Raw genomic sequence first — 144,179 nt, 5'->3', positions numbered from 1 at the left:
ATTGTAAAGGCACAAATCACAGATCAAGTTTCAGTTCAAGAAGGTCAAGTCTCAGAACTTGAGGTTCAGGACTTGAGGGGGAGTGTTGAAGCTGGAACTGAATCACATAAAAGGGACAAAGCCAAACATCAAGTGCAAGGCAAAACGACACGCGTGAGGTTAAAAGATCAAAGCAAGCTGAAGAACAAAACGACTGCGTGTTGATTAATAAGATCACGTGCTTAGCATGTGAAGTAATTTAATTCCAGTTAATTGTATTAGTGGTCCATCTGTCGAGCATCTAATGGTTCAGTTGCATTTCCGTTAGATTAGGGAGTTTGTTAATTTTCTGTTTTAGTCTTAGCTCCTCTGTTGCTGTATATATAGAAACAGGGACTCATCTAATTACTTACTTTGTACATTTTCTGATTTTGATGAATGAGAAATATCTTCTCTCTCAAATATTTTCTCTCTAAACTTCCAGAAACCTCTTTCTCTAATAGCTATGAATCCAGAGTACAGGTACACCCCTCCCAGCCTCAGGCAGAAAAGGCAACCCTTTGAAAAACTATATAAGGGGAAACAAGTCATGCCTGATTTAGTACAAAAGTTGTCGTTGAAAATGTGCCACTTAACTAAGCAGAACGAAATGAGTACAAGATACGATTTGAATGCACGAGCACTTATAAAGTATAAGCCCTTATTTTTGGAAGGTTAAGCGTGGCTTGATATTCAAAATGATATACTATGATTTAAAAAGTGTTATGAAAATATGTATTTAAAATACTCATAATTTAAAAAATGTATTTGGTACCATATTTTAAAATGTTAAAAAACATAATCTAATGTTTAGTATGTGTATGTGTTTTTTTTTTTTTTATTTATAAAAAAGTGATGAATGTTTGTATAGTAAAAGAATACTATTTTATTTAAGAAAAGAGAGAGAGAGAGAAAAAAAAAAAAAAAAAAAAAAAAAAAAAAAAAAGAGGAGAAGGAAGAAGAAGAAGAAGAAGAAGGTTAAAGCTTGTGAGAGAGAGTTTGATCTTGTTAATGGGTCACATGATTTTCAATTTATTTACAAAAAGGTCATTCAACAATGTTATTTGAAAACGAAAAACTAATATGAATGAGTTTTCAAAATACATTTTTTTAAACACCTTAATTTAAGAATATAACTTAAACACACTTAAGAAAACATCCTTACCAAATACATTTTTTTAATCATAGTTAAACACTGAAAATTGTTATCAATATATAATAATAGATGAAGCTAAGAGAAACTCAAATTAGAATTCTAAATTAGAGTTCCAATTTTGCGCCATGTGTCCTAAATTATTTATTCTTAAAAAGTTTTATATCTTAATTTTAGAATAAAATGTGAGACCACATTATAAATATTCATCCAAGTGAGTTATTAAATATAAAAACCAAAGCATCTAGAATAAATGAATCGTAAAAAAAAAAAAAAAAAAAAAAGAGTGATTCACAATAATTTTTATTTAAAAAAAGTGGACAATTTACATTTTATACCTAATAATATCCTAACAAAAATTTTTTAAGAGTTAAAAAAATATACAAATGACTATCAATAATATTTAAATTATATATATATATATATATGAATTATATTATGTATCTTATTGTATATTTTTAAGTGTATCCATACATATACATGGGGTTACAAGATAATTTGAAATATACTACCAAACAGGTCATAAAGTACTCTTTTTGAGACTTATTTGGTTAGAGTGATAATTGGGAGTTGGAAAATGGAAGAAAGAATTTTGGAAGTGGTTTGGTGTGAAATCACCCATTTTCAAATTCACACTATTTTGAAAAATTTATTATATCTTGTATTATACTTGATCTTGTCACTTAGGAAATTGGTTACTTACTGAGTTGTCAAGTATACACCCTTTATGTCTCTTCTAGTTTCAAATTGTGAGGAATAACAAATTTTGGGATTTTTCGGGAATTTGTGTGCATGAGAGGCACTAGTGAATTTTGGAATAAGATAACACTTCTAGTATCTAGTATTTGTGTTTTTTAATATTTTATACACATGGGCTTTTTTTTTTCATTGATACTTTAGAAATTTTTGGCAATTAAATTATTGAAATCAGTTTTGGATTTATTTGATGTGATTAATCTTTATGAATCCTTTGTCTTATGTTTAGTAAATAAGTTACCAAAAACTATGGAATACCAAACGGACACACATATATTATATTGTGAGAAATGTTAGAACATATGTGATTCACTTGTTAGGAACATATGTTACTATTTTATGTAATTGGCTAATACTTTGACAAAATGCACTTTACTTGTAACTGAGTAGATTTAGGATGTGTTTAATACTTCAAGAAATATTGTTTCAAGTTCAAGTGTTAAAGCCATGCAAGTCTGTCCAAGATTCAAGTGCAGAAAGTGTTGTTCATTAAAGCTCGATAGCTAGCTCAACAGCTAGCCATCTATTGAGCCTTGAATAGCTTTTCTAGCCTGTGGCTCGACAGCATCTCAACAGATATGGCATCTATCGAGGTTTATGAAAAACAGAGCTTTAGGTTTGTTTTGATTCCAATCCGTGATTGTATGTTTGGGCTTTCTTTTCTCACAACCCTAGACATATAAAAGGATTATTTTAAGGGCCATTAAAGGTGGAACAAGTTGCACAAGTGTTGAGCAAAGTTTGTTCAAGCAAATCGTGACCGGAAACAGAATTTGCTCTAGTTCATCGTTCTTATGAAGAAGCTGCCGTGTTTGTGCACCGTAGGATTTTGTAACCAAGGAACTTCTTGATCTTCATCGTGTGATGAACTGAAGAACTTTACAGCCAACAACCTTCTCTAGTTGGTGATTGAAGTCGCGTATTGGGATCCATGCAATTGGTTAGTCACATACTGAGAGTCATGCATTACAAGGAGAGATGTCACTATAGAACAAGTCCAATTGAGTATTGGAGTAAGGGTTCAACTGTAGGTTGGTATAAGGTACTAGGATTCCTTTACTTGTAACTGTTTGTTTTGATAATAGTGGATTCTCAGGAGTGGTGACCTTAAAATCACCCGGTGGGATTTTTGCCGTGTTGGTTTTCTTCATTCGTAAACAAATCACCGTGTCAATTTATTTTCCGCTGCATACTTAGTTTAATTGGTGATTTGTTTATGCTACGACGCATTTGCATGTTAATTTGATTAATTAATAAACTTGGCTAATTAATCAATTAATTCATCACAAAAGGTCAATACGTTTTTTTGGCCTATCAAGAAAGATTTGCATGCTTCATGCTTGTAATTCTATAAGGTGAAGACTTTAATTTACCAATTTTTTTTTAAAGGTGAAGGATTTATAAATATGTGGTTGTTATCTTGTGCCTCATTTCTTCGTTTGGTTGTATCATCATGACACATGATTATAATAAATATTCGATGAGGTGGTTGTCTAGTCCGGAAATCAATGTTGTAGTGTGTTTTAGTCTAGAAGAACAAAGGTCTCTATTGAATTTTCAGCTTATTGATAATTATGCCATAGTTCATTTTAGCATCATTGAAATGATGCCTTTCTTCTTTTTATTGGTGATTCAAGATAATATTTATATTCTAGTTCTGTGGTATCATATGTCATGACAAGTCCCAAATTCGTTTTTTCAAGAAAGCATAATTCTATCAAAAGAATACTTTGTCCACTATCCTATTGGTTTGCCTTGATATATGTTGATGATGCTGAAATTGTCAGTTGAAATGATCGTCCAAAAGGAGAGCCGTCCAAGATCGTCCAAAGCCCTGTAAGAACGAATAAAGAAAGGAACACCGGTTTGGTGCCTGCCACAAGGCCTCCGATGGTAAAGTCAGACAGCTGAGAGAGAAAAGAGGGCTTAATATCAAAGTATCAGAGTATCTGGATTAAAACTAAGTACTTCCTTAGGTCCCAAGGTGATTGTATATATACACTTGCTTCCTTCTCCCAGCCGTTAAAGGTGTTTTAATGGGGGCTTCAATGTGGTATCTGTAACGCCTCCTTGAGGTGTTAATGAGAGAATCTTTGTCTCTCCAATGGTAAGGAGACTTATTGTTGTTGTGTAACGCCTTGCCATTAATTGCGAGTTAATGGCTTTTTCTCCATTCGACGGATATGATTAAGGACGAAGACTGATGGTTCCTTTGTCCAATGGCCCCTATTCTGGATGAGGATGTTGCTTGAAGAAATTATGTCGAGTCTATCAGTTGCCCCCCTATTCTAAGATCGTTCAATTTGTGGACGACCATGGGAATATAAAGAGGGCTTTTTTTTATTTTTTTTTATTTTGCGGTCATGGCATTTGGGGTTCCACCCCTTCGCATTAATTGCTCAGTGGCAGCATGGCGTGCGTTGTGCCATGTGTCACACCCAGATCAGCTGAGGGGTTTCGATTTCGATGAGACCTTTAAGCTTTCCCACGTTTTTCGAGGCACCCTTTTTAAACCCCTTGTCTTCTTCTTCTTCTTACTTCTTCATTTTCCTTCTGCGCTTACTCCTTTGATTTCTCAGTTTCCTCTTTTTCTCAAGTACGCTCCTTTCTTTGTGCTATTTTTTCCTTTTAGAGTTTTATTTTTCCCCCTTTCCTAGTGCTTGATGGTTGATTACTCTAACATTAGGCACACTTTCCCTTCCGTTGCATTCTTTTTTGCTCGCTTGGGTGCATCTTTAGGTTCCCTTAGTAGCCATTGCCCGCGGGTTGGGGATTTTGTTTTAGGTGACAGTGGCTTAGGCCTAGTGTTGGGTAGTTTGTACCCACTGTTGCGCCAATCCTTGGATTGGTTTGGGTCTGTGTGAGAGGCTTTAAGGAGGGAAAGTATGGGTTCTGAGGTTAGATCAAGCGATTTCGAGACAAGCCTGTCCTCTAGTGCTGGCACGGCTAGGGCTGAGACGGACACAGCTGCTTTTGTACCCTCGTCTTCCCTACCTTCTGTTTCTGCCCCACCCCGATCATTCCACGCCCTCAAAGAAGAGTGCTCCTTAAAGGAAGATACCTTTAGTAGATTCAGGGATAGGTTCCAGTTTCCTGAGGAGACTAGGGTTCGTCTTCCTAAAAAAGGCGAGAAGTCTTGTGCTTTTGCCCATGGTGAGGTTTGTTTCTACGAGGCGGCGTTCTTGTGTGGCCTTAGGTTTCCTGTCCACCCATTTATAATGAAACTCCTTCATTACTTGAATATAGCTCTAGGACAGCTTATGCTGAATTTATGGAGAATCGTCATTAGTTGTATGGTAATCTGGACGATCATAGCTGACAGGGATATGATCATATTAAATGAGTTTATCTACCTTCACCATCTGAAAGAATCCAAAGAGTTTGGGTGTTATGAGCTCGTGCCTTGGGATAGAAGGTCTCGACTCATCATCAATCTACCTTTGTCCTTCCATTATTGGAAGTCTAGATATCTCTTTCTGTCAGGTGATGGTTGAGAGACCCTTTCTGACGATTTTTGGGAGGATGTCCCTAGGATGCTGCGTCGGTAGGAGACCCCTCAACTTGGTGCATTCGCCTCTTATGTGACGCATTTAAAGAGTAAGACGAGAGACAAAGGGAAGGAAAAGGTAGGAGCCAGTGTCTGGGCAGACGCTGGGACAACTATGGCTTAGGCTAATGAGGTTGTGACGCCCGAGGAACTAAAGAAAATCTCAGGCATGCCTTCCCATGAGATGGTGAGCTGCCACATTCATAAGCTCATCTAGGTAACTTTCTTTCATTCCTCCATATGACATCCCAATACTTGATGAATGAGGAAAAGGTTGTGATGGCCACTTCCAAGGCGGAGGCGCTGGAGGTTGAAGCTTCTGGTTTGAGGAAAGATTTGATAGGGGTGATGGACGTCAACAACAAGTCCAAGGAGAAAATCCAGGCTTTATGAGGAGTTGAGTGCAGAGAAGCTATTGGTGAAGCAGAGGGACGAGCAGCTTGCAGCGGCCAACCAGAAGGTGAAAAGCGCCATGGCTAAGGTCGTCCATGCCTTTCAACTCACAAACGAATATAATGCCATTTTGTTTGGCTGGTATTTCAAGGTATTTGAGCTGTTGAGAAGATATTTGGTAAAGCATGGTCCAAAGATAGACTTAGAGGATCTGGACTTTGAAGCCAATACAAGGAGATAAAGGGAGACGAGGCAGCGCAGGCTGCTCAAGCTGCCCAAGCTGCTGCATCTGTTGGCGTGGATCCTCTAGTGCCTGAAAAAGGAGGGACTGAGGCTCCAGAGGCTTAGTTTCTTTGTTTTATCACCTGCTTTTCCTTTTTTTTTTCTTTTTTTTTTTAAAAAAAAAATTTGGGTGCCCTGCTTGTTTTAGGGCTTTTGAAAAATTTACAACTCTTTTATATATATATATATATATGCGCTTATTTTGCCTTGTGTTCATGTTGCTTGCGAATACTTCTTGTTTGCACTTCTTGTTTTGCCATGACTTGTGCTTCGTCGTCTTTGCATTGTTAGGGCAAGTTTTTCATCCATTTGGGGACTTAGAAAAATTTTTGCCCACTTATGAATTTGTCCATTTTAACTTAGTGGACGTCCTTCATTTGTTTTAGAAACCTTGTCGCCTTAGTTTTTAGTTAGACGACTTGCATCCATTTAAGGAATCTTATTGTCTTAGCTTTTGTTAGGACGATATACATCATTTTAAGGAATCTTATTGTCTTAGCTTTTGCTAGGACGATGTACATCCTTATAAGGAATCTTATCGCCTTTACTTGGTGGGGACGATGTACATCCATTTAAAGAATCTTATCGTCTTAACTTGTTTAGGACGATGTACATCCGTTTAAGGAATCTTATCGTCCTTTCTTTTTTGGTTAACACGATTTACATCCACTTGGGGATCTTATCATTTCAACTTGGTTGGGACGATGTACTTCCGTTTAAAGAATCTTATCTTCTTTTCTTTTTTGGTTAAAACGATTTACATCCACTTAAGGAATCTTATCATTTTAACTTGGTTAGACTGTTTGGGTCCAATTAGTAATTTAGCTCAAACGTGAGGAAAAAGATAGGCAGAATACGTAAAACTGAATAATACGTTTATTAATCTGCTTTAAAAATCATAAGACATCACCGATTGCTTACAAATGGGTTGCAGTTCCTACTTGTAATACCTTTTTCGATGTTTAATGTTCCAAGGACAAGGTAATTTGTTCTAGTCCAGATCTTCCAGGTGATAGCTTCCTCGTCGAGAGTAGTAGACGACTCTGTATGGTCCTTCCCATGTTGGCCTTAACTTGCCTTATGCTGAATCCTTTGTTGCAGGTGTCACTCTTTATAGGACGAGGTCTCTGATGTCGAATCTTTTGAGCTTCACCTTCTGGTTGTAGTATTCGGCCATCTTTTGCTGGTACTTGACCATTCTTTGAGAAGCTTGGTCTCTGACTTTGTCCAAACAATCCAGGTTCAGTTTCAATTGGTCGTCATTGTTGTGTTCGTCGAAGAACTCTTTCCTAAGGCTGGTCAGTCCTATTTCGACGGGGATGACTGTTTCTGTGCCATATGTAAGGTTGGAAGGTGTCTCACCTGTTGGGGTTCTTGCTGTGGTTCTATAAGCCCATAAAACGCTTAGTAACTCCTCAGGCCATGCTCTCTTTGCCCCCACTAATCGAGCCTTGATGATCTTCAACAATGTTTGATTCGTTACCTCAGTCTGTCCATTGGCTTGAGGATGTCCTAGGGAGGAGTATTTGTTTCTGATGCCAAGGCTCGAGCAAAATGACTAGAATCCCTGACTGTCGAACTGACGACCATTATCCGAGATGATTGTTTGTGGTGTCCTGAACCTGCATACAATATTTTTCCACACAAAATTTCATACCTTTGCTTCTATGATCGTGGCTAGTGCTTCTACCTCTACACACTCCTTGAAGTAGTCGATAGCGATGAGTAAGAACTTTACTTAAGGGAATGTGCAGAATAGCTGTTAACAGAGATTCAAAGTAGTAAGTTAGGAACCGTTTCAAAGTTTTAAGAAAAGTAACATCTCGAGTTTTAAAAACTTGAGATTCAATTAAAAATCAAGTTTTATAAACTTGATACTTTGCAGTTGTTGTGAACTACTAAGTTGGCTAAAAACTGCTACATAGATCTCAAGTTTTAGAAACTCGAGTTCCTATAGTGGTATTTTTAAGTCCTATAGTGACGTTTTAAGGCCCTATAGCGGCGTTTCCCTGCAAAATTTTTTTATATGATCACCACACTTTAGGGAGCCCTATAGTGGCATTTTTAAGCCCTATAATGATGATTTAGAGCCCTATAACGGTGTTTTCCTGTAATTTATGGAACTCAAGTTTTTAAAACTCGATTTCCACGTGGATTTTTTCCACATCAAACCCATCCGCTTACAAATTGAGACTTAAAAACTTGAGTTTTTTCTTGGAACTCGAGTTTTAGACACTCGAGATGCTATTTTTCAGCATTGTTTTCAAACGTGACAACTAACTAATTTTTTTTATATTTATTGTTATTTGGAAAGGGTGTTCAACTTTACTTGCTTCTTTCCTTGTGGCAGGGGTCCCATGATGTCAATCCCCCATTGTGCAAATGGCCAGAGCGAAGTGATGGCCGTCATTTTCTCCCCTAGGACTTGTTGGACGTTCCCATACCTTTGGCAACTGTTACACTTCTTAACGAAATCTGTTGCGTCTTGTTGCATCATTGGCCAGAAATAGCTTGTTTTCATGATCTTCCTTACAAGAGACTTTGCTCTCATGTGGTCGCCACAAATGCCTTTATGAACCTCTTCTAAAATGTACTTGGCTTCTTTTTCTTCAACGCATCTCAGGTAGGGCTGCGAGAAACCCCTTTTGTAGAGCTCGTCATTTAGCACAGTTAACCTGACCGCTTGTTTCTTGATCTTTTTGGCTTTGTCATGACTAGGAGGTAATTGTCCATCCTTGAGATAGGATAGGATTGGACTTGTCCAGTCGGAATGGGGGTGCACTGGAAATGTTTGGAATTCCTCAATGCTGGGAGATTTCTGCTTTTCCAATCTCCAATCAATCACCTTCACCTGATCATCTAATGAGCACTCCTAGCTACTTCGTCAACTTCTGCATTTTGATCTCATGGGATTTAAGCAAACTTTACCCGATCAAACTTGCCAATTAATTGATTTGTCAACTTCAGATATCTCTGCATCCTTGACTCCTTTACTTCGAAATCTCCATTGACTTGCCTTATGACGAGCTGTGAATCACTTTTTAGCAAGACCGTTTTTGCTTCAAGTGCCTGAGTGATCTTCAGCCTTATCAGTATAGCCTTTTACTCCGCTTCGTTGTTGGTTACAGGGAAGTTAAGTTGAATTCCGTACTTCAAAGTGTCCTCCTCAAGGGAGGTGATGACGATGCCTTCTCCTCCTCTCTTCTGAGTGGATGACTTGTCTGTATAGATTGTCTAACTAGTTCTTTCGAGCTATCTTCGAGATCGGGGGAGGTGAATTCTGCTATGAAGTCTGCCAGTGCTTGAGCTTTTATGGCCCACTGTATCATTCGTCTTGTAGCCTTGGGTTTATTTATCACTTTCTTAATGGGTTGATCCGTCATTACAATAATTAGGTTTACCTGAAAGTATGGACGAAGCTTTCTGGAGGCCACTATCAGGGTGAAGGCGATCTTCTCTATTCACAGGTACCGAGCTTCAACTCCTCGGAAGGCTTGGCTGATGTAGCACACCGGGCGTTGCACCCTTTATTCTTTTCTGATCAAGGCTGCACTCACCGTGGTCGCGGACACTGCTAAGTACAGGAAAAAGTCTTTGCCTTCTTTGGACGGACTCAGGAGTGGAGGATTGCTCAAATAACGCTTTAGCTCTTGGAATGCTGCTTCACACTCGTTTGTCCAAACGAAAGCCTACTTCAAGGTTTTAAAGAAAGAGAGGCACTTGTCCGTTGCTTTAGAGATGAACCTGTTGAGGGCTGCCACCCTTCCCATGAGGGACTGCACTTCTTTGATCGTCTTTGGTGAGAAAATCTCAAGGATGGCTTTTACCTTTTTTGGATTTTCCTCTATTCCTTTCTATGACACCATGAAGCCGAGGAATTTCCCAAAGGATACCCCAAATGTGCATTTAGCTGGGTTTAGCTTCGAATTGTATTGCCTGAGCGTGTTGAATGTCTCCTTTAGATCGTCCAAATGATTATCCTCTTCCTTTCTCTTGACGAGCATGTCATCCACATACACTTCCACGTTCCTCCCAATTTGCTTACTAAACATCTGGTTTACCAGCCTCTGGTATGTGGCTCCTACGTTCTTCAAACCGAAGGGCATGACCCTGTAGCAATAGAGTGCCTAACTGGTGATGAAGGTAGTCTTCTCTTGATCTTCCTCAACCATCTGTATTTGGTTGTATCCAAAGAAGGCGTCCATAAAGGTGAGGAACTTATGTCCAGTTGTTGAGTCTACAAGCTAGTCGATTTTGGGTAGGGGGAAGCTATCCTTTGGGCAGACGCTATTTAGATTTGTGAAGTTGACGCACATTCTTCATTTCCCGTTTGCCTTTTTGACCATGACGACGTTGGCCAGCCACTCAGGATAATAGACTTCCCTGATGAACTTAGCGGTGAGCAGTTTGTCCATCTCGTCCATGAATGCTTTGTTTCGTTTAGGGGCAAAGACTCTTCTTCTCTGTTGATGGGCTTCTTCTCAAAATCCATGTTTAGGCGGTGTTGAATGATGTTAGCCGGTATGTCAGGCATATCTTTATGACTCCAGGCGAACATGTCCAAGTTATCTTTCAGAAAGCTAATGATCGTCTGGAGGTTCAAGCTTGTCCTTACTTGGGTCGCCTTTGCAGGATCTCCTTCCACCAATTCAACCATTTCTAGTTTTTCCACGATTTCTTGCATCTTCTCTTCAAATATCCATATATGGTTCTCCTTTGAAGCCAGCACTGCTTGGTAGCATTCACGCGCCAACACTTGGTCTCCCCTTATCTCCCCAATCCCTCTTTCTGTTGGGAACTTCACTTTTAGGCAATACGTGGAAGTGACCGCTTTCCAACGATTAAGGATTGGCCTTCCTATGATTACATTGTAGGACGAAGGTGAGTCCACTAATAAGAAGTTGTGTTGATTGGTTACCTGGAGGGGGTATGAGACAACCATGACTGTCAGTGTTACTATTCCCCTTGGGTACACCTTGTCTCTGCTAAAACTGACGAGGGGGGATTCGAATGGACGAAGTCTTTTCGCGTCAACCTTTAACTACTGGAAAGTAGAAATGTAAATGATATCCGCTGAGCTCCCATTGTCTACCAAAATCTTCTTGGTATTGAATCCTTCAATCATGAGCATAATAACCAATGGGTCATCATAGGGTTGTTTCACTCTTCTGGCATCTTCTTTCGAGAACATGATATCCCTATCCTACCATCTCTGCTTTAGGGGTGTTATCCTATGGATGCTTTTCACCTACCTCTGGTATGACTTCTTGAGAGATCTAAATGATCCTCCTGTGGACGATCCTCCTGTGATTGTCTTTATCTCCCCTATCGTGCTTTGTGGATGAAGGGACATATGGTCTTCGTCCCTCTAAGAGACTTCGTGCTTGTCCTTGTTACCGTCCCTGGACCTATTGGAGTCTCCCTTCTTTACAAATTTCTGCTACTTCCTTTTTCATATGAGTCCTCTATCTGCTCCTCTAGGTCTCTGCAATCTTCTGTGTAATGGCTGTGATCCTTATGGAAACGGCAGTATTTCTTCTTGTCACGCACGTTAGGTGACGAGTGTAATGGCCTAGACCGTTTGATGTAGTGCTCATCTTTAATTTGTGCAAAAATTTGATAACAAGCATGACTAAAGGAGTGAATTTTAGCGTCCGAGGGGTTTTATCATCTTTCCGTTTGTTCCCTTAAGTATTTTGATGATCTGTCCATTCTCGTTTTCGTCCTCTTCGGGCGTCTTCCTTTATTTCCCTCTCCTTGGGCTTTTCTACCTCTTCTATTACTACCAGGGCATTTTCTACGTTCATATACTTCTACGCCTTCAAGAGCATTTTCGCCATCGTCCCAAGGGGATTCTTTGCGAGTGAGACCACAAACTCCCTAGACTTCAATCCAGCTTTAAAAGTCATCAACTGTACTTTGTTATCTACTTTGTCCACCTCTAAAGTTTTTCGAGTGAAACGCTTCACGCACGACCTTAGGGTCTCTTTTTCTCCTTGTCTAATGATAAGCAGATGGTTTGCCAGCCTTTTCGGGCGATGTCCACCAACGAAGTGGCGTAAGAAGGAGTTGCACAACTACTCAAAGTTGTTGATGGACGACGCTGGTAAATTAGTGAACCAATCCCTCACCGCTCCTTTAAGAGTGGTGGGGAAAGAATGGCACATTATCTTGTCAGGGGGCTGCTGAAGACCTAAAGTCGTCTTAAAGGTGTTGAGGTGATCCAAAGGATCTTTCAACCCGTCAAACGGCTTGAGCTATGGTAAACGAAACTTTGAGGGCATCGGGCATTCTAGGACTGTCGTGGTGAAGGGTGAATCTGTCCTCCTAACCATCCAGTCTAGCTTGTCCATCTCCTTTCTCATTTCCCGAAGAAGGTCTAAGCTTGCTCCTTCTGGAGTGACTGGTCGTCGGCAGTCATCCTTTCTTTGGCTGTCTCCATTGTCATCTCGATTGGTCTCAAAATGGTTGTCCTCTTGCTGAAGTCGCAGCCTCATCTCCTGGTTCTGTCTGGTAAGCTCTTCCACGCTAGCTGTGAGTATCTGGATTTATAGAGTTAACGATGTAGGATCTTAGGGAGTGTTGGATTCCATCTAGACTTGTGAGTTGAATGGAACTACGCTCTCGGACCTAGGTACGAAAATGTCGTCCCCATAGATGGCGCCAAATTGATGATGCTGAAATCGTCAGTTGAAATGATCGTCCAAAAGGAGAGCCGTCCAAGATTGTCCAAAGCCCTGCAAGAAAAAATGAAGAGTCTGACGGATATGATTAAGGACGAAGACTGATGGTTCCTTTGTCCAATGGCCCCTTTTCTAGACGAGGGTTTTGCCTGAAGGAATTATGCCGAGTCTATCATATGTGAACGTAGAATTTTTGGTGGTTTGAGCCAATTTTTCTTGTTTAGAAAGTTATGCACGAACTCAATAAAAATAAAAACTTCTTGGTTGATGAAAATCTTATTTTGATTAGCACGGTGTTGAAGATCTTGTCCTGATTAGTGCCCCCCCCCCCCCCCCCAAAAAAGGGTAAAGATTAGGACAAAATTAGTTGTAATTTAAGAGAACAACCTTACTCAATATATTTTTATTAGAGGTGAATTTTGACAAATCAACTATTGGATTACATTTTCTTTTTATATCCTCCATACTTACAACGTTTCTAGAAAATTAAAAATCAATAGCTATATCATCAATATATTGTTAAAATTACAAGTTTTTGTAGCTTAAAATTATGCATGAATTATAATCTTATAGATTATATAGTAAATAATATCCGATTGTCACAAAATTTGACATATGTATTAAGAGCATAGAGAATATGCAATCTAACGGTTAAATTTTTGAAATAGGTAGTAATGTTAATGAAATTGAGTTAGGTTATAACCTTAGACTACAACTAATTTTGTGACTTTAACTAATTTTGTAGTTAAACTTTGTCCTAAAGGATATAAGAAAGTCTTAATTTATTCTAGTAAAGTATACAAGTACAACACACTAATTGTTAAATTATGATAGAATATGATTTTAATTTCAGATAAAAAAAAAAATTGTAAATGAGTTTGGTTAATGGGTATTTTTAGGGTGTTTGTTTATAGACAATTTAAAGAAAATTTTGATACAAATTTTATGGAAAATATAAAAACTGTTAAAAAATTAATTACTTTTTTTTTTTCATAAAATGTTTTTTTAAAAAATTTAATAAATTAACTGTTGACTGTTCTCATCGTAAATTATCTTCATTAGGAATTTAGGGGAAATAAAAGAAACCAAACTGAATTAGATGACTTACTTGTCTTGGATGTCTAATTTGATGGGATATTCATATAATGAAATTGATCAGTCTTAAATTTTCATGCTATGTGGTACCCTCGGCCTTGAAGAAGACATGAGACTAATCTGATATAATTCCCATGGGAGGCTACGTACAAGTGGGCTTCGAATTGGAGCATCTATGAGCCCACATGAGTCCATGATAGAGGTTGATGCAAAGGCTGAAATTTGACAAATCCGGCCCCTACAGCTGGAACCGAGGCATAACTAGTTCTCTAATCACCATTAATGACCATATACAATCAGCATTTAATGTTGCAAACCTTGAGAGACAATTCAGCAGCATCCAATGGTATATACTACATCTGTGCACCCCTTAGCGTGGTGATCACAATTCAAGTGTGATGATAAATCCAGCCCTTACAGCTGGAACCAAGGCATAACTAGTTCTCGAATCATCATTAATGACCATATACAATCACCATTTAATGTTGAAAACCTTGAGAGACAATTCAGCAGCATCCAATGGTATATACTATATTTGTGCAGCCTTAGAGGAGTGATCACAATACAAGTGTACTAGTGTTTGTGAGGAGTGAAGTGTAGGGAGCAAAAGGTAAGGTTCAAGTTTTTAAAAGAAAGTTTCACAAACATACATGAAAAAAAGTGGTATATCATAATTCATAAGATTCAAGTTGGAGTAAAATTTTATCTCAAATAAAAAAAGAAAAAGAAAACAGAGCGGTATATACTATATATTCCACTTGTTTTGATACAAACTAAACTATAGAATGATGAAAGGAAAAAGTTAACCGATGTTTAGAAGGCAAAGTAACAATTAATACTAGCTCACAATAATGAAGTTATTTTATTAAAATTTGTGAGAGTAGAGATATTTTATTAAAGTCGGTCAGCTAGAAAGAACTATCCATTTTGGCAGAAAAAAAAAAAAATAAATAAATAAACAACAACAACAACAGCTAGCCTTTTTGTCATCATTGTTTTCTCTTAAACCTATAAAAAGGCAGTTATCCCTGTAGTGGAGATCACCGAATGTGAAATAGTTCAAGTGTTCAACTATCTTTATAATTTGAGTTTGAAATAATAATATAAAACAATTTGGTAACGATAGTTGTTTTTTTTTAAATAATAATAAAAGACTAAGAAAACTTTGATTTTGATTTTTAATAATAATAATAATAATAATAATAATAATAATAATAAGACTTAAAAAAATTTGATTTTGATTTTTAATAACAATAATAATAAAAAAAGACTAAAAAAATTTGAAAAATTTAGTCAGTAAAATTACACTTGATGGAATGAACAGTCATGGTGATAACAAAGTCCCTCTATTAATTATATGAATCATAAGATATAATGACCTTCGACAAGAAGTCAACTGCAAATATACTGAAATATGAAAATGTTAAAGAAACCTTAAACTATTGAAGGCATCTCTATAAAGACCCAAAATATTTTTGTTAAGAAAAGAAATGAAATAATTAACTATATATATAAGAATTAGTTATCTTGAATATGAAGATCTTTTAATACATTATTAATATGAAACAATTTTTTCAGTTTCTAATGGTGATTGAAAGTGAAGTTGGAAACAAAAATACGAAAGTAATGAAGGAAAAAAATAAAAATAAATAACATTGTTACAAAAAGAAAAGTAAAAGAACCACTAGATTTAAAAGAATATGGAGCATGTCAGAACTAATGCGTTCAATATTGAAAAAGATAAAACATTTACCAATAGAATAAAAGAGGAAGAAACCTCTTTATCTACCCTTCATATTAGAAAAGAGATTATATTACAAAGAAGAAGAAAAAAAATTGAATTGGCAATTATCTCGATTCTAATACCATTGAGTTAAAAGGTTTTTAGCTTAATATGTTTTATTAGATATTAGATATAATATATGATTTGAAGGCCTAAAATTTTGATAGATCAATCTTGACAAGTGTGAGAGTGCCTTTTTTTTTGACACTCAGGCCCAAGGATCCCGGGCCTAATAAGAGGTTTGGTGAGACTCACCCCAGCTAACAAGCTGTTTAAGAATCAAGTGATGCACAGGGGATGCTTCCTACAATACAAGTAAAATGACAAGTAAGGATATTCATATGGAGAGGCATGCCAAAACAACAAGATAAATTTGGAAAAGAAAAACAGGATCAACAAAGAAGTACAAAATAATGTTAAAGGGATCCTGGGATTACTGAGACATATTTCATTAATATGTTCTTTGTTAAGTTACAGAAAGCTTACTAGGACGTGATACAAGCTTCAATCAAGCTCAAAAATTACAGTCTTGAATGGCTATTTTAGCCTTCAAAACTTAACTTGCAAAGTTTGATTCTCTTTGAATCCGAGTATGTGCAATAGTGGCCTTTACAGGATACTGGGAAGCAATATTCATTTTCCCTTAGTGTTTTCTTTCTCTTCACCACAACTTTACTGATAGTTCTTTTCTCTAGAAAATCTCTTCTTTTTCTCTCTCTTCCGCTGCCTTTTCTTCGTAACCTACCCCTTCCTTTTATAATGAAGTTCTGGCCTTCCAGGGGAACCATTGGTTCCCCTGTTTTGCTTTCTTGTGAACAGAGCCTGTTCCGTGCCTTCCACTCGGCGGGTTCTATTTCCCCTTTTTCTCATTCTTTTCTTCTTTCAGCTTTGATTTCTTTGAAAGTCCCTGGTTGGTTATGTTGTGAAATTTTAAAATACTCGCAAGTGTACGAACCGTACCGAAGTATAGTTGGACAAGAATGAGGTCAAACCCACAGGGACTTGTATGAACGTAGGAAAATTAATTAAATCTTAACCAAAGTAATCCTAATCTAGTTTAAATAAAAATTGGTTGGTTACAATAAAATAAACTAAGCAATTAATAAAATTAAGCAAATAGTTAAACTAAGAAAATATATAAAGCAATAAAAAGATGTAAACAATCAAGAGAAAGGAATTAAGGTTTTGGAATCCGTCTTGTAAGTCATATCAGCATATATTTATGATCATTAATTTTTCTCAACTTACTACATGATAATCTAGAAATCAATCTTGCTATCATGGAAAATATCATCATTTAAAACTTATGTTTAAAAATCTAAAGCATGTTCTTCTTCGCCTCTTAAGTATAAAACCAAATCATCAATTGTATTCGTAGCCAAACAAATCACAAGATATATCCAATTCTAAAAATCAAATCATAAATTGTATCCATTGACAGACAAATCACAAGAGATATCTAATTTTATAATCAAGAATTAATAAACCAATCATTCAATTAATTAAGACAAATCCTAAATCATGAGAAAAACATGATTGAACTCATATCTAGAATCTCATCTTAGTCAATTGATATAAAGCAAGAACAATTTAAATCATTAAAGAATAATTATTGTGGGAAAAATCAAATCACATAAATATTACTGATAATCCTTAACAAGGTTTCATCCTCAACCCTAATTATAAATTTAGCTATTCATAGTAATTGAAAGAAAACATAAAAATAAAATACTAACCATTAAACTAAACAAATAAAATAAAACTAACTGTCATGGAAGAAAACCAAAGAAGTAGCCGCACTCTCTATGTACAGCCTCTATGTACAGCCCCCAGCCCTAGCACTAGCCTCCGCCTCAGCCTCAGCCTCAGCCTCCCTGAATTTTGCCCTAAAGAGCCTTTAAATAGGTTAAGGAATCCTATTACAAGTTGAATTCCCGTTTGGAGAAAATCCCAGATTTTTAGGCTTCACTTAACCGACTATTTTGGCCCATTTAACGTCAGAATTTGGACTTTTGGTGAACAAAAAAGTTGTAGCCCTTTAAGTTATCGTTCTAGCCCAACTTGAATCATCTCGATTGGACATCTAAGCCGAAATTTATGCCAAAAATACTAACTGATGTGCAGTCTGGAATCCTAATCCAAATTGGACTTGGATTTGGCGCAAATTTCCTTTGATTCCTTACTCCAATTGGACTTAAATTTAATTGGGTTGGTCTTTTCTTGAATTCATGCCTGGCTGGATGTAAGTTAGCTTGATTTAATTGGCCTAGCCCCACTTTGCATGTAAAGCCCTTGTTACCTACAACACAAAGATATTATATAATCAGTCACAAAATAACATAAAAGTAAGGCTAAATATGTAGATATGTGAGTACTTTATTGTATATATTTTGTAAGGTTGAATTTATTCAACCATCTGATTGGCTTCATTCCGTGCCAAATTTGCTTGTAATTCAGCATTTAGTAACCCTGTATTTAGGTGGGTTTGATGTAAGGGTAGTGAGTGAGATAGAGTGAAGTTTGCTCAAGAGTGTGCAAGAAAACAGAGACTCGCGGCTTGGCCTTGCGGGTGACTCGCGGCTGCAAGCCGCCAAACGCAGCACACGTGCCAAGCATGCCGGAAGGTGAACAGTCATGCTAGCTGGAGCACTACATGACAAAACAGGACAACTGGCCATACGGTTATCTTGCGACTAGATCTCGCGACTGGATCTCGCGACTTAGTCAAGCCGCGAGCCACCCCTATTTTGTAAAACCTGACGTTTCACATTCCTCTCCCACTCCAGTATAAATACCCCTTTTACCCACAAATGTAAGAGAGCTTCCAGAGAGAATTTTGAGAGAGAAACCCTAAAGAAAAACAAGATTGATTCACTCACAATCTATACATTAGAGTCTCTTCAAATTCCTCAACTCTCTTCCTCTCCATTGTCAAATCCTTGAGAGGCATTTTACCAAACCTTGTTCTCACCATTTTCATTACTGTGAGAGAGCTGTTTGGATTTCTGGGAAGCAGTTAGGAAGGAACTAATCTTCATTAGTTGATGCTACGGTCTAGTAGCAGAATCCGGGAAGCTAGAAAAGAAAAAGGTTCGGCGCAACCTCGTTGGAGCAAGAAGCTTGGAGGGCTTCCCTTTATCTTTGCCTTTTATTTTCTGCTGTGGATGTGATTTTAATTGGCTTAGATTGTTTATTAATTCTGTATTAAGCTTTTGTTCATGTTCCTCACATTAATTGTTTGATATAAAGCTTGTATTGGTAATTTGTATATTGGGGGTCTAAACGTTCAAGGGTGTTTGTACACATATTTGAACTTTCATATTTCATGCACATCAGGTTACCTTCTTCGGGATGTGCTGAGGTATGCCCTTCTCGGTCTTACCATTTGTCAATTCCCTGTTTGCCCTTTTTTCCCATTTGGGCGGAATCCCATCTTGCCAAATTGAAAGTCGCCTGATGCCATTCGTATTTCTCTGTTCTGGTTCCTCGAGACGCTTCCTGCTTGTGTCATGAGATGTCGCTGGGTCTTTTGGCGTTTGTGTTTCTTTGCTCTGTTTCTTATTTTCTTTTCCCGTCCTTTTCTTTCGAACTGTCTTAATCTTCTTTGACTATGCGCCTGGAAGGATCCGCGCCCCTTGATGATTGTTGAGGATCCTGGCTACTTAGCCTCTTGCCATGAGTTTCTTTTCCTTCTTGATGTTTCTTCGTTTGGGCTTCAAGCCTCCTGGGCCTTTTTATTCTTTCGTGGTCCCCTTGCACCTGCTTCTTTGGACTTAGCTTATTTTTCCTTTTGGGCCTGGCTCACTCTTTTGGGCCTCCCTCACTATGATCCCTTTTGGACCTCAACAACAAGCAGGCATGCCAACACAAAAGCATGCAATACTTTGAACGCATTACTCAAATTCAAAACTTTAATTTTTGGGGATAAAATACAAAAACTATCCTTGAGATTTTGGGTTAGTGTCAAGTCCTACCAAACTTTTTAAAAATATCCAATTTGTTCCCTAAGCACAAAAGTCGCTTGAAACTAGTTAAAAATTCCTCTACTCCTGCTTCCTTCTCCATCTCTAGTTCCAATTTGTTCACCATTGACTACCTAGACACTCTCTTGTGATAGAATTTTCATAATGTAACTATTGTGAGACCTATGATGTCAAGACAACTTGTTAGAAGGAAGTAAAAGACTTAGAAAAGTATAAAACTTTCAAACGGTGTTAAGTATTGTTTTTTATTATGGAGCAAATTGGATATTTTAAAAAAAGTTTTAGTAGTTCTTGGTATTAGCCCAAATCTAAGGGATGATTTTTGAATTTTTCCTTCTTCTTTTTTTTTTTCTTTTTTTTTTTTTTTTTTTTTAATTCAAAGTTAAAAGTTTTTTGGCATTTTTCTTAAAAATCCTTTGAAGCGGTTGGTAGAATATATGTATTGATAATAAGCATTATTGGCAAATACCTTTTAGCATTTCTAAAAATTGTTTCATGGATGTCTAAAGGATTATAACTTAAGTAATTCATAAATTGACAAATACATACTATTTTATAAGTTAAGGTTGTTTTTGGAACGAGCAAAAGAAAAAGGAAGAGAAAGAAATAGGAAGGAAAAGTTTTTGTTTCCTCTGATTGGTTCATATGAGAGAAGAGAAAATTGAGAAGGTTAAGGAAAATAAATTAGCCCGGGTCTACTTTTGTTATCTGCTCAATTTGGACTACAAGAAAAAGTCCTATAGCCGCGTTTTTAAGTGGAGAGAAGCATGAAAATCAAGATGGGAAAATAGTTTTTTTTTTTTAAAAAAAAAAAAAACTTTAAATAGCCTATAAACTACATTTTTGCCCATAAACTTTTATCACTTTCTCTATTTTATCAGGGCCTAAAAGTTTTTTTTTTTTTTTTTTTAAATAGCATTAATTTTTTTTTTTCAAATTTACTTTCCTTCGCTGCTTCACAAACCAAAAAGAAAGGAAAGATAAATATATTTTTGGGTAAACTATATAATTGGTCCTTAACCTTTACTTTGTATCTCAATTTAGTTCCTGAGCTTTTAAATGTGTTAATTTAGTCCCTAACATTTTGGTAATGTGTCAAAATGGTCCATACTGTTAAGTAATAAATGGAAAATACTAATGTGGCTAACAGTTCAAATAAAATATTATTTTTATGCTATCTAAGATGCCACCGACTATCAACTCAACAACTAAAATCCCAACTCATCTAATATTTGATCAGCCACCCAATTAGGTGAGAATTAAGTCCCTCTCCAATCGTCACCGGTGCTGTCTTCTGCTCTCATGGCATCTCTCACTTCCTCGGCAAATGAAACAAGTTTCTCTTAGAATGTTCTTCTTTCTTAGACTATTGAGAAACTCAACCCCAATTAAGCCGCAAAATTAAATAAATCTGAGTTTAGTAATTTTTTTTCTTTTTCTCAATACCCAAACAACGAAACAATCTAACATTCCATAGCCATTAATTTTGCTTCAACAATATTAAACAACTCATTTCCCAGATCCCAAAAATCATAATCAGCCCATTTAAGAAAATTTTCATAACAAATTCACCCAAAAAATGACCCAGAAAAGAATTTCGAATATTTAAACGTCGATTCTACACAAAGCATACCCACATATCTGAATTGGAACAATTGGAATGTCACTAAAATCCCAAGGCAGAGCCAATATGCATAGCAAATCATGGGTGTGAGATCATACACATTAAGATAAACTTAAATTGTTCCCTTCTTTTCCTTCTTTGATAGCACTACAAATCTGCACAACATTCTTTAACAACCCACAACGCCCCAATATGCTACTTTCATAGAATTTTCTAGGTCGAATTGTGAAGAGATGGAATGTGAGAGAAAAGGACAACATTGGTGATGACTGGGAGTGGGGCTTAACTGGGTTGCCTGTCAAATATTAGATTAGTTAGGATTTTAGTTGCTGAGTTAGCAGTTCATGTGGCATCTTAGGCAGCATAAAAATAATACTCCCTCCCTCCCATTTTGTTTGTCCTGTTTGAAAAGTCAAACTTTTTAAGGGAATATCATTTATTGTCTTATCTACCTTTTAAAAATATATAAGTTTCCAAAACTACCCTTAAATAAATTTATCAAAAAATTGAATTAGTAAATTAATAGGGATATAATAGGAATATTAGTAAATTAATAACTTTTATTTTTAGAAACAGGACAATATTTTGGGACATCCCAAAATGGAATAGAGGACAAACAAAGTGAGACGGAGGGAGTATTGTTTTTGAGCTGTTAGCTATGTTAGTATTTTCCATCTATTACTTAATGGTAGGGATCATTTTAACACATTATCAAAAAGTTAGGAACTAAATTGACACATTTAAAAGCTTAAGGACCAAATTGACATATAACGAATAAGTTAGGGACCAAATATGTAGTTTACCCTTATACCCTATATTTTTCTTTTAACTTTCTTATCTCATTTCTTATTCATTTCCAAACATACACAAGGGGAGCATTTTCTTTTCCATTTCTTTACCTTTTTTTTTCTTTCTCTTTTCTTTTCTCTCCCCCCAACTTCAACCTAATCTTAGAGTAACTTTAAATTTAATCCATTGAATGATAATCATACACTTATATTTTATTCACATAACCATTAAGTGTGCATTTGTGATAACTTTTGAGTGTTGATTCTAAACTTAGAGTTATTCCTTTTGTTTTTTATTTCGATTTTTTTAAAAATAAACTAACTTTTAACTTTTTGTAACACATATATAAAAGTTATCAAAAACCATATATATATATATATATATATTTTTTTTTATATAAACATTATACAAATAATCTATTGGAAATAAGTATTAGTTCTCATATGTACACTTAAATCTTCTAAACAAGTCACTTCTAGTAAATAACTAGTGTATTGGTCAATGGTCACGTCATAAATAATAAGGGAGAAAAAATTTGTCCAGATGTTTCTAGTTTCTACGCATGTCCTAGCGTCCAAGAATCAAGAATGATACAAAAGTTTTGGTAGAATTGAAAGTTCAGTAATTGATAGTATACTCTGATGCCAGTTGGGTTGGCTAATAATGAACTGAAAAGAAGCAGACATCAGTAAATCCACCTAAGAGTGCACGCCTTAGTCAAAATACACCACCCTTTGTTTGTCTCACGTTGCTGCACATTCGTGGCACTCTTAAGACCTATGAGACTTGCCGGCCACGTCATCCTAGGACCCAACAAACACTCAGTTATATATGTACGAGAAAATCTTTCACTCTGACATAGAGTCTATCAGAGTCTTGCATGTCCATCTTTTCTGGCAGAAAACCCCACAAAAGCTCCACAATGCAATTTGTTGAATTCTCAAAGAGTGGTACGACAACCTTGTTCTCACATTACTACTTCTCATTCATGTACCCAGGTACTGATTTTCTTCTAAAACCTGCTAAAGAAATCTTAAACTAATGAAGGCATCTCTGTAAAGATCCAAAATATTTTTTGTTGAGAAAAGAAATGAAATAATTAACTATATATATAAGAACTATTTATCTTGAATATAAGATCTTTTAACGCATTATTAATATGAAATAATTTTTTCAGTTTCTAATGGTGAGTGAAAGTGAAGTTGGAAACAAAACAAAACAAAAAAAAAAAAGAAAAAAAGAAAAGAAAGAAAAAAAAGAAAGCAACAACAACAACAACATTGTTACAAAAAGAAAAGTAAAAGAACTACTAGATTTAAAAGAATTTGGAACATGTCAGAACTAACGCGTTCAATATTGAAATAGATAAAACATTTACCAATAGAATAAGAGGAAGAAACCTCTTTATCTACCCTTCATATTAGAAAAGAGATTATATGACAAAGAAGAAAAAAAATTGAATTGACAAATAATCTCGATTTTAATACCATTGAGTTACAAGGTTTTTAGCTTAACATGTTTTATTAGATATTAGATATAATATATGATTTTGAAAGCCTAAAATTTTGATAGATCAATCTTGACAAACGGGCATGCCAACACAAAGGCATGCTATACTTTGAATGCATTATTCAAATTCAAAACTTTAATTTTTGGGGATAAAATACAAAAATTACCCCTGAGATTTTGGGTTAGTGTCAAGTCGTACCAAAATTTTTAAAAAATATCTAATTTGCTCCCTAAGCACAAGAGTCACTTGAAACTAGTTAAAAACTCCTTTATTCTTGCTTCCTTGTCCATCTCTAGTTCCAATTTGTTTACCATTGACTACCTAGACACTCTCTTGTGATAGAATTTTCATAATGTAACCATTGTGAGACTTATGATGTCAAGACATGCAACTTGTTAGAAGGAAGTAGAAGACTTAGAAAAGTATAAAACTTTCAAATGGTATTAAGTATTGTTTCTTATTATGGAGCAAATTGGATATTTTTAAAAAAGTTTTAGTAGTTCTTGGTATTAGTCCAAATCTTAGAAATGTATTTTGAATTTTACCCTTTTTTATTTATTTTTTTATTCAAAGTTAAAAGTTTTTCGGTATATTTCTTAAAAATCCTTTGTAGTGGTTGGTAGAAATATATGTATTTTTTTTTTTTTTTTTGGGAAAACAAAGCATTCATTCATTCAATAATGTGTAAAGAATCTTGGTACAAAGCCTCCATCATAGGTGGTGGTGAATCCTCTACCCAATAGACTACATCAGTAATATTTTTTGCATACTTAGCTAACGAATGTGCCACCATATTCCCTCTTCTCTTAATACAACTTATTGAAACATGCTGCATTCCATTCAGATAAGCACAAATATCCTCATATATATGTCCAAGTAGGGAATTATGGCAAGACAAACCCGAAATAGCTCTCATCACTGTGCTGTTGTCGCCTTCAATTACAAGCTTTGAAAATCTAGCTTCCATGGCAAAAACCACTGCATTTTGACACGCCAAAGCTTTTGCCTCTTCACTATTTCTCACATAGGGCCCTTTAGCCGACATCCCAGCCATTACTTCTCCCTGTGCATTTTGGATTATTGCTCCAATCCCTGAACTCTGCTGCTCCGTGAACATAGTTGCATCAAATTCAACTTAAACATATTCTAAGGTGGAGGCTTCCAATGTTGTTCGCTTGGTGTTGTGCTCGAAACTACTAGCTGCTCCTGTGCCTTTCTGTACTCTTCCAGGTAATTTGTTGCTCGTCTCTTCAGCCAACATGGATCCTTCATCTGTTTGCCATGCACCATCGTGTTCCTCTGGTTCCACATAGTCCATGCTTGAACTATAAAAAGCTCCATCCCAGTTGCATCCAATCTATTCAATAATGCCTCAAAAAGCTGCATAAAATCATGAAAGTTAGTGGTACATTTCTACATCATGGTGGAATTACCAACCCATACATCTTAGGCCGTTGGAAATTCCTAAAGGGCATGAATCACAGTTTCTGGAACTCTCTGACAGCAAAGGCATAAATTCTCCTTGATGATATTTCTTTTGGCCAAATTTACACGGGTTGGCAGTATCTCATGACAAGCTCTCCAAGCAAAGACCTTTATTTTGTTAGGCACCATAACCTTCCACAGCTTCTTCCATATTTGCTGCCTAGAACCTGTTGAACTTTCAGCCCATTCCCTAAACACTTTTCCAGCCACATGATAGCCGGATCTGATTGTATAGACTCCCTCCTTATTATGCAGCCACACCACAACATCAATCACACGCTTGTGGCTTAAGGGAATTTTACATGTAGCCTCCGCATCCTTTCTATTAATTGTTTCCATGATGATATCTCGCCTCCACCCATGCAATTCCGAATCAATAAGATCCGAAACCCTCCAATCCTCCTCACCCTCATGAACCGGATGCAGCACCCTATTTGATGGATAATTAGGAATCCATTTATCCATAAAAATTTTTATAGATTCCCCATTTCCCACATGCCAACAAGATCCGCTTCGCAAAATTGGCATGGCAGACATAATACTTCTCCAAACATATGAACTATTGGGAGACACAACAGCATCCAAGAAGTGGCATCTTGGGAAGTATCTAGCTTTAAAACATTTGAAGAAAAGATAATTTTGATCATGCATTAATCTCCAACCTTGTTTAGCTAGCATAGCATGATTAAACAACCTCAAATCCTGAAATCCCATCCCTCCATTAGCCTTTGGTTGAGTTAGGCTACCCCAATTCTTCCAATGATTCTTTCCTTCATTTCCCACTTGTCCCCACCAAAATTTAGCACACAAAACATTTAGTTCCTCACACAATTTAACCGGCAACTGGAAAACCCCCATAGTATATGTAGGAATTGCCTGTATAACTGCCTTTATTAAAACTTCCTTGCCTGCTCTCGATAACATCATGCCCTTCCACCCTTGTAATTGCTTCCAAACTCTATCCTTAAGATAGGAAAAAGTTTGATATTTTGCCCTCGCCACTAGAGTAGGCAAGCCCAAATACGATTCAAATTTGTCCACTACCTTCACCCCTAACATAGACACAATCTCTGCTTTTTCCCCTTCTTGAGTGTTACTGCTGAAATAGACCGGAGATTTTTCCATATTAATGCATTGGCTAGAGGCATTGGCATAGGTCTGTAGAACTTCATTAATCACCCCAACCTCTCCACTAGTGGCTCTACAAAAAATTATTGAATCATCAGCAAACATAAGATTTGATATTCTAGGCGCCCTTTGACATATAGAAGCTCCCCTAATACGTCCATCCAACTTTGCTTTCTCTAATAATGAAGTGAATCCTTCTGCACATAATAAGAACAAATATGGAGAAATGGGATCCCCTTGCTAGATTCCTCTAGATGGCCAGATATTGCCATACTCTTTTCCATTAATGAGAATGGAAAAGGAGGGACTGGTTACACACCCCATCACCCACTGAATCTATTTGTTTGGAAAACCCAATTTAATCATTATGCCTTGCAAAAAATTCCACTTAACACAATCATATGCTTTGCTGATATCAAGCTTCAATGCTAATGATCCTTTTTTTCCTTTTTTTTGAGAATGCATAGAATGTAAAACTTCATAAGCCACCAGCACATTGTCAGTAATAAGCCTCCCTGGCACAAAAGCACTCTGTGTAGAAGATATAAATAGATGGCAGAATATGTTTCAAGTTGTTCGCCAACACTTTGGAAATAATTTTATAAATGACATTGCACAGACTAGTTAGCCTAATATTAGACATTCTTTCAGGAGATTTAATTTTAGGTATCAGAACAATATTAGTGTGGTTTATATCAGGCCCCATAACACCAGAATGTAAATAATCTAACACTGCATTAACTACATTTTCACTCACTATATGCCAAAACTTTTGGTAGAAAAGAGCATTCATACCATCAGGTCCAAACGCCTTTATTGGTCCCATTTGGAACACCGCTATCTTGATTTCATTAGCAGTATAAGCACTAGACAATATCTGTTGCATATCTGGGGTCACCTTATGCTCCACTGTGCTAAGACAATCATCAACCTGAGTACAAGTACTTTCATTAAACAAGTTCTAAAAATAATTTATTGCCACCCGAGAAATATCATCCACCTCCTCCACCCAATCACCATCAAAATTTTTTACACCCTCTATATAATTTCTCCTCCTCCATTATGATGCTTTAGAGTGAAAAAATTTTGTATTCTTATCTCTATGCTTAAGCCAAGAAATTCTAGATCTTTGTGCCCAAAAAATCTCCTGTTTCATCAATAAATCATCCAACTCCTTGCTCACCTCCAAAAATTCTGCCTTTGAAGCCTTCGTGGTCACCTCCATATTTAAATTTTCCAATCTTTTTTGGAGCTATTTGATATCTTCACTGTTCAGTCTAGCCTTAGAAAATCCCCAAGCTCGTAATTGGTACCATAACTCTAAATTTTCTGCTTAATACCTGCCAACCCGTGCCCTCCATTATGCGCCACAGTCCATGCTTCTTTGACAATAGTCTCACATTCTTCCCAAAGCAGCCATGATTCCTCAAACTTAAATCCTCTCCTACCTTGTCAGCTTTGCTTCTCAAATTTTTGTGTGTGAAGAACAATTGGCAAGTGATTCGAGGCATGAGGAGCCAAATGCACCACTGAACTCAATTGGAACTTTTCTCTCCATTCTGTCATTACAATAGCCCTGTCTAACCGGATTCTTGTGTTTCCCTCTCCTGGCCGTTTATTATTCCAAGTATAAGGGTATCCCTTAAAACCCAAATCCTCCAAGTGACACTCCTCCATTGCAGCCCGGAAATCCTCAACTTGGCTTGCTTGAGCTGGCCTTTTACTGAGCTTCTTAGAGGACTGGAGAAAAGCATTAAAATCTCCTATACATAGCCAAGGATCCTCCACAAAATCCTTATGATGGTTTAGTAACTCTCAAGACTTATGTTTTTGCTATGCTTTCGGCCATCCATAAAAGCATGTTAACCACCACTCAAAACCATCGTCCTCCTTCACTTTTGTTAGCACATGATTATCAGTGAAATTGATCAAATCCATCCTAATATCATCTTTCCATAGTAAAGCCAATCCTCCACCCGAGTCAGGTTTCTTAACAATGATTTTATTTGGGTAAGGCAATTCACCATACAATTTTTCAAAACCATCCTTATCTAGTCGTGTCTCCATAAGAAAACACACATTGGGAGCTTGTTCCCTCACAATCTTGCGAAGGCTACGACCTGTCCAAGGGTTCCCAAGCCCTTGACAATTCCAACTTAAGATCCTCATTGCTCTTGGCAAGGGTGGATCTCCACCCCCGTTGATATATCATCAAAATCAATATCATATTGTCCTTCTTTTCCACGCTTCACCACCCTTGTGTTTGAATCTGCCTCTGTCCCCTCTCCTGCATCAAGCTTTGAATTTCTCTTCCCAAGTGTAGGCAACTTAAAGGCCTTAGAAATCGTACCAAGCCCAAAATCCATTTGGTTTATTCTAGTCCAAGTGGATTTGGGCTTTGTGAGTCCTAAACCATGCAGGCCCGAAACTTGGTCCACAGTACCAGTTTCTAATACAAAATTTTCTTCATGCAACTTGTCATGCCATCCTTCATCCACCTTAGTTTGTAAACTAGCTGTCTTCATAGCATTAACATCCCTTTGCACTGAATTGGACACCTAGAAATTCTGCCCCGATGTCATGCTCTCACACTTTCCCTCAACCACGTGTCCATCACTTGCAAAGTCAGCATTATCAAGTTGCTGAAATTTAGACTGAAGTTCTTGATTCTCGGATTCTTCCTCATCCATCGCACAAGGATTTCCAACCTTCATTCCTTCCACCGATGTTTCACCATGCATCTTTCCAAATTCCAATCGAACTGGTTCTATCGTGTTGCACATCCCCTGAAGTCTGATCCCATTCAGCACTTGGACCTGTGTTTTTATTTGGTGAAAAGCGTGGTCGACCCCTCATTGCACATAGAAAATCCCCATACTGATAGTCTACCTCTCCTCCATTCTTAACTGCTGCAAAGTGTGAGGCATAATGCTTGACATCATGACAAAGCATGCGACAGTAATGTTAAAACATGGATAGTCTTTCATACTTAAATTTAACCCAAGTACGGACTCCATTTGAACCAGCAATAAAAGCACCCCTTCGAATCAGTTTCACTATCGGCAATGCAACTCTGACTCGCATAAAAAAATTAAAATAATCCTGATGCTGCTTCCTTTCTACCTCTTCCACCAATCCAATCCGACTTCCAACTTCCTTTCCCACTTAAGGAGAGATCATGTCAAGCGGTGCAACCCAAATCTGAACCCAAAGAGAAGCATATTCAAACTTAAGGTTCCCCACTGTCATCCCTCTCTTCCATCGTTGGAGTAAAAGAAGCTGATTATCAAAAGACCAAGGACCCCCATCGAGAACTTTAGACATATCAAACTTCGATTGGAACTTGAATTGGAATAGATTCGGCCCTTCCTCAATTATGTGCATCCGGTCCTCCAAACCCCACACTTTCTTCAAAGTGATCTTAGCCGCTCTTTTATTGAAGGGTTTACATGTAAGGAATTTCCCAAGAAGACTCAAAGTACAACTTTCTATGGCCTCCACTCGTCCTTCATTAGAGATAGGAATAATTTCCTCCTCCTTAGACGTTAACTTCATATTCCCCAACCCATCAATAACCTCATCTGCCATGTTAACGTACAAACTAAAAAAAGAAAAGAAAAAGAATACCCTTAGATTAATGTCAAGGGAGAGAAAACCTCGCGCCTCACGAGAGAGAGAACTCCCACGACAGGGAGAATACCTTTTAGCATTTCTAAAGGTTGTTTCATGGATGTCTAAAGGACTATAAATTAAGTGCTTCATAAATTGACAAATACATACTATTTTATAAGTTAAGGTTGTATTTGGAATAGGCAAAAAAGAAAGGAAGAGAAAGAAATAGGAAGGAAAAGTTTTTGCTTCCTTTGATTGGTTCATATGAGAAAAGAGAAAATTGAGAAGATTAAGGAAAATAAATTAGCCCGGGTCCCTTTTTGTTATCCGCTCAATTTGGACGGACGTGGAGAGAAGCATAAAAATCAAGAAGGGAAGATTAACTTTCATCACTTTCTCTATATTGTTAGGGCCTAAAAGTTGTTGTTGTTGGTTTTTTTTTTTTTTTTTTTTTTTTTTTTTTTTTTAAATTTTAAAAAGCGTTATTTTTTCTTTCAATTTTCCTTTCCTTCAGTGCTTCACAAACCAAAAAGAGAGGAAAGATAAATATATTTTTATGTTAACTTTCTTGTATCATTTCCTACTTATTTCCAAACATACACAAGGGAGCATTTTATTTTCCATTTCTTTACCTTTTTTTTTTCCTTTCTCTTTTCTTTTCTCTCCTCCCAACTTCAACCTAATCTTAGAGTTACTTTAAATTTATTCCATTGAATGATAATTATCCACATATATTTTAATCACATAACCATTAAGTGTGCATTTGTGAATTAATTAAAAAAAAGATTTTTCTTTTGTTTTTTTATTTTAATTTTTTAAAAATAAACTAACTTTTAACTTTTTGTAACACATACATAAAAGCTATCAAAAACCATATAATTTTTTATAAACATTATATAAATAATCTATTGGAAATAAGTATTAATTATCATATGAACACTTTTAAATCTTCTAAACAAGTCACAGTTCTAGTAAATACCTAGTGTATTGGTCATCAGGGGCAACCTAAAATTGGAGGCCAAACTTGATCCTATGTTTTGTAGCATGCATTCCCATCTGTGTTGCAATTGATTCAGTAAGCTACATGTCCTAAGGCGATATATTTGAATGTGACATTTTTATTATCACTTAAATAATATTTAACTAGTATTTAATATCATAATCTATACTATTTATAAGAGGATTCCCTTCTTTGGACTAAACTTTTATGTGGTTTAAAAATACCCTTAAACCTTATGTTTAACAAGGAAAAAACTTGAAAACAATCTATTTTCTTTTTTATAACAAAAATCCATTCCTTTTATTTTTATTTTTATTTTGTAATATGCTTTTTTTTTTTCTTTTTTGTGGAAGAATTTTAAAGCTATAACAAATTTTTCTATTAAAAAAAAAAAAAAAAACTTACAAACGATATAGTAATGAATGTGATTAGTCATTATTAACACTTCAAAAAGATAATAAATAAGTATTTGAATAAACGATGTTAGGGGTTTCTAAAAAAAAAAAACGATGTTAGAGATATTATAAATTTTAAAATATGAGGCTTACAAAGATATATTATCAATCATAAAAAATAATTCAAAAATGCATTTAATAAGTTGTTGGCATGCATAAATCATATTAATTGTCACATCAATTTATAAAGGTTTTGAAGTAAAATTATAGTATTTTTAGTATTTTCCTATATGAATCATTTTTTGTGATTAATGACACATATTTTTGTATTTAAAGTTGCATTATCTCTAGCATTACTCAGTTTTTTAAGGCTTCTTAAAAGTAGGAAAAAAAAATATAAAGCTAATTTTTTTCCCTATATCTTTTATATATATACATCAATTTTTGCCCCAAAATTTGGAGGCCTTCTCTAGTTGGGGTCTTAGGCCTAAGTGGCCTTGGCCTAGGGTGGCCCTGTTGGTCATGTCATAAATAATAAGGGAGAAAAAAAATTGTCAAATTGTTTCTAATTTTTTCGCATGTCCCAGTGTCCAAGAATCAAGAATGATACAAAAGTTTTGGTAGAATTGAAAGTTCAGTAATTGATTTAATAGTATACACTGATACCAGTTGGGTTGGCTAATAAAGAACTGAAAAGAAGCAGACACCAGCAAATCCACTTGAGAGTGCACGCCTTAGTGGAAATACACCCCCCTTTGTTTGTCTCACGTTGCTGCACATTCGTGGCACTATTAGACCTATGAGACTTGCCGGCCACGTCATCCTAGGACCCAACAAACACTCAATTATATATGTAAGAGAAAATCTTTCACTCTGACACAGAGTCTATCAGAGTCTTGCATGCCCATCTTTTCTGGTAGAAAACCCCACAAAAGCTCCGTAATGCAATTTGTTGAATCCTCAAAGGGTGGTATGACAACCTTGTTCTCACATTACTACTCATTCATGAACCCAGGTACTGATTTTCTTCTGAAACCTGTTTTCGTACGTGGGCTTTCTGCTTCATTACATCTGGTTTTGTTAATTGTCATGTTTATCTCATGGCTGTGCAAGAAATTCAAGGTGGTTAATAGTGAAGGTCCAAGCCAAAGGTTTAAGGAAACAAGGTGTTTGTACCTTAAACAGACTGTAATTTGTTGTCTGGGTGTTTCTCTGTTTAGTCTTGTGTTATGTTTATTGAATTACTGTTGGTATAGAAATGGTTGGTCTATTGAAGAGTTAGTGACAGTTTTGGATTTAGCTCTTAAAACACTTGCTTGGGGTGCAGTTAGTGTTTATTTGCGTACCCAATTGTTTAATTCAGGTGAACCAAAGTACCCATGTTTGTTGATTGTTTGGTGGGGTTTGTACCTCTTTACTTCTTCTTGTGGCCTTGTTATAGATGTTCTTTATAGGAAACATGTCAATTTACCTGTTCACTATTTTGTTTCCGATGTTGTCATGGGTTTGTTCTTCTGTTATGTTGGGCTTATTGGGAAAAATGAGGGTCTAGGTGCCCCAAAAGAACCTCTTTTGATTGTTGATTCTAATGCAAGTAATGAAGCAGAGTCAAATAAGTCTAAGGGAAGTGAAACTGTAACCCCTTATTCGAGTGCTGGTTTTTTCAGTATTCTTACTTTCTCATGGATGGCTCCTTTAATTTCTCTTGGCAATAAGAAGACATTAGACCTTGAGGATGTTCCTCAACTTGCTCCTGGTGATAGTGTAGTTGGGGCCTTTGCAAATTTTAGAAATAAGCTTGAGGCTGAGTGTGGAACAATTAATGGAGTCACCACAACGAAGGTAGCAAAGGCATTAATCTCCTCTGCATGGAAAGAGATTCTTTTGACAGCCATTTTGGAGATTATGAACACAGTGGCTTCTTATGTTGGACCATATCTGATCTACACTTTTGTTCAATACCTCAATGGGCGGCGGGATTTCAGCCAAAATGAAGTCTATGTGCTGGTTTCAATGTTTTCTGCTGCAAAACTTGTGGAATGTCTCACACAGGAGCACAACTCCTTTAGGGTGCAGCAGATCGAAATTAGGATCCAGTCAGTATTGGTCACAATGATCTATAATAAAGAGATGACCCTTTCATGCCAGTCAAAGAAGGTCCACACCAGTGGAGAGATCATCAATCTAATGGCTATTGATGCTCAGAGGATAGGTAATTTCAGTTGGTTTATGCATGAAACTTGGATTGTTCTTGTTCAAGTTGCCATTGCATCATCAATTTTGTATAAAAATCTTGGGCTTGCTTCAATTGCGGCTTATGTTGCAGGCATACTTGCTTTGTTGGCTAATTTTCCTTTGGGAAGTTTACAAAAGAAATTTCAGGGCAAGATAATGGAATCCAAAGATAGAAGGATGAAGGCAACGTCTGAGATTTTAAGCAACATGCGGATTCTCAAGCTTCAAGGATGGGATATGAAGTTTCTATCTAAAATCATGGAGCTCAGGAAGACTGAGGCAGGGTGGTTGAATAAGTTTCTTTACACTTCTGCTATATCCTCATTTGTCTTCTCGGGTGCCTCCACATTTGTATTGGTGGTCACTTTTGGAGCTTGTTTGTTGATGGGGATCCCACTGGAGTCAGGGAGGATCTTATCTGCACTTGCAACATTTGGGGTTCTTCAGGTGTCTATCAGTAACTTTCCAGAGACAATCTCAATGATAGTTCAAACTAAAGTGTCCCTTGATCGAATTGCATCTTTCGTCCGTCTTGATGACTTGCAGTCTGATGTTATAGAGAGGCTTCCAAGGGGTAGTTCTGATACAACAATAGAGATTATTGACGGGAATTTCTCTTGGGATTTATCTTCCTCTAATCCAACATTAAAAGATATTAATTTGGAAGTGAAACAAGGCATGAGGGTTGCTATTTGTGGGACTATTGGCTCAGGCAAGTCGAGTTTGCTTTCCTGTATTCTGGGAGAAGTACCCAAGATATCCGGGAATGTTAAGTTGTGCGGGACAAAGGCCTATGTTGCTCAGTCTCCTTGGGTACAAAGTGGCAAGATTGAAGAGAACATATTGTTTGGTAAAAAGATGGAAAGGGAAAAGTATGAGAGGGTCCTTGAAGCATGTTCCTTGAAGAAGGATCTGGAAATTCTATCATTTGGGGATCAGACTGTCATTGGCGAGAGAGGAATTAATTTGAGTGGCGGGCAGAAGCAAAGAGTCCAAATTGCACGTGCTCTATATCAAGATGCTGGTATCTATTTGTTTGATGATTCATTTAGTGCCGTGGATGTTCATACAGGATCCCACCTCTTTAAGGTAATTACTAATTCATTTGCCAATTTTAATTCTTTTAAATTTGGGGTAAATTGAGTTTCTTTTTTTAATTTTTCAACCACTTAAAAGGTCTTGCAATACCATGCACTTTGTTCATATTTTTTTGGTAGTTGTTGCATTAACTCCTTTTGGTGTATATTTACTGATAACCAAATGGTAGGAATGTTTGCTGGGACTTTTGAGTTCAAAAACAGTGGTTTATGTTACTCATCAAGTGGAGTTCTTACCTGCTGCTGATCTTATCTTGGTGAGCCATTCACATTTAGTTTCTTTTTGTCTTTTTCTTTTTGAACTCAAGCTTATGGATAGAGTTTCAACTGCTAACTACCTTGAACTCAACTTGTTGTAAGGTCATGAAAGAAGGAAGGATTACTCAAGCAGGAAAGTACAATGACATTCTTAATTCAGGAACTGATTTTATGGAACTTGTGGGAGCGCATAAGAAAGCTCTGTTGGCACTTGATTCTACAGAGGCTGGGTTAGTTTCTAGAAGTATTAGTACGAGCAAGGAAATTGGTAATGTGGTGGTTGTGCAGAAGCAAGAGAATGAAGATACTCAAAATGCAAAAGTAGATGACAGTTTTGTCGAAAGGACAGATTATCCAAGAAGAAGAGAGAGAGAAAGGTAAAGTTGGATTTTCAGTCTATTGGAAATATATCACTATGGTGTATGGAGGAACTCTTGTGCCATTTATATTGCTAGCACAAGTACTCTTTCAGCTACTTCAAATTGGAAGCAATTATTGGATGGTCTGGGCAACTCCTGTCTCACAGGGCATGAAGCCTGATGTTGGTAGCTCCACTCTAATGATTGTTTATGTTTCTTTGGCCATTGGAATTTCTTTCTGCATCCTTGTGAGAACCATGCTTGTTGCAACAGCTGGATTCATGGCTGCCAATCAATTATTCAATAAAATGCACTTACGCATTTTTCGTTCTCCCATGTCTTTTTTTGATGCCACTCCAAGTGGACGAATCCTCAACCGAGTAAGTGTAAATAATGTGTATGGTGCTCCTTTTTTTTTTTTTTTTTTTCTGTAGTTTGTAATTTTATCTCTCTCTTTTCAACATTTTAAGTACCTTAGCAATGAACTAAGTTACAAGAGAGTTGATGAGCAATTAGCCTGCAAGAGTTTCCAATCTAACATCAGAAAGTTTGAAGAAGAACTCAAGCATAAAGTTTGCTCTGATCTTCCCACAGCCTTTTGGCATAGGAAAAGGCACGAAGTTGCACTACCTTATGTCAAGAATTTCCAGGAAAAGGACATCCCAACCAAAGCTAGACCTGTCCAGATGAGCCAGAACCTCATGGATACATGTAAGGCAGAAATAGAGGATCTCCTTAGAAAAGGCATCATTAGAAACTCTAGGTCACCATGGTCTTGTCCAGCCTTTTATGTCCAGAAAAATGCTGAGATTGAGAGAGGTGTTCCTCGACTTGTCATAAATTACAAACCCCTTAACAAAGTCTTAGAGTGGATTAGGTATCCAATCCCCAACAAAAGAGACTTAGTTAACAGGCTTAGTAAAGCAGTGGTCTTCAGTAAGTTTGACATGAAGAGTGGTTTCTGGCAGATACAAATCAGTGAGTCTGATAGGTACAAGACAGCCTTTACCACACCCTTTGGTCATTACGAATGGAATGTAATGCCCTTTGGTCTCAAAAATGCACCTTCTGAATTCCAGAATATCATGAATGAGATTTTTAATCCATACGACTATCAGCTCCTAGTATTGACAAAAGAATTCATCCCTGATATGGATATGCTTGAAAAGGAATTTAATTCTGAAAAGAACAGAGTTAAAAGAGAAGCCTATCGAGCCAACCATACCAAGGAACAAAAGGTTGAAGTTTTGGAGAAATGGAAGTTATTCATGAGAACGGTAAAAGCAGATTATCCTTTCTTTGAATACTTTGAGAAACATTTCCAATGGCACAAAAAGAACCATGCCAAAACCAAACTTCCAACAAAACCCATTCCACCAGCTAAGACTAGGCATTTAGTACAAAAAGCAGAGAAACCAATCTCTCCATAAGTAAATGTCTTAGAAGCCCACATATCTTCTGGCAGTTCTAATGAACCCTCCTCAGAAAGTGAAAAGGAGAAGGAACCACTAGACGACCAGCTTGATGTTACGCCCCCACTTCCTCCTAAAAAATGGATATCCAAATTTAGAGGAAACCCAGCCTTTAAAGACTTCCACAGAGAAAGGATTGTTTCCAGAGAATATAGAAGACAGAAGCTTTTAACCAGAGGCTTCTATACCAAAAGGAACCCCAATCCTATAGAAACTCTCAAACCTAAAACAAAAGGAAAATGTTTTCGGTGTGGAAAGAAGGGACATTTCAAGAAAGAATGTCCAGGCAAATCCCCTATTCATTCTTTAATATCTGAAGATATCTCCAAAGCCTTAGAATCTGACCACCCAGATAGCGAGTCTCCCAATAGTTCTATTGACCGAGAGATCCGTCAGATTTACCAAGATTCATCCTCTCCTAGAGATCATCCTTGCACCTCTAGTAGCACTGATGAAGTCCTACCATGTACAGATAGTTGTTGCAAGAACAACACTATCGAAACTCTTTCTAAACAGGAAGAACTGCTCCTAGATCTCATAGAAAAGATCAAGGACCCAGAAGTGAAATCTCGAAGACTTAGTGAGTTCCATAAAACCCTAGTCAAGGAAGCCAGTACATCCGAACCTAGGATCCAGGAACCCAAAGTTGACTTGGATAAAATTCTATAAAGGCATTCTTACACAAGAAAAGTCAGCCAGAATAGAAGATATCAGAGACAGGGATAATCCCTCAATTGTCCTATATCATAAGTTCACAATACAGAGTTTTGTAAGCTGCAAAGATTGGGGACATCCCTCCACTCTCAGGACACTTACAGTACTCAAGGGCTCAGAACCCCTGTATAACTACTATGATTACATGGATGCATTTGAAAAGGTATTATTCTTCCAAAATGAGACCTATGATCACTCATGGTTCATGCAGTTTGATAAGAATTTCAAGGGACAGATACCTTCGTGGTTCTTCAAGTGGTGGGAAATGTTTGGCTCAACCCCTCAGAACTTCCCAGAACCTCTACAGGATGCACTAAGATATTTTGCTTCCAAATTCCAAACAGATAAGCATTCTTCACAATTTCCAGCCATCTTGCATATGACAGCCAGATACAAGATCCACTGGATTTGCTTGTGGAAATATGCTATAAATCAGAATCTACTCGATAGGGAATTCTTTACAAAGTGGTGGGATAAATTCAGACCAACTGATGCTATCACCAAAATGTATAAAGACTTTCCTCTTCCAGATCAGAAACCAATAGCTCATTGTACAAGATCACAGTCCAGCCTTGATTCAGTTCTCTCTGGGAAATCGAGCAGGGAACTCAAAGATCTTGCTCAACAGCTACTCCTTCAATCTGCACAGCTAGAGTCAGTAGAAAAGAATTCTCCTGCCTCTTCTGAAGCCTCGTGCAGCCGTGTCCCTATTGACCCATTCCAGGATTCACAAGATCCTTATGATGGTTATAATTTGGACAGTGATTAGTATTCCCAAGATACCCCAGGACGTTCCAAAAAGGCTTCCAAAGGCTCAAGAAATTCCTTCTGCAAAAACCCGGTTACTATTCAGAACAGTACCCGCATGCGGACAAATCACTATTCACTGCACAGTCCAGAACACTATGCAGAGTCACTATTCCAGAAAAATAAGGGGACAAAACACTGTTCATAAACAGTGACCAGTTATTGTTCACTCTACAGTACCCCAGACAGAATCATGGAAAACACTGTTTGCTTTCGGTGGAAAAGAATCTACCCTCAGTAAAAGCAAATTACTCTCCGTGATTTCAGCAGTCTCCTGACCTTATCCAAAGCTCTCCTCAGCTATAAAAGAGACCTTGGGCCTCAGTCTTCAGCAGGCTAAGTTTTGCACTTCCTCACCAGAGCTTCTTACTTAGTACTTGAAATACTTTGTAATCAGAATGTCTCTCTTCTCCTCTCCCCTAGTTTACACTTGTACTAGAACTACACTTGTAACCTATTTATGCTTCCGCCTCCAGTGCCCTCTGAACGGCACTCTCTGTTTGTAGTAGCTTACCCCCATTTGGTATTAGTAGGATTAACTGTATGATCAATTTTAAGGATGACTAGCTTCTGCCTAAGGGTCATGACCTCGGACTTAGTATCCTTGATTTCTTTTTGGAGATCATGGGTGGTTATCCCTTTCTTGGATTTGGTAGACCTATTGTAGATTTTATCCAAGTCAACTTTGGGTTCCTGGATCCTAGGTTCGGATGTACTGGCTTCCTTGACTAGGGTTTTATGGAACTCACTAAGTCTTCGAGATTTCACTTCTGGGTCCTTGATCTTTTCTATGAGATCTAGGAGCAGTTCTTCCTGTTTAGAAAGAGTTTCGATAGTGTTGTTCTTGCAACAACTATCTGTACATGGTAGGACTTCATCAGTGCTACTAGAGGTGCTAGGCTGATCTCTAGGAGAGGATGAATCTTGGTAAATCTGACGGATCTCTCGGTCAATAGAACTATTGGGAGACTCGCTATCTGGGTGGTCAGATTCTAAGGCTTTGGAGATATCTTCAGATATTAAAGAATGAATAGGGGATTTGCCTGGACATTCTTTCTTGAAATGTCCCTTCTTTCCACACCGAAAACATTTTCCTTTTGTTTTAGGTTTGAGAGTTTCTATAGGATTGGGGTTCCTTTTGGTATAGAACATGTTCTAGAAGGTATCAGAGCCATTTTGTGGCCGATCGTAAGTGTTTGTAAGTTACTGTACATTTTGATTTTCAATCAAGTTGGCCGGTGATACCGCCATAGTTATCCATTATTTTCTGTATTCATTACCTTGAAGTATGTTATCTCTAACAAACATTATTTTGTTTTACATCTATTTTCTGATAGCACTTCCACTCCCATATGTTGCATTTTTCATCCACTATTTCATATCAGTTTGTAGTATCTGTTCTTTCTATTGGTGGTAGGCTGAGCCTCCCGTTCATTCAAACTGTCTATTATTTTGTGATTATCTGTTTAAGCTAATCCTTTGCCTCCCAGTTATCTTCTTCTTCTTGTCTTTGTTTCTTTCCCCACAATTTGTTACAGATGTGTACTAAACCAGTTTCTATGATGGAATGTTACCCGATAAGTCTAGGTAGAAGTCCAGTTCTGTGTTGATTTTGCTATTCAGTAAGCCTGAGGTTGCCGTGAACAGAAACCGAGAAACAAGCCCCGTTAGCCGTGAGCCAGGAGAGCGTTAGGCGTTTGAGGGAACGTGTAAGGGAAAGTTCACATAAACAACAGCGACAAGCAGTAGCAAGAGTCTCAGACGGCATCCGGAAACAGCCATAAGTGGTAGCATATCATAGGAAGGTAGTCATACACTCCCTGTTTCAGTTCTAAGGATAGATCCAGAAATTGGAAGATAAAGGTAGTCTAGGTTGTAATTGATTTCTTAGGCTTGTAATCCAGAATGATAAATAGGATGTTTAGAAGGAGTGACTCTTCCACTTCCATTAGATCTAGCAGTACAAATCCTCCTGATATTCCACAAGAAGATGGAACAATCAACTCAGAGTCGTACCAGCTTTCAGATCTAGATCAGAAGTTAGGAGATTGGAACATACCCAAGGTTCCCACAACCCAGGTCTATAAGTCATCATCATGGTCCTTGAAAAAGTCTTTCAGAACGGACTACCATGTTAGGACTATAGAACAAGTTTACAGCATTAACAAGGAATATGAAACCTGTTATTTGTTGTCCCCTGCAGCCGTGAAAGCTCACAGGGAGAAAGATCATAAATTCCTCCATATAGGACTTGTCCAAGTTGGAGTAAAACCATTGATCAGAGAAGGGTTGAACAACTCAATCCTTATGGCCCTTAGAGACACTCGCCTCATCAGGTTTAATGATAGTCTCCTAGGAACCATAGAATCCAGTTTGAGTAATGGTCCAGTTCACTTCGATTGTTACCCAAACCTCACAGTTGCACTTGATGACCCTCACATCTTGAAGGTCCTCACTCTCAACATTAAAACCCATGGAAACCTTGTGTTACATGGCACCAGACAGATTGCTCTTATATACAGAGTGTATTATAAGTGCATGAGAACCAATATGTCCATCCAAGCATTCGATAAGAGAAAGCCAGGAGAAACTACTCTTATCCAAACCTCAGATGTTAGATCCACTGTTCAGGTACCCAAAACCCTGAAATGGTCTGAAATAACATTCCCAGCGCAATGGACTTTGGAAAATGAGAATTATCCTTTACAGGTTCAGAACCCTGTTAGGAACCCAGATCTAGATATCATCCAGCAACTAGCCGATGGAACGGTTAGACTAAGCTTTGATCAGTCTAGGTTAAGGTCACCATTAGACTATGAGATACCCAGATCTCCCATAGATCTACACCACAGGTCTAGATCCATAGATCTACGCCAACCCCTTAGGCAGCCAACTATCCTTCTAAGAGATAGACCTGCATCCCAATATAGTAGTTCGTCTAGAACACTAGCTCCTACATCTAGAAGAGACTTAGGACCACAGTTTCAAGGTGTCAAAGATCACTCCCAGGTTAGTACCCCTTGCTACACAGCCAAACAAGACTCAGTTGCTGATCAAGAAGAAGACAGCACTAGTCAAGATAGTCTTAAGCTTCCTTCACCATCAGGATCTGATTTCAAAAATCCTATTCAGCAGGAAACTGAATACGACTATCAGCTCCTAGTATTGACAAAAGAATGCATCCCTGATATGGATATGCTTGAAAAGGAATTTAATTCTGAAAAGAACAGAGTTAAAAGAGAAGCCTATCGAGCCAACCATACCAAGGAACAAAAGGTTGAAGTTTTGGAGAAATGGAAGTTATTCATGAGAACGGTAAAAGCAGATTATCCTTTCTTTGAATACTTTGAGAAACATTTCCAATGGCACAAAAAGAACCATGCCAAAACCAAACTTCCAACAAAACCCATTCCACCAGCTAAGACTAGGCATTTAGTACAAAAAGCAGAGAAACCAATCTCTCCATAAGTAAATGTCTTAGAAGCCCACATATCTTCTGGCAGTTCTAATGAACCCTCCTCAGAAAGTGAAAAGGAGAAGGAACCACTAGACGACCAGCTTGATGTTACGCCCCCACTTCCTCCTAAAAAATGGATATCCAAATTTAGAGGAAACCCAGCCTTTAAAGACTTCCACAGAGAAAGGATTGTTTCCAGAGAATATAGAAGACAGAAGCTTTTAACCAGAGGCTTCTATACCAAAAGGAACCCCAATCCTATAGAAACTCTCAAACCTAAAACAAAAGGAAAATGTTTTCGGTGTGGAAAGAAGGGACATTTCAAGAAAGAATGTCCAGGCAAATCCCCTATTCATTCTTTAATATCTGAAGATATCTCCAAAGCCTTAGAATCTGACCACCCAGATAGCGAGTCTCCCAATAGTTCTATTGACCGAGAGATCCGTCAGATTTACCAAGATTCATCCTCTCCTAGAGATCAGCCTAGCACCTCTAGTAGCACTGATGAAGTCCTACCATGTACAGATAGTTGTTGCAAGAACAACACTATCGAAACTCTTTCTAAACAGGAAGAACTGCTCCTAGATCTCATAGAAAAGATCAAGGACCCAGAAGTGAAATCTCGAAGACTTAGTGAGTTCCATAAAACCCTAGTCAAGGAAGCCAGTATATCCGAACCTAGGATCCAGGAACCCAAAGTTGACTTGGATAAAATCTACAATAGGTCTACCAAATCCAAGAAAGGGATAACCACCCATGATCTCCAAAAAGAAATCAAGGATACTAAGTCCGAGGTCATGACCCTTAGGCAGAAGCTAGTCATCCTTAAAATTGATCATACAGTTAATCCTACTGCAGACATAAAGCCAGAATCATCCAATGAATCGTTCTTGCAATCCATCAGTAGAATTAACTCTCAGAAGTGGCATTCCAAAGTCAGGATTGTCATCAGCCAGGATTTTCAATTCGAAACCATAGCCTTAATAGACTCAGGCGCCGATCTCAACTGCATTCAGGAAGGAATCATTCTCTCTAAATACTTCCGGAAAATCAGAGAAAGGTTAACCTCCGCAAGTGGTGGGAAAATGCAAATTGAATTTAAAATTCCAAAAGCACATGTTTGCCAAGACAATTCGTGTTTTAAAACCACCTTTGTTCTTGTTAAGAACATGAGAGATAGGGTTATCCTAGGAAACCCATTCATGTGTCTATTGTATCCATTCACCACGGATAGTGAAGGAATCACTACCCATCCTTTTGGCCAGCCAGTCAAGTTTAAGTTTCTTAGGAGAAATGAATCTAAAGACATCAATAGTCTCCAAGAGGTTTCTATCTCCAAGACCTTTGACCTTATAAAAGCCAAAACTCAACATCTTAAGTACCTTAGCAATGAACTAAGTTACAAGAGAGTTGATGAGCAATTAGCCTGCAAGAGTTTCCAATCTAACATCAGAAAGTTTGAAGAAGAACTCAAGCATAAAGTTTGCTCTGATCTTCCCACAGCCTTTTGGCATAGGAAAAGGCACGAAGTTGCACTACCTTATGTCAAGAATTTCCAGGAAAAGGACATCCCAACCAAAGCTAGACCTATCCTTGAGATTTAGAGATATATATATATATATATCTATTAAGGTTGAGAGTTATATAGAGAGAGTTTTCATTTTTTTTGGTCAAACAATGGAGAAGCATAGAATCTGCAAGATCTGCAACAAGCGCTTTGCTAATGGGAAAGCCATGGGAGGTCACATGAGATCTCATCTGGCAAAGCTACCCCTTCCTCCAAAGCATGAAAACTCAGCCCAAACCGAGTCAGCTCAGACTCTTTCACCATCTTCATCCACCTCTCTTAATTTTCACCATAGAAACAATATGATGCAGTCTTACAGATCCATCAACGGTGGTGAGCTGTCTACCGAGGAGGCTACCTTTCATGGAGAAAGTGATACGGATTCTCAATTCAAAAACGCAACTCGCAGAAGATCCAAACGCCCTCGTAAAATTGAAACTGAACCAGTGAAGTTTTCTGCTGAAGAAGTTGCTATGTGGCTTTTAAAGCTCTCTAAAGATAAGTGGACAAAAGGAAAAGAAAAAGTTAAACAAAAGCTAGACCTATACAGTTTAACTCTGTTCTTTTCAGAATTAAATTCCTTTTCAAGCATATCCATATCAGGGATGAATTCTTTTGTCAATACTAGGAGCTGATAGTCGTATTCAGTTTCCTGCTGAATAGGATTTTTGAAATCAGATCCTGATGGTGAAGGAGGCTTAAGACTATCTTGACTAGTGCTGTCTTCTTCTTGATCAGCAACTGAGTCTTGTTTGGCTGTGTAGCAAGGGGTACTAACCTGGGAGTGATCTTTGACACCTTGAAACTGTGGTCCTAAGTCTCTTCTAGATGTAGGAGCTCGTGTTCTAGACGAACTACTATATTGGGATGCAGGTCTATCTCTTAGAAGGATAGTTGGCTGCCTAAGGGGTTGGCGTAGATCTATGGATCTAGACCTGTGGTGTAGATCTATGGGAGATCTGGGTATCTCATAGTCTAATGGTGACCTTAACCTAGACTGATCAAAGCTTAGTCTATTTTATCTCTCTCTTTTCAAATTGAGCAGTTCCTCTCTCTCTCTCTCTCTCACACACACACACATTCATTCTTTTAGATAAACACAATGGGGTACAGAAATTTTCTAAATTAATTTTGTGTTATTGCAGGTTTCTACAGACCAAAGTGCAGTGGATTTGAGTGTTCCATTTCAAGTTGGGGCATTTGCCTTTTCAACAATCCAGCTATTTGGGATTATTGCAGTTATGTCTCAGGTTGCATGGCAGGTTTTCATCATTTTTATCCCAGTGAGTGCAATCTGTATCTGGTATCAGGTGTACCATCTGTCTTTGTCATAATGTTGTCTTACATTTATGCTGAAAATGGCTTAATCACTTGACATTTTGGATGACATAGATGATCTCACTATATGTTCTTTACACCGCATTCTTTACATTTTAGGCTTGTACAAGCTACAAGCTCTCCAAGATTAAATGTCAAACCTTTTTATAGAGTTTTTCTGTCTTATTGGAAATAAAAATTCACTGAATTTCTAGATATATGAATACTTGTTGAACAATGTTTTTGTTAGAATATTATGGTTGTATGATTAAATCAACCATTTCCCAACAGCTGAAACTTATGGGACAGTCAGTAATATATCAGTTTTTCTAGAGATAGATGTTTGCCAACTTGCAAGATGAATTTAGTGTATTTTTCTGTGCCCTTTATGCCCTATAATTTCTAGAAATTTTTGTTAGAACTATGGAAGAGCCACTAAGATATGCATCCATCATACCTAAATTCCATGGTAATCTTACATTGTAATCCTATCGGTTTTATGTGGAGAGAGGTGTTCTCACAAATGTATAATTATGCAGAAATATTACATAACTTCAGCACGAGAACTAGCAAGATTAGTTGGAGTATGCAAAGCTCCAGTGATACAACATTTTGCTGAAACAATTTCAGGCTCAACGACTATTAGAAGTTTTGATGAAGAATCAAGATTTAGGGACACAAATACGAAACTGATGGATGCTTATTCTCGGCCAAAGTTCAATATTGCAAGTGCAAGGGAATGGTTGTGCTTGCGCTTGGATATGTTATCTTTTATTGCTTTTCTCTTCCTCTTAGTTTTCTTGATCTCTATTCCAGAAGGAGTCATTGATCCGGGTAAATAATACCCATTTGGTGTCTTACTAACAGTTCTACTTGTGCTGCTTGATTTTAATTGCTAAAGGAACTCAAATATATATTTTTTTCCTTTTGTCCTGAAGGCATTGCAGGCTTAGCTGTGGCAAATGGACTTAACCTAAACAGGTTACAAGCCTGGGTAATTTTGATTCTTTGCCAAATGGAGAACAAAATTATATCAGTAGAGAGAATTCTTCAATACACTTGTATCCCAAGTGAGCCACCTCTTGTGATAAAAGAGAATCAGCCAAATCATTCTTGGCCATCAAATGGAGAAGTTGATATTCGGGATCTGCAGGTGAGTTCTTGTTCACTACCTCAAAACTGAGATATTATATGTAGGGTCATTAATGGTAAAGATTTTAATTCAATATACATTAAGAAATGCTAATGGGAGTGATATAGGTACGGTATGCCCCACACATGCCACTGGTATTGCAAGGTATCACATGCACTTTCCCTGGAGGAATGAAAACTGGCATTATAGGGAGAACTGGCAGTGGTAAATCAACTCTCACACAAGCACTTTTCCGGATTGTTGAACCTACTGTTGGTCAGATAATGATAGATGGCATCAACATTTCCTTGATTGGATTGCATGATTTGCGATCTAGACTAAGCATTATCCCTCAAGATCCAACCATGTTTGAAGGTACTGTAAGAAGCAACCTAGATCCACTAGAAGAGTATGCAGATGAACAAATTTGGGAGGTAAGTTGATTTCTTCATTGGTATTTGAAATTATTCTCTCTTTGGTACATTTTCCTCATAGATCACACACGCACCACCTGCTTATGTTATTTTATTTTGCTGTTAATTTTTCTGCTTTAATTGCTTTAGGTTCTGGAAAAGTGTCAACTTGGAGATGAAGTTAGAAAGAGAGAAGGAAAATTAGATTCCACAGGTTTGTGTTTTCAGCTTCTTGTGTGGGATATTTGAAAACCATGTAATGGAAATATACTACTCATATTCTTATGGATGCTGCAGTTAGTGAGAATGGAGAGAATTGGAGTGTGGGTCAGAGGCAGTTAATCTACCTTGGCCGTGTGCTGCTCAAGAAAAGTAAGATATTGGTGCTTGATGAAGCTACAGCATCTGTTGATACTGCTACAGATACTCTGATCCAACAAATCTTCAGGCAACATTTTTCCAACTGTACAGTCGTTACCATTGCACATCGGATAACTTCTGTTCTTGATAGTGACAGGGTTCTGCTTCTAAACAATGGTTAGTATGACCGTGCTTAATTTATCTTAATCCTATAGTTTCTGCTCCCACAGTTCTTTCATGGTTAGAATGAGTTCATTGTAATCATATGGCTTAGCAGATTTCTCTCAATCTTGGTGTAGGGCTTATTGAGGAATATGATTCTCCAACAAGATTGCTAGAACACAAGTCATCATCATTTTCCCAACTTGTAGCGGAGTACACTATGAGATCAAATTCCAGTTTTGAAAAGTTAAGCGATGATCTTATTTAGGCATAATTTAGCTCTGTCACAGTATTTGACAATGGCAAAAACCAGTGGCATTTATGATCTTGTTTGAATTGGTCTGAAATATAATAATGGGATTTGCTTGACTAAGTGGTTGCTGTGTGTTTTAGGTATACTCTACCAAAAAATAATGTACCCTTATTTCTTCGAGCAAAAAATGTACACATGGTTCATTTCAGTTAATGACAGATAATGGTTTTTATTTATTAAAGTAAATAAGCTATAACTTTTATGCTTGAAATGAATCCTGTAAGTGATCTGAACTTGATCGATGGTATTTTATTCTTACATACAATTTTCTCTTGAGAATGTCTTCTGTTTGAGGCTATCCTGTTGAATGATAGGTTATGTAAGAGTTGAGAAATTTAAAGCATGATTTTAAAACAATGATGCCAAATAGTAATTTAGACATAGTGATACTTCAATATAATAGAACAAATGGCTTATAACTTACAAGTAGAACACCATTGCAACTCAGAGTTAAGACCTTCCGGAGTTACCTGTAAGTGGAGGGAAGTTTGAGTTAACTGAATTGTCAGTTGAAATCAATTAGAAGCTTAAGAAACAGAAATCAACAAATAATCTTTACATACTTTGCAGGCAGTCTGATGTATGAGCATAATTGATGTTGATCTGTTATATATTGGTGAAAGTAATTGTGGGTTGTGATATGTGAGTGATCTTACATTGGATGTAAAAAATTGAAAAAAAAAAAAAAAAAAAAAAAAAAAACTATGTTTTCAGCGGCTTGCTTGAGTGAGCTTGAGGGTCGCTAAGGCAAAGCTATAGTACAAAGTGTTGATTGGGAAACAGAGAATGCAAATCGATACTTTAGTGAGCTCACTCAGCGAGTTTTGGCTCTTGAGCAGATGTTAGGCAAGCATATGTGGGCTTAAGCCTAAGCTCACTCGATGGTTACTTGAGGTTCGCTTGAGCGAGGTAATAAAGCATACTTGAGCGAAGCGAGATAGTTGCAAAAATAATTTTCTACAAAATTTTGCAATTGAAACGATAGTGAAACAGTTAAGACAGCCAAAACAACATTTTAAGAGGCTTTACAGTGTTTGCATGACTTTTTAAGTGTGCCTTTTGAAAGGCAACTCTTCATTGTTTATTAATAGGGGTTCATATTTATGAAATTATAGAGTAATGATAAATTTTTTTTTTTTTTTCTAATGCTTACTTAAAGCACAAACATATTTTGTGAGTGTGATACATTATAAGAGAGAAATTCACTAGATACTCCAAGATTGTTACTTGCAGAATTTGGGTTTGGTTGTATCTTGAAGGTGATTTGCCTTGAACCTTATAGCAAACTCAATCAAGTGTGGGTAAATATCATCTTAAAGATAGCGAATTTGTTCATGCCTCAAAACCTACTTCATTCTCTGCTTTTCCATTGGTTTTCCCCAAAATCACCAACGAGTTTGAGATGTTATTTACGAAGAGATGGAAAAAGGATTTGGAGAGGCTTCTAAAGCGATGATCAAGACTTGCGAATCTCGATAGATTCAAAGAACGAACATTCAATGGAATAAGGTTCAAAGGAACAAATTTCGTTTGTTGGCAAGACAAGGTGATGCTCCTTTCGTATTGTAGATGCATAGAAAGCAAGGTATATGATTGTAGATAAAAGGTACAAATTTTTATAATTCAAAAGCAACTTGATTTTGAAAGTGATAGATGATGTTTATATGTTAGAATTATTGCATGAATGTTTTAGTTTATGTTCAAGGTAAGGAATACATGACATAGAAACATTCTAAAGGTCGTACATAGTGTACAAACCTCCTACTTTTTGTTGGGTTTGAGAGAGGCCATGGTATGCAGCCTACTACGTGTTAGTTTATTGAAAAAATAGCCATTAAATTCACTGAGTGTAGAAAGAATCAAAAGAATAGGGACAGAGGAATAAAAAAGGGAAAGGAATAGTAGCAATGCAATTGTGGCAAATGCTATTGATGAATTAAGCCATGTTAAATTTTGCGTGTATGATCATCATAATGTGTATAGTTATTTGATATATAATTAGGCCAAACTATAATATTGGTCCCTCAAGTTTACTCTGTGTGCGCAATCGGTCTCTCAAGTTTGAAGTGAGCACAATTAATCCCTCAAATTTTAAAATTGAGTTATATTGGTCATTTTACTAACTGCCGTTAATGGTGTTACTTATGTGGCTAACAAAACAATGACTTAACATTTTTTTTAATGATGTAGCTTTTTTTTTTTTTTTTTTCCATAATGAATGAAAAAATTTTCATTTTAATTTTAGATAATTTTATTTTTTTGTCACTAAGTCATGTGACTCTCACCGTGTAGATAGCGTAGTTCATAATCTTTATTTGAGTTTACAGTAACACACACAAGGCTCATCCATTCACAGATACTAGTACTATTCAATATCTCAGGCTCAAATCTAAGGGCTATTTTTCAATAATACTCTATTTTCGTTTAGGTTTTGATGGCATTAAGCTCATCTTGCTCTTATAGTATTGGGTTTGGTGGCATTTCATGTCCTAGAGTAAACCCTAGAAAAGCTCGTCATTGTCTAAGACATGGTCAGTTGGGTTTAGTTTTCTCTACTGAGCCTGAGGAATTGGAGACCCTCGTCGCTTCGCATTTCGGCGGATTCAACGTAGAGAGCCCGATTCGTTGCTTGGCAAAAAGAGTCTGTTACAATTCAGCAACTCCAACAGCCTCTAAGTAATGTTAGGATGGACTTTTTGGTTTTGATTTTGATAACTGTGAATTGGGTTTTTGGAAGATTTTGATTTTGATTTTTTTTTTTTTTTTTTTTTTTTTTAATTTTGGTTTTGGGCTTTGGCTGTTGCCCGCAGCTGCTAGGGCATGGGTCTCCACCAGTGGTGGGTTAGTGCTTGGTTTCTTCCCTCTCTCCTCTTCGGGTGGGTTTTTACAATTGGTAGTAAATAATTTTTTTAATTTGGTACCGGCTGTGAATATTGTTTCTTCCATGTAAATTTAGTTTGTAATTTTTTAATTAATAACATGCCACATCATTAAAAAAAATGCCAACTTATTATTCTGTTAGCCACGTAAACAACACTATTAATGGAGTTAGTAAAAGAATCAATTCAACTCAGTTTTAAAACTTGAGGGACTAATTGTGCTTGTTTCAGACTTGAGGGATCACTTGCGCACACACGATAAACTTGAGGGACCAACATTGTAGTTTCGCCTATAATTTGTCTAGTGCAACATTGCATGTGTGCAATGATAAAATATAATTCTAAGCAAAGTTGGTTTCTTGTATTTGTATTATGATAGTGCAAGTAGTATCATACGCACTAGGAAGTTTCATATGCTATACATTTTGTAGTTTAGTTCATTAGTGGAAGTTGAATCGTTCAATTTTAAGGTGGCAAGCATCAAAACTGGAGTTGATCTCATGCTGAAGTGTTGAATGCGTAGGCCATTGACCTCTGTAGCAGTCTTCTATAAAGTCCAATCGTCCCAAAGTGGCTAACAAGAAAAAGCTCCACCTATGGACGAAATCTTCAAGGCAGTTTGGTGGGGACGTCGTAGGAGAAATTAAAAGGATAAAATGTTATGCCACCTTCAAGTTATGCAAAGTTGGTGAAAAAATTATTTCTTTAGAATGAGCAAGGATAGAAAGGAAAAAGAGAGCATTTTTTGAGAATGGAAGCATGGTACTGGAAAAGCTGATTGCCTAGTGTAATAGCAAGTCCATTCCCATTCGTAGCTTCTCTGATGAAGAGCTCAAGCAGGCAACCAACAACTATGATGCTCGTCTTGTTATAGTCCATAATGAGTTGTACTGGAAATGGTACAAGGGTTCTCTTGACAGCCGACTTGTTTCCATTAGGAAATTTGAAGGTGGTGTACACATTACAGAAGGCCGGGAATTGTCCAACTATGTCAACAATGATCAAGTGATTTCTGCAAAGATGAGCACTCACAACATTGTACTAACGCTTATAGGGTGCTGCCTTGAGACTCGACCTCCGACTTTAGTAAATGAATTTGCTGTGAATGGTAGCCTTGCCAATCAAATTCAGGGCTCTCGTGGCAGTCAACAACATCAGCCCTTAGCATGGGCAAGCAGGTTAAAGATTGCAAGGGAGATTGCTCATGTAATTTCATTTCTCTGTACTGCATTCTCTAGACCCATCATCCACAGGGATAGATATGCGGAATATCTTCTTAGATCAACATGATTTTGCCAAGTTATCCAACTTCTAATTTTCTATATCAGTCCCTAAGGTGAAACTCACGTTCAAGTTGATATCTTGTCTTGGTGTGTAGGGTACATGCTCCCCGAGTATTTTGCTACAGGTAAGGTAACAGAGAAAGCTGATGTTTATAGCTTTGTCGGACTTCTTTTAGAACTTGTAATAGGACAGAATTCAAATGATTTTACCCAATTGAATAATGGAGAATGTGTGGACTCCTCCAAACCAAAAAAAGAGTGTATTGGATTAGTAGTATGTATGCAAAATGGTGCTCAAGTTCGTTGCATTGTGGATCCTACAATCTTGGCAAGGGAAGGGAGAGCTAGTACTATAGAGCAACAATTGCAAGTAGTGGTAGACCTTGCCTTCACATGTAGAAAAAGAGACTCGGAGATAAGAGCAACTATGGTAGACGTTACCAAAGAACGCATGTGGATTGAGAGGCTTGCCTTATAATTATCTTTTTTAATCATCATTTTTCAGTTAGTCGCACACCTTACTTGGCTCTGTATAGCTTTATCTGTATAGCTTTATCTTATTACTTTTGATGTTATATTTGGAGAAGCAATAAGGAAAATAGGTTGTTGGTAAGGGTCCAGATCAGTACAATTCGTACCCAAACCCGAACACAATGAAGCTTGATATTGAGATATTCAAGTTGAATCCATGCCATGATATTGATCTATATATCAACCATTCACACCCGTTTACATTTCCAAAGGCTTAATGAGACAATGACATGTGTTAGGTTCTAAGGAATTAAGAACTAACGTATTAGAACTTCAATTTGTAATGTTAGCAAACCATGATCAAAACGTTTTAGTTGTGTTTTAGACTTGCTCAAAGTGTGTTTATATGTAAAGTTGGAATCAAGTGTTCTATAGAATTTACTGTGTAAATTTGCCTAGCTCGATCGATCGAAGCTAGTGCAGATTGTTTTTCTGTAGAATTTTCCAACTCAACCTAAGCTCGATCTGACATGTAGGGTTTTATGTTTTGTCTTAAATATAAAAGAGAAAACCCTAGCCATGTTTTGAGGTTGCTCTTTATGCTGTGTGTGTGAATCTTTTGTAAGATCTAGAGGTGTTTGCCTTCACATACACTTAGGGTTTCCAATCTCGAGATTGATGTTGAGAGCTTGGTGATCAATTCAATTGTAGATTCAAGAGCTTAAAGATACACAAGCGAGAGTGCTTGTACTTGCTTTGAATCCAAAAAAGAAGTAGTCCGTGGACTCAGAGTTGTCAAGTGATCATGGTAGTAAATTTCCTACTCAAGGTAGCAATAGGATGTTAATGGTCTAAGTCGCTATTGTGTAAACTTCAATTTTTTCACAGTGGATTCAGTTTTATCTTGAGGATAGCTAGGTTAAATCCTCCTTAGGTTTTTTTTTACTGATTTGGCTTTCCTGGGTTATCATATCGTTGTGTTCTTTATTTTCCGCACTTTACAATGATATGATATATTTGTGTTAACCTAGATTTGATAATTTGACTAAGTAATCACTTGGCAAAATAACTAGGTTAATCTGGTGGTGTTTTAAGGGGTCTAAAAACAAACAATATGTATACAGTTCTACATGGAAATCATCAGGCACTTTCTCCATATAGCGCTTATATTCAATACTTACTCCATACTGCGGTCATATTTTCAACAACAATTAGAATCTTGATAAACATATATTAGACAAAAATTAGCGAGAAGTCCAGAGAGTAAAATTTACTTCCAATTGCAAATTCTTGATCAATTGACAATTAAACTCCATGTAATAATCTTGTCTATGTTATTTCTCAATTATTAGCCACTTAAGAAAGGCTTCACCAAAGATAGTTTTCACTACATGCCTAACTGTTGTTGCGGAAGCTTCAAAAAAAACAAATACATTGCTTTTTGGAAAAAAAAAAATACATTAGCTTCTGAATAGTAAAAAGAAACCCTAGGACAGCTAGGAAAATGGCCAAAAACCCTAATTCAAGCTAATCACGTAATTAGGTGTCAATATAGTTATTTTTGCCAAAAATAACAAAATTGAGATAATTGCAAAAATTGAAAATGTTGTCTCTAGGAGATGTCCTAAAACAAACGTGACCTTATTCTGACTTTTGAAATAAAATTTATTAAGGAAAAACAAATATTACTAAAAATATCAAAAACCTTGTTTTCGGGGCTTTAATGAAGGAATTTGCCTAAATTTGGGAGACCCTCGAGTAATCTTGAGTCTAGATTAGAATGTCGTTTCTTTTCAACCTGCCAAATTTCATGCAATTCTAACATCGTCACTCTGATGGCCTCTACTGGCACCTCCTTTAATCTTGCACCGTGACTTCCGATGCCTTTGTGGCTCTAGGAAGACTTGTGCTATCTATTCTGCATCACTAACTCTAGCATGTCTAAAATGTTTAAGGAATTAATTTTTTCCTTTCTTAGGAAAGTATTTACCAAATCCAATGAAGTTCAAAGTCTGAGAAGCATTACCTCTTTTGTCAAATGGAGGGAAGGATGAGACCCACAAATGCTGGTCATAAAAAATCATCCATCCTTATTCCTTAACACTGTTTCCTCTGTTTTACCTGCTCTCCTTCAACTTAATGTTCATGTCAAATACCAATATTTTGGTCCTTGGTTCTGGCACCATGCCCTTTAATGTCATCGCATTGAAAAAGCGCAAAGCACCTTGTATTCTTCATATTCCCTTGCCATAAAGCCCATTTTTCATAATGCCATACGATCGTTGGTCTTGTCCCAACTCATTTCTCTCCATCACCTCCTATTTATATCTTACTCTTTCCTGATTATCCCAATCCATATACAACTTCAAGATCAAGTTGTAAGGGTCAGCATTCATCCTACATCCATTTCTCTATATTGTCTCCAAGTGCTCGAGCACGGAGCACATTCTCTGGATTCTTCATGGACTTGGGCAAGTACTTGTAACTTGAAGCATTAGGCAAACATCTTATATGATACTGAATGAAGTGAAGAAGATAAAATATTAGTATGTTTTTTGTATACAGGGAGCTAGGGAACCTGGAACAAATGAATTTTCTTGGACAAATAATAGAGTAGTTTCTAGGACTACTAACTATTCCACAATTTTTTTATCAAAATTCTGACATGGTAAATTATGAGTGGTTAACTATCACTTACGCATGAATCTACCATTTTTTTTCTTTACTAATCACATTCTTCCACGTCACAATTGTGATAAAAAGTGAAAATTTTCATATTACTAAACTTTTTCCAAATAATAATTGAACATCGGTAATTCACTCTTCCAAGTAGTTTTCCACTTACCAAAATCTTTAATAAAGATGACATGAGAGCCTCATCATGAGATTGAGATCTACTTTAGTAAAGACGGGAGACCTGGAATCAATTGGAAGAATGCATGCCTACTCATATAACACGTGGCACTGACGCCCAAAATTCAAGGAGTAAAATTAGGAAATTTTAGGGTGTTTCTTTTGAGAATACTAAATATTTTTGACACACACAAACGGAAAGAAGGAAAAAAGTTTTAAAGAAACTTAAAGTGGTATATATCCAAAAGGACCTAACTCTTGGATACACAGCACAGGCTTTATTGTGATAAACCAGGCGCTGGCTTTTTCAGCCGGATCCAAACAGTCACTAAACCTAACATAAATTTCGCAAGCTATTATTGATTGCTGCATTTAAGCTTTTGTTTTTAAAATGACTTTGGGCGTGAGTGTCACGTGTTATATGACTAGGCATGCGTCCTTCCAATTGATTCTCTGGCGGGATTTCAAGTAATGTGAGAAGCTTCCAGCAGGTCTTCCATCTTTATTAAAGTAGGTCTCAATCTCATGATGAGGCTCTCATCTTTATTAAAGTTTTTGATAACTGGAAAATTACTTGGAGGAGTGAATTACCAACGTTAAATTATTATTTGTCCAAGAAAATTAATTTGTTCCAGGTTCCCTAGCTCGCTATATGCATAAACATAATATTTTATCTTCTTCTTCATCACTTCATTCAGTATCATATATCTCGGAATTGTAATTACAGGTAAATCGTAGCTTGTTATCCAATGGATTAATATCTTTGTTATAGGTAATACATTTGGACGCTGTAGTTGGAATATGGTTTGTATATCTCTATTTGCATGACTTGAATTGCAATCTCTCTCTCTTTTTCTTTTTCTTTTTTTCCTTCCTTTTTTTTTTTCAGTTGATGAGAACTTGGAATTGATTTTCAGTATATATATATATATATATATATAGATATATATATGTCTCAAAACTCTGTGTCTCAGTCTCATTTTGAAAATTTTGGTGTTCGATCTCAAATTATTTAGCAAACAATCCAAATGCAAACCCAGTTTTAGCCTCGATTACTAAAGGAGTCCTGCTCAAACATTATATGTTCTTTTTCCTTCATTGAGAAAATTATCAAATCCAGACGAAATACCTATTCGAAGAAAACCAAATTCTTTGAAGAGTCTTCTTTTCTCCCCACCCTTAGGCCAAAACCCAAATCCTTTGTAGCACTATCTATATGTAAGACTTGCCTATTCCTTAGTAGATAAGGGGACCAAATTACTTTATTAATAATTAGACTTTCCTTCTATTCTAAGAAAATCTAAACTAAGTCAAATTAAAAATTTGAGATAATTTCTAATTATATGAATATCTTTGTATCTTTTTTTCAAAGATTACCATATTGTTAATGGTCTTTCTTCTTATCACTCTAAGATCTGTCCTATTCTAATTAAATTGTGTATTGTTCTTTAAGTAGTATTACTTTTTTTTTTTTAATGATATTTACAATGGGATAGTGGAAATTTGAACCTAGATATCATAGACACACCAGAAGGTGCTAAGTAATTAAGTTACAAAGCTCTAGCCTTAAGTAGTATTGTTAAGTACCCATTGAATTTGAATTTAACTAGTACATAATACAATTGTGATCAATCCGTGCTCACATAGACATTGTTTATAAGCTAGCACTTCACCCCTTTGACTTGAAGTTTATTCTGCAAATAAGTAATTTTTATAATCTTGATTGGGCTTATATTACAGATGTCTGGACCAAAATGGGAGGATTTGAACATGGACTGTTTGGTGAATGTGCTTAGAAGAGTGGGGATAGAGTCACTACTATTGGGCGTTCCCTTTGTGTGCCAGTCATGGTACAAAGCAAGCCTTCATCCTTCATGCTGGCAAATCATTAATTTTCAACAAATTGGAAGTGGTCCTTTGTCTTGGTACTTTTATGATGGAATTACAACTGAATTTATTAAGTCCATAATTAATCGAAGCCGTGGAAATGCTACTGCAGTCTGGCTACCTGACGACTGCACTGAGGAGGCATTAAGATATATTGCAGACGAGTAAGTTGTATACCTTTTCTGTTGTCAACTGCTCACAATGTCTTAGTTATTACTCACCCTTATAGTTCACTGTTCCTCTATGCGGTCTCATGGATGTGCAAAAGGTTAAGGGGGTACTTCTAAGTTCTTAGTTCTAACAGGTTGGTAGGCATGTTCTTCAGAGTTCACACTCGCACTTATATGTCACAAAGAATAATAATAGACAAGAAGAGTTAAGAATGATTTTGATGGATTCATATAAAATGCAAATAACCTAAATTTACATGAATATATAGTGCTAGAAGATCATAATTTAGAAGATCAGCTAGTGGTTCTTGCTTACTATTAATTATTTATTGAAGAATGAATTTCTCTTATTGTAAACATCGATGCCTTTCATTGTTTCCAGGTGCCCTGCCTTGAAGGCTCTGTATCTGTCAGGGAATCTATGTTACAGGTATTTCCCGGTTATTCCAGAACTCATAAGTAAGTGGAAAAATCTAGGGCTGCTGAGACTCGATCGCCTTAGTAACATGGAAAAAGTATTTGAAGAAATCAACTGTCACTGTAAGAATTTTTATTGGTTATGTGCTTATGGAGCCAATATTGAGAGGGATGCAGCATCAGCCATTGTCACCTTTCTTCCAAAGATAAAGTATTTGTCTATGAGGAAAGCAAACATTGATCGGGAGAGTTTAGAGATGATTCTGCAGGGCTGCAAGGAGCTTGTGCTTTTGGATGCCAGGGATTGTGTAGGTTATGAATGTGATGACCAGTTACTGAAGCTTGCTTCACATATTAGTAGTTTCCAGCACGAAGGTTCAAGGCTGTTTGATGATGAAGACTATTGGGAGGATCACATATCTGCTGACTCTTTTGAAGGTATCCTTTCTGAATAAATGGGTTACATTAATAAAGGTCCCATTTAGTATTTTAGTATTTATTCACCGCGAGAGATACTTCACTCTTTTGGGGACCACTCCACCAGTAAAGGCTATTGATGTTTACTAGGTTTTACATTCCCTGCATAAGTTTGAATGTGCATGTGGTGATATGGGTGAATTAGTGATATTTGGATGGTGTTTGGAGTTGGTGTTGGGTTTCATTGAGTGGTGTTATGCTATTAAATTTTTGGCTTAGCCTATTTCATGACTCTAATTGTAACGAGTTAAAATTTGTTAATATATTTGCATCCTTGTAAAGGTCTATCTTTGAAGCAGTTTTAAATGATTACTAAATGCAGAAGCTCACTTGAGCAAGAATGAAGGCTGGCTCAAGCAAGATACTAAAAACCAGCTCATGCGAGTAATGATGCCACACCCCAAACTCAAAAGGGTCCTAAGCATGAGAAAAGAACCATAAGGAGAGAGACCGTAGGGGATTTTTCTTTTCTTTTCTTTTTCACAAGATAAGAATATATAACCATAATCTCCACATTACAAGTTAGAGCTCTATAACACATTTACGAACAATAACTAAAAATTAAGTGTCTCCGCATTATACATGAATATATTATAAAACTCCAATTGGATTACACAAAGTTACAATCTTATCAAGAATAAGGGACTTTAACATCGATTTTAGGCCTACCATGCCTAAGGCTAACAAACCTCAAGTGTCCAACCTCTAATAGAATTAATTACGTCCTCCTTGAACATAGCAAGATTGAGTCACCAACCATTCACAACAAAAGTCTCTCAATTTAACATAGCACTCCAATTACCACCAAATAAAGTAAGCTCCATACTCGAGGTATAACTAATTGATTTGAAAAATTGTTAGAGAGTGGGATGAGCTAAAGCCCCATAAGTAGTATGATTAATGGTGGTGGGGGAAATGCAAGTTTCATGATAATGAGCATTTTACAAAACATGCTATAATTTGACAATCTCCATTTAATTTATGCAAAACAATTTCATTAATAACATGACAAGGATGATAGAAATAGTTTAGTACCAAGCTTCCCAAAATAACTACGAAACTACATATTATTCACTGTGAGCCAAAAATATCCAATATTATTTCAAAACCTAAAACAAAGATGGAAATGTCACCAAGACATCATATCGCCACAGACAGGTTAGAACCCAAACGCACTAGCATGATATGTATTTCTTTTGGCATGTGGTCTATCGACCCTGCCTAGCCTCACCCACACCCTCAAGGATTTACTTATCTCCCCCATGGGTAGCAGAGGATAATGCACCATGTAGTACCTCTTTTGCTTGTGGTCTCTTGGCCCTACCAAGCCTCACCCATATACTCAAGGATTTACCTCTTCCCCCCATAGGCAGCAAGGAATGACGTATCACACAATACCCCTTTTGCATGTGGTTTTTTGGCCCTATGGACAGTAGCCTCACTCACATACTCAAGGATTTACTCGTGTCATGCAAAGTGAGAGCTTCCAACCTGGCTTGTCATCACAAAGACGGGGTAATCACACATCACAAAGACATGGTCACAAAGACAGGGTAATCACCAACATCATAGCACAAAGACAAACCCACATCGAAAGCTCACAAGTTAAATGTATTCAAAATATATAGTTTACTTCCAAGTAGTTTCAGAAAATATTTCAATAACCAAATATCCACAATATTCTCAAAATCCTCAAAACCATTTCTTGTCAAAAATATTTTGCATCAATTTCCCAAATAATACAATTTAAGACAAAACATCTTTAGCATTTCCAAATAATACCATAAATCCATGAAATCCACTATCAAATGAATTCAAAGATACTTTTCTTTTCTATGCCAAATGTTCATGAACTTTCTCATATCTAGATATATCTAAAAGTGGAAGCGTAGCATTTATTGTTATTACCCTCCAGTTGAGCCACATCAGCGTCCACGTCATTATCATTTTTCTTTCCAATTTTCCTATAAATTTTTTAACATTTACTTATTTTTTAAATATTTACACTTTCTCCAACCTTTCTCTATCCCTTACCTTTTCATCCCCCACTACCCTGTACCTTAATATTACTCTTTTTTTTCTTTCTTTTTTTTTTCCTGTCCTTTCTTATTCACACCTTTTTACTATAAATTTGTCATTCTCTCTTCTATTCTTTACTTACTTTTCCCTCACAACAAAAAAAAGGTTCTCTCTCTCTCTCTCTCTCAATTTTTTGGTGGATTTTTTATTTTTCTTTCATCTCTGCTTTAGGTTGATAAATTGTTGTGTTCTTTAGAACTTTATATTAAGCTGATGCGATTTAGTTTTGTGTTTTAATTTTTTTTTCTCTCTTTAATTGTTAATTTTATTACATGTCTTTTTCTTTAAATTCTTAGTTTGGGTTGCTTTGAATTCACCTATTTAGTTGCTCTATATATGTTATTTGTACAACATGACATTTGTTCTATGAAGTTCCTTTTAGACTTGATACGTTGTCTTTTCATTTTTTTTTTCTCTCCTTATGTGCAGTAATTGACTTCTAACAAAAACTATTCTATTTATATATTTAGAAATCTATTTCTTCTTAATTCCAATAGTTTAAATTTTGTATGGACCACAAGGAACAAAGGGGTCCATAATGCATTCATGTTCTCCTCATATCATGATAAATCTAAGTAGTTGAATAGTATTGTTGTTTAATTTACCACTACTACATTTTTTTCCTAAAAGCTACATACCATCAATCGTAACACCAAATGGATATTTCAAAGTTCATTTGCATGATTACTTTGCTCTGTGGCGAGTTGAAACATTGTTGAGTAATGATGTACGTTATATTGTATGTGTAGCCTCTTGACTTGCAAAGGGTAAGTATTGATTTATGCTAAGTTTTTGTTATTGGTCTTCTTTAGAGCTATAATGGTTGATAGGTCTAATGAGGCTCCATTAGTTTATGTGAGCTTCAATCTCACTCAAATGACAAGCAATAAAACAAGACAATTCTTGTTCAGCTTTCAAGTTTATTCTTTTTATAAAAAAAAATTCTTAGTTTTCTGGTAACCACAAATTCGTTTTGTTAACTCAACATCATAAAGTAACTTTAATTTAGTTAAATGGATAGGGTTTATCATTTTTAATGTTGAAATATATATATATATATATATTTATATATATTCAAGCTAACATTAATAGCACTACTACAACTGACCATTTAAATCTAGCCATGTCCTCCATATCATTAAATTATTAATATTTTCTTTTTTTAAAATAAAATTAAACATATAATGTTTTAGTTAAATACAAATAAATAAAAATTTCCTTTTAAATCGTACACATTTTTTTTTTAACATTTACACTTTTTCCAGCATTTCTCATACCTTTCACATTTCATCTCCCCACTACCCTCTACGTTAATATTACTCTTCATCTTTCTCTTTATCTTCATTTATTTTGTTTCTTCTTCTCCTTATCCTCCTATATAAATTTTTCATTATCTTTTCTATCCTATATTTCTATGCATAATTTTCCCTCACAAAAAAGGTTTTTTCTCTCTCTCAAATTTTTGGTGGATTTTTTATTTTTCTTGCATATCTGCTTTAGGTTATTAATTTTTTGTATTTTTAAGAACTCTACTTTGAGTTGATGCAATTTAGTTTTGTGTTTTAAGTTTTTTTCTTTTTTGTTTTCTTTGATTGTTAAATGTTATCTTATTGCATTATAAAGAATATAATATTATTCTAGTACATAGCATGATTTGGATAATTTTATCATATAAGTATTTTACATAGGTTACATAGACAATAGTAAAACAATAATAATAATAATAATAATAAATATATATATATATATATATTTATATTTATGAGATAACTATAAAAAAATATCACGCGTAATAATTGAAGAAAAGATAATTTTGATCATGCATTAATCTCCAACCTTGTTTAGCTAGCATAGCATGATTAAACAACCTCAAATCCTGAAATCCCATCCCTCCATTAGCCTTTGGTTGAGTTAGGCTACCCCAATTCTTCCAATGATTCTTTCCTTCATTTCCCACTTGTCCCCACCAAAATTTAGCACACAAAACATATAGTTCCTCACACAATTTAACCGGCAACTGGAAAACCCCCATAGTATATGTAGGAATTGCTTGCATAACTGCCTTTATTAAAACTTCCTTGCCTACTCTTGGTAACATCATGCCCTTCCACCCTTGTAATTGCTTCCAAACTTTATCCTTAAGATAGGAACAAGTTTAATATTTTGCCCTCCCCACTAGAGTAGGCAAGCCCAAATACGATTCAAATTTGTCCACTACCTTCACCCCTAACATAGACACAATCTCTGCTTTTTCCCCTTCTTGAGTGTTATTGTTGAATCGACCGAAGATTTTTCCATATTAATGCATTGGCCAGAGGCATTGGCATAGGTCTGTAGAACTTCATTAATCACCCCAACCTCTCCACTAGTAACTCTACAAAAAAATTATTAAATCATCTAAAAACATAAGATTTGATATTCTAGGCGCCCTTTGACATATAGAAGCTCCCCTAATACGTCCATCCAACTTTGCTTTCTCTAATAATGAAGTGAATCCTTCTGCACATAATAAGAACAAATAAGGAGAAAGGGGATCCCCTTGCTAGATTCCTCTAGATGGCCGGATATTGCCATACTCTTTTCCATTAATGAGAATGGAAAAGGAGGGAGTGGTTACACACCCCATCACCAATTGAATCTATTTTTTTGGAAAACCCAATTTAATCATTATGCCTTGCAGAAAATTCCACTTAACACGATCATATGCTTTACTGATATCAAGCTTCAATGCCAATGATCCTTTTTTTCCTTTTTTCCGAGAATGCATAGAATGTAAAACTTCATAAGCCACCAACACATTGTCAGTAATAAGCCTCCCTGGCACAAAAGCACTCTGTGTGGAAGATATAATAAATGGCAGAATCTATTTCAACTTGTTAGCCAACACTTTGGAAATAATTTTATAAATGATATTACACAGACTAGTTAGCCTAATATTAGACATTCTCTTAGGAGATTTAATTTTAGGTATTAGAACAATATTAGTGTGGTTTATATCAGGCCCCATAACACCAGAATGTAAATAATCTAACACTGCAATAACTACATTTTCACCCACTATATGCCAAAACTTTTGGTAGAAAAGAGCATTCATACCATCAGGTCCAAACGCCTTTATTGGTCCCATTTGGAACACCGCTATCTTGATTTCATTAGCAGTATAAGCACTGGGCAATATCTGTTGCATATCTGGGGTCACCTTATGCTCCACTGTGCTAAGACAATCATCAACCTAAGTACAAGTACCTGCATGAAACAAGTTCTAAAAATAATTTATTGCCACCTGAGAAATATCATCCACCTCCTCCACCCAATCACCATCAGAATTTTTTACACCCTCTATATAATTTCTCCTCCTCCGTTATGATGCTTTAGAGTGAAAAAATTTTGTATTCTTATCTCCATGCTTAAGCTAAGAAATTCTAGATCTTTGTGCCCAAAAAATCTTTTGTTTCATCAATAAATCATCCAACTCCTTGCTCACCTCCAAAAATTCTGTCTTCGAAGCCTTTGTGGTCACCTCCATATTTAAATTTTCCAATCTTTTTTGGAGCTATTTGATATCTTCACTGTTCGGTTTGCCTTAGAAAATCACCAAGCTCGTAATTGGTCACCATAACTCTGAATTTTCTGCTTAATACCTACCAACCCGTGCCCTCCATTATGAGCCATAGTTCATGCTTCATTGACAATAGTCTCACATTCTTCCCAAAGCAGCTATGATTCCTCAAACTTAAATCCTCTTCTACCTTGTCAGCTTTGCTTCTCAAATTTTTGTGTGTGAAGAACAATTGGCAAGTGATCCGAGGCATGAGGAGCCAAATGCACCACTGAACTCAATTGGAACTTTTCTCTCCATTCTGTCATTACAATAGCCCTATCTAACCGGATTCTTGTGTTTCCCTCTCCTGGCCGTTTATTATTCCAAGTATAAGGGTATCCCTTAAAACCCAAATCCTACAAGTGACACTCCTCCATTGCAGCCCGGAAATCCTCAACTTGGCTTGCTTGAGCTGGCCGTTTACTGAGCTTCTTAGAGGACTGGAGAAAAGCATTAAAATCTCCTATACATAGCCAAGGATCCTCCACAAAATCCTTATGATGGTTTAGTAACTCCCAAGACTTATGTTTTTGCTATGCTTTCGGCCATCCATAAAAACATGTCAACCACCACTCAAAACCATCGTCCTCCTTCACTTTTGTTAGCACATGATTATCAGTGAAATTGATCAAATCCATCCTAATATCATTTTTCCATAGTAAAGCCAATCCTCCACCCGAGTCAAGTTCCTTAACAATGATTTTATTTGGCTAAGGCAATTCACCATACAATTTTTCAAAACCATCCTTATCTAGTCGTGTCTCCATAAGAAAACACACATTGGGAGATTGTTTCCTCACAATTTTGCGAAGGCTAGAACCTGTCCAAGGGTTCCCAAGTCCTTGGCAGTTCCAACTTAAGATCCTCATTGCTCCTGGCAAGGGTGGATCTCCACCCCCATTGATATATCATCAAAATCAATATCATATTGTCCTCCTTTTCCACGCTTCACCATCCTTGTGTTTGAATCTGCCTCTGTCCCCTCTCCTGCATCAAGCTTTGAATTTCTCTTCCCAAGTGTAGGCAACTTAAAGGCCTTAGAAATCTCGCCAAGCCCAAAATCCATTTGGTTTATTCTAGTCCAAGTGGATTTGGGCTTTGTGAGTCCTAAACCATGCAGGCCCGAAACTTGGTCCACAGTACCAGTTTCCAATACAAAAATTTCTTCATGCAACTTGTCATGCCATCCCTCATCCACCTCAGTTTGTAAACTAGCTGTCTTCATAGCACTAACATCCCTTTGCACTGAATTGGACACCTAGAAATTCTGCCCCGATGTCATGCTCTCACACTTTCCCTCAACCACGTGTCCATCACTTGCAAAGTCAGCATTATCAAGTTGCTGAAATTTAGACTGAAGTTCTTGATTCTCGGATTCTTCCTCATCCATCGCACAAGGATTTCCAACCTTCATTCCTTCCACCGATGTTTCACCATGCATCTTTCCAAATTCCAATCGAACTGGTTCTATCGTGTTGCACATCCCCTGAAGTCTGATCCCATTCAGCACTTGGACCTGTGTTTTTATTTGGTGAAAAGCGTGGTCGACCCCTCATTGCACATAGAAAATCCCCATACTGATAGACTACCTCTCCTCCATTCTTAACTGCTGCAAAGTGTGAGGCACAGTGCTTGACATCATGACAAAGCATGCCACAGTAATGGCAAAACATGGATAATCTTTCATACTTAAATTTAACCCAAGTACGGACTCCATTTGAACTAGCAATAAAAGCACCCCTTCGAATCAGTTTCGTTATTGGCAATGCAACTCTGATTCGCATAAAAAAATTAAAATAATCCTGACGCTGCTTCCTTTCTACCTCTTCCACCAATCCAATCTGACTTCCAACTTCCTTTCCCACATAAGGAGAGATCATGTCAAGCGGTGCAACCCAAATCTGAACCCAAAGAGAAGCATATTCAAACTTAAGGTTCCCCACTGTCATCCCTCTCTTCCATCGTTGGAGTAAAAGAAGCTGATTATCAAAAGACCAAGGACCCCCATCGAGAACTTTAGACATATCAAACTTCGATTGGAACTTGAATTGGAATAGATTCAGCCCTTCCTCAATTATGTGCATCCGGTCCTCCAAACCCCACACTTTCTTCAAAGTGATCTTAGCCGCTCTTTTATTGAAGGGTTTACATGTAAGGAATTTCCCAAGAAGACTCAAAGTACAACTTTCTATGGCCTCCACTCGTCCTTCATCAGAGATAGGAATAATTTCCTCCTCCTTAGACGTTAACTTCATATTCCCCAACCCATCAATAACCTCATCTGCCATGTTAATGTACAAACTAGTAAAAGAAAAGAAAAAGAATACCCTTAGACTAATGTCAAGGGAGAGAGAACCTCGCGCCTCACGAGAGAGAAAACTCCCACGGCAGGGAGAATTCCTTTTAGCATTTCTAAAGGTTGTTTCATGGATGTCTAAAGGACTATAACTTAAGTGCTTCATAAATTGACAAATACATACTATTTTATAAGTTAAGGTTGTATTTGGAATAGGCAAAAAAGAAAGGAAGAGAAAGAAATAGGAAGGAAAAGTTTTTGCTTCCTTTGATTGGTTCATATGAGAAAAGAGAAAATTGAGAAGATTAAGGAAAATAAATTAGCCCGGGTCCCTTTTTGTAATCCGCTCAATTTGGACGGACGTGGAGAGAAGCATAAAAATCAAGAAGGGAAGATTAACTTGAATCACTTTCTCTATATTGTTAGGGCCTAAAAGATGTTGTTGTTGTTGGTTTTTTTTTTTTTTTTTTTAAATTTTAAAAAGCATTAATTTTTCTTTCAATTTTCCTTTCCTTCACTGCTTTACATACCAAAAAGAGAGGAAAGATAAATATATTTTTATGTTAACTTTCTTGTATCATTTCCTACTTATTTCCAAACATACACAAGGGAGCATTTTATTTTCCATTTCTTTACCATTTTTTTTTTCCTTTCTCTTTTCTTTTCTCTCCTCCCAACTTCAACCTAATCTTAGAGTTACTTTAAATTTATTCCATTGAATGATAATTATCCACATATATTTTAATCACATAACCATTAAGTGTGCATTTGTGAATTAATTAAAAAAAAGTTTTTTCTTTTGTTTTTTTATTTTAATTTTTTTAAAATAAACTAACTTTTAACTTTTTGTAACACATACATAAAAGTTATCAAAAACCATATAATTTTTTATAAACATTATACATGTGGGGGCCAAAGAATTCGCGGCCCAGTCCCACTCTACATTACGGCCCAGGGCCCAAGCCGAGGAGAGCCATTGCCGAGGACGACCTCCTACTCGGCACTTCACTAAATGCCTAAAGAAAGGAGCAAACTGAGTGTAGGGGCAGGGCAAGCGGAAAACCTGCCAGCGTCATAATACAGAGCCTTGTACCTGACAAGCCCATACTCTAAACCATGCCCTTTAACTTTCCCAACGACCAAAGAATTCGCGGCCCAGTCCCACTCTACATTAGGGCCCAGGGCCCAAGCCGAGGAGAGCCATTACCGAGGACGATCTCCTGCTCGGCACTTTACTAAATGTCTAAAGAAAGGAGCAAACTGAGTGTAGGGGCAGGACAAGCAGAAAGGCTACCAGCGTCATAATACAAAACCCTCTACCTGACAAGCCCATACTCTAAACCATGCCCTTTAACTTTCCCAACGACCCCAGACCACTTTAGGTACGGGTTGATAGGACAGGTCTGCACTCCAAAAAGTAAAACTTACACGTGGACTCTAAAAGGAAAAAGGAACATTAATATAAAAGGAAAAACCCCCCGAAGAATTGGGGGGGGGGGGGCTCTCTCTCTCGACCCCTGCGAAAGGGAGAAAATGGAGGACACAAGGCTCCTCGGACGTTGTCTGAGGACTCAGGTCCTATAACCCGTACTAATGGAGGGCTTGGCTAGATAAGCCAAGCCCGCCCATATAAGAGCTTCCATGCAAGCCATGATTAAACCGCCCATCTGTGCCCAAGGTCATGCCTTTCGAGCTCACTCTCTACAAATCACATTGTTGGGGCCCTTTGCATACGAGCACAACGTCGTTCATGGGTCGTTACAAATCGTGCCCTTACAATTGGCGCCGTCTATGGGAAAGGCTTGCGCGTTGGCTCAGGTGGCGGTGGGGTTGAGCCTTTATAAAGCAAAGATCTGTGTGAGTTCCTTCATTTCCAGCGACGTGTTGTTGTTGTTCCAACATAAGTTTCCACTAGGAGCTATACCTGACAGTGCTAAGGGCACGGATAATTCTAGGGGCTTCCAACATCAAGCTAACCCCTTCCCACCTTGGTCAAGGGGCTAATCTTTGGAAAATAAATCAATGAAGAAAAACTACAAGTTTTGGACAGAACCAAGGCCTTGTATGGTCCTCGGACCCAAGCCTCTGGGGAAACCAACTACTTAGAAGAAAAACTACAAGTTTTGGATAGAACCAAGGCCTTGTATGGTCCTTGGACCCAAGCCTATGGGGAAACCAACTACTTAGAAGAAAAACTACAAGTTTTGGACAGAACCAAGGCCTTGTATGGTTCTCGGACCCAAGCCTCTGGGGAAACCAACTACTTAGAAAAAAAACTACAAGTTTTGGACAGAACCAAGGCCTTGTATGGTCCTCGGACTCAAGCCTCTGGGGAAACCAACTACTTAGAAGAAAAACTACAAGTTTTGGACAGAACTAAGGCCTTGTATGGTCCTCGGACCCAAGCCTCTGGGGAAACCAACTACTTAGAAGAAAAACTACAAGTTTTGGACAGAACCAAGGCCTTGTATGGTCCTCGGACCCAAGCCTCTGGAGAAACCAACTACTTAGAAGAAAAACTACAAGTTCTGGACAGAACCAAGGCCTTGTATGGTCCTCGGACGCAAGCCTCTGGAGAAACCAACTACTTAGAAGAAAAACTACAAGTTTTGGACAGAACCAAGGCCTTGTATGGTCCTCGGACTCAAGCCTCTGGGGAAACCAACTACTTGGAAGAAAAACTACAAGTTTTGGACAGAACCAAGGCCTTGTATGGTCCTTGGACCCAAGCCTCTGGGGAAACCAACTACTTAGAAGAAAAACTACAAGTTTTGGACAGAACCAAGGCCTTGTATGGTCCTCGGACTCAAGCCTCTGGGGAAACCAACTACTTAGAAGAAAAACTACAAGTTTTGGACAGAACCAAGGCCTTGTATGGTCCTCGAACCTAAGCCTCTGGGGAAACCAACTACTTAGAAGAAAAACTACAAGTTTTGGACAGAACCAAGGCCTTGTATGGTTCTCGGACTCAAGCCTCTAGAGAAACCAACTACTTAGAAGAAAAACTACAAATTTTGGACAGAACTAATGCCTTGTATGGTCCTCGGACCCAAGCCTCTGGGGAAACCAACTACTTAGAAGAAAAACTACAAGTTTTGGACAGAACCAAGGCCTTGTACGGTCCTCAGACTCAAGCTTCTGGGGAAACCAACTACTTAGAAGAGACAATACGGGGTTGGACACAACCTGGACGTCATGTAGTCCCAGTTTTGGGAGTAACCCAATTATCAATGGGGAACTCTTTCCCGGGGTAGATTCTAAGGGCCAAGGGAATTGGTGCAACTGCAATATCGAGCCTTACGTTATCAAAACACAAACAAAGTCCCTCACTGCTCGGCCACCCTCTCGAATGAGTTATCTAGAGTTCATCGTCCTCGGACGGTCGCCTCGCATGCATTACAGAGTTTTCAGCTGTTATCTCGGTTAGATTCATGAGTTTAATCTACTGAGAATTATCATTATTATGCCTGGTAATGTCGACAAATTAGAATTAGTAGGGTTCTGTTTCAAGGTTTCCTGCTCTAAGTATCATTAAAGGCAAACACACATGTAGAGCAATCATTCACAAAATAATTGTTGCAGAAAGGAAAATATTTAAAAAGAAATAAATTCATCTTTTATTAAGCTCATATTGAAACTAACTATGAAAGCGAAAAAAAAAAAAAAAAAAGATACAAGGGAATGAAGAAAAAGCCGAAGAAGAGGTGCAGAGAAGAGACGTGCTGCAGCTTCAAAATTTCGTCTAAGGAAGCCATTCCTCAATACTTTTACATGCCTATAACTCAGGCAGCCAAAGAGCCCGACTCAAAGCTTGCACCGTTGAAGAAAAGGTGCAGAAAGCCCGACTTCGGGCTAGCGTAGCTGAAGAAAAGGTGCAGGGAACCCAACTTGAGGCTAGCACCGTTGAAGAAAAGGTGCAGGCAGCCGGAAGTTGATGGGCCTCCACGTAACCATGCCTGCGATATAGCAGACGGCGCTGATGGCGGAAAACTTTACTTCTGACGCACCAAGAATCTGGTGCGACCAGTACCTGCTTCGGATTTTGACTGAAAGAGGGAGAAATACCATTTCCCCCTTTGCCAATACAGAAGACTAACTTGAATCTGTGCCTCCCCTGTCCAGACCATGCCACCTTGAGTCTCGGAAGGACCCGGCGCCTCTGTGGAGGATGTAGTTCTAATACCCCAGTCCATGTCTCAAACATATTGCACAAAGGGTGGATAACACTAAGTATGCAAACTGTGATTATGGCTAAAGGATTAGGATTTTGAAGAGAGTCGAAGGGTTTGTATGTAAGGAGAACAACCTCCTATCCTACTCATATAAAGGGTAAGTTGGTGACATTCAATTCATGCAGCTTTCCAAGGAATGCTACGGACAAGGAATAGTTGGCTCAAGTTCCAACGCCATTCGTGACCGTAGGATCTGAAGATCCTCGTGAAGGCACGCCTCAAGTATAGAAGCGTCAAAGGACTCCGCGTGAGTGGGTAAAGGAATGCCCCTTAATTTGGCACGTCTCCCATGTAAATAGAAAAACACAAATATTAATGGAGTGTAGAATCTGAGCAAGCTAGGATGTAAGCCCAACATTATTAAAACCCTCCTCCCCAATTAATAGTCGGGAAGTAGGCTTTTGAGAGGCTATTGTGGGGGCCAAAGAATTCGCGGCCCGGTCCCACTCTACATTAGGGCTCAGGGCCCAAGTCGAGGAGAGCCATTGTCGAGGACGACCTCCTGCTCGACACTTCACTAAATGCCTAAAGAAAGGAGCAAACTGAGTGTAGGGGCAGGGCAAGCAGAAAAGCTGCCAGCGTCATAATACAAAACCCTGTACCTGACAAGCCCATACTCTAAACCATGCCCTTTAACTTTCCCAACGACCCCAGACCACTTTAGGTATGGGTTGACAGGACAGGTCTGCACCCCAAAAAGTAAAACTTACACGTGGACTCTAAAAGGAAAAAGGAACACTAATATAAAAGGAAAAACCCCCCAGAAGAATTTTTTTGGGGGGGGGGGGGGGGGCTCTCTCTCTCGACCCCCTGCGAAAGGGAGAAAATGGAGGACACAAGGCTCCTTGGATGTCGTCTGAGGACTCAGGTCCTATAACCCGTACTAATGGAGGGCTTGGCTAGATAAGCCAAGCCCGCCCATATAAGAGCTTCCATGCAAGCCATGATTAAACCGCCCATCTGTGCCCAAGGTCATGCCTTTCAAGCCCACTCTCTACAAATCACATTGTTAGGGCCCTTTGCATACGAGCCCAACGTCGTTCATGAGTCGTTACAAATCGTGCCCTTACAATACAAATAATCTATTGGAAATAAGAATTAATTATCATATGAACACTTTTAAATCTTTTAAAAAAGTCACAGTTCTAGTAAATACCTAGTGTATTGGTCATCAGGGGCAACCTAAAATTGGAGGCCAAACTTGATCCTATGTTTTGCAGCATGCATTCTCATCCGTGTTGCAATTGATTTAGTAAGCTACATGTCCTAAGGCGATATATTTGAATGTGACATTTATATTATCACTTAAATAATATTTAACTAGTATTTAATATCATAATCTATACTATTTATAAGAGGATTCCCTTCTTTGGACTAAACTTTTATGTGATTTAAGAATACCCTTAAACTTTATGTTTAACAGGGAAAAAACTTGAAAACAATCTGTTTTTTTTTTTTTTTTTTTTAACAAAAATCCACTCCTTTTATTTTTATTTTGTAATATGCTTTTTTTTTTGTGGAAGAATTTTAAAGCTATAACAAATTTTTCTAAAAAAAAAAACTTACAAATGATGTAGTAATGAATGTGATTAGTCATTATTAACACTTCAAAAAGATAATAAATAAGTATTTGAATAAACGATGTTAGGGGTTTCTAAAAAAAAAAAAAAAAACGATATTAGGGATATTATAAATTTTAAAATATGAGGCTTACAAAGATATATTATCAATCATAAAAAAATAATTCAAAAATGCGTTTAATAAGTTGTTGGCATGCATAAATCATATTAATTGTCACATCAATTTATAAAGGCTTTGAAGTAAAATTATAGTATTTTTAGTATTTTCGTATATGAATCATTTTTTGTGATTAATGACACATATATTTGTATTTAAAGTTGCATTATCTCTAGCATTACTCAGTTTTTTAAGGCTTCTTAAAAGTAGAAAAAAAAAATATAAAGCTAATTTTTTTCCCTATATCTTTTTTATATATATATATATCAATTTTTGCCCCAAAATTTGGAGGCCTTCTCTAGTTGGGGTCTTAGGCCTAAGTGGCCTTGGCCTAGGGTGGCCCTGTTGGTCATGTCATAAATAATAAGGGAGGAAAAAATTTGTCAAATTGTTTCTAGTTTTTTCGCATGTCCTAGTGTCCAAGAATCAATAATGATACAAAAGTTTTGGTAGAATTGAAAGTTCAGTAATTGATTTGATAGTATACACTGATACCAGTTGGGTTGGCTAATAAAGAACTGAAAAGAAGCAGACACCAGCAAATCCACCTGAGAGTGCACACCTTAGTGGAAATACATCCCCCTTTGTTTGTCTCACGTTGCTGCACATTGGTGGCACTCTTAGACCTATGAGACTTGCCGGCCACGTCATCCTAGGACCCAACAAACACTCAATTATATATGTAAGAGAAAATCTTTCACTCTGACAGAGAGTCTATCAGAGTCTTGCATGCCCATCTTTTCTGGCAGAAAACCCCACAAAAGCTCCGTAATGCAATTTGTTGAATCCTCAAAGGGTGGTAGGACAACCTTGTTCTCACATTACTACTCATTCATGTACCCAGGTACTGATTTTCTTCTGAAACCTGTTTTCGTACGGGGGCTTTCTGCTTCATTTCATCTGGTTTTGTTACTTGTCATGCTTATCTCATGGCTGTGCAAGAAATTCAAGGTGGTTAATAGTGAAGGTCCAAGCCGAAGGTTTAAGGAAACAAGGTGTTTGTACCTTAAACAGACTGTAATTTGTTGTCTGGGTGTTTCTCTGTTTAGTCTTGTGTTATGTTTATTGAATTACTGTTGGTATAGAAATGGTTGGTCTATTGAAGAGTTAGTGACACTTTTGGATTTAGCTCTTAAAACACTTGCTTGGGGTGCAGTTAGTGTTTATTTGCGTACCCAATTGTTTAATTCAGGTGAACCAAAGTACCCATGTTTGTTGATTGTTTGGTGGGGTTTGTATCTCTTTACTTCTTCTTGTGGCCTTGTTATAGATGTTCTTTATAGGAAACATGTCAATTTACCTGTTCACTATTTTGTTTCCGATGTTGTCTCTGTTGTCATGGGTTTGTTCTTCTGTTATGTTGGGCTTATTGGGAAAAATGAGGGTCTAGGTGCCCTAAAAGAACCTCTTTTGTTGTTGATTCTAATGCAAGTAATGAAGCAGAGTCAAACAAGTCTAAGGGCAGTGAAACTGTAACCCCTTATTCGAGTGCTGGTTTTTTCAGTATTCTTACTTTCTCATGGATGGCTCCTTTAATTTCTCTTGGCAATAAGAAGACATTAGACCTTGAGGATGTTCCTCAACTTGCTCCTGGTGATAGTGTAGTTGGGGCCTTTGCAAATTTTAGAAATAAGCTTGAGGCTGAGTGTGGAACAATTAATGGAGTCACCACAACGAAGATAGCAAAGGCATTAATCTCCTCTGCATGGAAAGAGATTCTTTTGACAGCCTTTTTGGAGATTATGAACACAGTGGCTTCTTATGTTGGACCATATCTGATCTACACTTTTGTTCAATACCTCAATGGGCGGCGGGATTTCAGCCAAAATGAAGTCTATGTTCTGGTTTCAATGTTTTCTGCTGCAAAACTTGTGGAATGTCTCGCACAGGAGCACAACTCCTTTAGGGTGCAGCAGATTGAAATTAGGATCCAGTCAGTATTGGTCACAATGATCTCTAATAAAGAGATGACCCTTTCATGCCAGTCAAAGAAGGTCCACACCAGTGGAGAGATCATCAATCTAATGGTTATTGATGCTCAGAGGATAGGTAATTTCAGTTGGTTTATGCATGAAACTTGGATTGTTCTTGTTCAAGTTGCCATTGCATCATCAATTTTGTATAAAAATCTTGGGCTTGCTTCAATTGCGGCTTATGTTGCAGGCATACTTACTTTGTTGGTTAATTTTCCTTTGGGAAGTTTACAAAAGAAATTTCAGGGCAAGATAATGGAATCCAAAGATTGAAGGATGAAGGCAACGTCTGAGATTTTAAGCAACATGCAGATTCTCAAGCTTCAAGGATGGGATATGAAGTTTCTATCTAAAATCATGGAGCTCAGGAAGACTGAGGCAGGGTGGTTGAATAAGTTTCTTTACACTTCTGCTATATCCTCATTTGTCTTCTCGGGTGCCTCCACATTTGTATTGGTGGTCACTTTTGGAGCTTGTATGTTGATGGGGATCCCACTGGAGTCAGGGAGGATCTTATCTGCACTTGCAACATTTGGGGTTCTTCAGGTGTCTATCAGTAACTTTCCAGAGACAATCTCAATGATAGTTCAAATGAAAGTGTCCCTTGATCGAATTGCATCTTTCCTTTGTCTTGATGACTTGCAGTCTGATGTTATAGAGAGGCTTCCAAGGGGTAGTTCTGATACAACAATAGAGATTATTGACGGGAATTTGTCTTGGGATTTATCTTCCTCTAATCCAACATTAAAAGATATTAATTTTGGAAGTGAAACAAGGCATGAGGGTTGCTATTTGTGGGACTATTGGCTCAGGCAAGTCAAGTTTGCTTTCCTGTATTCTGGGAGAAGTACCCAAGATATCTGGGACTGTTAAGTTGTGTGGGACAAAGGCCTATGTTGCTCAGTCTCCTTGGATACAAAGTGGCAAGGTTGAAGAGAACATATTGTTTGGCAAAGAGATGGAAAGGGAAAAGTAATAGAGGGTCCTTGAAGCATGTTCCTAGAAGAAGGATCTGGAAATTTAATCATTTGGGGATCAGACTGTCATTGGCGAGAGAGGAATCAATTTGAGTGGCGGGCAGAAGCAAAGAGTCCAAATTGCACGTGCTCTATATCAAGATGCTGATATCTATTTCTTTGATGATCCATTTAGTGCCGTGGATGTTCATACAGGATCCCACCTCTTTAAGGTAATTACTAATTCATTTGCCAATTTTAATTCTTTTAAATTTGGGGTAAATTGAGTTTCTTTTTTTAATTTGTCAACCACTTAAAGGTCTTGCAATACCATTGCACTTTGTTCATATTTTTTTGGTAGTTGTTGCATTAACTCCTTTTGGTGTATATTTACTGATAACCAAATGGTAGGAATGTTTGCTGGGACTTTTGAGTTCAAAAACAGTGGTTTATGTTACTCATCAAGTGGAGTTCTTACTGCTGCTGATCTTATCTTGATGAGCCATTCACATTTAGCTTCTTTTTGTCTTTTTCTTTTTGAACTCAAGCTTATGGATAGAGTTTCAACTGCTAACTACCTTGAACTCAACTTGTTGTAAGGTCATAAAAGAAGGAAGGATTACTCAAGCAGGAAAGTACAATGACATTCTTAATTCAGGAACTGATTTTATGGAACTTGTGGGAGCGCATAAGAAAGATCTGTCGGCACTTGATTCTACAGAGGCTGGGTTAGTTTCTAGAATTATTAGTACGAGCAAGGAAATTGGTAATGTGGTGGTTGTGCAGAAGCAAGGGAATGAAGATACTCAAAATGCAAAAGTAGATGACAAAGTTTTGTCAAAAGGACAGATTATCCAAGAAGAAGAGAGAGAGAAAGGTAAAGTTAGATTTTCAGTCTATTGGAAATATATCACTATGGTGTATGGAGAAACTCTTGTGCCATTTATATTGCTAGCACAAGTACTCTTTCAGCTACTTCAAATTGGAAGCAATTATTGGATAGTCTGGGCAACTCCTGTCTCACAGGGCATGAAGCCTGATGTTGGTAGCTCCACTCTAATGATTGTTTATGTTTCTTTGGCCATTGGAAGTTCTTTCTGCATCCTTGTGAGAACCATGCTTGTTGCAGCAGCTGGATTCATGGCTGCCAATCAATTATTCAATAAAATGCACTTACGCATTTTTGGTTCTCCCATGTCTTTTTTTGATGCCACTCCAAGTGGACGAATCCTCAACCGAGTAAGTGTAAATAATGTGTATGGTGCTCCTTTTTTTTTCCATAGTTTGTAATTTTATCTCTCTCTTTTCAGTTTGAGCAGTTCCTCTCTCTCTCTCTCTCTCTCTCTCACACACACACACATTTATTCTTTCAGATAAACACAATGGGGTACAGAAATTTTCTAAATTAATTTTGTGTTATTGCAGGTTTCTACAGACCAAAGTGCAGTGGATTTGAGTGTTCCATTTCAAGTTGGGGCATTTGCCTTTTCAACAATCCAGCTATTTGGGATTATTGCAGTTATGTCTCAAGTTGCATGGCAGGTTTTCATCATTTTTATCCCAGTGAGTGCAGTCTGTATCTGGTATCAGGTATACCATCTGACTTTGTCATAATGTTGTCTTACATTTATGCTGAAAATGGCTTAATCACTTGACATTTAGGATGACATAAATGATCTCACTATATGTTCTTTACACCGCATTCTTTATATTTTAGGCTTGTACAAGCTACAAGCTCTCCAAGATTAAATGTCAAACCTTTTTATAGAGTTTTTCTGTCTTATTGGAAATAAAAATTCACTGAATTTCTAGATATATGAATACTTGTTGAACAATGTTTTTGTTAGAATATTATGGTTATATGATTAAATCAACCATTTCCCAATGGCTGAAACTTATGGGACAGTTAGTAATATATCAGTTTTTTCTAGAGATAGATGTTTGCCAACTTGCAAGATGAATGTAGTGTACTTTTCAGTGCCCTTTATGCGCTATAATTTCTAGAAATTTTTGTTAGAACTATGGAAGAGCCACTAAGATATGCATCCATCATACCTAAATTCCATGGTAATCTTACATTGTAATCCTATCAGTTTTATGTGGAGAGAGGTGTTCTCACAAATGTATAATTATGCAGAAATATTACATAACTTCAGCACGAGAACTAGCAAGATTAGTTGGAGTATGCAAAGCTCCAGTGATACTACATTTTGCTGAAACAATTTCAGGCTCAACAACTATTAGAAGCTTTGATGAAGAAACAAGATTTAGGGACATAAATATGAAACTGATGGATGCTTATTCTCGGCCAAGGTTCAATATTGCAAGTGCAAGGGAATGGTTGTGCTTGCGCTTGGATATGTTATCTTTTATTGCTTTTCTCTTCCTCTTAGTTTTCTTGATCTCTATTCCAGAAGGAGTCATTGTTCCGGGTAAATAATACCCATTTGGTGTCTTACTAACAGTTCTACTTGCGCTGCTTGATTTTAATTGCTAAAGGAACTCAAATATATATATATTTCCTTTTGTCCTGAAGGCATTGCAGGCTTAGCTGTGGCATATGGACTTAACCTAAACATGTTACAAGCCTGGGTAATTTTGATTCTTTGCCAAATGGAGAACAAAATTATATCAGTAGAGAGAATTCTTCAATACACTTGTATCCCAAGTGAGCCACCTCTTGTGATAAAAGAGAATCAGCCAAATCATTCTTGGCCATCAAATGGAGAAGTTGATATTCGGGATCTGCAGGTGAGTTCTTGTTCACTACCTCAAAACTGAGATATTATATGTAGGGTCATTAATGGTAAAGATTTTAATTCAATATACATTAAGAAATGCTAATGGGAGTGATATAGGTACGGTATGCCCCACACATGCCACTGGTATTGCAAGGTATCACTAGGGATTGAAGGAAAAAAAAAAAAAAAAGTAAAAGCTGCACAAGGTACAGATATGGGACCCACAAATAATTAAAAAATATTGAGACATGACAAGTGAGTAATGGTGCCAAACAGGGTGGAGTGTTTTAAGTGATGAGTGATGGGTGATGAAAATTGAATGATGAGTGACCATTTTTTTAAACCAAACAAGGCCTAAGTGGTTGCTGTGTGTTTTAGGTATACTCTACCAAAAAATAATGTACCCTTATTTCTTTGAACAAATGTACACATGGTTCATTTCAGTTAATGACAGATAATGGTTTTTATTTATTAGAGAAAATAAGTTATAACTTTTATGCTTGAAATGAATCCTGTAAGTTTATTCTTACATACAATTTTCTCTTGAGAATGTCTTATGTTTAAGGCTATCCTGTCAAATGATAGGTTATGTAAGAGTTGAGCAATTTAAAGCATGATTTTAAAACAATGATGCCAAATAGTAATTTAGACATAGTGATACTTCAATATAATAGAACAAATGGCTTATAACTTACAAGTAGAACACCATTGCAACCAGGCAAAAATTTGTTCAGCCCATCAGAGTTAAGACCTTCCGGAGTTACCTGTAAGTGGAGGGAAGTTTGAGTTAACTGGATTGTCAGTTGAAATCAATTAGAAACTTAAGAAACAGAAATCAACAAATAATTTTTACATACTTTGCAGGCAGTCTGATGTATGAGCATAATTGATGTATGATCTGTTATATATTGGTGAAAGTAATTGTGGGTTGTGATATGTGAGTGATCTTACATTGGATGTAAAAAATTGAAAGAAAAAAAAAACCATGTTTTCAGCGGCTTGCTTGAGTGAGCTTGAGGGTCGCTAAGGCAAAGCTATAGTACACTGAGAGTGTTGATTGGGAAACAGAGAATGCAAATCGATACTGTAGTGAGCTCACTCAGCGAGTTTTGGCTCTTGAGCAGAGGACAGGCAAGCATATGTGGGCTTAAGCCTAAGCTCACTCGATGGTTACTTGAGGTTCGCTTGAGCGAAGCGAGATAGTTGCAAAAACAATTTTCTACAAAATTTTGCAATTGAAACGATAGTGAAACAGTTAAGACAGCCAAAGCAACATTTTAAGAGGCTTTACAGTGTTTGCATGACTTTTTAAGTGTGCCTTTTGAAAGGCAACTCTTCATTGTTTATTAATAGGGGTTCATATTTATGAAATTATAGAATAATGATAATTTTTTTTCTAATCTATATTTATATAGGGTCATGCTAATGAGTGCCCTTAGGACACTGGTTAAGAATCCAGTTAAAGAAAGTTTTTATGGAGAAAGAAAAAAAAGCAATTAATATTTTGACAACTTTTTTCATTTCCCATAAAAGTAATGTCAAAACCTCTTTTAATTGGATTCTTAGCATTTCCCATCTATGTCTATATAATAACTAATAGCCAAAAAGTTTGACTTTTTGTTGACCATGCTTCATTACGCCACGTGATTAGACAAATTACTGCCACATTTACATTTAAAAACACCAAAAAATTGTGCCTTTTCATTTAGTGAAATAAGAGTAATGTTTCAGTACTATTTTTTGCTACCGTTGTGTCCAATTGCACTGTTCCAAAGGGTAGTTATAAATTTTACACCTTCCCTAATAAGTTTCAGTTTATATCTCTGAAAAAAAAAAAACAAAAATAAAAAGCTTCTGATTCTTCACCCTGGGCACCCCTCTCTCTGTACGTTACTGATTAGCAAGATATTGCACCATCCTGCTAACAGGGGTAGTTACGAAATTTGCACGCTTATATATTTCTTTCCAAAAAAAAAAAAAAAAACCACTTCATACAAGCATTTGCACGCTAAAGTACACTCTTTGAGGAGAATTTCTCCATACAAGCATTTTTGAAAAGCCCCCAAACTAAAAATCCTACGAACCCACGGCCACACGCATAAAACTTTGCTCTTCAATTGCGACCTTTCTCTCTCACTCCAGTCTCTATCCCCAACGACCCATAAAATCCAACTGCCCATTTGCAAGAATCATAAGATTAATCAATAGTCACAACTTCAACCATTGATCTTCTCTGTTTGCCAATGTGGTGGGTTTGTTATTGTTCTTCGAGGTACGCTCGCTTTTCTCTAAACTTATGTTCTTTCTCTGTTCTTTGAATTTATGTTGTTTATTGCGTTTAATTTTTTCCTTCTTTTTTATTATTTTATTATTTTTTTTACCTTTTGAATTTTTCTCCCTAACCCTTCTTAGGTAAATTTCCTATAAATCTCTACCTATTTTAAGTTTTTAACGATCTCCTTTTTCAGAAGTTAGAGGCATGTATTATCTCCCCTTCAAATATTTGAGTTGAAGAAATGCCAGATTTAAATTAGATTTTGCTTTTGCATGTCAATTCCCAATTATTAAGACTATGAATTCTGGAGCAAAGCAAATGAGGATGGCTTCAATTAACGATATACGTCTTAACACAACTGCAGGTATTGTTTTATCAAATTTTATTGTTTCTCTTTCTCCTAATCTCCCATTAAGTTATGCATTAAAATATGAACTTTGATAGTTTTAGTGACATGTAATGCAGCATCAAAATTGATTAAGAAATTTAATTGATTTTAAAAAATTATGTGTCCTGTTTTATTCGGATCCAATTTCTTTGTCATATTTGTTCCCTTTAAGAACAAAGAAGGGTTTGGGGAAATGTTTATAGATTTTATTGATCAGAACCTATATGCTCCTCGTATTGATACTAATTAATTCATCTAAGAAGACGTACTTTGTACCTTACAGATGTCAATTGAATTAATATGTATGGTTTTATTCCTATGCCAGTTTAGGAATGGCTTTTCCAATTAGGGCATTCTTGTGCTTCATTTCAAAACAATTGAGGTAATATATTAACTTTAATCCTTTTTGTTAAATCAATTGTTGTGTTGTAATGCTTGAACAAATTTTTTGACACATGGAAATTATGGTTATTTATGTTTTCTACGTTGCTGTTTCAGCTTTGCTTGAAGCTTCAAGAAAAGTTAATTTTAAAGATTTCTTAAGACAAGGCTTGCATCTGGAAGGTATAATTTTATCTTTTCCTCCTTGTGGGATCTAAACATATTTATTTTTATAGGTTCTGTTTACATGGTTATGGCATAGGTTCTTATGCTTTAAGGTAGAAAACAAATATTTTTAGTAATCAACAAAGTGGCATAAGATAAGGAGGTGCATATTTTTTATTTATATGAAAAAAAAAAATAGAGAAATTGTTGTAGCAAGAGTCTTAATGACAACTTAAGTTTGTTTATTAAAAAGAGTTTTTTTTTTTCTTTCAAGAAACAGATTGAACTTTGGTAAGATACAGTTTTATTTAATTAAATTCATAGAAACCGTTGTTTGCCTTGCCTTGATATTTTTGTATGATGTTCTGTCAGTTTTGTTTACGAAGTTCGTCTACAAAACTTTCTACAAGTGAATTAATAGAAAGATTGAAAAATTAATTTGAAACTTAAGCAAACATATGACCTAAAATTTATTTTTTGTTCAACTTATCTATCATTCCCATATTTGATAAAATAGAGAATTAGGAGCCTCATTAAAAATCTGAAAGGATTATCAAATAGTCATAATACAACTGTAGGATAGTTTATGTACCTTAGATTTGGTTCTCTACAATCCATTTGTTTCTTTAATTGGGTTTTGATCTTTCTCTAAATGTATGTCTTAAATAATTATATATACGATCAAAGTGTATTCTCAAGTGGTATTGTGAGTAGTAACTTTTGCTTCCAATATGTTTTCTGTGTTTTCTTTATTTCAAAAATTTCTTTCTTTTTTGATTTTCAGGAAACAAAGGTCTCTTCTCACAAAAGCATGCAAGAGGAAGTCCTCCCTGCACAGTAGTTCAAGGTTGTTAACTAAAGATACAAAATAAGTTATACAAAGTTAAAGGTTGTTTTTAACTTTGTATGTGGGTAGAACAAAGCAATCAAATATTTCATTTTGGTGTACTATTTTAAGAGATTTGAGCTTTTTATAGGGATTTGAACTTCTATAATTACTCATGTATTTTTTAACATTCTTAAAAATAAATAAATAATATTATTTTAGAACTAAGTTTTAGTAGTTTTCCTTTTCCCGTGCATCGCACGGGTTAGCGACTAGTATTACTAAAAGCTGAAACATGACATTTATTGCTGCTGAATTCCTGTTGCGCCACTTCATTACCACATCATTTGAAACATAATTATTATTTATTCTTTTTTTTTCCAAATATATATATATATATATATAAATAGATTATTGACTTTACATATTCATCTTTATCAGTTTTAACATCTATATATATTTCTTTTTTATTTTCAATTTTCCTATATTTTTTTTACATTCACTTATTTTTTAAATATTTACACTTTCTTCAACTTTTCTTCTTCCCTTACCTTTTCATACTACCCTCTACTTTAATATTACTATTTATCTTTCTCTTCATCTTCCTTTATTTGTCTCTTCTTATCCCTTCCCATTTACTATAAATTTGTTACTCTTTTCCATTCTTTGCATAGTTTTCTCTCACAAAAAGGTTCTCTCTCTCTCTCTCTCTCTCTCTCTCTCTCTCTCTCTCAACGTTTTGGTGGATTTTTATTTTTTATTGCATCTCCGCTTTAGGTTGATAAATTTTTGTGTTTTAAAGAAATCTAATTTAGGTTGATACAATTTAGTTTTGTGTTTTAAGTTATTATTATTATTATTATTATTTTGCTCTTTGATTGTTAAATTTTATTGATTACATTATAAAAAATTAAAGATAGTAGATAAAAATAAAATAGTATTCCATTACATAGCATAATTTGGATAATTTAGTGTTTATTGTTATATCTTTTAATTTTTCTTATTTTTTTTCTTCTCTTCTATTTTACTCAATATTGAAATTCAACCACATCCTCCTTATCATTAAATTATTTATATTTTCTCTCTCTTTTTGTTTAAAAAAAATAAAAAATGTAATATTTTACTTAAATTGAAATAAAAGAAAATTGTGCTCATCAAATTGTAATTATTTTTTTTAACATTTACACTTTCTCCAACCTTTCTTCTTCTCTTTACCTTTTCATCTCCCCAAACATCCTACCTTGATATCACTCTTCCTCTTTATTTATTTATTTATTTTTATCTTCCTTTATTTTGTTTTTTTTTTTTTTAAATTTTATTATCATCATCCTCTTAGTATAAATTTTTCATTCACTCTTCCATTGTTTACATAATTTTCTCTCACAAAAAAGTGGTTATTTCCCACTCTTTCTCCCTCAATTTTTTGGTGGATTTTTATTTTTATTTTTCTTGCATCTCTATTTTAGCTTGATAAAGTTTTGCATTCTTTAGAACTCTATTTTGGTTGATGGGATTTAGTTTTGTGTTTTAAGTTTTTTTTTTTTTTTTTTTTTAATTTTTAAATTTTTTATGACTTTGATTGTCAAATATTTTCATATAGCATTATAAATAATTAAAAATAGTATATAAGAATGTACTATTATTATATTACATAGAATTATTTGGATAAGTTAGTGTTTATTGTTATGTATTTTTTTTTCTCATATCATTTTATTTAACATTTAAATTCAGCCACATCCCCCATATATATCATTAAATTATTTAAATTTCCACTCCTTTTTTATTTTAAAAAATTTAAAATATAATATTTTGCCTAAATTAAAAATAAAATTGTCCACATTAAGTGGAGTAATGCTATGGAAACACTCATTCTCACACCCAATGCATCAAAGGAAGAATGAAATACAAAAAAAAAAAAAATCAAGTTAAAAACACTAAATTAAAAAAATTAAAAAAAAAACTAATAATGCATATTTAATGTCATAGAATCATCATCAAATTTTGGAAAACGATAGGTTGCCAATGGAGAGAGAGAGAGAGAGAGAGAGAGATGGTATAGAAAAAAACAAATACAAAGTAATAAAGTGTAGATAAAGAAAAAAAAACCAAACGTCAATTAGTAATCGTTAATTGGAAAACAAAGAGGTTGTAAGGAGAAGTAAAAAATAAAATAGAGATTACCGTGTGGAGAACATTAAAAACTTTACAGTGTAGTAACATAAACCGTTAAATTCACTTAAAAAATTAAATCAACAATCAACAATTAAATACAATCATAGTACTAAATTTAAATTTAAAACTAATCAAACTCTAACTATGGAAACCATATTAATCATAACTATGTAATTTCTCTGATAGTAGTAGAAATTACATATGAAATAAAGTTAGAAAATTTAAAAATCCATTTTTTGACATTTCATTTAACCTTATTTATATAATATATATATATATAATTTTTATACACTATTACTTTCGAAAATCTAATGAACAATGTTACCTCTCATTTATTGTCTTTGTTATGCAAATCATCAGTTATTAAAGATATGATAATGGTAAGAAGCATTACAAATGAGATCACTAAAAAAAAAAATAAATAATTAACCACTATCATTATGGAGTAGTAGTTTATAATTTTACACATCCAAATAAGTGGAATATATAGAATTTTCTTAAAGGTATGTGTAAAGATACACTATATGTGTGTGTGTGTGTATAAAGGTAAAAAAAAAAAAAAAAAAGTATATTTAAGGTTTTTATTAACTTAAAAACTAATGAAAAACTAATGATTAATAACTAAAATTATAGTATTAATAAAATATTTAATGAGACCATCTTAAAAAAATTATCACGTGCAATGCGCGAGTATGCGACTAGTGCTTACTTAAAGCACAAACATATTTTGTGAGTGTGATACATTATAAGAGAGAAATTCACTAGATACTCCAAGATTGCTACTTGTAGAATTTGGGTTTGATTGTATCTTGAAGGTGATTTGCCTTGAACCTTATAGCAAACTCAATCGAGTGTGGGTAAATATCATCTTAAAGATAGCAAATTTGTTCATGCCTCAAAACCTACTTCATTCTCTGCTTCTCCATTGGTTTTCCCCAAAATCACCAACAAGTTTGAGATGATATTTACGAAGAGGTGGAAAAAGGATTTAGAGAGGCTTCTAAAGTGATGATCAAGACTTGCGAATCTCGATAGATTCAAAGAAACGAACATTCAATAATGGAATAAGATTCAAAGGAACAAATTTCGTTTGTTGGCAAGACAAGGTGATGCTCCTTTCGAATTGTAGATGCATAGAAAGCAAGGTATATGATTGTAGATAAAAGTTACAAATTTTATAATTCAAAAGCAACTTGATTTTGAAATTGATAGATGATGTTTATATGTTAGAATTATTGCATGAATGTTTAATTTATGTTCAAAGTAAGGAATACATGATATAGAAACATTCTAAAGGTCGTACATAGTGTACAACCTCCTACTTTTTGTGGGGTTTAAGAGAGGTCATGGTATGCAGCCTACTACGTGTTAATTTATTGAAAAAATAGCCATTAAATTCACTGAGTGTAGAAAGAATCAAAAGAATAGGGATAGAGGAATAAAAAAAGGGAAAGGAATAGTAGCAATGCAAGTGTGGCAAATGCTATTGATGAATTAAGCCATGTTAAATTTTGCGTGTATGATCATCATAATGTGTATAGTTTGATATGTAATTTAATTCTACTGTAACATTGCATGTGTGCAATGATAAAATATAATTCTAAGCAAAGTTGGTTTCTTGTATTTGTACTATGATAGTGCAAGTAGTAAAGTCTGATTCATCATACGCACTAGGAAGAGTTCATATGTTATACATTTTGTAGTTTAGTTCATTAGTGGAACTTGAATCGTTCAATTATAAGGTGGCAAGCATCAAAACTGGAGTTTATTTCATGCTGAAGTGTTGAACGCGTAGGCCATTGACCCCTGTAGCAGTCTTCTATAAAGTCCAATCGTCCCAAAGTGGGCCAAGTGGTTAATAAGAAAAAGCTCCACCTTTGGACGAAATCTTCAAGGCAGTTTGGTGGGGACGCGGTAGGAGAAATTATAAGGATAAAATGTTACGCCACCTTCAAGCTATGCAAAGTTGGTGAAAAAAATTATTTCTTTAGAATGAGCAAGGATAGAAAGGAAAAAGAGAGCATTTTTTGAGAATGGAAGCATGGCACTGGAAAAGCTGATTGCCTAGTGTAATAGCAAGTCCATTCCCATTTGTAGCTTCTCTGATGAAGAGCTCAAGCAGGCAACCAACAACTATGATGCTCGTCTTGTTATAGTCCATAATGAGTTGTACTGGAAATGGTACAAGGGTTCTCTTGACAGCCGACTTGTTTCCATTAGGAAATTTGAAGGTGGTGTACACATTACAGAAGGCCGGGAATTGTCCAACTATGTCATCAATGATCAAGTGATTTCTGCAAAGATGAGCACTCACAACATTGTACTAACGCTTATAGGGTGCTGCCTTGAGACTCGACCTCCCATTTTAGTAAATGAATTTGCTGTGAATGGTAACCTTGCCAATCAAATTCAGGGCTCTCGTGGCAGTCAACAACATCAGCCCTTAGCATGGGCAAGCAGGTTAAAGATTGCAAGGGAGATTGCTCATGTAATTTCATTTCTCTGTACTGCATTCTCTAGACCCATCATCCACAGGGATAGATATGCGGAATATCTTCTTAGATCAACATGATGTTGCCAAGTTATCCAACTTCTAATTTTCTATATCAGTCCCTAAAGGTGAAACTCACGTTCAAGTTGATATCTTGTCTTGGTGTGTAGGGTACATGTTCCCCGAGTATTTTGCTACAGGTAAGGTAACAGAGAAAGCTAATGTTTATAGCTTTGTCGCACTACTTTTAGAACTTGTAATAGGACAGAATTCAAATGATTTTACCCAATTGAATATTGGAGAATGTGTGGACTCCTCCAAACCAAAAAAAGAGTGTATTGGATTAGTAGTATGTATGCAAAATGGTGCTCAAGTTCGTTGCATTGTGGATCCTACAATCTTGGCAAGGGAAGGGAGAGCTAGTACTATAGAGCAACAATTGCAAGTAGTGGTAGACCTTGCCTTCACATGTAGAGACTCGGAGATAAGAGCAACTATGGTAGATGTTACCAAAGAACTCGTGGATTGAGAGGCTTGTCTTATAATCATCATTTTTCAGTTAGTCGCACACCTTACTTGGCTCTGTATAGCTTTATCTGTATATCTTTATCTATATAGATTTATCTTATTACTTTTGATGTTATATTTGGAGAAAGCAATAAGGAAAAAAGGTTGTTGGTAAGGGTCCAGATCAGTACAATTCGTAGCCAAACCCGAACACAATGAAGCTTGATATTGAGATATTCAAGTTGAATCCATGCCATGATATTGATCTATATTTCAACCATTCACACCCGTTTACATTTTCAAAGGCTTAATGAGACAATGACATGTGTTAGGTTCTAAGGAATTAGGAACTAATGTATTAAAACTTCAATTTGTAATGTTGGCAAACCATAATCAAAGCGTTTTAGTCGTGTTTTAGACTTGCTCAAAGTGTGTTTATATGTAAAGTTGGAATCGAGTGTTCTGCAGGATTTACTATATAAATCTGCCTGGCTCGATCGATTGAAAATTAGACTCGATTGATCAAAGCTTATGCAGATTGTTTTTCTACAGAATTTTCCAACTCAGCCTAAGCCCAATTTAATGTGTAGGGTTTTATGTTTTGTTTTAAGTATAAAAGGGAAAATCCTAGCCATGTTTTGAGGTTACTCTTTATGCTGTGTGTGTGAATATTTTGTGAGATCTAGAGGTGTTTGCCTTCACATACACTTAGGGTTTCCAATCTCAAGATTGATGTTGAGAGTTTAGTGATCAATTCAGTTGCAGATTCAAGAGCTTAAAGATACACAAGCGGGAGTGCTTGTACTTGTTGTGAATCCAAGAAAGAAGTAGTCCGTGGACTCGGAGCTGTCACGTGATCGTGGTAGTAAATTTCCTACTCGAGGTAGCAATAGGATGTTAGTGGTCTAAGTCGCTATTGTGTAAACTTCAATTCTTTCATAGTGAATTCAATTTTACCTTGAGGATAGCTAGGTTAAATCCTCCCTAAGTTTTTTTACCGATTTGGTTTTCTTAGGATATCATATCGTTGCGTTCTTTATTTTCCGCACTTTACAATGATATGATATATTTGTGTTAACCTAGATTTGATAATTTGACTAAGTAATCACTTGGCAAAATAACTAGGTTAATCTGGTGGTGTTTTAAGGGGTTTAAAAACAAACAACATGTATACAGTTCTACATGGAAATCATCAGGCACTTTCTCCATATGGCGCTTATATTCAATACTTACTCCATACTGCGGTCATATTTTCAACAACAGTTAGAATCTTGATAAACATATATTAGACAAAAATTAGCAAGAAGTCCAGAGAGTAAAATTTACTTCCAATTGCAAATTCATGATCAATTGACAATTAAACTCCATGTAATAATCTTGTCTATGTTATTTCTCAATTATTAGCCACTTAAGAAAGGCTTCACCAAAGATAGTTTTCACTACATGCCTAACTGTTGTTGCGGAAGCTTCAAAAAAACAAATACATTGCTTTTTGATTAAAAAAAAAAACTAAACACATTAGCTTCTGAATAGTAAAAAGAAACCCTAGGGCGGCTAGGAAAACGGCCAAAAACCCTAATTTGAGCTAATCACGTAATTAGGTGTCAAAATAGTTATTTTTGCCAAAAATAACAAAATTGAGATAATTGCAAAAATTGAAAATGCTGTCTCTAGGAGATGTCCTAAAAACATGATCTTATTTTGACTTTTGAAATAAAGTTTATTAAGGAAAAACAAATATTACTAAAAATATCAAAACCTTGTTCTTGGGGTCTTAATGAAGGAATTTGCCTAAATTTGGGAGACCCTTGAGTAATCTTGAGTCTGGATTAGAATGTCGTTTCTCTTCAACCTGCCAAATTTCATGCAATTCTAACATCGTCACTCTGATGGCCTCTACTGGCACCTCCTTTGATCTTGCACCGTGACTTCCGGTGCCTTTGTGGCTCTAGGAAGACTTGTGCTATCTATTCTACATCACTAACTCTAGCATGTCTAAAATGTTTAAGGAATTAATTTTTTTCCTTTCTTATGAAAGTATTTACCAAATCCAGAGAAGTTCGTAGTCTGAGAAGCATTACCTCTTTTGTCAAATGGAGGGAAGGATGAGACCCACAAATGTTGGTCATAAACAATCATCCATCCTTATTCCTCAACACTGTTTCCTCTTTTTTACCTGCTCTCCTTCAACTTAATGTTCATGTCAAATACCAATATTTTGGTCCTTGGTTCTGGCACCATGCCCTTTAATGTCATCGCATTGAAAAAGCGCAAAGCACCTTGTATTCTTCATATTCCCTTGCCATAAAGCCCATTTTTCATAATGCCATACAATCGTCGGTCTTGTCCCAACTCATTTCTCTCCATCACCTCCTATGTATATCTTACTCTTTCCTGATTATCCCAATCCATATACAACTTCAAGATCAAGTTGTAAGGGCCAGCATTCATCCTACATCCATTTCTCTATATTGTCTCCAAGAGCTCGAGCACATTCTCTAGATTCTTCAAGGACTTGAGCAAGTACTTTTAACTTAAAGCATTAGGCAAACATCTTATATGATACTGAATGAAGTGAAGAAGATAAAATATTAGTATGTTTTTTGTATATAGGGAGCTAGGGAACCTAGAACAAATAAATTTTCTTGGACAAATAATAGAGTAGTTTCTTGGACTACTAACTATTCCACAATTTTTTTATCAAAATTCTGATATGGCAAATTATGAGTAGTTAATCATCACTTACGCATAAAATTACTATTATTTTTCTTTACTAATTACATTCTACTACATCACAGTTGTGATAAGAAGTGAAAATTTTTGTATTACTAAACTTTTTCCAAATAATAATTGAACGTTGGTAATTCACTCCTCCAAGTAGTTTTCCACTTACCAAAATCTTTAATAAAGATGACATGAGAGCCTCATCAATTCATCATGAGATTGAGATCTACTTTAATAAAGACGGGTGACCCGGGATCAATTGGAAGGATGCATGCCTACTCATATAACACGTGGCACTGACGCCCAAAGTTGAAGGAGTAAAATTAGGAAATTTTTGGATGTAAATTACAAATATCTCCAAACTCTCGTACATAAAATTTAACTACTGAAATTTTGAGGTGTAAAATTCAAATATCCCAAAATTTTAATGATGTAATTTGTAATTTAACTTTATTATTTCACCAATAAATTCTTAAATTAAGAGTCTGTTTGGATACAGCTTATTTTGCTAAAAACTGAAAACTGAAAATATTGTAGTAAAATAATTTTTAAATGTGTGAATAAATACTGTGAGACCCATTTTTAAATTATTTTTTTCTGAATAAAGTGGTTGTGGGTCTCATGAACAGTGTGTAAATAGTATGTGAACAGTAACTTTGTGTACATGAACAGTAACTTTGTCTTCTACCCAGAAATGCATGCATAAAAATTTTTTAAAAAAAAAACAAAACCAGGTGCTGGCTTTTTCAGCCAGATCCAAACAGTCACTAAACCTAACATAAATTTCGCAAGCTATTATTGATTGCTGCAATTCAAGCTTTTGTTTTTTAAGAAATGATATGTTTACAATATTTTTACAACAAATCTTAAGTGGCAAGTTGTTACTGGTTGTTATTATTAGAGCAAAAAAATAATCTTAGTGTTAGTTTCAAATTTGAACCAATAACAACTAACCACCTGTGATTTGTTGTAAAAATATTATAAAAATATTGTAGACATAACATTTCTCTTGTTTTTTAAATGAGTTTGGGCGTCAGTGTCACGTGTTATATGACTAGGCATGCGTCCTTCCAATTGATTCTGTGCCGGGGTTTCAAGTAATGTCAAAAGCTTCCAGCAGGTCTTCCATCTTTATTAAAGTAGGTCTCAATCTCATGATGAGGCTCTCATCTTTATTAAAGTTTTTGATAACTGGAAAATTACTTGGAGGAGTGAATTACCAACGTTCAATTATTATTTGTCCAAGAAAATTAATTTGTTCCAGGTTCCCTAGCTCGCTATATGCATAAACATAATATTTTATCTTCTTCTTCATCACTTCATTCAGTATCATATATCTCAGATTTGTAATTACAGGTAAATCGTAGCTTGTAATCCAATGGATTAATATCTTTGTTATAGGTAATACATTTGGACGCTGTAGTTGGAATATGGTTTGTATATCTCTATTTGCATGACTTAATTGCAATCTCTCTCTTTTTCTTTTTCTTTTTTTCCTTCTTTTTTTTTTCAGTTGATGAGAACTTGGAATTGAATTTCAGTATATATATATATATATATATATGTCTCAAAACTCTGTGTCTCAGTCTCATTTTGAAAATTTTGGTGTTCGATCTCAAATTATTTAGCAAACAATCCAAATGCAAACCCAGTTTTAGCCTCGATTACTAAAGGAGTCATGCTCAAATATTATATGTTCCTTTTCCTTCATTGAAAAAATTATCAAATCCAGACGAAAGACCAATTTGAAGAAAACCAAATTCTTTGAAGAGTCTTCTTTTCTCCCCACCCTTAGGCCAAAACCCAAATACTTTGTAGCACTATCTATATGTAAGACTTACCTATTCCTTAGTAGATAGGGAGACCAAATTACTTTATTAATAATTAGACTTCCCTTCTATTCTAAGAAAATCTAAACTAAGTCAAATTAAAAATTTGAGATAATTTCTAATTATATGAATGTCTTTGTATCTTTTTTCAAAGATTACCATATTGTTAATGGTCTTTCTTCTTATCACTCTAAGATTTGTCCTATTCTAATTAAATTGTGTATTGTTCTTTAAGTAGTATTACTTTTTTTTTAATTTTTTTAATGATATTTACAATGGGATAGTGGAAATTTGAACCTGGATATCATAGACACACTAGAAGGTGCTAAGTAATTAAGTTACAAAGCTCTAGCCTTAAGTAGTATTGTTAAGTAACCATTGAATTTGAATTTAACTAGTACATAATACAATTGTGATCAATCCGTGCTCACATAGACATTATTTATAAGCTAGCACTTCACCCCTTTGACTTGAAGTTTATTCTGCAAATAAGTAATTTTTATAATCTTGATTGGGCTTATATTACAGATGTCTGTACCAAAATGGGAGGATTTGAACATGGACTGTTTGGTGAATGTGCTTACAAGAGTGGGGATAGAGTCACTACTATTGGGCGCTCCCTTTGTGTGCCAGTCATGGTACAAAGCAAGCCTTCATCCTTCATGCTGGCAAATCATTAATTTTCAAAAAATTGAAAGTGGTCCTTTGTCTTGGTACTTTTATGATGGAATTACAACTGAATTTATTAAGTCCATAATTAATCGAAGCCGTGGAAATGCTACTGCAGTCTGGCTACCTGACGACTGCACTGAGGAGGCATTAAGATATATTGCAGACGAGTAAGTTGTATACCTTTTCTGTTGTCAACTGCTCACAATGTCTTAGTTATTACTCACCCTTATAGTTCACTGTTCCTCTATGCGGTCTCATGGATGTGCAAAAGGTTAAGGAGGTACTTCTAAGTTCTTAGTTCTAACAGGTTGGTAGGCATGTTCTTCAGAGTTCACACTCGCACTTATATGTCACAAAGAATAATAATAGACAAGAAGAGTTAAGAATGATTTTGATGGATTCATATAAAATGCAAATAACCTAAATTTGCATGAATATATAGTGCTAGAAGATCATAATTTAGAAGATCAGCTAGTGGTTCTTGCTTACTATTAATTATTTATTGAAGAATGAATTTCTCTTATTGTAAACATCGATGCCTTTCATTGTTTCCAGGTGCCCTGCCTTGAAGGCTCTGATTCTGTCAGGGAATCTATGTTACAGGTATTTTCCGGTTATTCCAGAACTCATAAGTAAGTGGAAAAATCTAGAGCAGCTGAGACTCGGTCGCCTTAGTAACATGGAGAGAGTGTTTGAAGAAATCAACTGTCACTGTAAGAATTTTTATTGGTTATGTGCTTTTGGAGCCAATATTGAGAGGGATACAGCATCAGCCATTGTCACCTTTCTTCCAAACATTAAGTATTTGTATATGAGGAAAGCAAACATTGATCGGGAGAGTTTAGAGATGATTCTGCAGGTCTGCAAGGAGCTTGTGCTTTTGGATGCCAGGGATTGTGTAGGTTATGAATGTGATGACCAGTTACTGAAGCTTGCTTCACATATTAGTAATTTCCAGCACGAAGGTTCAACGCTGTTTGATTATGAAGACTATTGGGGACCCAATGAACATGACAGTATTTATGATGATTACCTTTCTGATTAAGTGGGTTACATTAATAAAGGTCCTATTTAGTATTTAAGTAGGGGAAATGCTAACGAGTGCCCTTAGGGCACTCGTTAACAATCCAGTTAAAGGCTATTTATGTTTACTATTTAAGTTTTACATTTTCTGCATCAGTTTGAATGTGCATATGGTGATATGGGTGAATTAGTGACATTTGGGTGGTGTTTGGAGTTGGTGTTGGGTTTTATGGAGTGGTGTTATGCTATTAAATTTTTGGCATTAGCCTATTTCATGACTCTAATTGTAATGAATTCAAATTTGTTATTGTATTTGCAACCTTGTAAAGGTCTATCTTTAAGCAATTTTAAAGGATTACTAAATGAAGAAGCTCACTTGAGCAACAATGAAGGCTAGCTCAAGCAAGATACTAAAAACCGGCTCATGCACGTAACAAACCCGCTCAATCAAATCATTAAAGAATCACAAAGCTTGCTTGTCCCTCACTCAAGTGGGACTCGAGTGAGGTCATGGAAACTAAAAATCATGTTTTTTTTTAATTTTTTTTAATTTTTTTTTATTTACTTATTTTTTAACCCTAATTTAGCCTTCATTCAAAATCCAACTTTGAGTACCTATATAAAGAGAAAAAGGCTAAATGCCCTTTATTTTTAAAGAATGTAGCAAAACACCCCCCTCTTTAAAGTATATAGTAAAATGCTCTTATTTTGGAAATCGGTTTTGTTATGCGTAAAACTTGATATCCACAACATCGAGTTCTATGTGTATTTTTAAGTAAAACTCAACATTAGCAATGTTGAGTTCCACGTAAATTTTCACAAACATATAAGTAGCAAAATATAGCTGGAACTTGACATTAGCAATATCGAATTCTAAAAACAGAGGTATTTTGCTAGATACTTTGAAAAGATAAGTGTTTTACTGCATACTTTAAAAATAAAGGATATATATAGCAATTTTGCTCCCTATATAAAGTATTTTCTGCACGAATTTTTTAAAGATTGAGAGGTTGAATGATGGTCTTTTATATATATATATATATAAAAGCTACAATGGATATTTTGATTGTCATTTTCTAATAGTTAATTTTTTTTTTCTTTTGGAGTAAAGGTTTAGAAACTTAGTGACGAATACGACAGTACATGAAGAAAGTATAATTGCAGCTAACGCAAGCCCAAAAGGTGAAGTAAGATCCTCCAACCAAACCAAGAAAGCCACCATGGATCTTATAAAACACTGCCAATGTATAAGCTACAGAATTATCAAATGCAAATTGACATGAGCAAAACTGGGAATAGAGCAGCCTACTATCTTCAAGTAAGTGTTCATAAGTAGCTGCAGGATTAAGGCCTCTACGTAAAACCTTAACTGAAGCAGAGTCATTTAATTCTATCCCAATATTAGAAATGCTATACTCCAAACAGGAATTCAAAACATCAACATCCACAGCAACAGAAACAGAAACATAAGCATCCATTCGGTTTCTGAAGACAGGCAACATAAAGCTCTTACCCGTAATAGCTAATTAAGCTAAGTTCATCACGAATTAGAAACCCAGATGTAGTAAATCCCAATCGACCATCAACCTACAGAGCCAAAATTACAACATAAAAAATTTACAAAAGACGTTCAAATGTCATATATATTTGTATTATCATACAAAAATTAACCAAGCTCTAATAAGTACAACAGTGTGTGTGTGTGTGTTTTTTAGTGTGCAAATGAAACAAAAAGAAAGGGAAAAAAGGAGAAGAGAAATATATCAAATTTACATAACATAAAAGTAAAAATATATTTTCCTATATATTGCCTCCCCTTAAAAACCAAACAAAGAAAAAATAGGTTCTTCCTTATGTTAGTATCTTTCTTTCATCATACAAAAACATTTTCAAATTTCCTTTCCAAACACACGTAAAGTGTTTTGTATATCCATTGCTTTCCAAAAGCATATTGTATTGTTTAGGTCCCGTCGGATGAAGTTATTGTAAAAATTGTTTATATATATATATATATATATATATATTGTTTGACATATGTAGGGACTTGGTGTGGGTTTGGGTTTTGCGTATTTGTTTTTTACCTTTTGTTTTTGTCTCAAATTTTTTGGAAATAATATACATTTTAGAGTTTTGAAAAGAAATTAGCTTTTAACTTTTTGTCAACCATTTAATATAAAAGTTACTAAAAATATATATTTTAATAAACACTATACAAATAAACTACTGCAAATAAATTATTTCCAAACTTATTGTTAGAGTGAGTACTATTAATAAAACTTGATGATGCACGGAATCATCAGTATATAGATCCTCGTCTATATGGATAAGATGATCAAACACAACCTACACAATTAGAAAAGAACTCTTTGATAATGACACCAGGGTGGTGGTAGCCAAAAACTCTCTGATGCCTAAATTAGAAATTTCAGATTATCTGTGATAGGATTGTAGAAATGTAGATAGTATTTTGGTCAAAAGGTGAAAGTGTTTCTATCTTCTTGGGATTGCTTTATATAGCCTTTTGCTTGTAGCCGTTTGGGACCTCTTTATTGTGCTCCTTTACGGCGTTCGTAAAGTTTCTCGGTGAGGAATGAACTTTTATGAGTCCAAAAGTCATTCTTCTGTTTATTTTCGTTGCGTTGTTGGGCAGTTAATGCCCATTTAATGAATGTTCTTAGTCCATTGTATGTTTGGACGGAGCAAATTTCTGTACTCATAAATTTCCCCTATCTCTTGATCGTTCATGTAATTTGGACGTTCGTAGAAATATGAGCAGTTGCCTTTTCGTTCGTGTAATTTATTTTTGTTTTGTTGAGAATTAATTCCACACCCGTGCATTGTGCGTAATAATTGTTTTAGGTTGGTCTCATTAACTTTTTTTTTGCAATTTGAACTAATTTAATAGGTAGTAATATATTCCATGATCATATTTTCACTTATTATAAGAACAATCACAAATGTAATTAATACATATAATTTCTGTTGTTCCAAAATGAAAGCAAAACAATTTTTCTCAGGAATTCAAAAGGTAAGTTAGTGAAAAATTCATTTTTTTAAAATAAAATTTATGTATAACATTTTGTTTATCATTCAAAATTTTCCTACCCTACATTCTGAAAAACCAAAAAATATATCTCAAAAATTTATAAAACTCGACAAAACTACAATTCAAAATAAAAACAGAAATAGAAAAATAGAACTCACATCAAAGTCAAACTCCTTCTCCTGAATATGTAAAACATAAAATGTGATGTGATCAAGTCTAAATATCCAATGCAAAATCAAATTCAATTTTTTTAACAGCACTTTGAAGTTACACAATAGAAACAGGTGGCTAATCCCAAGTAAAAGTGATGGTTGTAGGCTTGTAGCTTTATACATGATGATTATAATCTAATTCAAGAGTACAATACCAAAGAGGAAAAAAGTAGAGAAAAAATTTAGAAAAAGGAAGAAGTATTGTGTAAATACTTTCATAATCTAATCCAACCTGTGAATAATGAATAGATAAATAACTAATATCAAACACAAAATTGATTTTTTTTTTTTTAAATCTTAAAAAATACACTAATGAGATAGGATGATAGAGAGCAATATAAAATATTAGTAAACTTAAAAAAATACTCAAGTACCTAGGAATGCCATATAAAAAAGACATAACAATCTGTTGCTATTTTTTAAATAACATATGTACAAATAGTGAAAGGAAACTACACAAATTAAGACCATCTTCTTCAACTATATAAACTTTCTTCATTATATTGTTCAGATTATCTTGTCGTTTTCCAAATAATAGGATAATGGGGGTGCAAACCTTTAGTAGGAGATCTATAATGTGCTTGGTTTGGACCACTCCTATGGTGCAGTTGTTAGGTTGCGTTTTTGTCACTATCAAAAATAAAGCAAGACTTGTGAATACCCTTTTATAGACATTTATTCTTGATTGATTTCATTTTTCAGTTATAAAAGTCTAATTTAAAGTATGAACATGTAAAGAAAAAATTATATGTAAAGTTAAAATCGCCAAAGATAAAAATGTAGAGACAATATTTTTATTTTTATTTTTCACTAATTTATCATTTATTTATAGCATCAAAATTAATGTAGATGAATATGTAAAGTTAAAATGCCTAAGATTCTTCTAAAAATAAAATGCCTAAGATGAATTTGTAAAGTCAATATATTTATATATTTAATATTTTCAAAAAAATTAAAGTTAAAAAATAATGATGTCATAGGTGAGGTGGCTCAACAGATTTGTAGCAATAATAAATGTTACGCTTCAACTTTTAGATATAACTAGTCGTAGACCCGTGCGTTGCGTGTGATAATTTTTTAAATAAAATACTATTTTAATTTAGTCCCTAGACTTTATAAAGATTTTTTTTTGTATTATTATATTTAATTGTTCATTTGATTGCACTATAAAGCTTTTAATGTCCTCTGTGTAGTCATCTCTATTTTATTTCTTACTCCTCCGTACCACCATTTTATTTTCCAAATAGCAATTATTAATTGACATTTGATTTCATTTCTTTTTTTCTTCCTTCATTTATTCTTTATTACTTTGTATGTTCCCTTGCTAGTTGTAAATTTTATGGTTATTAATAAGAAATAGATATCATGGATGGCTTAAATAGTTATAGATGTAGTTATGTTAGTAGTATGTTAAAGGTTTTTTTCTTTTTTCTTTTTTTAATGGTGGATGTGGCTGAATTTAAATTTTAAATAAAATGATATGAGAAAAAAAAAACAAAATACATAACAATAAACACTAACTTATCCAAATAATTCTATGTAATATAATAATAGTACATTCTTATATACTATTTTTAATTATTTATAATGCAATATGCTAATATATAACAATCAAAGTCATAAAATAAAAATAAAAATAAAAAAACTTAAAACACAAAACTAAATCCCATCAACCAAAATAGAGTTCTAAAGAATACAAAACTTTATCAAGCTAAAATAGAGATGCAAGAAAAATAAAAATAAAAATCCACCAAAAAATTGAGGGAGAAAGAGTAGGAAATAACCACCTTTTTGTGAGAGAAAATTATGTAAAGAATGGAAGAGTGAATGACAAATTTATACTAAGAGGATGATAATAAAAAGAAACAAAATAAAGGAAGAAAAAAGGAAAGAGGAAGAGTGATATCAAGGTAGAATGTTTGGGGAGATGAAAAGGTAAAGAGAAGGAGAAAGGTTGGAGAAAGTGTAAATTAAAAAAAAAAAAAAATTAGTACAATTTGATGAGCACAATAAAAAATTACATTTTTTATTTTTTAAAACAAAAAGAGAGAGAAAATAAAAATAATTTAATGACAAGGAGGATGTGGTTGAATTTCAATATTGAGTAAAATAGAAGAGAAGAAAAAAATAAGAAAAATTAAAAGATATAAGAACAAACACTAAATTATCCAAATTATGGTATGTAATGGAATACTATTTTCTTTTTTTCTACCATCTTTATTTTTTATAATGTAATTGGATCAAATTTAACAATCAAATAGCAAAATAATAATAATAATAATAATAACTTAAAACACGAAACTAAATCGTATCAACCTAAATTAGAGTTCTTAAAAACACAAAAATTTATCAATCTAAAGCGGAGATGCAATAAAAAAATAAAAATCCACCAAAACATTGAGAGAGAGAGAGAGAGAGAGAGAGAGAGAACCTTTTTGTGAGAGAAAACTATGTAAAGAATAGAAAAGAGTGACAAATTTATAGTAAGAGAAAAGGGATAAGAAGAGACAAATAAAGGAAGATGAAGGGAAATATGAATAGCAATAATGTAGAGGGTAGTGGGGAGATGAAAAGGTAATGGAAGAAGAAGGGTTGAAGAAAGTGTAAATATTTAAAAAATAAGTGAATGTAAAAAAAAATATAGGAAAATTGGAAATAAAAAAGAAATATATATAGATGTTAAAACCGACAAAAATGAATATGTAAAATCAATAATCTATTTATATATATATATATATATATGTAAAAAAAAGAAATAAATAATAAATAATAATTATGTGGCTAATGATGTGGCGATGAGGTTGCGCAACAGGAGCTCAGCAGCAATAAATGCCACACTTCAACTTTTAGTAATATATAGATATAGATTTTTCACTAATTTATCATTTATTTATAGCACCAAAATTAATATAGATGATAATGTAAAGTTAAAAACGCTTAAGATAAATTTGTAAAGTCAATCTATTTATATATTTAATATTTTCAAAAATAATTAAAGTTTAAAAATAAGTAAGAAAAAAAATAATGATGTGGCTGGAGAAGTGGCTCAACAGAAGTGTAGTAACAATAAATGCTATATGCTTATATATATATATATTCCTTGGTAGATTTGGTTAGTGCCGGCTGAATGTTAGAGCAAAAAAAGCGGTCGCCTAAGGCCCCAAGTAAAAAAAAGGCCCCTAAATTTTAACCAATAAGGTTTTTTATAATCAATAAATAAAATAATATTTTTTTTACCAGATAAAAAACAAATAAAAGAGAGAGAAAAATGCAACGTCCACAATATTTTTCACAACACTTTTACAATTAATGTTAAGTAGTAGGTTGTTATTGATGACAAAAAAAATAATTATAGTGATATTTTCAAATAGAAAACAAAAAGCAACTTAAAACTTAGGATTTGTTGTAAAAAAATATTGTGAATGTTGCATTTCTAAATAATAATAATAATAATAATAAGAGTTGAGTTTGCAAACTTTTACTAGTTCTCATCTAAATTTACCACTAATACCACTTTTTTACTTACCACTATCAATCTGTCACAACAAGTACGAAAAATTTTGTCAAACTTTTTCTATCTATAAAATTTCTTAAAAAAAAGAAAAAAATTCTACGTAGTTCATATTAATTAGTATAAATTTTGCATCTAAAATAAGATAATCAATTTTTGCCTTAGGCCCCCAAATGCATCAAGCCGCCCCTGGATTTGGTCAAATCCAAATCCTAGATCTTTTAAAACTATCCAAACAAAGTAATTGGATTTAATCACTCAAATCCAACTCCACAAGCTCAAATCTTGTTATCCAAATACACCACATGAATTAACTATTAACTAACTAAACCATGCTAAATGCCTGTATGATCATCATAATGTATATAGTTGTCTGATGTGTAATTTGATTCTAGTGCAACATTGGATTGTGTGCATTGATAAAATAAATTCAAAGCATAGTTGGTTTCTTATATTTCTATTATATTTCTGATAGTACAAGTAGTAAGGTTTGATTCATCATAAGCACTAGGACGTTTTCATGTGTTATACATTCCGTTGTTTAAGTTCAATTATAAGGTGGCAAGCACCACACAGGAGTAGATCTCATGCATTCATCATGTGAAGTGTTGAATGCGTAGGCCATTGACCCTCTGTGGCGGTCTTCTAAAAACTCCAAAAGTCACAACGAGGCTAATAATAAAAGCTCCACCTATGGACGAAATTTTAAGGTAAGATTGGTGGGGGCGTTGTAGGAGAAATTATGAGGATAAAATGAGGTTCAAGCTGTGCAAAGTTGGTAAAAAAGAATATTTATTTAGAATGACTAATGACAGAAAGGAAAAAGAAAGAGCATTTTTTGAGAATGGAAGCATGCTACTGGAAAAGCTGATTGCCATTTGTAATGGCAAGTCCATTCCCATTCGTAGCTTCTCCGATGAAGAGCTCAAGCAGGCAACCAACAACTATGATGCTCGTCTTGTTATAGTCCAAGATGAGTTATACTGGAAATGGTACAAGGGTTCTCTCTACGGCCGACTTGTTTCAATTAGGAAATTTGAAGGCGGTGTACACATTATAGAAGGCCGGGGATTGTCCAACTACATCATCAATGATCTAGTGATTTCTGCAAAGATGAGCGCTCACAAAAATGTACTAAAGCTTATGAGATGCTGCCTCGAGACTCAACCTCCCATTTTAGTACATGAATTTGCTGCAAATGGTAGCCTTGCCAATCGAATTCAGGGCCCTGGTGGCAGTCAACAACATCAGCCATTAACATGGGTAAGCAGGTTAAAGATTGCAAGGGAGATTGCTCATGCAATTTCATATCTTCATACTGTATTCTCTAGACCCATCATCCACAGGTATATAGATATGTGGAATATCTTCTTAGATCAACATGATGTTGCCAATTTATCCAACTTCGAACTTTCTATATCAGTCCCTGAAGGTGAAACTCACGTTCAAGTTGATATCTTGTCTTGGTGTGTAGGGTACATGTCCCCAAAATACTTTGCTACAGGTAAGGTAACAGAGAAAGTTGATGTTTATAGCTTTGGCGCACTTCTTTTAGGACTTTTAACTGGTCAAAATTCAAATGATTTTACCCAATTGAATAATGGAGAATGTGTGGACTTCTCCAAACCAAAAAAAGAGTGTGTTGGATTAGTAGTATGTATGCAAAATGGTGCTCAAGGTCGTTGCATTGTGGATCCTACAATCTTGGCAGGGGAAGGGAGAGGTAGTACCATAGAGCAACAATTGCAAGCAGTGGTAGACCTTGCCTTCACATGTAGAAAAATAGAATCGCAGATAAGACCAACTATGGTGGGTGTTACCAAAGAACTCATGCGGATTGAGAGGCTTGTCCTATAATCATGTTTTTTAATCATCATTTTTCAGTTAATCGCACGCCATACTTTGCTCTGTATAGCTTTATCTATATAACTTTATCTTATTACTTTTGATGCTATTTTTGGAGAAGCAGTAAGGAAAACAGGTTGTTGGTAAGGGTCCAGATCAATACAATTAATACCCAGATCCGAATACAATGAAGCTTGATACTGAGATATTCAAGTTGAATCCATGCCATGATATTGATCTAAATTTCAACCATATACACCCTTTTACATTTTCAAAAGCTTAATGAGACAATGACATGTATACGGTTCTACATGGAAATCATCAAGCACTTTCTCCATATAGTGCTTTTATTCAGTACTTATTCCATACTGTGGTCATATTTTCAACAACAGTTAGAATCCTGATAAACATATATTAGAAAAAAATTAGCAAGAAGTCTGGAGAGTAAATTTACTTCCTATTGCAAATTCATGATCAATTGACAATTAAGCTCTATGTAATAATCTTGTCTATGTTATTTCTCAAGTATTAACCACTTAAGAATGCTTCACCAAAGATAGTTTTCATCAGATGCCTAACTCTAGCATGTCTAAAATGTTTAAGGAATTAATTTTTTTCCTTTCTTATGAAAGTATTTACCAAATCACGTGAAGTTCAAAGTCAGAGGAAGCATTACCTCTTTTGTCAAATGGTGGAAAGGATGAGACCCATAAATGCTAGTCATAAACAATCATCCATCCTTATTCCTTAACATTGTTTCCTCTTTTTTGCCTGCTCTCCTTCAACTTAATGTTCATGTCATATACCGATATTTTGGTCCTTGGTTCTGGCACCATGCCCTTTAATGTCATAGCATTGAAAAAGAGCAAAGCACCTTGTATTCTTCCCTTGCCATAAAACCTATGTATCACAATGCTATAAGATCGTCGGTCTTGTCCCAACCCATTTCTCTCCATCACCTCCTATGTATACCTTACTCTTCCCTGATTATCCCAATCCATATACAACTTCAAGACCAAGTTGTAAGGGTCAGCAGTCATCCTACTCCCATTTCTTTAAATCCTCTCCAAGAGCTCGGGTACTTCCTCTGGATTCTTCAAGGACTTGGGCAAGTAGTCGTGAGTTATAGCATTTGGCAAACATCTTCCTTTCTTCTATTCCATTTCATCCGAAAGTTCATAAACCTTTTCCATCCTCCGAATCTTGTAAAGGTTCTTAATTAATGAGTTGTAAGTTGCTGCATTTGGGGGCCGGGATAACCTTGCTTCTTCATTTCCTTAAAAACTTGCAAAGCTTCTGGAATCCTCTTCTTGAAAAAAAGTGCATCAATGATGCAATTGCAGATCACCAAATATGGGTAAAAATCATTCTTCCACATGGATCAAAACAACTTAATTGCTGTGCCTAATTTTCCTTTCTTTGTCAAGGCTTTTATAAATGTCTCACTTGTAAACATATCTGGCTCACATTTAGATACAATAATTTCATTCCAAAACCTTTTTGCCTCATACATTCCCCAACACGCACCAGCCATTGAGAATGATATTCCACGTCTTGCTATTGCAACCAAAACTCATTTCAGTTCGAGTGAAACAAAGTTTCAACAGCTTCCACATGCTTATACCGATATAATGACATTAAAAACTTTTGAAACGCAACCAAGTCACTCTCCAATCCAAACTCTTTTTCTCCTATTGAATACACCAATTGTTTCCTCCACTTTATGAGCAGCCGCAAATCTATTAAGCAAAATTCCATGCGTCCCTTCATTGACAAGTACCTTTCTCTTTGACATTTCATTGAGCACTTGGAGCACCTCCTCGAAACGTTGTGATTCCTGAAGATTGACAAGAGTCTCATTGTAAACACTACACCCAAGTGAATGCCCCACTTCCTTATCCTCCCTTTCTACAAACCCAGTTGAAAAAGATACACAAGCTTATCTCCAATCTGAACAATGTCGTTGAAGCCCATTCAGGACCAAGTCCTCAGTCAGCGTAAGCTCGCATAGAGATCGAGAGCTTGCTCAATTATCTCCACCAGTTTGTCCCTTCTAAACTTGAGGAGGTTTTGAACAAAAATGGTCGGTTGGTGTTGAAACTCGATGGAATTGTCAGAATTTGCAATTGAATGCACAAACCGAGCTGTGTTGGTTATGCCCAGGAAATTACATTTGATTATTTTGGAAAAAAGTTTCAGCTTTTGGGTTATTTGAGCCATGTGAATCAAGCCAAGGAAATGAAGGGGCTTGTGTGAAATGGGAAGGTGAGAAGGATGGTTTCTGGGTTGGGTACTTGGGTTTGGAAATTGAATTTGAATATCTGTTGGATTTTTTTTTTTTTTTTTTTGAGAATGTGTTGGATGTTATCTTGGTAAAATATATTCTCAGTAGTTGGGAAAATGTTCTTCTACGCTTGAAGAGTGGACTGCTTTGCATAACATCTTTCAAGGGAAAAATGCCCATGCACCGCCTCCCCTGACATGAGCCCCAAAAAGCCTAAAGACAGTTCATGTAGAAATGTAAGTTAAATTAGGCATTATAAAACCTGAATTTATGATTCAATTCATCTAAAATAAAAGGAGGAAAAAGAGTAAAAATGAGTCACCTAAGAATATATCTCTTGCGTCCGTCTCATGCACATAATGTGGAATTGAGTTGACATATGATTCACATAGAATGTATACGAAAATTTTTTAACCCATGCGTCCGTTTCATGCGCATGGGTGCAAGATGACCATACTAACAACTATCATGTACTTTCTCCACAAAAAAAAAAAAACAACTATCATGTAGTTAGTATAGTCTATATATCTATTAAATCATTTTTGCCCTTGATAATTACTTTAGCAGATAATTTATTCCCCATACATGTATGACAAGAAGCAACATAGGTCAATAACCTCTAACTATTCCACAATTTTTTTTATCAAAATTCTGATATGGCAAATTATGAGTAGTTAATCATCATTTATGTATAAAATTACTATTTTTTTTCTTTACTAATTACATTCTACTGCATCACAGTTGTGATAAGAAGTGAAAATTCTTGTATTACTAAACTTTTTCCAAATAATAATTGAACGTTGGTAATTCACTCCTCCAAGTAGTTTTCCACTTACCAAAATCTTTAATAAAGATGACATGAGAGCCTCATCAATTCATCATGAGATTGAGATCTACTTTAATAAAGACGGGAGACCCGGAATCAATTGGAAGGATGCATGCCTACTCATATAACACGTGGCACTGACGCCCAAAGTTCAAGGAGTAAAATTAGGAAATTTTAGGATGTAAACTACAAATATCTCCAAACTCTCGTACATAAAATTTAACTACTGAAATTTTAAAGTGTAAAATTTAAATATCCCAAAATTTTAATGATGTAATTTGTAATTTAACTTTATTATTTCACCACTAAATTCTTAAATTAAGAGTTCGTTTGAATACAGCTTATTTTGCTAAAAACTGAAAACTGAAAACACTGTAGTAAAATAATTTTTAAATGTATGAATAAATACTGTGAGACCTATTTTTAAATTATTTTTTTTCTGAATAAAGTGGTTGTGGGTCTCATGAACAGTGTGTAAATAGTACGTGAACAGTAATAACTTTGTGTACATGAACAGTAACTTTGTCTTCTTCCTAGAAATGCGTGCATAAAAATTTTTTAAAAAAAAAAAAACAAAACCAGGCGTTGGCTTTTTCAGCCAGATCCAAACAGTTACTAAACCTAACATAAGTTCCGCAAGCTATTATTGATTGCTGCAATTCAAGCTTTTGTTTTTTAAGAAATGATATGTCCACAATATTTTTACAACAAATCTTAAGTGACAAGTTGTTACTGGTTGTTATTATTAGAGCAAAAAAATAATTTTAGTGTTAGTTTCAAATTTGAACCAATAACAACTAACCATCTGTGATTTATTGTAAAAATATTATAAAAATATTGTAAACATAACATTTCTCTTGTTTTTTAAATGACTTTGGGCGTCAGTGTCACGTGTTATATGACTAGGCATGCGTCCTTCCAATTGATTCTCTGCCGGGGTTTCAAGTAATGTGAAAAGCTTCCAGCAGGTCTTCCATCTTTATTAAAGTAGGTCTCAATCTCATGATGAGGCTCTCATCTTTATTAAAGTTTTTGATAACTGGAAAATTACTTGGAGGAGTGAATTACCAACGTTCAATTATTATTTGTCCAAGAAATTTAATTTGTTCCAGCAGGTTCCCTAGCTCGCTATATGCATAAACATAATATTTTATCTTCTTCTTCATCACTTCATTCAGTATCATATATCTCGGATTTGTAATTACAGGTAAATCGTAGCTTGTTATCCAATGGATTAATATCTTTGTTATAGGTAATACATTTGGACGCTGTAGTTGGAATATGGTTTGTATATCTCTATTTGCATGACTTAATTGCAATCTCTCTCTCTTTTTCTTTTTTCTTTTTTTCCTTTTTTTTTTTTTTCAGTTGATGAGAACTTGGAATTGATTTTCAGTATATATATATATATATATGTCTCAAAACTCTGTGTCTCAGTCTCATTTTGAAAATTTTGGTGTTCGATCTCAAATTATTTAGCAAACAATCCAAATGCAAACCCAGTTTTAGCCTCGATTACTAAAGGAGTCATGCTCAAACATTATATGTTCCTTTTCCTTCATTGAAAAAATTATCAAATCCAGACGAAAGACCAATTTGAAGAAAACCAAATTCTTTGAAGAGTCTTCTTTTCTCCCCACCCTTAGGCCAAAACCCAAATCCTTTGTAGCACTATCTATATGTAAGACTTACCTATTCCTTAGTAGATAAGGAGACCAAATTACTTTATTAATAATTAGACTTCCCTTCTATTCTAAGAAAATCTAAACTATGTCAAATTAAAAATTTGAGATAATTTCTAATTATATGAATGTCTTTGTATCTTTTTTCAAAGATTACCATATTGTTAAGTAGTATTACTTTTTATTTTTATTTTTTTTAATGATATTTACAATGCGATAGTGGAAATTGAACCTGGATATCATAGATACACCAGAAGGTGCTAATTAATTAAGTTACAAAGCTCTAGCCTTAAGTAGTATTGTTAAGTACCCATTGAATTTGAATTTAACTAGTATATAATACAACTGTGATCAATCCGTGCTCACATAGAAATTGATTATAAGCTAGCACTTCACCCCTTTGACTTGAAGTTTATTCTGCAAATAAGTAATTTTTATAATCTTGATTGGGCTTATATTACAGATGTCTGGACCAAAATGGGAGGATTTGAACATGGACTGTTTGGTGAATGTGCTTACAAGAGTGGGGATAGAGTCACTACTATTGGGCGCTCCCTTTGTGTGCCAGTCATGGTACAAAGCAAGCCTTCATCCTTCATGCTGGCAAATCATTAATTTTCAAAAAATTGAAAGTGGTCCTTTGTCTTGGTACTTTTATGATGGGATTACAACTGAATTTATCAAGTCCATAATTAATCGAAGCCGTGGAAATGCTACTGAAGTCTGGCTACCTGACGACTGCTCTGAGGAGGCATTAATATATATTGCAGACGAGTAAGTTGTATACCTTTTCTGCTGTCGACTGCTCACAATGTCTTAGTTATTACTCACCCTTATAGTTCACTGTTCCTCTATGCGGTCTCATGGATGTGCAAAAGGTTAAGGGGGTACTTCTAAGTTCCTAGTTCTAACAGGTTGGTAGGCATGTTCTTCAGAGTTCAGAATCGCACTTATATATCACAAAGAATAATAATAGACAAGAAGAGTTAAGAATGATTTTGATGGATTCATATAAAATGCAAATAACCTAAATTTGCATGAATATATAGTGCTAGAAGATCATAATTTAGAAGATCAGCTAGTGGTTCTTGCTTACTATTAATTATATATTGAAGAATGAACTTCTCTATTATAAACATTCATGCCTTTCATTGTTTCCAGGTGCCCTGCCTTGAAGGCTCTGTATCTGTCAGATATTCTATGTTACAGGGATTTCATGGTTATTCTTCCAGAACTCATAAGTAAGTGGAAAAATCTAGAGCTGCTGAGACTCGGTAGCCTTAGTAACATGGAAGAAGTATTTGAAGAAATCAACTGTCACTGTAAGAATTTTTATTGGTTATGTGCTTCTGGAGCCGATATTGAGAGGGATACAGCATCAGCCATTGTCACCTTTCTTCCAAAGATAACTCATTTGTATATGAGGAACGCAAACATTGATCGGGAGAGTTTAGAGATGATTCTGCAGGGCTGCGAGGAGCTTGTGCTTTTGGATGCCAGGGATTGTGTAGGTTATGAATGTGATGACCAGTTACTGAAGCTTGCTTCACATATTAGTAATTTCCAGCACGAAGGTTCAAGCCTGTTTGATGATGAGGACGATCCCATTGATCATATTTATGACCCTGCTTTTGATGGTATCCTTTCTGAATAAATGGGTTACATTAATAAAGGTCCTATTTAGTATTTTAGTATTTATTCACCGCGAGAGATACTTCACTGTTTTGGGTACCACTCCACCTGTAAAGGCTATCACTATTTAAGTTTTACATTCCCTGCATAAGTTTGAACGTGCATGCGGTGATATGGGTGAATTAGTGACATTTGGGTGGTGTTTGGAGTTGGTGTTGGGTTTCATGGAGTGGTGTTATGCTATTAAATTTTTGGCTTAGACTATTTCATGACTCTAATTGTAATGAGTTCAAATTTGTTAATATATTTGCATCCTTGTAAAGGTCTGTCTTTGAAGCAGTTTTAAATGATTACTAAATGAAGAAGCTCACTTGAGCAAGAATGAAGGCTAGCTCAAGCAAGATACTAAAAACTGGCTCATGCGAGTAATGATGTCACACCCCAAACTTAAAAGGGTCCTAAGCATGAGAAAAGAACCATAAGGAAAGAGACTGTAGGAGATTTTTCTTTTCTTTTCTTTTTCACAGGATAAGAATATATAGCCATAATCTCCACATTACAAGGTAGAGCTCTATAACACTTTTACGAACAATAACTAAAAATTAAGTGTCTCCACATTATACATGAATATATTACAAAACTCCAATTGGATTACACAAAGTTACAATCTCATCAAGAATAAGGGACCTTAACATCGATTTTAGGCCTAAGCCTAACAAACCTCAAGTGCCCAACCTCCAATAGAATTAATTATGTCCTCGTTGAACATAGCTAGATTGAGTCACCAACCATTCACAGGAAAAGTCTCTCAATTTAACATAACTACGAAACTACATATTATTCGCTGTAAGCCAGAAATATCCAATATTATTTCAAAACCAAAAACAAAGATGGAAATGTCACCAAGACATCATATCGCCACAGACAGGTCAGAACCCAAATGCACTAGGATGATATGTACCTCTTTTGGCATGTGGTTTATTGGCCCTACCTAGCCTCACCCACACCTTCAAGGATTTACCTATCTTCCCCATGGGCAGTAGAGGATAACGCGCCAAGTAGTACCTCTTTTGTATGTGGTCTTTTGGCCCTACCTAGCTTCACCCATACACTCAAGGATTTACCTCTTCCCCCCATGGGTAGTAGGGAATGATGTATCACACAGTATCCCTTTTGCATGTGGTCTTTTGGCCCTATGGGCAGTAACTTCACCCACACACTCAAGGATTTACCCGTGTCACGCAAAGTGGGAGCCTCCAACCTGGCTTGTCGTCACGAAGACAGGGTAATCACGCGTCACAAAGACATGGTCACAAAGACAGTGTAATCACCAACATCATAGCACAAGGGCAAACCCACATCAAAAACTCACAAGTTAAATGTATCCAAAATATATAGTTTACTTCAAAGTAGTTTCAGAAGATATTTCAATAACCAAATATCCACAATATTCTCAAAATCCCCAAAACCATTTCTTGTCAAAAATATTTTGCATCAATTTCCCAAATAAAACAATTTAAGACAAAACATCTTTAGCATTTCCAAATAATACCATAAATCCAGGAAATCCACTATCAAATGAATTCAAAGATACTTGTCTTTTCTATGCCAAATGTTCATGCACTTTCCCATATCTAGATATATCTAAAAGCTAAAGCATAGCATTTATTGTTGCTACACTCCAGTTGAGCCACATCAGCATCCACATCATTATCATTTTTCTTTCCAATTTTTCTATAATTTTTTTACATTTACTTGTTTTTTAAATATTTACACTTTCTCCAACCTTTCTCTATCCCTTACCATTTCATCTCCTCACTACCCTCTACCTTAATATTACTCTTCATCTTCCTTTTTTCTGTCATTTCTTATTCACACCATTTTACTATAAATTTGCCATTCTCTCTTCCATTCTTTACTTACTTTTCCCTCACAAAAAAAAGGTTCTCTCTCTCTCTCTCTCTCAATTTTTTGGTGGATTTTTTATTTTTCTTTCATCTCTGCTTTAGGTTGATAAATTGTTGTGTTCTTTAAAACTTTATATTGAGCTGATGCGATTTAGTTTTATGATTAAAATTTTTTTTCTCTCTTTAATTGTTAATTTTATTACTTGTGTTTTTCTTTAAATTCTTAGTTTGGGTTGCCTTGGATTCACCTATTTTGTACAACATGACATTTGTTCTATGAAGTTCCTTTTAGACTTGATACGTTGTCTTTTCATTTTTTTTTTTTTTCTCCTTATGTGCAGTGATTGACTTCTAACAAAAACTATTCTATTTATATATTTGAAATCTATTTCTTCTTTAATTCCAATAGTTTAAATTTTGTATGGGCCACAAGGAACAAAGGGGTCCATAATGCCATTCATGTTCTCCTCATATCGTGATAAATCTTTTTTTTTTTTTTTGAGAATACTAAATATTTTTGACACATACACACGGGAGGAGGGGAGAAGGTTTTTAAAGAAACTTACAGCGGTGTATATCCAAAAGGACATAACTATTGGATACACAGCACATGTTTTAAACTTCTTTAACTCACACTCATTTTCCTATGTGGGATTAATCCACTGTTTTTTCTTTTGAGAATACTAAATATTTTTGACACACACAAACGGGAAGAAGGGAAAAAGTTTTAAATAAACTTAAAGTGGTGTATATCCAAAAGGGCCTAACTCTTAAATACACAGCACAGGCTTTATTGTGATAAACCAGGCGCTGGCTTTTTCAGCCGGATCCAAACAGTCACTAAACCTAACAAAAATTTCGCAAGCTATTATTGATTGCTGCTATTCAAGCTTTTGTAGTTTTGTTTTTTAAATGACTTTGGGCGTCAGTGTCACGTGTTATATGACTAGGCATGCGTCCTTCCAATTGATTCTCTGCCGGGATTTCAAGTAATGTGAGAAGCTTCCAGCAGGTCTTCCATCTTTATTAAAGTAGGTCTCAATCTCATGATGAGGCTCTCATCTTTATTAAAGTTTTGATAAGTGAAAAATTACTTGGAGGAGTGAATTACCAACGTTCAATTATTATTTGTCCAAGAAAATTAATTTGTTCCAGGTTCCCTAGCTCGCTATATGCATAAACATAATATTTTATCTTCTTCTTCATCACTTCATTCAGTATCATATATCTTGGATTTGCAATTACAGGTAAATCGTAGCTTATTATCCAATGGATTAATATCTTTGTTATAGGCAATACCTTTGGACGCTGTACTTGGAATATGGTTTGTATATCTCTATTTGCATGACTTGAATTGCAATCTCTCTTCTTTTTTTTTCTTTTTTTCAGTTGATGAGAACTCGAAATTGATTTTAGGTATATATATATATATATATATAGCCATAAAAGTCTCACAACTCTCGCTCTCTCTGTCTCTCGTTTTGAAAATTTTGGTGTTCGATCTCAAATTATTTAGCAAACAATCCAAATGCAAACCCAGTTTTAGCCTCGATTACTAAAGGAGTCATGCTCAAACATTATATGTTCCTTTTCCTTCATTGAAAAAATTATCAAATCCAGACGAAATACCTATTCGAAGAAAACCAAATTCTTTGAAGAGTCTTCTTTTCTCCCCACCCTTAGGCCAAAACCCAAATCCTTTGTAGCACTATCTATATGTAAGACTTGCCTATTCCTTAGTAGATAAGGGGACCAAATTACTTTATTAATAATTAGACTTTCCTTCTATTCTAAGAAAATCTAAACTAAGTCAAATTAAAAATTTGAGATAATTTCTAATTATATGAATGTCTTTGTATCTTTTTTTCAAAGATTACCATATTGTTAATGGTCTTTCTTCTTATCACTCTAAGATTTGTCCTATTCTAATTAAATTGTGTATTGTTCTTTAAGTAGTATTACTCTTTTTTTTTTTCTTTTTTTCTTTTTTTTTTCTTTTTTTTTTTTATGATATTTACAACGGGAGAGTGGAAATTTGAACCTGGATATCGTAGACACACCAGAAGATGCTAACTAATTAAGTTACAAAGCTCTAGCCTTAAGTAGTATTGTTAAGTAACCATTGAATTTAAATTTAACTAGTACATAATACAATTGTGATCAATCCGTGCTCACATAGACATTGTTTATAAGCTAGCACTTCACCCCTTTGACTTGAAGTTTATTCTGCAAATAAGTAATTTTTATAATCTTGATTGGGCTTATATTACAGATGTCTGCACGAAAATGGGAGGATTTGAACATGGACTGTTTGGTGAATGTGCTTACAAGAGTGGGGATAGAGTCACTGCTATTGGGTGCTCCCTTTGTGTGCCAGTCATGGTACAAAGCAAGCCTTCATCCTTCATGCTGGCAAATCATTAATTTTCAAAAAATTGAACGTGGTCCTTTGTCTTGGTACTTTTATGATGGAATTACAACTGAATTTATTAAGTCCATAATTAATCGAAGCCGTGGAAATGCTACTGCAGTCTGGCTACCAAACGACTGCACTAAGGAGGCATTAAGATATATTGCAGACGAGTAAGTTGTATACCTTTTCTGTTGTCAACTACAATGTCTTAGTTATTACTCACCCTTATAGTTCACTGTTCCTCTATGCGGTCTCATGGATGTGCAAAAGGTTAAGGGAGTACTTCTAAGTTCTTAGTTCTAACAGGTTGGTAGGCATGTTCTTCAGAGTTCAGACTCGCACTTATATATCACAAAGAATCATAATAGACAAGAAGAGTTAAGAATGATTTTGATGGATTCATAGAAAATGCAAATAACCTATTATTTGCATGAATATATAGTGCTAGAAGATCATAATTTAGAAGAGCAGCTAGTGGTTCTTGCTTACTATTAATTATATATTGAAGAATGAATTTCTCTGTTGTAAACATTGATGCCTTTCATTGTTTCCAGGTGCCCTGCCTTGAAGGCTCTGTGTCTGTCAGATAATCTATGTTACAGGTATTACTCGGTTATTCCAGAACTCATAAGTAAGTGGAAAAATCTAGAGGAGCTGAGACTCGGTCGCCTTAGTAACATGGAAAAAGTATTTGAAGAAATCAACTGTCACTGTAAGAATTTTCATTGGTTATGTGCTTCTGGAGCCAATATTGAGAGGGATACAGCATCAGCCATTGTCACCTTTCTTCCAAAGATAAAGTATTTGTATATGAGGAACGCAAACATTGATCGGGAGAGTTTAGAGATGATTCTGCAGGGCTGCAAGGAGCTTGTGCTTTTGGATGCCAGGGATTGTGTAGGTTATGAATGTGATGACCAGTTACTGATGCTTGCTTCACATATTAATAATTTCCAGCACGAAGGTTCAAGCCTGTTTGGTGATGAGGACGAATGGGGGGAACACATATCTCTTGACTCTTTTGATGGTATCCTTTCTGAATAAATGGGTTTCATTAATAAAGGTCCTATTTAGTATTTTAGTATTTATTCACCGCGAGAGATACTTCACTCTTTTGGGGACCACTCCACCAGTAAAGGCTATTGATGTTTACTAAGTTTTACATTCCCTGCATAAGTTTGAATGTGCATGTTGTGATATGGGTGAATTAGTGACATTTGGATGGTGTTTGGAGTTGGTGTTGGGTTTCATGGAGTGGTGTTATGCTATTAAATTTTTGGATTAGCCTATTTCATGACTCTAATTGTAACGAGTTAAAATTTGTTAATATTTTTGCATCCTTGTAAAGGTCTATCTTTGAAGCAGTTTTAAATGATTACTAATTGCAGGAGCTCACTTGAGCAAGAATGAAGGCTAGCTCAAGCAAGATACTAAAAACCAGCTCATGCGAGTAATGATGTCACACCCCAAACTCAAAAGGGTCCTAAGCATGAGAAAAGAAAGATAAGGAGAGAGACCATAGGAGATTTTTCTTTTCTTTTCTTTTTCACAGGATAAGAATATATAACCATTGATGGTGTCACAAATAATCCCAAGTCCGTAACTCGTCCATATGTCTCGTCCAACGACAGAAGCAACAATAGGCGGAGAGAATTGCAAGCGTACCAGCGACCCTCGTCCGTATATGGACGAGCTTAATACCTCAAGATCTACTCGTCATTTATGAACGACAAGCCTTCCAAGATGATCTCGTCCGTCTTTCACTAAAAGTGGACGAGATCATCCTGGAGGTCTCGTCCATCCTTACTATGGATGGACTAAAAGTGGACGAGCTCCTCATGAAGGTCTCGTCCATCCTCACTATGGATGGACGAGTTCATCGGCCCGTCCGACCTAGGTAACTTCCACAGCGGTTACTCCCAATTCTCCGGACTCCTCGACACTGGGAACGGTTACCAAACAGATAACCGTTCCACACACACACTATATAAGGCTTCTTCGATGAAGGAAAAAGGTATTCAGACATTTTCTTACTTTTAAGAGAATACTTCTTCGTTACAGAGAGTTCAAAGTAACTAACTTGATCATCGGAGGATTTTTGGCCGGTCATCACCGGTCCCCTCTGATTCTGTGTCTTTGGTATTACAGGAGATAGCCCGAAGATCAACGTTCAAGTCTTATCAACCCACTGATAATCAAGGAATCATCAGTTGGCGCCGTCTGTGGGAACGATTGTTTTACAGTTTGTTTCTCCGTGACAAAGGGTTGATGGTTCGGACTAGATCAAGGGCTACTAGCCCAGGCCATCAGGGAAGCAGCAACCCGCTTCGCGATCGCCAGTCTGCGCCGGTCATGCAGTCATCTGCCCAACATGCACAATCTATGGCGGACGCTATGGCGGAGTTGACTCGCCAAAACCAAGAATTACGAATGGAGATTAATATGAGGAGGCAAACACAAGAAGAACGTGAAGGAAGACAAACAGATGGTCATGGTGGAAGAGAGAATACCGAAGTCGGAAGTCAGTTTAGAGGCACCACTTCGCAAACGGTACCATACTTGAAGGAAGAAATGGACCAAATGAAGAGAGTTATGGAGGAGATGAAAGAGAATATGAAAAGAGCGAATCCGATAGAAGACTTGGTTCACAGGACTGATTCTCCCTTTACGGCCTCCATCAACGGTCACCCACTACCATCAAAGTTCAAGTTGCCTTCTCTGGATTCATATGATGGAACACGTGACCCGTTTGATCACATAGCCACTTTCAAGACCACCATGCATCTTCAAGGAGTGCCTGATGAGATAATGTGTAGGGCCTTCCCAACCACCCTTAAGGGTTCGGCGCGAGTTTGGTTTAGTAAAATACCTCCAAATTCGGTGAGTTCTTTTGAAGAGTTGAGCAAGTTATTTGTTAACAATTTCATTGGGGGACAAAGGCACAAGCGTTCCTCGTCCAGTTTGTTGACGATAGAGCAGGGAGAGAACGAGAGCCTTCGGTCATTTATCACCCGTTTTAACAGGGAAGCTCTCAGTGTGGACGAAGCAGATGATAAGCTTCTACTGGCAGCCTTCCACAACTGGGTGAATTTAGATCTGTTTATACATAAGCTCTACGAGAAAGAGCCCCAGTCCATGGCCGAACTCGTCCATTCGGCTGAAAATTTTATGAATGCGGAAGATGCAATCATTGCTAAGAAGAGGAAGAGGTCCGAGAGAATGGACGCAAATCCCAGTCGTCAGCACGAGCAGGGTACTCGTCCAAAGAAGGGACGGATGGAGGAAAGGAGAGATCGAGAAAGTAAGAAGCCAGGTCCTCCAGTACGAAACCAGTAGTATACCCCTTTAAACGCCCCACTTGAGCAAGTCCTTATGCAAATCAAGGATGATCCTTCCCTGAAGTGGCCGGAGAAAATGAAGGGTGATCCCAACAAGCGCAACAGGAACAAGTACTGTCGTTTCCATAGGGATCATGGTCATGACACGGACGAGTGTTTTGACTTGAAGCAACAAATTGAAAATCTCATAAGGCAAGGGAAGCTGAGGGGTTTCCTTGGACGAGACCAGAAGGATGAGAAACAAAAGGGAAAGATGGAAGATTCATCGCGACCACCACTCGGGGAGATAAGAGTCATCATTGGGGGAAGTACAACTGGCCAGTCGTCCAAGTCCAAGAAAGCTTACTTGAAGGTAGTACAAAGCGTCCAGCTTTCTGGACGATCACCAATAGCAAGATCCACGGACGAGCGGGCAATTACTTTCACGGATGAGAACGCTGACAGAATTCATCACCCTCATGATGATGCCCTCGTCATCTCCTTACTAATTGCAAACTACACAACCAGAAGAGTGCTTGTGGACAATGGAAGCTCAGCAGACATTTTATATTATCCAACTTTTCAGCAGATGAGATTAGGACGAGACCAGCTCCATCCAGTGAACTCCCCCCTAGTAGGCTTTGGTGGGATGAAGGTGCAACCAGTGGGTACCATTTCCTTATCCGTGATGGTGGGGGCATATCCACGACAGATTACCAAGGATGTGAACTTCCTTGTGGTAGACTGTCCATCCTCTTACAATGCCATCATTGGGAGGCCAACTTTGAATAGTTGGAAAGCTGTTACCTCTACTTACCACTTATCAGTCAAGTTTCCGACAGAACACGGGGTAGGACAGGTACAAGGTGACCAACTGGCAGCAAGAGAGTGTTACTTGGCCATGCTGGCCATGGATGAACAAGTTCAAGCAATGAACATTGAAGAAAAGAGGGTTGTAGCAGAACCTATTGAAGCATTGGAAGATATTCCCTTGGATGAAAATAACCCTGAGAGGTGTACCAGGGTTGGAGCAGATTTAGAAGAGAAGATTAAGACGGACCTCGTCCAATTTTTGAAGAACAACATCGACGTGTTTGCATGGAGTCACGATGATATGCCGGGTGTAGACCCTAGTGTCATTACCCACCGTTTGAATGTATGTCCTTCCTCCAAGCCTGTGCGGCAAAAGAAGAGGGTGTTTGCCCCAGAAAGAAATAGTGCAATCAAGGACGAGGTCCAAAAGCTGATGGTAGCAAAGTTCATTCGGGAAGTGTACTACCCGGATTGGTTGGCCAATGTAGTAATGGTCAAAAAAGCGAATGGAAAGTGGAGAATGTGCGTTGACTTCACTGATCTGAATAAGGCTTGCCCCAAGGACAGCTATCCGTTACCGCGCATTGACCAGTTAGTAGACTCAACTGCAGGCCACAAATTGCTCAGCTTCATGGATGCCTTTTCAGGATACAATCAGATAAGAATGGACGAGGCTGATCAAGAGAAGACATCTTTTGTCACCAGTCAAGGCTTATTCTGCTATAAGGTGATGCCGTTTGGTTTAAAGAATGCAGGGGCGACATATCAGAGGTTGGTCAACCACATGTTCCGTCTGCAGATTGGGCGGAATGTGGAAGTCTATGTAGATGACATGCTGGTGAAAAGTCAAGACGAAGGAAGACATCTAGACGACCTGCAGGAGACATTTGAGACATTAAGGCGGTATCACATGAAGCTGAATCCTAGCAAATGTGCTTTTGGAGTATCATCAGGGAAATTCCTTGGCTTTATGGTATCCCACAGGGGAATTGAAGCAAATCCAGATAAAATTCAAGCAATACTGGACATGAAGCCACCGCAAAATACCAAGGAAATCCAATCCCTCACTGGACGAGTCGCTGCGCTTAACAGGTTTGTTTCTAAAGCTACTGATAAATGTTTGCCATTTTTTAAGGTTCTCAAAAAAGCATTCGAATGGACCGACGAGTGTCAGAGAGCTTTCGAAGATTTGAAGGTATACCTTACCAGGGCACCGCTGCTAAGTCCATCAGTGGAAGGAGAAGAACTATATTTGTACCTAGCGGTAACCCCATATGCTGTGAGCTTAGCATTGATAAGAGAGGAAGATAAAGTCCAAAGACCTGTGTATTATACAAGCAAGGCATTGAAAGGAGCGGAAGGACGATATCCACAAATGGAGAAGTTGGCCTTCGCACTAATCACAGCTTCAAGGAAGCTGAGGCATTATTTCCAAGCACATGTCATTAATGTTATGACAGATCATCCTCTCAAAAAAGCAATGAATAGACTGGAAGCTGCAGGGCGATTAATCCAGTGGGCTGTGGAGCTAAGTGAGTTCGATATCAGATATCAACCAAGGCATGCCATAAAAGCTCAAGCCCTAGCAGATTTTATCGCAGAGTTTACCCCAAGTCGTAATGAGGCAGAGGACAGCAAGAGATGGATCGTCCACGTGGATGGTTCGTCTACACGGCATGCAAGAGGAATTGGTGTGGTCCTGCAGTCCCCAGAGGGAGACAAACTGAAACATAAAGTCCGTCTACAGTACCAAGCGACAAACAATGAAGTCGAATATGAAGCTCTCCTCAAAGGGCTAGAATTGGCGAAGTCCGTGGAAGCCAAGTCCATATGTGTCATGGGAGATTCCCAACTGATCATGGGGCAAGTGAATGGGATGTATGAAGCGAAGGAAGGACGAATGAAGAAATACCTAGGTAGGGTGATGCGCCTTGTGAAAAGGTTCGAAAAAGCTGACTTCGTTCAAATCCCCAGGGAGGAGAACGTGGAAGCTGATACTATAGCAAAAGAGGCCTCAGCAGATGAATCATTAGAGAAGTCAGATGAAGTTCAATATATGCCGAGTATAGATGCCCAGGAAGTACAGTAGGTGGATAACAGAGAAAATTGGATGACTCCCATTATATCATATTTGAAAGACGGACGACTACCAGAAGAAAAGGACGAGGCCAGAAAGGTGAGGGTGAGATCAGCTAGATACGTCCTTATGAATGAAGTGCTATACAAGAGAGGCTTCTCTCAACCTTACCTTAGGTGCCTAGCTCCGGACGAAGCGAACTACGTGCTGAGAGAAGTTCACGAAGGGGCATGTGGCAATCACTCAGGAGCCAGATCACTTGTCCACAAGGTCGTTCGTGCAGGATATTACTGGCCGAACATGCAAGCAGATGCAAAAGCATACGTTAAAGTCTGCGACCAGTGCCAGCGATTTAGCAATGTCCCCAGGCAACCATCGGAATACCTCACCCCAATGGTAGCACCGTGGCCCTTCGCACAATGGGGATTGGACATTTTGGGTCCCTTCCCTTTGGGAGTAAGGCAGATGAAGTTTTTAGTTGTGGGCATCGATTACTTCACCAAATGGGTGGAGGCAGAACCGTTGGCAAATATCACACAACAGAATGTTAAGAACTTCGTGTGGAAGAACATTGTCTGCAGATTTGGAGTGCCGAAGGTATTGGTGTCTGACAACGGACGGCAATTTGACAATGCACTCTTCAAGGACTTTTGCTTACACTTTAGAATTCAGAACCATTACTCCTCGCCTGCACACCCCCAAGCCAACGGCCAGGCTGAAGTAGCAAACCGATCCTTGTTGAAAATCATCAAGACTCGGCTTGAGGGGGCAAAGGGAATATGGCCAGATGAATTACCAAGAGTTTTATGGGCATACAGGACCATTGTGAGGACCCCTACAGGGGAGACCCCTTTCAAGTTAGCCTATGGAAGCGATGCAGTCATACCTGCAGAAGTGCATATGGCTAATCACAGGGTGATGACGTATCAAGACAAGGATAATAAGGACCAGCTTCGTCTGAACCTCGATCTAATAGACGAGGTAAGGGCAAACGCAGAATACAGGGCAGCAAAGTATAAGAACCTCATGGCTAGGCAGTATGATGCGATGGTGAAGCCTAGGCGTTTCAATATAGGAGATCTCGTCCTGAGAAAGGTCTCTTTGTCAACCAAGAACCCAGCACATGGGAAGTTGGGCCCAAACTGGGAAGGACCCTATAGAGTAATCAACTGTAAAAGGCAAGGATCCTACTACCTGGAGGCCCTGGACGGGAGAAAATTGGAACATCCTTGGAATGTGGAGCACCTGAGGAGGTACTACCAGTAAGAGTGAACCTATGGACGAGACTTGGGTCTTATCTGTCTACTAGCGTACTATTATGAGTGATGCTGTTTGATACTACTATGTTTGGTATTGTTTGTGTGTGAAGTTTGAAACTATGATTTACTTTTTATAGTTGTGTTGTGGTTATGGACGAAGTCATGAAGTATGTATTTATTAAATAAAAAGGCATCAGTGTGCATGTGCCTTGTCTGTAAACAATATTTATGTTATGTACAAAATGTTGTGTGAATTCTCGATGATATTGTCGTCCAATTCAATCCTCAAGAGGGTTGAAAGATCCAAGACGAACAAAATCTCTGGACGCAGAGATGTAACATCTAAATTTTCTTGAATAAAAGAAACCACATCCATACTCGTCCAACTCATGGACGAGGTAAAGCCAACTGAAACAATCCAAATTCTGGACGAGACAAAAAGTTGGCAAAATAAGTAGATGGTATGTAAAATTAGTTTGCAAGTCTTAAGACAAATCAAGCTAATTAAAAATACTACCTACTAAGACGAGTTAGACTACATGAAAAATATGTATTCTCGACATGGACGAGCTAGGAGTAAAATAGCTTAGCAGCATCCGTCCATGCAAAGAAAATGAAATCACTCGTCCATACAAAGAAAATGAAATCATTTATCCATGCAAAGAAAATAAAACTTCATTCAAAGGGTGGACATCCTACGTCCAAAAACCCTTGATTAGTTTGAAAAGCAGAAATAGTATACTTAAAAAACCCGTCCTAAAACCATGGACGAGTATAATGTATTCTTGTTACATAAAGAAGGTCCAAAAACAAAGGACCAAACACAAAAGTTACAAAAAGAAAGAAAAAGCAAAACTACAAAGGTTAAAGTCTCGTCCTAAGAAGGGGGAGCATTCACAGCAGGCTCGTCCTGAGGAGGTTGAGTACTGGCGTCGTCTTCCACGTTGACGTCATCAGAGCCAGTCTGGAGGAGAGAGCTTGTGGCAGCAGCAAGGTTAAGCTTGATTGTGCTGAAGTCAACTTCAGAAAAGTTTTCAACAGCGTCCATTCTGAAATCTTCAAAACCAGCTGCATAATTGCGATCCAAAGTGTCTGTATACTCTTTGGACGACTTGAACTCAGCCACAGCGTCCTCTCTTGCCTTGGAAAGACGAGCATTCAACTCATTGTTCATCTGTTGTAAGTGACCAATGCGCGTCTCCTTCTCCAATGCATCCATCCTTAGCTCCTCAATCAACTTGTTACGCTCTTTGACCTCGTCCTTAGCTTTTTCAGCAAACCCAGCCCATTTCTTACAATCAGCGTTCACCTCCTGAATCCTTGTCTCCAACAAGACTCTCGTCTTGTCCAGCTCCGTTGCCTGTCTAGACGCTGCTATAAACTTCGACATGGCCTGTGAATAGACAGAACAACATAGAATGATTAGATGAGGAAAATTTAATAACTGAACAAGGACGAGGGATACTGGCATACCTTGAAGAGGTCATGGACGCCTGAATGTTCAAATTCCTTCAAGCCCATGTTGTAGCACATGTTTATATCCTCGTCCTTGACGGCTGTCTGGAAACGTTCCCAAGCCAGATCTTCGCTCTCAATAATGTTCGTAGAAGGTTGGGACGAGCCAGGCATAGTAAACTTGGCTAAAGGAGTTCTGAGCGGAGTCTTGGACGGAGTGGATTCAACTGGAGTGGACGAGTCCACGTCGACTATCTGGACGGCAGGCTGAGTCTGAGGAGGTTTTGACTTAACCACCTTGGACGAGCTCTGCTTAACCCTTTTGTCTCTACGACTGGGGAGCCCTTCCAGGTCAATACTCTTTGGCAAGAATTTTCTTTTGTCCCCAGCCGTTGGACGCGTCTGACCCTCAGGACGATCCTGGGCTGCACCCTCAGGACGCTTCCCTTCTCCAGCAATTTCCTTCCCTTTGTTCTCTTTCATGGTTGACATTCCTAAGACGAGATGAACAAGTTAAGAAATGTATACAAAGAAGAAAAGGGAAAGGAAGTTTAGCTAAAAACTTACTTTTTCGCACAGTAACCTCGTGAGCTATAGCTTCGTCTGAAGGCTCGGGACCTAAACCCCACTTGGCTAGACGTCTAAGCGTGACAAGAGAATGGAAGCTCCTATCTGCGTGTAGACGAGCCCTGTGGACGCGGTCACGGTGAAATTTGCTCAAGGACGGACGTTTGGCAGCTACAACACAATGAACAAATAAAGGTTAGAAATTGTAAATGTACCAAATAGGAGTAAGAATAAAAATAGACAAGGGGAAGGGACGTACCTTCTGGACGAAGGTTCCCTAAGTCCCCAGTGTAAGGGGGAAAGGGATCCCTGCCAACGTCCACAGGGTTCCTTGCCCAGAAGCCTGAAAGAAAAATGAACTCCGTCTTCCACTTCCTATCAGACGAAGCTAGGGACTTGATCAACCTACAATCATTCCCTCTAGCAGTAAACTGATAAAAACCTTCAGACTGACTTATGGCAGAAGGTTTATAACAATAAAGGAACTCGTCCACTGTAAGAGGACGGTCCCCACCAAAAACTTCCCTCCACAAAATTTGCATGGAGATAATTAACCTCCATGCATTGGGATTGAATTGACAAACACCTAAACCTAACTTGACTAGTAACTCCCTAGCAAAGGCATTTAAAGGAAACCTAAGGCCACCTAAGAAATAAGATTCATAGACGCCTATTCCAAAACGGGGCTCACAACACCACTCTCCACGGACGGGTAGCCTAGGATTAAACTCGTCTGGGATTTGATACCAGGACCTAAGGTTACCTAACCTTTGTTCGTCCGTCTTAGAATGGACGCCTACAGCGCAACTAAAGACGGTCTCTACCTCGTCCGTAGGATTGGACGGAGAACCAGCTTGAGAGCCAGAAGCTCTCCTAAGCTGTTCTTGGACGACTTCAATAGGGAGCCCAGGGGCCCCAGAAGAGTAGTTCTCGTCCGTGCTTCCTCCACTCTCATCACTAGCACTGCTAGAGCTAGACCTATCACTAGTATCATCACAATACTTGTCTATAACCTTATTAAGGCTATCTGTAGACGAGGAAGCGACAGACATCCCTAACAAGAAACTTAAACCTAAAGACGAGAAAAAGAAGAGTACCTGGCTCTAGACGGAAGAAGACTCTAGACGCAGAGAACTCCTAGACGAGGCTCTAGACGGTGGATGTCAAGGAAGAAAATTTCTGGAATGAGGAGGGTCAAGGGAGGCATTCCACTATTTATAGGATGCTGACCTGGGTAATCGAAACGACCCAACCAATACAGAAGCAACACGTGGCATCTACCTCGGAAAAATAAATCGACGGAATCAGTTTCTAATAAGAAAAAGACACGTGGTACAGTAATTATTAACCAATTGTGTCCAAGAACGTTCAACCTTTTGGACGACTCACATGGACGAGGGGGCAACTGATGGTGTCACAAATAATCCCAAGTCCATAACTCGTCCATATGTCTCGTCCAACGACAGAAGCAACAATAGGCGGAGAGAATTGCAAGCGTACCAGCGACCCTCGTCCGTATATGGACGAGCTTAATACCTCAAGATCTACTCGTCATTTATGAACGACAAGCCTTCCAAGATGATCTCGTCCGTCTTTCACTAAAAGTGGACGAGATCATCCTGGAGGTCTCGTCCATCCTTACTATGGATGGACTAAAAGTGGACGAGCTCCTCATGAAGGTCTCGTCCATCCTCACTATGGATGGACGAGTTCATCGGCCCGTCCGACCTAGGTAACTTCCACAGCGGTTACTCCCAATTCTCCGGACTCCTCGACACTGGGAACGGTTACCAAACAGATAACCGTTCCACACACACACTATATAAGGCTTCTTCGATGAAGGAAAAAGGTATTCAGACATTTTCTTACTTTTAAGAGAATACTTCTTCGTTACAGAGAGTTCAAAGTAACTAACTTGATCATCGGAGGATTTTTGGCCGGTCATCACCCGTCCCCTCTGATTCTGTGTCTTTGGTATTACAGGAGATAGCCCGAAGATCAACGTTCAAGTCTTATCAACCCACTGATAATCAAGGAATCATCAACCATAATCTCCACATTACAAGTTAGAGCTCTATAACACATTTACGAACAATAATTAAAAATTAAGTGTCTCCACATTATACATGAATATATTATAAAACTCCAATTGGATTACACAAAGTTACAATCTTATCAAGGATAAGGGACTTTAACATCGATTTTAGGCCTACCATGGCTAAGGCTAACAAACCTCAAGTGCCCAACCTCCAATAGAATTAATTACGTCCTCCTTGAACATAACAAGATTGAGTCACCAACCATTCACAGCAAAAGTCTCTCAATTTAACATAGCACTCCAATTACCACCAAATAAAGTAAGCTTCATACTCGAGGAATAACTAATTGATTTGAAAAATTGTTAGAGGGTGGGATGAGCTAAAGCCCCATAAGTAGTATGATTAATGGTGTTGGGGGAAATGCAAGTTTCATGATAATGAGCATTTTACAAAACATGCTATAATTTGACAATCTCCATTTAATTTATGCAAAACAATTTCATTAATAACATGACAAGGATGATAGAAATAGTTCAGTACCAAACTTCCCAAAATAACTACGAAATTGCATATTATTCACTGTGAGCCAGAAATATCCAATATTATTTCAAAACCTAAAACAAAGATGGAAATGTCACCAGGACATCATATCGCCACAAATAGGTTAGAACCCAAACGCACTAGCATGATATGTATTTCTTTTGGCATGTGGTCTATCGGCCCTGCCTAACCTCACCCACACCCTCAAGGATTTACTTATCTCCCCCATGGGTAGCAGAGGATAATGCACCATGTAGTACCTCTTTTCCTTGTGGTCTTTTGGCCCTACCTAGCCTCACCCATACACTCAAGGATTTACCTCTTCCCCTCATGGGCAGCAAGGAATGACGTATCACACAATACCCCTTTTGCATGTGGTCTTTTGGCCCTATGAACAATAGCCTCACCCACATACTCAAGGATTTACTCGTGTCATGCAAAGTGAGAGCCTCCAACCTGGCTTGTCGTCATGAAGACGGGTAATCACACATCACAAAGACATGGTCACAAAGACAGGGTAATCACCAACATCATAGCACAAGGGCAAACCCACATCAAAAGCTCACAAGTTAAATGTATTCAAAATATATAGTTTACTTCCATGTAGTTTCAGAAGATATTTCAATAACCAAACATCCACAATATTCTCAAAATCCTCAAAACCATTTCTTGTCAAAAATATTTTGCATCAATTTCCCAAATAATACAATTTAAGAAAAAATATCTTTAGCATTTCCAAATAATACCATAAATCCATGAAATCCACTATCAAATGAATTCAAAGATACTTTTCTTTTCTATGCCAAATGTTCATGCACTTTCTCATATCTAGATATATCTAAAAGCTGAAGCGTAGCATTTATTGTTGCTACGCTTCAGTTAAGCCACATCAACGTCCACGTCATCATCATTTTTCTTTCCAATTTTCCTATTACTTTTTTAACATTTACTTATTTTTTTTAAATATTTACACTTTCTCCAACCTTTCTCTATCCCTTACATTTTCATCCCCCACTACCCTCTACCTTAATATTACTCTTTTTTTTTTCCTGTCCTTTTTTATTCACACCCTTTTACTATAAATTTGTCATTCTCTCTTCTATTCTTTACTTACTTTTCCCTCACACAAAAAAAAAAAAAAAAAAAAAAGGTTCTCTCTCTCTCTCTCTCTCTCAATTTTTTGGTGGATTTTTTATTTTTCTTTCACCTCTGCTTTAGGTTGATAAATTGTTGTGTTCTTTAGAACTTTATATTGAGCTGATGCGATTTAGTTTTGTGTTTTAAATTTTTTTTTCTCTCTTTAATGGTTAATTTTATTACATGTCTTTTTCTTTAAATTCTTAGTTTGGGTTGCTTTGAATTCACCTATTTAGTTGTTGTATATATGTTATTGTACAACATGACATTTGTTCTATGAAGTTCCTTTTAGACTTGATATGTTGTCTTTTCATTTTTTTTTTCTCTCCTTATGTGCAGTAATTGACTTCTAACAAAAACTATTCTATTTATATATTTAGAAATCTATTTCTTCTTAATTCCAATAGTTTAAATTTTGTATGGGCCACAAGGAACAAAGGGGTCCATAATGCATTCATGTTCTCCTCATATCGTGATAAATCTAAGTAGTTGAATAGTATTGTTGTTTAATTTACCACTACTACATATTTTTTCCTAAAAGCTACATACCATCGATCGTAACACCAAATGGATATTTCAAAGTTCATTTGCATGATTACTTTGCTGTGTGGTGAGTTGAAATATTGTTGAGTAATGATGTACGTTATATTGTATGTGTAGCCTCTTGACTTGCAAAGAGTAAGTACTAATTTATGCTAAGTTTTTGTTATTGGTCTTCTTTAGAGCTATAATGGTTGATAGGTCTAATGAGGCTCCATTAATTTATGCAAGGCTTCAATCTCACTCAAATGACAAGCAATAAAACAAGACAATTCTTGTTCAGCTTTCAAGTTTATTCTTTTTATAAAAATTTAAAAAAAAAAAAAATTCTTAGTTTTCTGGTAACCACATCGTTTTGTTAACTCAACATCATAAAGTAACTTTAATTTAGTTAAATGGATAGGGTTTATCATTTTTCATGTTGAAATATATATATATATATATATATATTTACATATATTCAAGCTAACATTAATAGCACTACTACAACTAACCATTTAAATCTAGCCATGTCCTCCATATCATTAAATTATTAATATTTTGTTTTTCTAAAATAAAATTAAACATATAATGTTTTAGTGGGAACAACAAAAACAACCATCTCGCTCTTTCCTTTCTTCGGTGCTACCTTTTTATTTCCAAGGGATGGGGTTGGGATGTATAAGAACCTTTATTTCCAGCATTTCTCATACCTTTCACATTTCATCTTCCCACTACCCTCTACATTAATATTACTCTTCATCTTTCTCTTTATCTTCATTTATTTTGTTTCTTCTTCTTCTTATCCTCCTATATAAATTTTTCATTATCTTTTCTATCCTATATTTCTATGCATAATTTTCCCTCACAAAAAAGGTTATTTCTCTCTCTCAATTTTTTGGTGGATTTTTTATTTTTCTTGCATATCTGCTTGAGGTTATTAATTTTTTGTATTTTTAAGAACTCTACTTTGAGTTGATGCAATTTAGTTTTGTGTTTTAAGTTTTTTTCTTTTTTGTTTTCTTTGATTGTTAAATGTTATCTTATTGCATTATAAAGAATATAATATTATTCTAGTACATAGCATAATTTGGATAATTTTATCATATAAGTATTTTACATAGGTTACATAAACAATAGTAAAACAATAATATATATATATATATATATATATGAGATAACTATAAAAAAAATTATCACGCATAATGCGCGGGTCTGCAACTAGTGCAATATTAAACATGATGTGCTTTTCATATATAATCATATATATTAGGATCACAACACGACACTTTTTAAGAAAACATAGTTCCCCAAATAATTTTCCAAAATGTGTTTGACCCAAAAAAATGTCTATGCAACATGATTATTTTTCAAAAATCCCATTAAAAGCTACTTACCTTGCAACCCACAAAAAGCCTAATTCTCCAAACTCCAAAGGAGATTAGCTAGAACCTAAACAATATCAAGCAAATCTATCACAATAACCATAAAGCTTGAAATTGTATCTAGCTACAAATTAGGAATTGCCAAATAATTTGCAATTAATTAGGCAAGCCTAGTATTTAACCTCATAAATAATGTATTCCACTTCCAAATTTTCTCAACAATTTAATTTACAAGGCATAGACTCCCATTTATACTCATAAATCATTCAAGGTATTATCTTTAACATCAAAACCTCAACACTTTATAAGTTGTTCCCACGAAGTTTACACAACATCATCAAGAGACCCATGAAACCAAAATCACAATATCCTCCAAGACAAACAATATAAATCTTTAAATAGTTATAAATAATCAATAAAAAATTATATTTATCATTTATTTCACATTAGAAAGCTAAAACCCCCAAATCTTCACCATAACAAACATTATATAGCCATCATTGTAAAAACCATAAACTCACTCATAAAATAAATCCACCAAATTAAAAACCCATATACAAAATCTCAAGGATATCACCCAAGAAGCTCATAAAGTACATGAATATTTATGATGACAAAAATTGTCAGTGAGTTGCACAGTCCTCACATACTCTTAGACAAAACCTGTGCAACAAAAACAAAGAATACCTTATAGAGAGTACCAGTGTGGTACCGGAAAAATACCCTCCGAAGGTTAAGTTAGAGAGAATTTCTACAACTCTAGAGTGCCAGAACTAGGAAAATTACGCATACCTCGATTTGTGAGGGCTTTGGGTTTTTTATAGTAGTGTAGAGCTGACTTTAATTTCTTGGTGGAGGGGGTATTTCCTTGTAAAGAAGATCCTCATTAATACTCGCAATTTAGATCCTTTCCCTGTAGGGATTCCTCCAATTGTAGTTAGGCATAGAGTGCAAGACATTTCCATACTAGGATTCTTGGAGACCATTCGTGCCACAAAGGGGACACGTAATTGCCATGAAGGTAACACGTGGCTTCAGCAAATCGTCTCGCTTAAGTTCATCCGCCTCGAGGAATCTAACTGTTGTATCTCCTATCCATCCAGGTCATGAACCTGTCCACGAGTTCTTTTGAATGCCAAGACCATTTCTTTTGGCAACTTCATCACTAATGTCTGCTCTCGTTCTATATGTCCATCTACTTGGAGATTTTATCCTTATCAACTGCCCCCTCACTCCATGAGTCCATCACCTAGTATCTTGGGTGGCCACATAGGGTGACGGCTTTACCTAGTTTTGGGGAGTTGTGCCTTGATTGATAGGGTAATTGAGAGTTATAAATGTTGATGGGACACGTGGCATCCTTTTAGTGGTGGGTCATTTGGATCAAAGCATCGCTTCGTCTTCCACGCAACTTCTTCTATATATATATGTTGCTTTCTTCCCCCATTTCCATCTTTTACTGCTAATTTCCAATGTTAGAGCTCACCCGTCACTTATGAGAATCCTGTGATCCGTGATCCTAGTGCATCTGTTCACCATGCTTCCGTCTTCTTACTCATTTCGTATACCTGTAAGTACTTCTGTCCTATATACTTCTACATTTTCTTTAATTTAAGACTATTGTGACCGTCGTGTATATAGACCTGTAGAGTCTTAGGAATTTGTCCGTCACTTGTAGGTGTAATAGATGTCTAGTAAAGTGTTGAGTGCATAGTTGTGTGTCTGCGAAGGAGCGGGCTATGATGAAGTATACCCGTTAGGTCAAACCGACCCCGGCGCTACATACACTGAGAGGGATCCGCCTACCAACTCACCTTCCGAGGAGGAGGATGAGGACTCAAACGAGTATGGGTTAGGGAGTGACACGGACGAAGTCTCAAGCGACGAGGAGAGCAACAAATCCCCACTCTGAACTGTTGTTGGTCTCGACGGCCTTAGGAACTTCGTCCCTCCCTTGATATGGACGGTTAATGATTTTAGCTCGACTGTAAAAAGTAAACACTTCAACACCCTTTGAGATAGGTATCAGATCCCTGCTGATATCTCCATCCGTCAACCACGAAAATTTGAAAAATGTTACTACTGTGATGCTCCTGACATCGGGATGTACGAGCAGATGTTCAAGGCTAGGTTTAGGATTCCCTTGAGTGCGCTCCACCATTGCCTACTCCAATACCTAGGTCTAGCCATCACCCAGATTTCTCCGAATACTTGGAGAATCTTCATCAGTGTTGAGGTGCTGTATGGGGTACTAAGCAAGGGGAGTCGTCGCTTAATAGTGGAGGAGTTCTTCCACTATTATCGTCTGTTGGAAATAGTCAAGTCAAGGGGTATTTATAGTTTCCTTCCAAGGAAACCGTCGTTGAGACTGGTGTACGAGACCCCCGACTTTAACCAGAATTGGAAGAATCGGTATTTCTTCTTCTAGGGAGACAACTGCGTGTGTCACCCTGATGAACAGCATGATATGCCCGTCTTTGATAGAACCTAGGGCATATTGTCCCCGTCTGGTAGGTGTCCGTTTACTTAGTTTATCCACTACTCAAACATTTTTATTGTTGCCTAATGTAATGCTTATTTTAATTGCAGCTCATGACCGTCCAGAAGGAGTGGAATTTTTTGGAGAAAATATTCCATATCCCCTTCCAAGAGAGGACCTGGAAATAGCTCGTCACCCTTGACACCATCCACTAGTATTGTGATGGTCCCGAGCCTACAAACCTCACCTAGACTACTCACAAGCGTGAGCCAATTGTTTTCCTTTTGTTTAGTCTTTAGTCTTTATCTTTTCGAATAATTTTTTCTAACTCTTTCTTCCCGTTCCCCTTTGATGCAAAAATGGACGAAGGCAAAAGGAGAGCTCTCATTCACAAAAATGCCATTGAATGTGCGAAGAAGTAGTTGGACGAGGAGGTGCCCCTACTGAGGGGATTGCACAATTTAAGCCGTTCTTGAAGCGGAAGCTCGAGGGCAAAGGTGACCATTCAGCAAAGAAGCCCAAGGTGGTGGTCGCATCAGCCATCGGGGACAAGCCCACAGCCATTCAAGTGCCTCTTCCTTCTCGTCATGGTGTTGGCAAAGGCCTGATGACGGCCTAAGGTCCCATTCCTGAGAAGCACCCCCTCTTCTTCGTGAGGATCCACGACATGTAGTGGGGCTCCTATCGTCCATTATCAAGGGCAACGACTACGTGGACTTGGGCAATCATGCTACTGAGGCCATGAAGGAGACGGGTCTCTTTGGCTTGGCTCAGGTATACAACTGTCTCTTTTTCCTTTCACTCTTAATCTGTAGTATTTTAGTTCTGACCATCTCTTAACTTTTTGTAGGGGGTGCTAATGATGAAGGGCCTGATGGACCGTTGCATGGCCCTTGAGAAAGGGATTGACCACCTGAGGGAGAAAGTCGAGGCTACTGTAACAGATTTGAATGAGCTTAAGGCTTGGAAAGAGTACAAGTCAAAAAGCTGACCTTGACCAAGAAGGCTCTAAAGGAGTCGGAGAGCCATGCGGACAAGCTGAGGAAGGTGCTCCTAGACAAAGAGGGGGAGATTATCACCCTAATGGAGCAAGTCCGTCATGCTAAAGCTGACAGGAAGGTGGAGTTTCGAGACTCCGATGGCTTCCTTAAGAAGCTTGCCAATTGGTACTCCAACGGATTTGATGAATGCCTCTATCAAGTCAAAGCTCTTCACCCTGATCTTGACGTGTCTCAGGTATCTTTGGATAACATTTCTTAGACTTTGGCCAGGACCGTCGACTAAGAGGACACAGAAGAAATTTTCTAGGAAGAACCTACACCTGACGTTCAAGATGATGGAGAGGCGGCTCCTAAAGATGAGCAGGCCAAGTCCATTGAGAATGAGAACTGTCCTATTGGTGAGGAAGAAGAGCCAGAGACGGTTGTGGACAAAGCACCTCCTATGGACCAGCCTTAGTTTTGTAAACTTTATTTTTTTATCTCATTGTGGAAATTATGTTAAGGATAATGGTTGTATAATTTTAACATTTCCCTTAACATTTTTGGGTTTTTAATTATAAGTTTATTTGCTTCCATTCTATCTAAAAGATTTTAATCTGATGCCTGTCGGCTTTGTAGGTTTTAGATCATTTGTTTAGATTTATACTTAGGAATGATCCATCCCTTTTATAAGTGGGATTTAGTAGATTTTCAAGATAACTTATGTTGGTCCACTTTAGTGTTTAAATAACTAGGACTTGCATGACTAAATCATCCCTTGGGTTTTACCCATCCTCTCTAGGACTTGTATATATTTCAAGTTATCTCGTGGGATGTACCCATCCACACAAGGACTTGTATAAAATTTCAAGGTATCCTTTGAGATTTCCTTGCATCCATCCACTCAAGGACTTGTATAAACTTCAAGGCATCCCTTGGGATGCATCCGTCCACTTGAGGACTTTAATAAATTTCAAGGCATCCCTTAGGATGCACCCATCCACTCATGGACTTGTATGAATTTCAAGGAATCCCTTGGCATGCATCCGTCCACTCATGGACTTCAATGAATTGCAAGGCATCCCTTAGATACACCAATCCACTCATGAACTTGTATGAATTTCAAGGCATCCCTTGGGATGTATTCCTCCACTCAAGGACTTATATAAACTTCAAGGCATCCCTTGGGATACATCCATCTACTTAAGGACTTAGTCGTAGATGTGGTTTTGTAGAGATGAATATATGCGCATAATATATCTGAATAACTCTTCTTATTATGATAAACACGTGCATAAGCCAAAAAATTAAATCTTGCCCTTTGGGCTAAAAATTATTGTAGAAAATAAAAAATAACTATAAAGAAATAAACTAGAAATGAGTAGTGATGGTCTGTATGCCATTGTCTACTAGTAGTATCTCTTTAGGTGCTCAGTATTCCATGGATGATGCAACTTTTGTCCATCGAGTGTTTCTAGGTGATAGGTGTCTTTCCTCTACCACGAAATGATTCTGTAGGGTCCTTCCCAATTGGGTCCTAGCTTCCCTTAAAAGGGATCTCTAGTGGCGCCCATCACCTTCCTTAGGAAAAGGTCTCCAACTTGAAAGTCCCTATGTTTGACTCTAGAATTATAGTGCTTGGCCATGAGGTCCTGGTATCGTGCTAACCTTTGTTCGGCTGTTGCTCTGACCTCGTCCACTAGGTCCAGCTGTAGGCGCATGGCTTCGTCATTCCTATTCTCATCAAGATTCTCCACTATGTAGCTTGTGAGTCCCACCTCAGTAGGGATAATGGCCTCGCTCTCGTATGCTAGTTGAAAGGGTGTTTCTACTGTAGATGTTTTGGCCGTTGTCCTGTATGCCCACAGTACACTTGGCAGCTCATCTGGCCATATACCCTTTGCCCCTTCGTGCCGAGTCTTAATGATTTTGAGTAAGAATCGATTCGTGACCTCAACTTGGCCATTGGCCTACCGGTGGGCGGGTGAGGAGTAGTGATTCTTGATCCCCAATTGTAAGCAAAAATCTCTGAATGATTCGTTGTCGAACTGTTTTCTTTTGTCCGAGACCAAGACTCTAGGGATCCCTTACCTGTAGATGATGTTTCTCCAAACGAAGCTTCATACGTTTTTCTCCGTGATGGTAGCCAGGGCTTTAGCTTCCACCCATTTGGTAAAGTAATCTATGCCGACAACTAGGAACTTTAGTCTTCAATTGATGTTGGGAATGGGCCCATGATGTCCAATCCTTATTGAGCAAAAGGCCACAGGGCCATCATTAGAGTGAGCTCTTTCGTTGGCAATCTGATGATGTTGCTGAACTTTTGACACTTGTCGCAGGTTTTGACATAAGCATAGGCATCCTTTTGCATGATAGGCCAATAATATCCTGCTTGCATCAGTTTGTGCACTAATGACCACGATTTCAAATGGTTTGCGCAGATTCCTTCATAAACTTCCCTCATGACGTAATCTGCTTCTTCAGTTGTAAGGCATCTTAGGTACGGTCGGGAGAATCCTCTCTTATACAAGATATCTTTCATTAGGATGAACCGTGCTGCTTCGACCTTCAACTTTCTTGCGACCTCTTTTCCGTCGGGTAGTAGGCCGTCTCTCAAATACAACATTGTCAGTGTGGTCCAATTGTCTCCCGAGCCTATTTCCTACACATCGACATCGTTTATCAAGGGCAAAAGCTAAAAAAAAGAAAGTACCTTATTGGAGATGAACATGCGTTCTGCTGATGCGGCCTTGGCAAGACAATTGGCTTACTTGTTCTCTCTTCCCTTAGGATTTGAACAAACTTGGCCTGAAGATCGCCTACCCGCTTCCTTACTTGCTCTAGGTATTTCTTCATTCATTCTCCTTTGCATTCATAGTCACTATTCACTTGACTTGTGACTACTTGAGAATCGCAATAAACAACCATACTTGTGGCCCCTGCTGCTTTGGCAAGATCTAGTCCTACCACTAGAGCTTCATACTCTGCCTCGTTGTTGGTCGTAGGGAAGTCAAGATGAACCATGCACTTAATCTCGTCCCTTCTGGAGAGTGGATTACTATTCTTGCCTCGCCAGCCAGCCTGTTGGACGATCCGTCTATATAGATACTCTATTGAGGATGCTCTTTTGCCCCCTAGCCTTCCATATTAGTGAATTCTACGATGAAGTTAACAACTACCTGTCCCTTTACTGCAGTTCGCGGGTAGTATTGTATATCGAATTCGCTCAACTCGATTGCCCACAACGCCATCCATCCAGCAGCTTCAAGATTACTCGTCAGTCTTCAAGATTATGTTGCGGTAACGAGGGCAAAGGCTAACTTTTCCATCGAAGGGTACCTTTCCTCTATGCCTCAGAGTGCTCGACTAGTGTAATACACAGGCCTCTGCACCTTTTCTTCTTCTCTGACTAAGGCTACACTAACCACAGCTGGGGAGGCGATTAGATAGAGAAACAGCTCCTCTCCAGGTTTGGAAGGACTTAGCAACAATAGGGAAGAGAGGTATGCTTTTAAGTCTTCGAATGCTTGTTGACATTCGACTATCCATTTGAAAGAATTCTTCAACGTGCAGAAGAAAGACAGGCACTTGTCCATTGCCCTTGACACGAACCTGTTCAACGTTGCTACCTTGCCGTTGAGGCTTTGCACTACTTTTACGTTCCTAGGTGGTGCCATCTGCATTATAGCACGGATCTTGTCTAGGTTGACTTCAATGTCTCTTTGAGACATTATGAATCCTAGGAATTTTCCAGTCGTTACCCGAAATGCGCATTTGCTTGGGTTGAGCTTCATGTTATAAGAGCGGAGGGTATCGAAGGTCTCCTTGAGGTCTTCTAGATGATCATCTTCCCATTGACTCTTTACTAGCATGTCATCCACGTAGACTTGGACATTCTACCCAATTTGATGTGCAACATCTTGTTGCCTTTGATACGTTGCTCCCGCATTCTTGATACCGAACAGCATCACTTTGTAACATAAAAGGCCTTGGCTGGCTACGAAAGAAGTTTTCTCCTGATTAGCCTCATCCAGTTTGATTTGGTTGTAACCAGAAAAAGCATCCAAGAAGTTCAACAACTGGTGTCTTGCTGTTGAGTCCACCAGGATGTCTACCTGTGGCTGTAGGTAACTATCTTTGGGGCACGCCTTATTTAAGTCTGTGAAGTCTACACACATCCTCCACTTTCCGTTGGCTTTCTTGACCATCACCACATTAGCTAGCCAGTCAGGATAGTATACCTCCCTTATAAATTATGCATCCAGCAATTTGCGGACTTCTTCTACTATAGCCTTGTCTTGTTCCTGGGCAAACACTCTCTTCTTTTGACAGATAAGGAGAAAAAAGGGTGACATGTTCAACCTGTAGACCATGACGGAAGGGTCAATCCCGGGCATGTCTTCATGGCTCTAGGCAAAGACATCCTGGTTCTTTCTTAGGAATGTCATGAGTGCTTGGCGAATAGAAGGACTGGCGAGGGTGCCAATCCTAGCCATCCGGTTAAGTCTAGAGTTATTGAGAAGCATCTCCTCAAACTCTTCAATTGGCTCTACTATAGTCTCTTGCTCCTTTATACTCATAGTTTGTGAGTGGTCGTCCATCTCTAACATCGTTATATAGCACTCACGTGCTACCACTTGGTCTCCACGCACCTTTCCTACACTGTACTCGGTGGGGAACTTGATCATCAGGTGATAGGTTAAAGTTACAGCCTTCCATGAATTAGGGTAGGTTAGCCCAGTATGGCATTGTAAGTGGACGAGTAGTTGATGACAAGGAAAGTAACATCCTTCGTGATCTGTTGAGGGTAATCTCCTACCGTCACGTGCAATGTGATTGCTTTGATGGGATATACTTTCGTTCCTCTGAATCCAACGAGCGGTGCATTAGTTAGTATGAGTCGTTCTTTCTCGATTCTCATCTGCTGGAACACTGGGTAATAAAGGATATCAGTAGAGCTTCCATTATCAACTAAGACCCGATGAGTGTTGTAGTCCCGTACCTGTATGCTAACAACAAGTGCATCGTTGTGGGGGTGGTGGAGACGTTGAGCATCTTCCTCCGAGAACCCAACTATGGGGTTGTCGACCCGTGACATCTTTGGAACGAAACCCCTCAGCTTGACATTCTGAACCATCCTAAGGTAGGTATTGTGGCCTTTCTTGGATGAGCCAAATGCTGCGGTGTCCCTTACAATCATCCTTATGTCCCCTAAAGGTGGCCTAGGGCACTCGTCTTCCCTCCTACCAGCTTGTTCCTTTGGTGAGTCCGTCCTTTCTTTGCTGACTAACCGTTGTAGTTTCCCTTGTCTGATGAAAGCCTCGATCTGTTGCTTTAAGTCATAGCACTCAGATGTGTCATGACCGTGATCCTGATGAAAATGGCAATACTTGTCTCTGGACCTCTTATTGGGATCTTCCATCAACTTGTCAGGCCACGTTAAGATTGTATCGTCCTTGATTTGCATCAAGACTTAATTAATCGGGGCAGTCAGTAGGGTGAAACTCACAAACCTTCCAGTGGGCGGTTTGAAGTGCCTATCCTCTCTTCGGTCTCCGGTTTTGGTTGCCTTCCATCCCCTATCCTGTTGTGCATCTTCTTGCCTTTCCCTTTTCTTGAGTTTTTCCTCTCGGGCCAGTAATGCGTCTTTTATGTTCATGTACTTAGTGGCTCGATAAAGCACATCTGACATGGTCTTTGGGTCATTTTTGTATAAGGAGAACAAAAATTTCCTCTTCCACAAGCCATTGGTGAATGCAGCAACAAGTATCTTGTCATCAATTTCGTCTATTAAAAAGGCTTCTTTGTTGCTATATAGGACCTCAACGTCTTGTTTTCTCGTTGCTTAATGCTCATCAGGCACGCAGTGGATTTCTTGTACCTATGCCCCCCTATGAAATGCGATGCAAACTGCGCACTTAGCTCTTTAAAGGTACTGATGGAGTTGGGCGTCAATCTGTTGAACCATATCCTGGCGGAACCTTTCAATGTAGTTGGGAAAGCTCGGCATATGATCTCGTCCGCAACACCTTGTAAATGCATGAGGGTTTTGAACGACTCCAAGTGATCCAAGGGATCCTTAGACCTGTCATAGGCTTCTATCTATGGCATACGAAACTTTGGTGGAAGGGGGAATGGAGTGACAGGTGTAGTAAAGTGCGAGTCCATCTGGTGGACCAGTTCATCGAGGTCGTTTGGCATCTGTCCTCTGAGAGCTTCATCATGAAATCCATCTTCTCTTTCATCATCTTCATCTTCGCAAACATGTGCAGTGGTGCGATATCCACGACGGATGGACGGTTGGTGTCTTGTCACTCTTGTCTACTTATAGCATTGTTGCCCTCTGGTCCTTCGCATTCTCTCCTTTTAGCGCTGATTCCCTCTTGCTTCTATCCGTGATGGTTGGGCCCAATGTTCCTTTAGCGTAACTATTCTTCCAGGTCATGGTTTTGCTTAGTAAGGCATTCCACAGCCATAGCTAGAGTCTGTACTTGCCTTTCAAGGGCAGTAGTGTGTGGTTCATCTCTTTGATTGTTGTTGGTTGCCATTGAGTGAATGAGTACCATACAACTATTTGTCTATGAAGTGGTAATATGGCTACTGATTTCTCTTCCCCACAGACGAAGCCAATTGATAATGCCAAAAATCGTTAGTGAGTTGCATAGTCCTCATTGCTCTTAGACGGAACCTGCGAAACAGAAACAAAGAAAACCTTATAGAGAATGCCGTTGTGGTACCGGCCAAATACCCTTCGAAGGTTAAGTTAGAGAAAATTTCTACAACTCTAGAGTCCAGAGTTGGGAAAATTACGCGTACCTCGATTTGTGAGGGCTTTGGGGTTTTTATAGTAGTGTAGAGCTGACCTTAATTTCTAGGTGGAGGGGGTATTTCCTTATAGGGAAGATCCTTATTAATACTCGCAATTTATGGGATCCTTTCCTTGTTGGGATTCCTCCGATTGTAGTTGGGCTTCCTCCGATTGTAGTTGGGCATAGAGTGTAAGACATTTCCATACTATGATTCTTAGAGACCACTCATGCCACGAATGTGACACGTAGCTGCCACGAAGGTGACATGTGGCTTCAGCAAACCATCTAGCTTAGGTCTGTCTGCCTCAAGGAATCTAACCGTCGTATCTCCTATCCATCCAGGTTATGAGCCCGTCCACTAGTTCTTTAGAATGCCAAGACTGTCTCTTTTAGTGACTCCATCACTAATGTCTACTCCTGTTCTTTATGTCCATCTACTTAGGGATTTTATCCCTATCAAATATTATTATCAAAGCTTAGATTAAAAGAACCTCAAGCAAAAGCATATAAACTCACCAAAAGATTAGAAATTTTTACCTCAAATAATAGAGATGAGTGAGCCTTGGCATATTCCTATGGAGTTTTCTAGTAAACTTCGTCAAAAAAGACGGTGGGGGTGATGAGGAATGGGGTGCCGGTGGGAGAGTTGAGGGAGTGTGAGAAAGGAGCGTTCGTATATGTGTGAAAATGAAAAAGAAAGAGAATAAGGTGGAAGGAAGAGATGGCTGATCAAAGGGGGAGGGAGATATTTGTGAATGTATGGTGGGGAAATAAGGGGCAGTTAGGGCTCACATGGGTCTCTAAAATTCTGACCACATCATCCTTTTTTTTTTTTTTCTTTTATATATATATATATATATATATATATATAATAATAATAATAATAATTAAACCTAGGGCGTTACAAATGAACCCGCTCAATCAAATCACTAAAGAATCATAAAGCTTTGCTTGTCCCTCACTTAAGTGGGACTCGAGTGAGTTCATGGAAACTAAAAACCATGTTTTTTTTTTCCAACCCTAATTTAGCCTTCATTCAAAATCCTACCTTGAGCACCTATATAAGGAGAAAATGGCTAAATTCCTTTTATTTTTAAAGCATGTAGCAAAACACTCCTCTTTCTAAAGTTTTAGTAAAATACTCCTATTTTAGAACTCGATTTTGTTCTACATAAACTTGATATCCATAAAATCGAGTTTTATGTGTATTTTTAAGTAAAACTCAACATTAACAATGTAAAGTTTCACTTAAATTTTCAAAAAATGTTCCACCTGGAACTCGACATCAACAATATTGAGTTCTAGGAACAAGCACACTTTGCTAGATATTTTGAAAATATCGGTGTTTTGCTGCATACTTTAAAAATAAGGAATATTTAGCCATTTTGTCCCCTATATAAAGTATTTACGGATGAGTTTTTTATAGATTGAGAGGTTGAATGATGGTCTATTTTATATACATACATACATATATATATATATATAAAAGCTACAATGGATATTTTGATTGTCATTTTCTAATAGTTAATATATATATATATATATATATGTATTTTTTTTTTGGAGTAATGGTTTAGAAAATTTATAACGAATACAACAGTACATGAAGAAAGTATATTTGCAGCTAACGCAAGCCCAAAAGGTGAAGTAAGATCCTCCAATTAAACCAAGAAAGCACCATTGATCTTATAAAACACTGCTAATTTATAAGCTACAGAATTAGCAAAAGAATTATCAAATGCAAATTGACATGAGCAAAACTGGGAATAGAGTAGCCTAATATCTTCAAGTTTTCATAAGTAACAGTAGGTTTAAGGCCTTTACGTACAACCTCAACTGAAGCAGAGTCATCTATTTCTATCCCAATATTAGAAATACTAAACTTTAAACAGAAATTCCAAACATCAACATCCACAGCAACAAAAGCATAAGCATCCATTCAGTTTCTGAAGACAGGCAGGTTGGGTGCACGTGACACCCTTTGGATTCCAGCACACATTTGTCAAAGCTCATTTATGAGCTTGTTCCAAAAGTCTTCAAGGCTAGCTCTTTCATTTATTGAGAAATGACCAAAGCATGGGAGAGGTCTAACTTCTCTTGATGAGAAGTGATGCAAGGCATGTGGGACACACTGAAGGAAAAGAAAAGAAGAAAAAAAGAAACTAAGGCCATTTGGCCTTGTAGAGAGTTGAAGCAAACAGAGAGCCATTCGGCCATTTTGTGTGAGTTCTAGAGTGAGCAAGAAACACAGAAAAGAGAGAGTTTCAACTTGAGAGGTGCAGTCCGAAAAAATAGAGAGATACAGTGTGAGAGAGTGAAAAAGAAAAATGAGACATTTTTCTTTGCTTAAGTTACACACAAAGAAGATAAATTGGTAGAGTTCTCATGGAGTTTTTGAGTGCTACAACCATGGAGAATTGGAGTATTTAGAGGAAGATTTTGCTATTGGCTTTGTGGTGAGATTGTATTTACTCCTCGAGATTTATTTGTTGTATATCCAATTTATTATGGACTCAAGTTTAGCATAAACTTGATATTTTTAATCTCTATTTCATAGTGGATATTTTTCGGAGCTGCCCCGTGGTTTTTCCCTCTACATTGGAGGGTTTTCCACGTAAGATTTGGTGTTCTTGTGTGGTTGTGTTTATGTGGTGCTTGTTGGAATTTTTTTTGTTTCCATAATATTACTATTGCTTGGTAGTTATAGATTTTAATTCACATATAGACATTGAGGGGATTAGGATTTTTCCCCAACAAGTGGTATCAGAGCTTTTGGTTGCTTGGGTCTGATTGTCTTGTGTTGGATTAAATGGAGATATGGATATGAATACTATGGTTATACTCTCGGCATCGAATTATTCAATATGGAAGCCGATGATGGAGGATGTCCATTATTGCAAGGATTTACATGACCCAATTGATGGTGATAGTGCCAAGCCTAGTGATATCTCTGATAGAGACTAGAAGAAATTAAATAGAAAAATTATCGGGTGTATTAGACAATGCATCGATGTTAGTGTTTTTCACCATGTGTCTCAGGAAACAAATGCAGAGGCTCTTTGGGAGAAATTAAGGAGTTTTTATGAAAGAAAAACAGCTCAAAATAAAGCTTTTATTGCTATGTGAATTTGAAGCTGAAGGAGGGTAAGTCCATTGCCAAGCACCTTAGGGAGTTTCAAGACTTGGTTAATCAGATGGTTACAATGAAGCTAGTAATAGATGATGAGTTACAAACTTTATTTCTTCTAAGTTCCTTACCTAACAGTTAGGAGAATTTGGTAGTGTCACTTAGTAATTCTACTCCGAATGGTGTGTTACAACTTGGCATGGTTAAAGATAGTTTGCTTAATGAAGAAACTAGAAGAAAGGATATGGGCAAGGATATTGCACAAGCTCTTGTCACAGAGAACAGGGGGAGAAGTAAGAGTAGAAGTTCTAAAGGGCAAGGTAAATCTAGAAGTCAGTCAGAGTCAAAAGGAAAATTCAAGTGCTTTTACTATGATAAAGAAGGTAACATAAAAAGAAATTGCAAGGCTTGGAAGAACAAACAGAAAGAGGATAAAAATCAAAAAATGGTGGATGATGAGAACACTGCTATTATAGTGTTGGAAGATAAGGTCCTAGCCATAGGATAAGATGATTATTGTATAGTTTCAAATCCTTATGTTGAATGGGTGATTAATTCAGCTGCTTCCTGCCATGTCACTCCAAGAGGGGAGTTATTCACTTCATACAAAGCCGGAAACTTTGGGAGAGTGAAGATGGGCAATGATAGTTATTCGGACATTGTGGGAATTGGTGATATATGTGTTAGGGCTAACACTGGATACACCCTGATTTTGAAGGATGTGAGACATGTTCTGGATATTCGCTTGAATTTGATTTCCACTCATGTTCTTGATAAAGAAGGTTATGGCAATTACTTTCGTGATGGAAAATGGAGGCTTAGCAAAAGATCATTGGCATTTGCTAGAGGAAAAATTTGTTGTGCACTTTACAAGACACAAGTAAAGTTGTGCAAGGATGTTGTTAGTGTAGCTCAGGAGGATTCTTCGCCTAACTTGTGGCATAGGCAACTAGCTCACATGAGTGAGAAAGGGTTACAGATTTTGGCAAAGAAGTCTCTCATTCCCTTTGCCAAAGGTACATCACTAAATCCTTGTGACTTTCGTTTATTTGGTAAGCAACATAGAGTTTCATTTAATATACCCTCTACTAGAAAACCCAATGTATTAGATCTTATTTATTCTAATGTATATGGTCCCATTGATGTTGAGGCTTTAAGTGGCAATAAATATTTTGTTACATTTATTGATGATGCTTCACGAAAGGTGTGGATTTATGTTTTGAAAACAAAAGACCAAGTATTTGAGCACTTTAAGAAATTCCATGCCATGGCAAAAAGAGAGAAAAGGAAGCCTTTGAAGTGTCTTCGTAGTGATAATGGAGGTGAATACACATATAATGAATTCAAGAGTTACTGCTCTGAGAAAGGCATTAGACATGAGAAGACAGTTCTTGGTACCCCACAGCAAAATGGTGTGGCAAAAAAGATGAACCACACTATTGTTGAGAAGATCAGATGTATGTTGAGAATGGCTAATCTGCCTAAGTCATTCTGGGGTGAAACTGTTGTGACTGCATGCTACCTAATTAATAGATCTCCATCAATTCCTTTGGATTTTGATATTCCAGAAAGAGTATGGACAGGGAAAGATGTTTCTTACTCTCACTTGAAGGTATTCGAGTGCAAGGCATTTGTTCACGTGCCTAAGGAACAAAGATTGAAACTTGATAGCAAATCCACTCCTTGTATATTTTTTTGGATTTGGAGATGCAGAATTTGGCTACAAGTTATGGGATCTAAAAGAAAAGAAGATGATCAGAAGTTGAGATGTAGTTTTTGATAGGCCAAAAACGAATTGACCCCTTGTGATAAATTAATTGATTAATTAGCCAAGTTTATTAATTAATCAAATTAACATGCAAAGTGCGTGGTAGCACAAACAAGTCACTAATAAACTAATTATGTAGTGAAAAATAAATAACATAGTGATTTGTTTACGAATGGAGAAAACCTAATGGCAAAAATCCCACCGGGTGATTTTCAGGTTACCACACTCGAAATTCCACTATTATCAAAACAGGTGGTTACAAGTAAAGGAATCTCAGTACCTTATAACAACCTATAGTTGAACCCTTACCCCAATACCCAATTGGACTTGTTCTGTAGTGACAATTTCCCCTTTTGATGCACGACTCCCAAGTACGTGACTAACCAATGTGCGAATCCCAGTACGCGACTTCAATCATCAACTAAAGAAGGTTGTTGACTGCAAAGTTCTTTAGTTCATCCCAACGATGAAGATCAAGAAGATGCTTGGTCACAAAACCCTACGGTGCACATACACAGCAACTTCTTCACAAGAATGATGAATTAGGGCAAAAACTTTGTCTCCGGTTACAAATTGCTTGAACAAACTTTGCTCAACACTTGTGTAACTTGTGTACACTTTGACGGCCCTTAAAATAATCCTTTTATATGTTTAGGGTTAGAATAGAAGAAGACCCAAACACATAATCATGGATTAGAGTCAAACCAGAACTGAAATTCTGTTTTTCATAAAGCTCGACAGATAGTTGTTTGTCGAGGTGCTGTCGAGCCTTGGGGCTAGAACAGCTTCTTAAGCTTGATGGATAGCTAGCTATTAAGCTTTAATAAACAGTACTTCTTCAGCTTGAATCTTGGATAGACTTGCATGTCTTCAACACTTGATCTTAAAACACAGTTTCTTGAAATATTAAACACATCCTAGATCTACCCAAATATAAGTAAAGTGTGTTTTGTCAAAGAATAAGCCAATTACATAAAATAGTAACATATATTCCTAACAAGTGAATCACATATTTCCTAACAGTTTTTCAAAAGAATGAAAACTTGGCAGACTTTGAGAAAACTAAGAAGCCAAAAACTACAATTAAAGGTGTTCCTAATCTTACACCTACCTCTTCTTCCTCAGATAATGCCACAAATAGGGAAGAGGTACAAGATGAGAATTATGGTGATGAACAAATTGAATTTGATGCTGATGAGCCAACAGGTGTTGATGGTGATGATGTGACAGATACAGATGGTGTTGAACAGGGGGAGCAGCCTCCTCCACTAGAAATGGTAGAACCTCAGGTGAAAAGGTCTACTAGAGAGCGTTGTCCATCGACTAGATACCCCACTTCTAAGTATACTATGATTACTAAAGAGGGGGAGCCAGAAAGTTTTTAGGAAGTACAGTCTCATAAGGATAAGCAAAGCTGGTTGAAGGCTATGCATGAAGAGATGAATTCTTTAAACAAAAGTAAGACTTATGACTTGGTGGAACTTCCTAAAGGCAAGAAGGTATTGAAAAACAAATGGGTGTTCAAGCTAAAGAAAGATGGTGACAAGTTAGTGAAGTATAAAACTTGATTGGTGGTCAAGGGTTTCAGTAAAAAACAAGGGATTGACTTTGATGAGATATTCTCTCCAATAGTCAAGATGAGTTCCATTCGGGTAGTTCTAGGATTAGTAGCTAGCTTGGATCTTGAGCTTGAGCAACTTGATGTGAAGACAGCTTTTCTTCATGGTGATTTGAAAGAAGAAATTTACATGGATCAGCCAGAGGGATTCAAAGTGAAAGGGAAAGAACACATGGTTTGCAAGTTAAAAAAGAGTTTGTATGGCTTGAAGCAAGCTCCAAGATAGTGGTACAAGAAGTTTGACTCATTCATGGTGGGTCATGGGTACACAAGGATAAATACAAATCATTATGTGTAGGTCAGAAAATTTCCCAATGGTAAATTTGTTATTCTTCTGCTATATGTAGATGATATGTTGATAGTAGGACAAGATGCAGATGTGATTGGAAATTTAAAGGACTTGTTCAAGTCATTTGATATGAAAGACTTGGGTCCTGCAAGGCAAATTTTGGGTATGCAGATTCTGCGTGACAGGAAAGCTAAAAAGCTATGGTTATCACAAGAGAAGTATATTGAGCAGGTTCTTGA

The 144,179-nt window shown here is 36.7% G+C and overlaps 6 protein-coding genes and 4 pseudogenes across 12 annotated transcripts; 7 read left to right on the top strand and 3 right to left on the bottom strand.

The window, feature by feature from the left end:
* Positions 1 to 29,394: 29,394 nt before the first annotated feature.
* LOC126695770 (uncharacterized) lies at positions 29,395 to 29,817 on the bottom strand. The gene has a single exon (XM_050392587.1). It carries the CDS (start codon positions 29,815 to 29,817, stop codon positions 29,395 to 29,397), a length of 423 nt encoding a protein of 140 aa, XP_050248544.1.
* A 2,343-nt stretch (positions 29,818 to 32,160) lies between these two features.
* Positions 32,161 to 47,083, top strand: LOC126694377 (ABC transporter C family member 3-like; annotated as a pseudogene).
* A 3,446-nt stretch (positions 47,084 to 50,529) lies between these two features.
* Positions 50,530 to 51,539, top strand: LOC126695769 (serine/threonine-protein kinase ZRK1-like). The gene is made up of 3 exons (XM_050392585.1): positions 50,530 to 50,540; positions 50,594 to 51,000; positions 51,157 to 51,539. The coding sequence occupies exons 1-3, from the start codon at positions 50,530 to 50,532 to the stop codon at positions 51,537 to 51,539; spliced, it is 801 nt and encodes a 266-aa protein (XP_050248542.1).
* Positions 51,540 to 54,805: 3,266 nt separating this feature from the next.
* LOC126694379 (F-box/LRR-repeat protein At3g48880-like) lies at positions 54,806 to 112,991 on the top strand. Of its 7 annotated transcripts, none has more exons than XM_050390619.1 (4): positions 54,806 to 55,112; positions 56,126 to 56,436; positions 56,825 to 57,333; positions 107,484 to 107,764. In XM_050390619.1, exons 2-3 carry the CDS (start codon positions 56,126 to 56,128, stop codon positions 57,312 to 57,314), a joined length of 801 nt encoding a protein of 266 aa, XP_050246576.1. In that variant the 5' UTR covers positions 54,806 to 55,112; the 3' UTR covers positions 57,315 to 57,333; positions 107,484 to 107,764. The 7 variants fall into 7 exon arrangements, with proteins under 7 accessions (XP_050246576.1, XP_050246575.1, XP_050246574.1 ...); XM_050390618.1 differs by lacking the exon at positions 107,484 to 107,764 and adding an exon at positions 112,826 to 112,991 and having other exon boundaries at positions 54,812 to 55,112; XM_050390617.1 differs by lacking the exons at positions 56,126 to 56,436; positions 56,825 to 57,333; positions 107,484 to 107,764 and adding exons at positions 106,274 to 106,584; positions 106,972 to 107,483; positions 112,826 to 112,991 and having other exon boundaries at positions 54,823 to 55,112.
* LOC126693999 (ABC transporter C family member 3-like) lies at positions 72,053 to 77,122 on the top strand (annotated as a pseudogene).
* LOC126693998 (serine/threonine-protein kinase ZRK1-like) lies at positions 79,524 to 86,178 on the top strand (annotated as a pseudogene).
* Positions 90,036 to 92,745, top strand: LOC126694380 (F-box/LRR-repeat protein At3g48880-like). The gene is made up of 3 exons (XM_050390620.1): positions 90,036 to 90,236; positions 91,238 to 91,548; positions 91,937 to 92,745. The coding sequence occupies exons 2-3, from the start codon at positions 91,238 to 91,240 to the stop codon at positions 92,424 to 92,426; spliced, it is 801 nt and encodes a 266-aa protein (XP_050246577.1). The 5' UTR covers positions 90,036 to 90,236; the 3' UTR covers positions 92,427 to 92,745.
* LOC126695768 (serine/threonine-protein kinase ZRK1-like) lies at positions 99,975 to 101,030 on the top strand. The gene has a single exon (XM_050392584.1). It carries the CDS (start codon positions 99,975 to 99,977, stop codon positions 101,028 to 101,030), a length of 1,056 nt encoding a protein of 351 aa, XP_050248541.1.
* On the bottom strand, positions 101,355 to 103,509 carry LOC126694378 (putative pentatricopeptide repeat-containing protein At3g15200; annotated as a pseudogene).
* A 22,070-nt stretch (positions 112,992 to 135,061) lies between the features above and the next one.
* LOC126695767 (uncharacterized) lies at positions 135,062 to 135,796 on the bottom strand. The gene has a single exon (XM_050392583.1). It carries the CDS (start codon positions 135,794 to 135,796, stop codon positions 135,062 to 135,064), a length of 735 nt encoding a protein of 244 aa, XP_050248540.1.
* Positions 135,797 to 144,179: the final 8,383 nt, after the last annotated feature.

This window comes from Quercus robur, chromosome 8, assembly GCF_932294415.1.
Source record: "Quercus robur chromosome 8, dhQueRobu3.1, whole genome shotgun sequence".
Classification (NCBI taxonomy): Eukaryota; Viridiplantae; Streptophyta; class Magnoliopsida; order Fagales; family Fagaceae; genus Quercus; species Quercus robur.
Note: the sequence above shows the minus strand (reverse complement) of the source record. Positions and strands in the feature narration are given on the sequence as shown.

Excerpts from the sequence above, each read along its gene's own strand:
- LOC126695770 (XM_050392587.1), bottom strand. The coding sequence starts at position 29,817 with ATGGCAGATGAGGTTATTGATGGGTTGGGGAATATGAAGTTAACGTCT.
- LOC126695769 (XM_050392585.1), top strand. Across the intron at positions 51,001-51,156 it reads TCATGTAATTTCATTTCTCT|GGTACATGCTCCCCGAGTAT; the intron begins GTACTGCATTCT and ends CTTGGTGTGTAG.
- LOC126694380 (XM_050390620.1), top strand. The coding sequence starts at position 91,238 with ATGTCTGTACCAAAATGGGAGGATTTGAACATGGACTGTTTGGTGAAT. Across the intron at positions 91,549-91,936 it reads TTAAGATATATTGCAGACGA|GTGCCCTGCCTTGAAGGCTC; the intron begins GTAAGTTGTATA and ends CATTGTTTCCAG.
- LOC126695768 (XM_050392584.1), top strand. The coding sequence starts at position 99,975 with ATGACTAATGACAGAAAGGAAAAAGAAAGAGCATTTTTTGAGAATGGA.
- LOC126694379 (XM_050390613.1), top strand. The coding sequence starts at position 110,522 with ATGCATAAACATAATATTTTATCTTCTTCTTCATCACTTCATTCAGTA. Across the intron at positions 110,597-111,621 it reads TCTTGGATTTGCAATTACAG|ATGTCTGCACGAAAATGGGA; the intron begins GTAAATCGTAGC and ends CTTATATTACAG. Across the intron at positions 111,933-112,316 it reads TTAAGATATATTGCAGACGA|GTGCCCTGCCTTGAAGGCTC; the intron begins GTAAGTTGTATA and ends CATTGTTTCCAG.
- LOC126695767 (XM_050392583.1), bottom strand. The coding sequence starts at position 135,796 with ATGCAAATCAAGGACGATACAATCTTAACGTGGCCTGACAAGTTGATG.